Source organism: Macaca fascicularis, chromosome 1 (genome assembly GCF_037993035.2).
Source record: "Macaca fascicularis isolate 582-1 chromosome 1, T2T-MFA8v1.1".
NCBI lineage: Eukaryota > Metazoa > Chordata > Mammalia > Primates > Cercopithecidae > Macaca > Macaca fascicularis.
Genome location: NC_088375.1, coordinates 110,364,538 through 110,476,000, shown reverse-complemented (window position 1 = coordinate 110,476,000; position 111,463 = coordinate 110,364,538). Strand labels below are relative to the sequence as shown.

General features: G+C 41.5%; 2 protein-coding genes and 1 non-coding gene across 17 annotated transcripts; all 3 read right to left on the bottom strand.

The window, feature by feature from the left end:
- Positions 1-27,721: 27,721 nt before the first annotated feature.
- On the bottom strand, positions 27,722-40,006 carry CTSK (cathepsin K). 2 transcript variants are annotated; one of them, XM_005541968.4, is made up of 8 exons: positions 39,962-40,006; positions 38,487-38,607; positions 37,902-38,024; positions 37,661-37,816; positions 35,827-36,045; positions 31,047-31,212; positions 30,675-30,780; positions 27,722-28,391 (listed from the first exon to the last, which is right to left on the bottom strand). In XM_005541968.4, the coding sequence occupies exons 2-8, from the start codon at positions 38,604-38,606 to the stop codon at positions 28,292-28,294; spliced, it is 990 nt and encodes a 329-aa protein (XP_005542025.2). In that variant the 5' UTR covers position 38,607; positions 39,962-40,006; the 3' UTR covers positions 27,722-28,291. The 2 variants fall into 2 exon arrangements, with proteins under 2 accessions (XP_005542025.2, XP_045220208.1); XM_045364273.3 differs by lacking the exon at positions 39,962-40,006 and adding an exon at positions 38,925-39,156.
- Positions 40,007-41,830: 1,824 nt separating this feature from the next.
- Positions 41,831-108,170, bottom strand: ARNT (aryl hydrocarbon receptor nuclear translocator). Of its 14 annotated transcripts, none has more exons than XM_005541962.4 (22): positions 107,989-108,170; positions 90,872-90,983; positions 85,215-85,259; positions 80,416-80,460; positions 75,908-75,952; positions 72,950-73,163; positions 69,482-69,695; positions 67,758-67,884; positions 65,559-65,624; positions 65,067-65,152; positions 63,140-63,216; positions 62,322-62,456; positions 59,773-59,847; positions 55,848-55,999; positions 49,975-50,085; positions 49,415-49,487; positions 49,136-49,256; positions 48,842-48,944; positions 48,313-48,460; positions 46,437-46,599; positions 45,207-45,373; positions 41,831-43,832 (listed from the first exon to the last, which is right to left on the bottom strand). In XM_005541962.4, exons 1-22 carry the CDS (start codon positions 108,011-108,013, stop codon positions 43,743-43,745), a joined length of 2,394 nt encoding a protein of 797 aa, XP_005542019.3. In that variant the 5' UTR covers positions 108,014-108,170; the 3' UTR covers positions 41,831-43,742. The 14 variants fall into 14 exon arrangements, with proteins under 14 accessions (XP_005542019.3, XP_005542020.3, XP_005542021.3 ...); XM_005541963.4 differs by having other exon boundaries at positions 46,437-46,596; XM_005541964.4 differs by having other exon boundaries at positions 67,758-67,860.
- Positions 44,310-44,417, bottom strand: LOC123570890 (U6 spliceosomal RNA). The gene has a single exon (XR_006695106.1). It is a non-coding gene; the product is annotated as a U6 spliceosomal RNA (small nuclear RNA).
- Positions 108,171-111,463: the final 3,293 nt, after the last annotated feature.

The following is a 111,463-nucleotide window of genomic DNA, read 5'->3' as shown; positions in this document are numbered from 1 at the left end:
GTTTCAGCCTGGATGACAGATCAAGACCCTATCTCAAAAAAAAAAATTAAATTAAATTTTAAAAACACCAACTTTTACATGGAAAACACTTAGTTATAAAGAGATTAAGATAAAGCTCCCAAAATCCCAGCTCCTTTTATGATTTCCTAGGAAAACCTGTCTTACTGCTTTTAACACAATTCATTCATGATCTGATATTGTCTGATTCTCACTCACCCATTCCTTCGTTCATCAACTCAAAATGTCTTTATTAATATATACTATATGTATAGTTTAGTAATATGCATGTGTGTGTGTGTGTGTGTATGTGTTAGTATATTCATGGAAAAAAGAATACACTCAAATATATCCAATTGAGAATGGTTATCTGGGTGGAGTGGGAGCAAGATGAACTATCATCTTTTAAATTTGCATTTTCCTAATTACTAATGAGGTTGAGGATCTTTTCACACATTTATTGACCGTTTGAATTTTCTGTGAATTTCCCGTCCATCTTTTTTGCTCATTTTTCTATTGTATTGTTGCTTTTTCTTAGGGATTTGTGGGAGGGGTGTGTGTGTGTGTGTGTGTGTGTTTTCCAAGATGGAGCTGTGCTTTATCTCCCATGCTGGAGTGCATTGGCGTGATCTTGGCTCACTGCAACCTCCGCCTTCCAGGTTCAACGATTCTCTGCCTCAGCCTCCCAAGTAGTTAGGATCACAGGCGCCTGCCAGCACATCCAGCTAATTTTTGTATTTTTAGTAGAGACGGGGTTTCACCATCTTGGCCAGACTGGTCTTGAACTCTTGACCTCGTGATCCACCCACCCCGGCCTCCCAAAGTGCTGGGATTATAGGTGTGAGCCACCATGCCTGGCCAAGGTGTATGTGTTTTAAAAATATATCCTGGCTTCTAATCTTTGACAGTTATATACCCTTAAAAACATCTTCCCTTAGTCTTCCATTTGTCTTTTATTTTGTTTTTTCTTCCTTTGAATAAGCCTATGAAATTCCACTTATCTTTTAGTCTTGTTTATAGTGAGTTTTTCTATATGAAATTTTTTTGTGTGTTGAGGTGGAACATTTTATTCAGCTTTTCTGTGTAATCTATACTGTTTGTGTTTCATATAAGAAAGTTTTCCTCATCCAAATGTAATAAAGATACACTCATTTTTATACTTTTAGAAAGCGTTTTATTTATCTTTTCTATGGCTACTGCTTTTAGGTGTTTAATTCACCTGGAATAGTTTTGTGTATGGTATGAGGTAGGGAACTTATTTTCTTTGTTTTCCCATTTTGATTCTACCTCTATCATACACCAAATTCTCATACATAGATAGGTCAGTTTCTGAGCTCATGAAGTTGTTCTTTTTATCAATTGCTACTTCAGTATCACACAGTTTTAATTAAAACAGCTTTGTAGGCCGGGCGCGGTGGCTCATGCCTGTAATCCCAGCACTTTGGGAGGCTGAGGCGGGTGGATCACGAGGTCAGGAGATCAAGATCATCCTGGCTAACACGGTGAAACCCTGTCTCTACTAAAAATACAAAAAATTAGCCAGGCGTTGTGGTGGGCGCCTGTAGTCCCAGCTATTCGGGAGGCTGAGACAGGAGAATGGCGTGAACCCAGGAGGCGGAGTTTGCAGTGAGCCGAGATGGTGCCACTGCACTCCAGCCTGGGCGACACAGCAAGACTCCATCTCAAAAAACAAAAAAAAAAACCAGCTTTGTAATATGTCTTGATGTCTGGTGATGCAAGTCATCTAGGTCACCCCATCATTGTTCTTCTTTTTAAACATTGTCTTTGCATTTTGTCTTCTTTATATGAACTTTTCAAATCAGTTTATCAAGTTCCCTGAAAAACTCTGTTAGAGTTTTTTGCTTTTTTCTTTTGGAGACAGGGTTTCGTTCTGTCACCCAGGCTGAAGTGCAGTGATGCAATCATGGCTTACTGCAGCCTTGACCTCCTGGGCTCAAGTGATCCTCCCGCCTCAGCCTCCGGAGTGGCTGGGACTACAGGCGCACACCACCATGCCCGGCTAATTTTGTTTTTTATTTTTTGTAGATAAGGGGTTTCACCATGTTGCCCAGGCTGGCCTCAAACTCCTGGGCTCAAGCAACCTGCCCGCATTGGCCTCCTAAATTGCTGGGAATACAGGCATGAGCCCCCAAGTCTGGCTATTAGAGTTTTTATTTGAATATATGCATACATTTGGGGAGAAGTAGCATCATTATGTTGATTCATCTCAGCTATAGTAGACATGTTTGTGTTTGTAACCATACAGATTTTTCTTAAAAAGATACTTCTTATGGAAAATTTAAAACACATGTAAAAGTAAAGATAGTAGTAAAATGAGCTGCCATGAAACCATTGTCTTGTTTCAACAAGGATCAGTACATGGCCAATCTTATTCATCTTTCCACTCCTACTACCTGAATTATATTAAATAAATTCCAGACATTCTATCATTTCATATGTAAATGTCCCTGTGTGTGTCTTTAAAAGACAGAGACTATTAAACAAATACAATACCACAATACTATTATCACATCTAAAATAAAAGAACAATAATTTCTTTTTTTTTTTTTTTTGAGACAGAGTCTCACTCACTTGCCCAGGCTGGAGTGCGCTGGTGTGATCCCAGCTCACTGCAACCTCTGCCTCCCAAGTTCAAGCGATTCTCCTGCCTCAGCCTCCCAAGTAGCTGGGATTACAGGCGTGTGCCACCACACCCAGCTAATTTTTGTATTTTTAGTAGAGATGGAGTTTCACCATGTTGGCCAGGCTGGTCTCGAACTCCTGACCTTAGGTGATCCACTCACCTCAGCCTCCCAAAGTACTGGGATTACAGGCGTGAGCCACTTTATTGTCATAAGAAATTATGACAATAATTTCTTAATGTCATCAGACATCCTATCAATGTTCACATTTCCCTGTCTTATACATTTTTTACTTGTTTGAATTGAGATTTAAATAAACGCCATATATTGTGAAACCATTGAGTTATGTTTATATCATTATGAATTCATGGATTTAAACATATTTGATGTGTTTCAATCCATTCCAGTTTTCTCCTTATTGATACTCATATTGTCTCATTTTTGGTCAGTAGGAATTTATTCAAATTGGCTCTTTATTGCAGACAGAGTTTGTATGTTTGGCATAATATTAGCACTCTTTAAAAGCTTCCTTTCTTTCCAATAATGACAGACTATTGCAGGTTTGTCTTGAACAATTCCTGCCCCAGACCTCGAATCAGCCATTTCTCCAAGGAGGTCTGGTTCCTTTTAGTGGAAACAATGTTTAAATACCATAATCTAGGAACTAGCAGTGTTTGGGATAGCAGATTGACCATTGTTGCTAAGCCTTTTCAGTAGATGGAACTAGGAAATATCTTTTTTTAAAAAAATTAAATAGATAACAAGCTGACACTGATACTTCAAATTCAAATTCAAGACTATAGGGTTTACTCACCCCATCAATCTTGTATCTACACTTCTTTTCAAACATGCTTAAAACATCTGGGTTCTCTAAAGTATCAACTCAAGTACTTGTTTGATTTATCCTGTAAAATTGCAGAATAACAACAACAAGCCTATGACCAATAAGATTATTAATGAAAACAAATTAGAGATTTTAAAGTAGAGGGGGACAGGTTTTTCTCCATTAAGCCATATTCTGCTAAGGATGTAAGTCAATTACTGTGTTTTGAAGTCACCTGGAATAGCTCCCGGTATGGTTATGCTCCACCTCCATACACAGGTTTATTTGTTTCATTTTACTTCTTCCTTTTAGGGATTGCTTTTTACACTTATGTAATTTCATTTTATAATTATGTAAAACATTTATGTGGATCCAAAGTGAAATCAACGCAATGAGGTATATTCAAAGAACTCTAGCCTTTCTCCTTTTGTTTTACACTATTTCCTTTTTTCCTTAATTGGTAATCATTTAAACAATTTATGGTTTATCTTCCCATTTTTAAAACTATGCAAATATGCCTATATATTAATATTCTTTCATCTTAAGTGAACACTAACATATTATACATACTTTATCTTGTTTTTTCACTTAGCATTTCTTTTTATTTCAGTCAATCACTTAACATTTTATTAAGAAAAATTATTCAGGCAAAAGAGATTATCAGGTGTCCTTTCAGTGATGTGCTGGGTATTATTTAGTGGACCTTTATAGGATTTGTTTGATTCTTTTTAAAGTTAAGTTGTAAAAAACTGACAACTATGCAAATGATACCTATACATGGCAATGCAAATAAATTTTGTATTGTAGATTTTACTGAATAGAGAAATATAGAGAATGTAGATCTCTGTCAGTCAAATTCTTTTTTTTTTTTTTTTTTTTTTTTAAAGACACAGCCTCACTCCGTTGCCCACACTGGAGTGCAGTGGTGTGATCTCGGATCTCGGCTCACTGCAACCTCCGCCTCCCAGGTTTAAGTGATTCTCCTGCCTCAGCCTCCCCAGTAGCTGATATTACAGGCATGCACCGCAATGCCCAACTAATTTTTGCGTTTTCAGTAGATACAGGGTTTCATCATGTTGGCAAGGCTGGTCCTAAACTCCTGACCTCAGGCGATCCACCCGCCTCGGCTTCCCAGAGTGCCAGGATTACAGGCATGAGCCCCTGCACCTGGCCTCAAATTCTTATTTGAACTGACTTTAATCTTACTGATCCCTTATTAATTAATGAGGTAAAGAAAATCTTTGATGCGTTAGTTGTATATTTGTTCTCAACTTTTTAGAAACTATACTTTAGCAATTAAATCCTGATAACTCCACAGTAGTATACAGTGTTCATTTATTTTTATGGCCACCTCGCATCTTTTGAACAATATTCCCATGTCTGGAGAATTTCCCACGTTCTAAATTTTGCTTCTCCAAATTGAAGCCAAAACTCCATCTTCAAGGCTCCAATGCAGTTAAGGCACAGACATGAGACCTAGCCTTTGCCAGTCAGACACACCTGTATAGAACACCATTTTGCAAGTGGGTAAGTGATGAACCAGAAGTATGTAAAATCCTCCTTTTGGTGAGAATGGCAGTAGCGATGTCTCCCAGCAGCAGCAGCAGCAGCAGATATTCTAACATCTGGTCCCCAGTGTCACCGGTTCAAGCTGTAGTGTTTATGTCAAATATTGTGTGTGCTCAGTGGCATCATAGCTTGAGCAGTCCTCTCTGTGTGGTTTTGGTGATGTTTGTGGTTATACAATAAACAAACCTCACCGACTTTCTGGCCTTTCATAGATTCTTTGAGTTTTCTGCACTTCTTTTTTTTTTTTTTTTTTTGAGACGGAGTTTCACTCTTGTTGTCCAGGCTGGAGTGCAATGGCACGATCTCGGCTCACTGCAACCTCCGCCTCCCAGGTTCAAGTGATTCTCCTGCCTCAGCCTCCCAAGTAGTTGTGATTACAGGCATGCGCCACCACGCCCGGCTAATTTTGTATTTTTAGTAGAGATGGGGTTTCGCCACATTGGCCAGGCTGGTTTGGAACTCCTGACCTCAGGTGATCTGCCCACCTCGGCGTCCCAAAGTGCTGGGATTACAGGCACAAGCCACCGCGCCCGGCCACTTCCTGCACATTTTAAATAAACTGTAGTACCCAGCTAGATGAACCCGGTAATGACATCCACAGCTGTGTTGAGTTTGGAAAAACAAGGGTGGAGTGTCAGAAGCTAGAATGGGGAAGGTGCTTTTCTCAGGCTGCAAACAGGAAAGTCAAGAAGAGAGCTATTGTGGAGCTCTCAATAATTTCAGATTGCCTTCGCTATTCTTCTTTACATGTCTCATCTCATATCTGATGTTTTTTGCTTTTAGCCTTGATTCCTTTATATGTATTTCTAACCACAGAAATATATAGTTCAATTTCCTTAATGAGGAAATTAGCAGAGGAACAAATTTCTTTCCATCAAGATTAAAATGGTAGACAACTGCTTTTACAAGGGATCATGTATTTTTCCAGTCATTATTTCTCTGTCTGACGAGGTCTGTAAATCTACACTTAGTACAGAGCATAAATGTGGTGATTAGACAACGGCACACCTTCTGCCTCCATTCCTGGGTATTGCCTACATGGAATTGTGTATGAAATTATATCTCTAGCTGTTTCCGGTAATCCTCTACCAAGTGGGAAAAAAATTCGAGGTTAATTGTGTTTTCTAGTGGTACTCTAAACCGGATTCAGGACGGCAATGGCCATCTAAATGTCTTCCCTTGTTTATTTCTAAATCCATAAATTAATTCTAAATTTACCAAGAAACTAAGTTGAGTTGGTCCCCAAATTGAACAGGGCTCTCAGGGACATACCCACTTCTTCCCAGCCTGCCTTCAGACTCAATAAGTAAGCAGAGACTGTTGATACACATGACCCCTGGTTAATATGTAGGTTGTAGAAGAAACAAAAATTTTACTTATGGAAGGCAGGGAGAATAGAGATGAATTACCTTTTGTGAGAAAAAGAACAAGTGACATATTAACTGCTATTGTATTTTCTATTGTCAGGACGTGGGCTGAGTAAAAAGCCTAAAAGCTTTTGCACATGTCTTGGTTCTACCATCTATTGGTTATAAGGCCTGGAACAAGTAAGTTAACATGCCCATGGCTCACTTTCCCTAGGCATAAGTAAGAGAATGCTGACTTAATGGCAACTAAACAGTAGAAGACACCAGCATTAGAATGTAATTATAATATTGCTCCCTGTAAAATGTAAGATTTTACAGTTCCAACTAATTATTCCTAAGTCCGTTCCTTTTGCAGAACAAGTTTCTAATAAAGTACTCAGTATTAAGATAGATGGTTATGAGCAAGTGCTACCATTTAGGATATTCATTTGAAATACTAATGCTACTGGCATTTTTTTTTTTTTTTTTTTTTTTTTTGAGACAGAGCCTTGCTCTGTCGCCTAGGCTGGAGTGCAGTGGCGCGATCTCGGCTCACAGCAACCTCTGCCTCCCGGGTTCAAATGATTCACCTGCCTCAGCCTCCTGAGTAGCTGGGATTATAGGCGTGCCACCATGCCTGGCTAGTTTTGTATTTTTAGGAGAGACATGTTGGCCATGTTGGCCAGGCTGGTCTTGAAATCCTGACCTCAGGTGATCCACTCGCCTCAGCCTCCCAAAGTGTTGGGATTACAGGCGTGAGCCACTGCACCTGGCCAAGAAAAACATCTTTAATACAAAAACACAGAAAGGTTGACCATAATAGGAAGCTAAAAGCTAGATCACACAAACGCAAGCAACAGCAAAATGCGGGTATAATTATTCAAATATCAGTCAGAGTAGACTTTAAAGCAAGAAGCATTATGAGGCTAAAGAGGGAACTTTCATAATGATAAAGAAATAAATGATAAAGAGATCCACCAGGAAGAGATTAAAATCTTAAATCTGTATGCTCCTCAAAACACGGCCTCAGAGTTCCATAAAGCAAAGATTGCCAGAGCTAAAAGGAAAAATGGACAAAATTTACAATCATAGTGGGAGGCTTTGAGATACCTCTTTCAATAGCTTGTAGAATAAGCAAATGGAATAAATTAATAACGATATAGAAGATCTGAATAACACAATTAACAAACTTGTCCTAATTAAGACTTATACAGCCTGTTCTCAACAACAGAATCCTTTTTTTTTTTTTTTTTTTTTCACCCAGGCAGGAGAGCAGAGGCAGGATCATGGCTCACTGCAGCTTTGAACTGCTGGGCCCATGTGATTCTCCCATCTCAGCCTCCCAAGTAGCTGGGACCCCAGCGCCAAGCCACTGCACTGGGCTCAGAAAATTTCTTTTGAAGGGCACACAGAATATTTGACAAAATTGACTCTGTATGTGCTGGGCCATAAAATATTCAGATTATTTAGAGTATGTTCTCTGACCACGGTGATATTAAGCTAGGCCCAATAACAAAAAGGTAATTAGAAAACCTCCCATTTAAAGTGATATACTTCTTAATAACTATGGTTATTAAGAAGAAGAAATCATAATGGCAATTAGAAAATATTTTGAACCGAGCAATAATTTTTTAAAATGACATATAAAAATGTGTGAGATCCAGCTAAACCAGTGCTTAGAAAGAAATTTATAACTTTTTAATGCATATATTAGAAAAGAAAAATGGCCAAAAATCAGTGGTCTAAGCTGCCACCTTGAGAAGCAAAAGGAAGAACATCAGAGGAGATGTTTTGATGTTCTATATTTCCCCCCTCCCCCTTTTTTTTTTTTTTTTCTGAGATGAAGTCTTGCTCTGTTGCCCAGGCTGGAGTGCGGTGGTACAATCTTGGCTCACTGCAACCTCCATCTCCTGGGTTCAAGTGATTCTTCTGCCTTAGCCTCCCAAGTAGCTGGGACTACAGGTGTTCACCACCACACCCAGTTAATTTTGTATTTTAAGTGGAGATGGGGGGGTTCTCCATGTTGGTCAGGCTGGTCTTGAACTCCTGACCTCAGTTGATACACTCGCCTTGGCCTCCCAAAATGCTGGGATTATAGGCGTGAGCCACTGCGCTTGGCCATCTTTTGGACTAAATAAAGACTGTTGAGCTACTCTGGCAGTACTCTTTTTAGAAAAGCACTTGTAGCAAAATTGTGCTTTCAATAAATGATATTAGGTTGTGCATTTTATCTTTGAACTCTCAAACTCTGTTTTTTTGTTTGTTTGTTTTCAAAATAAGAAGTTTCTAGCAAATATGGAAAAGAGGAAATACCCAAATTGACATGTTTTAATGAGTTAAATATTATGCATCTTCTGTGCCAGGCATCGTACAGGGCACTGAAGCTCTTTCCCGCCCATTATTTTATTTGATCCTCCCAACAACCTGTGAGGTGGTAGTGGTAGCAATAGTATCCCTATTCTATAGATTAGGAAACTGGGACTTAGAAAGGCTTGTCTAAAACCATTGTGGAAATAAGTGGTGGAACTGGAACTTGAAGTCCACACCATTTTCAACATTCTTGCTGCCTGGGCTAGATATTGTATTTCTTACCAGGCTGGAGCAGTGGTGTCTTGGAGCTGGCTTGTATTGACACTCGTTCACGAAAACTACTTATACCCACTTCATCCTCACTCCATCTTTAGTAGCATTGCATTGGTAGTTTAAAATAAGCAAACTTCACAAATCAGGTTTATTTTATTGTATTGTATTGTATTGTATTGTATTGTATTGTATTGTATTGTATTGTATTGTATTGTATTGTATTGTATTTTTTTGAGACAGTCTCACTCTGTCACCCAGGCTGGAGTGCAGTGGCGTGATCTTAGCTCACTGCAGCCTCCATCTCCCAGGTTCAAGTGATTATCCTGCTTCAACCGCCCACCACCATGCCCGGCTAATTTTTTTCATTTTTATTTTTATTTTTGAGACAGAGTCTTACTCTGTCGCCTAAGCTGGAGTGCAGTGGCGTGATCTCGGCTCACGGCAACGTCCGTCCCCAGGGTTCAATCAATTCTCCTGCCTCAGCCTCCTGAGTAGCTGCGATTACAGACATGCACCACCACACCCGGCTAATTTTTTGTATTTTTTTGTAAAGATGGGGTTTCACCACATTTGCCTGGCTGGTCTCCACCTTCCTGAGTTCAAGTGATCTGCCTGCCTCGGCCTCCCAAAGTGCTAGGTTTACAGATGTGAGCCACTGCGCCTGGCCTATTTATTGTTTTAATCTGGAGAGCCAGTTGTTAAACACTTACCAGCATGCAACTGGGCTGGACTCAGAAGGCACAGCATCCGCTTAAGTTCGTCTTCTTTGCATCTTTCTTATTTTGTTCAAGACTTGGCATTGTAAGAAGTGGCAATACTGGCTTGAATTACTATAGTTTCTCAGTTTCAGATTTTACGGAATAGCAAAACTTGAAGAAAATATTAGAGGGCCAACTTAAGGCTTTTTTTTTTTTTTAGTTTATCAAATAAGGATATTTAAAATGTATTATCTTCACTCATCATCATTTCAAAATTGAAGGAGCATTTTAACACGAAAAAAGGATAGAAAGGAAATAATCTCAGAATTTAGAAGTCGATTATATTTGGTTTTGTTAAAAACTCACTCCAGCTGGGCGTGGTGGCTCACGCCTGTAATCCCAGCACTTTGGGAGGTCGAGGCAGGCAGATCACTTCAGACCAGGAGTTCAAGACCAGTCTGGGTAAGATGGCGAAACCTCGTCTGCACTAAAAATACAAAAACTTTAGCTGGGCATGGTAGTGTGTGCCTGTAATCCCAGCTACTCAGGATGCTGAGGTGGGAGGATCACCTGAGCACTGGAGGTCAAGGCTGCAGTGAACCATGATGGCACCACTGCACTTCAGCCTGGGTGACAGTGAGAGACAGATCCTGGCTCAAAACAACAAAACAAAACAAAACAAAAAAGTCTCACTCTATTGTCTATATTTTAATCATTTAACTGAAGACTAATGAAAATATTATCAAGGACAAATATCCCACAAAACAGGGATTTTTGTTTGTTCAGATGTATCTCAAGCACCTATAACACAGTATCTAGCACTCAGTAAATATTTGATGAAAGAATGAAAGATTTGCAGGAATCTGGTGACCAAAGTTTGGCCACGAGTGGTGTAAGCTACCCAACTTGGCATCTTGGCTAGTCAGTCAGCTAACATATTTGAATTATTTAAGAAATATGAAAGAAAAAAAATGCACAAATCCTGTCTTAGGTTGTGAAAATCTAGTTGGGAGTTATAGAAGATGGATGCCTAAACATGGCTTAATCTCAAGGACAACTATTATCAAAATAGTTGCTCTACTTTTAAGAGAACTATGTCGTGCCTTTATTCAAGATATTAGAAATGCCTTTGCTAGAAATTGGGAGAGTCTTTTCATGGTTCACTAATTTTCCCTAGGAATCTGCAGAACCAATGAGAATGAAAGCTTTTGAACGTACGATGATGAGGCAGAATTCTGAAGCTTCTATTTAACTGTATTGTCAGGGACATTGCAAACATCAATTATAACTGTACCAATGAGATGGTGTTGGTAGCAACGGTGTCCCTCTTCTATAGATGAGGAAACCGGAACTTAGAGAGGCTTAAGCAAGATCATTGTGGAAGGAAGTGGTGGAAGTGTGGGCATAGTGCCACAAACATTAAAAACAGGAAACATGAGCACAGAACAACTTTCCTTCAAATCATTTCTCTTTCTTACATCTACCTGGTAAGTCAGCCCAGCCCTTTGGTACAGGCACCTGTTACCAATGGCAGCAATAACAGAAGAGGCAGAGGAAGTGAAGATACCTAAGGTGGTGCTAAGGCTGAAGATGAATTATGGTTGCTTCGTTTTATTTGTAAAGTGCAAGTGCAGGCCAGTAATAGCCTTCTTTAACCAGTGTATTTTAAGTCCTATACATACAAGCAGTTTCCAACTTGTAAAAGGGTTGTGTTCTAAAACACATGTAAAGAGGCTGTTTAAAACCAAAAATAGAGGCTGGGAGCAGTGGCTCACGCCTGTAATCCCAGCACTTTGGGAGGCTGAGGCAAGCGGATCACCTGAGGTCAGGAGTTCAAGACCAGTCTGGCCAACATGGTGAAACTGAAAATACAAATATCAGCCGGGTGTGGTGGCACATGCGTGTAATCCCAGTTACTCAGGAGGCTGAGGCAAGAGAATCTCTTGCACCTGGGAGGCAGAGTTTGCAATGAGCCAAGATGGCGCCATTGCACTCCGGCCTGGGCGACAGAGACTCCATCTCAAAAACAAAAAACCAAAAACATACTCTCCTAAGAAAGAAGTATTATAAAGTGGTTATTTGTTTCTTAAACATGTCAATAAAATTAGTATGATTTAGTCTATAATGTAGCTGAAAAAGTATGTGTATGCAATAGAAAACTGTACTAGAAATATTGCTGTAAACATAATAGACTTGACCCAACTGGACTTGTTCCAGCAGCTCCTGAGACTGGGCTTCTATTGAATGAGCCTGAATTTCATTCCCTCTGATTAAACAGTGGTAGCCAACTCTCATGTAGCAGACACTGACTCTGGCCAGGCACCGTCCTAAGCACTTTACATATATTGACTCATGTCATCACCACAAAAATCCTGCGAGGTAGGCATTATTTTTCTCTATTTTACAAAAGCCCTAACCCTAGCCCAAGATCACCCTGCTATTAAATGGAAGAGGCAGGATCAGGATCCAGGCTGCCTGGCACCAGAGTTCATACTCTTAACCACTATGTTACGTTGCCTTTCACTAAAATATAATTGACTTCTTTGATATCAACCTTTAATTCAATAGAGAGGAAAGGGAAAGTAATTCCTGAGGGTATTGGTATGGCAGGCAATAATGCAATTCTATAGAGTAGATACTCAGAAATTTTTCTTTTATTGAATATAAGTAATAAACTATTATTGCTTTGAGTGATGGGGGTCTTACAAATTCATTTTTGTACTTTTATGATAGCTAGAGTAAAAAGGTATTCAGTAGAAAGACGCAAGGTATCCAGAAGCAGGTATGAAAAAAATAAAATAAAGATGCAGATGGAATTTTCTACTGAGGCTAGGAAGATGCTAGCCTTTCCCTGGTTGTTTAAATATTCCATCTTTACACTTACAATCTGCAATACCATGTAAGGTTTCAATCTGTCCCAGTAAGTCCTTGCTACTTTGTTAAGTCTCTGAGGGCTTCAAGCAGATACTTTTGATGTATTTTCCAGCTTTTCTATTTGTCCTCAGTGGGAAGGCTGGTCTGAATTATGTAGTTCACTATGCTGGAAGGTCAAGTCCCTGAGTCCTTGATTGACAATTTTACCATCCTCCATAACCTCTGAAACAGCGCCATCCAACAGAAATGCAGTGTAAGGCACACAGTAAATCTAAGTTCTCTAGTGGCTGTATTTAAAAAGTAAAACACGGGCCGGGCGCGGTGGCTCACGCCTGTAATACCAGTACTTTGAGAGGCCAAGGCTGGTGGATCACCTGAGGTCAGGAGTTCGAGACCAGCCTGGCCAAAATTGTGAAACCCTGTCTCTACTAAAAATACAAAAATTAGCCGGGCATGGTGGTGGGCACCTGTAATCCCAGCTACTCAGGAGGGTGAGGCATGAGAATCATTTGAACCCAGTAGGCAGAGGTTACAGTGAGTCGAGATCACGCCACTGCACTCTAGCCTGGGCAACAGAGCAAGATTCCATCTGAAAAAAAAAATGTAAAACAAAACATGCACTTTGGGAGGCCGAGGTGGGTGGATCACGAGGTCAGGAGATTGAGACCATCCTGGCTAACACGGTGAAACCCTGTCTCTACTGAAAAATACAAAAAATTAGCCAGGCGTGGTGGCGGGCGCCTGTAGTCCCAGCTACTCGGGAGGCTGAGGCAGGAGAATGGCGTGAACCCGGGAGGCAGAGCTTGCAGTGAGCCGAGATCGCGCCACTGCACTCCAGCCTGGGTAACAGCGAGACTCAATCTCAAAACAAAATAAAACAAAACAAAAAAGCGAGGTAACATTGATTTTAAACCACATTTTAGGCCGGGCGCAGCGGCTCACGCCTGTAATCCCAGCACTTTGGGAGGCTGAGGTAGGCAGATCACGAGGTCCGGAGTTTGAGACCAGCCTGGCCAATATGGTGAAACCCCGTCTCCACTAAAAAAAATATATACACACACACACACACAGACATATATACACACACACACACATATATACACATATATATATATTTCCACACTTGATTAATAAGTTGTGTTTTTTTGAAGATCTCTCTGCAAGAGCAAATGCAGGTAAGGAAGAAAATCTGAAGCTAAAATCAGAAAACCAATTTGTTGGACAACATAGAAAATCTCGTATCAGCTTCTAGTGTTTTTCAAACAACTGACACAGAAAGCAAAAGAAAATAAGGAATTGACACACTTCTGTTTTATAGAATCGCTGCTGATAATTTTTTTCTTTAAAACTTGGACAGATTCCAAAAAGTTACAGCACCTTTGTTTGTGGCTTCATTGAATATTTATGAAGAAAATGTCAGGTGTAGCCAAAATTAACAGCATTAACAGGAGACTTCCCTAAGTTTGTATATTATATTAGTCTATGAAAACATGCAAATGAATTGTAGAGACTTTATCATTACAGTTGCACATATTGGCCAGGTGCAGTGGCACATGCCTGTAATCCCAGCACTTTGGGAGGCGGAGGCAGGCGGGTTGCCTGAGGTCAGGAGTTCGAGACCAACCTGGCCAACATGGTGAAACCCCGTTTCTACTAAAAGTACAAAAAAATTAGCCGGGCGTGGTGGCTCATGCTTGTAATCCCAGCTATTCGGCAGGCCGAGGCAGGGGAATTGCTTGAACCTGGGAGGCAGAGGTTCCAGTGAGACAAGTTCGCTCCATTGCACTCTAGTCTTGGCGATGGAGTGAGACTGCATTAAAAAAAAAAAAAAGAATTGCATATATTTATGAAACTTAAAGATGAATGTTTGATCAAATTTGCCTTGATTTGTAGATTTAGCACTATCTTTTATTATAGGGTTACTAAAATATACAAGAAAAATAACCACATGTTGTGAAAAGGTAACCGGAATCACACACTGAATGCGCAGCCTCATGTACCCTGTCCACCGTCTTACACCTCTTCTCCACTTGCCTCTTCCTCTTTCCCTTCCTCGAAGGAAAAAAATTGGCTTCACATTTGTAAAAGTCATTTTAATAGTTAATCATCTCAGAGAGTAACCTGTGCTTTAATTGTTGAAACTTAACCAAAATAAGATACAGAAAATATCTGTATCTGAGAAACAGCTAGGGCTTGTCATATTTGATATTTAGTATTAAGACAGGAATGCTGGTCTTTCTTTAATCCATTTAAAACAGAGGGAAGCTATAAAGGTTTTTCTTTGAAGCTGAATTGTCAACTTAGGAAGATTTGTTGTTAAAAATTTGTTTTTGCACAAAGTAACTCACTTCCTCTTATCTGGAAAGATAAGTTGGTCATGTGTATGTTTAAAATAGAAAATTTGGAGGAAAAATAGAAACAGGGTGAAAAAGTACTTGGTAAACAGTAGCAACGAACTGGAAATATTTTCACTCCAGATTTTGTTATCTCTGGCACAGAGCAGATCTTTTAGGAAATATATGTGAAAGTGGATTAAGTTTGACTACCTTATGTAAGCCACATCTAGAAGAAAACAGTTACAAAGACTTTGGTCTCTAGATTTATTTGTACCCAGCAGATCAACTTTTGCAAAATTCCTTTGCAGTGCAGTATTATTAGAATTATGGGCCGGGCGCGGTGGCTCAAGCCTGTGTTCCCAGCACTTTGGGAGGCCGAGACGGGCGGATCACGAGGTCAGGAGATCGAGACCATCCTGGCTAACACGGTGAAACCCCATCTCTACTAAAAAATACAAAAAACTAGCCGGGCGAAGTGGCGGGCGCCTGTAGTCCCAGCTACTCGGGAGGCTGAGGCAGGAGAATGGCGTAAACCCGGGAGGCGGAGCTTGCAGTGAGCTGAGATCCCGCCACTGCACTCCAGCCTGGGCGACAGAGCCAGACTCAGTCTCAAAAAAAAAAAAAAAAAAAAAAAAAGAATTATGAATGAAATAGGAGCCTTTCACATATATGCTTATTGACAATCTTGCTCAGTATTTTATATTACTTGTTCTCTCAGAACTTTCTGTAAACTCAACTACTTAATTTGTAGTCATCCTTTGTTGTTATCCTTTAACAAATTTTATTTTATTTATTTTTTGAGACAGGGTCTTCCTCTGTCATCAGGCTGGAGTGCAGTGGCACAATCTCGGCTCACTGCAACTTCTGCCTCCCAGGCTCAAGCAATTCTCCCACCTTACCTTCCCTAGTAGCTGGGACTAAAGGGACGTGCCACCACACCTGGTTAATTTTTTTATTTTCTGTAGAGATGGGGTTTCATTATGTGGCCCAGACTAGTCTCAAACTCCTAGCCTCAAGCGATCTGCCCATTGTGGCCTCCCAAAGTGCTGGGATTACAGGCATGAGTCACCACGCCCAGCCTGGCCTCAAATTTTAAAAATTTGTAGGTTCCATTTGGTAAAGAAATCAGTGTCAGAAGTAATGCTAAAATCTTATAATAGGAAAAGAGATCCACTAATATAGCCTATGGTTATTAGATTTGGGCTACTTTTAATCATGGAATAATCTTATGTATTGGTGTAAGAGTTGATGAATGACTTTACCTGTATGAATTATAATATTCAAACTGCAAACATTTTGCATCCCTTTTGTGACCTCATTTACAGGCATTTAAATTGTGCTGCAATTCTGCTTTGCCATTTAATAAAAACCTGTTTCAGGAAAAAAAAAAAAATCCAGTTTTGTATTTTATACTTATAGCACATCTCAATTTGAACTTTTCAGTGTCACATCTCAAGTGCTCAATAGCTTCTTGCAGTTAATGGCTACTGTATTAGACTACTCAGGTCTAAGCCCTCATCGCTTCTCCAAAAGCAGAGTTCTGATCAAAAGATTTCCTGTTTTGGCCAGGTGCAGTGGCTCGTGCCTATAATCCCAGCACTTTGGGAGGCTGAGGCAGGAGGATTGCTTGAGCCCAGGAGTTCATGACCAGCCTGGGTGACATGGTGAGGTCCCATCTCTACAAAAAATACAAAATTTAGTTGGGTGTGGTGGCATGTGCCTGTGGTCCCAGGTACTCAGGAGGCTGAGGTAGGAGGATTGTTTGAGCCCAGGAAGTCAAGGCTGCAGTGAGTCGTGATCATGTCACTCACTGCATTCCAGCCTGGGTGACAGAATGAGACTCCATCTCAAAAGATATAGAGGTAGATACAGAGAGAGAGACAGAGAGAGAGAGAGAGAGAGAGAGAGATGGAATAATATATTTAAAATATATTATAATACAATTATCTATTTCCGGTTTCAGCACTGTGGCTCACAACCTGTAATCCCAGCACTTCGGGAGGCCAAGGGAGGGAGGATCCCTTGAAGCCAGGAGTTCTCAAGACCAGCCTGGGCAACATAGTGAGACCCTGTCTCTACAAAAAATAAAAGCCAGACACAGTGGTATACCCCTGTAGTCCCAACTACTTGAGAAGCTGAGGCAGGAGGATCCCTTGAGCTCAGGAGGTTGCCACTGCACTCCAGCCTGGGTGACAGACTAAGACCTTCTCTCTAAAAGAATAAAAACAAACAAAAATATTTTCTGTGTCAAAACTCTCCAATAATTCCATATTGCCTACTAATTTGAACCAAAGTCCTTATTCCAGTATTTCAGATGCTGTACAAAAGCATTGCCGTATCTTTACAGTTTCATCTTTGCTATCCTCACACAAGAACCTTATACTCCAAGCAACTAGTTTTCTTCATATTTCCAGATCATCTATGCTTGTCACCCTCTGCACTGTTGACTCACTTAATGATCATAATAATCCTAGCTAACATTAGTTGGATGCCAATTATATGCCAATGAGTGTGCTAGACTCTTTGTGCATTATTATTTAATCTTCACAACTCTATGAGGTAGATATTATTATCCTCATTTTACAGGGGAGAAGTTAAAGTTCTGAGAGGCTAAGTTGTTTAAGAGGACAGAACTGTCCACTGACCTAGAAGAGAACCAACCTTGTTTTTAAAGTAGTGCATTTCTAAAATTATCATGTTGCCTCCCTCTTTCTGGAACTTCCTTTTCTCATTTCTGCCTCTTGAAATTCTGCTCCTCCTTCATGGACCATTTTTGAAAATAGCTCTTACAAAAAGCCTTTCTTCATCAGGCATGGTGGCTCACACCTGTAATTCCAGCACTTTGGGAGGCTGACACAGGTGGATCACCTGAGGTCAGGACTTCAAGACCAGCCTGACCAACATGGTGAAACTCCGTCTCTACTAAAAATACAAAATTAGCCGGGTGTGGTGGCGCACGCCTGTAATCCCACCTACTCCGGAGGCTGAGGTGGGAGAATTGCTTGAACCCAGGAGGCAGAGGTTGCAGTGAGCCGAGATCACGCATTGCACTCCAGCCTAGGCAACAAGAGTGAAACTCCATCTCAAAAACAAACAAACAAAAAGACTTTCTTTATCCCCAACTTGATGTCACTTTTTGAGCTTCTACCAAGCTTTGAGGCTTTGAGGCTCCTTGTGGCAGACACATAGACTGAGTGCAGTGCAGAAAAACCATCCTCTTAATTTTCTGCCTATTATGATAACTATTTGTATTTTTGCATTATGTAACTACCTGTTAGCCCATAAAGTACAGGGTCCCTGTAGGCCCTACTCTTCTTCGTATCCTCCACAGTATATGATGCGATGGTAAGCAGACACTAAATAAGTATTTTCTGATGATTTAAATTATTTCAGCACCTTCAATCCAGTCTGTTGTGTAATCTCATCCTGCACATCACTGCCAAACTGTGCTCCTAAAACACATTTTTATCATGCCGTTTTCTAGAAATGTTCTCTGTTGCCTGCTGCATGAAGTCCTGGACCCTGCCTTCCAAGGCTGTTTCCCCATGCTCTGGCCCCCTTTCCTGAGCATTTTACTCAATTTGTTTTTGTTTTTGTTTTAAAGAGGGAGTCTCGCTCTGTTGCCCACGCTGGAGTGCAGTGGTGCGATCTCAGCTCACTACAAACTCCACCTCCTGGGTTCAAGCAATTCTTCTGCCTCAGCCTCCCGAGTAGCTGGGATTACAGGCACACGTGTCCATGCCAATTTTTGGTAGTTTAGTGGAGACAGGGTTTCACCATGTTGCCCAGGCTGGTGTTGAATTCCTGAGCTCAGGCAATCTGATGGCTCATGCCTGTAACCCCAGCACTTTGGGAGGCCGATGCTGGTGGATCACTTGAGGCCAGGAGTTTTAGACAAGTCTGGCCAACATGGTGAAACCACGTTTCTACTAAAAATACAAAAATTCATGCCTCATCTGTAGTCCCAGCTACTTGGGAGGCTGAGGCACGAGAATCGCTTGAATCCAGCTGGCGGAGATTACAGTGAGCCGAGATCGCACCACTGCACTACAGCCTGGGTGACAGAGCGAGACTAGTCTCAAAAAACAACAAAAACAAAAACAAACAAACAAACAAAACCCCAGATTTTGAAAACTCAGCCTCTGCTGTAGCCAGGCTGGTCCCATGGACCTCCCCAGTTGCCCAATCATTCTTGTCTCCTTTCTAGAATGGCTCTCTCTATTCCTTGGCCTCTTTGTTCTGCAAGATCCACTTGAGCACTGCTCCTCACAGAGCCTTCTCTAACTACCCCAACTCCTCTTCCCTCCAGCTACGCTTTCATGACACAAATTGTACCACGAAATTCTGATTCTGTATTTGTAGCACATAAGATAGTTTTATCTCACTAGCTAACTTGAAAACACAGGATCTTGTCTTACTTATCTTTGTATTGCACTGTGGCTTAACACATATTTAGATAATAACCAATAAACATTTATTGAATTAACTTTTCCTAATTATAATATTCTATATGGTTTGTCTTCATTTCTGGTTCATCATGATTTGGCAGTGGCTTCTGAGGCTTTAAGCCTTATGTTTCTCTTTGAATCTCCTCCTGGTATGTAAAAGTCTGTAAACACATACAGTGTTTGAATACATTAGGGGAACATGTCATTAGATAATCTATTCTTGTATCACTTAAGGTATTTTATAAACTTAAACATCATCCTGTGACATTCCAAAGCTGCAAATTGGATTTTTGCACAGTAAATTGCCCTGAAATGGGGCACACTTGTTGCAAATTTATTTTGGTAGCAATTAAAAACAAAAAAACAAGGCAAATGTTTTGCACAAGAGTTGCACAACAACTAAGTCTTATCCAGAATGCTGTGCAACACTAAGTCTTATTGGGAATGCTGACTCCCTTTTATCACAAACAAGGAAACATCTCCTGAATAACGTGGAAAAGGAGAAATGAAAGCAAAATAAGGAAGCTTTGTCCCCACCTGTTACAGTTGTGCCTTCTCCAGCTTTTGAAGTCACCATCTCTTAGCTTCATGCCCCCTGAAAATCAGCTGCTTAAAGTTTCTCTATCTTATTTAGTCTTTGCGTGTGTGTGAGAGACAGTCTCTCTCTGTTGCCCAGGCTGGAGTGCAGTGGCACAATCTTGGCTCACTGCAACCTCCACCTCCACATTCGAGCAATTCTCCTGCCTCAGTCCCCCCAGTAGCTGGGATTACAGGCACGCCATCATGCCTGGCTAATTTTTCTATTTTTTTTTTTTTAAGTAGAGACGGGGTTTTGCTATTTTGGCCAGGCTGGTCTTGAACTCCTGACATCAGGTGATCTACCTGCTTCAGCCTCCCAAAGTGCTAGGATTACAGGCGTGAGCCACTGCGCCCTATCCTTATTTAGTCTTAAAGAAGAGGATTTTGAATTTTAGGATGATACCGATGCTAGCTCTAGTCTCTGTTAATTTACCCAAGTGTGCTAGGAATTTAATAACAGACATTATTTTCGTAATAAAATAGCTCACTTCTTACTGACCCCACTGTCCAAGAAAAGGACGGAGGTGAGGTGAGGAATACCCTTCATGGACTGTAGGAGAATACGGGACTAGAAAAGATAATTTTACCATAATGTTGAGTTTCCCCCTCAATTAACTTTATGTTAATATTATGCAATAACTATTTCTGAAGAAAGAAAACAGAATTATTGAGTCATTAGGGAAAATAGGAATGTTCTGAATTGAAATATATATTATTTCTGATATTCTGTATAGCTTATCTGCTTGGTGCATTATTTGATCCTAGTAGACATCCCCCATTATCCTACAAGTACTCCCTGTCACCTAGCAATGTGTGCTCAAAGAAGGAGCTTAATTTTACCAAGAGAACAAAATAAGACATGATTAGTGAGTACTCTAGAAGCCAATGATAAGCTCCCTCCCCTAACAAATGAATAACAACAATTGGTGTGACATATTTGATGTGTTACATTAATTACAAGGTAAGTCACGAGAAATTTGTTACTAATAAAAAAGTACCAACATTTGAAAGTGATATGTTTAACAATTAGAGCCGATTCAGCAGATGATCCCTATAATAATATTATGTTGATGTATGTGCATTCCAGCATGCTTTCTGGGAGAGAGAAGGAGAGAATTATGGGTAGCTACCAGCGACTGACATTATTTTGTGAGCGTGTCCATGGAAATGTGAACAAAATCTGTCCTCTCTATAGTAATATGGGAAAGTTGAGAATAGCTAAGCTAAAAGATGTTGGAAATATATATTTTTTTTCTCCAGCTTCCATTCCTCCTCCTCGTAGTAACAGCACTCTGATTTTAAAATGGGGAAACCCCGACACTCCTGGACTTAAGATAGAACCAATCTTACCCCTAGCTTCAAGAGTGGGCATAGGTCCCAAGGTCAGCCTGTCAAAACTTTGTATCCCTCTGGCTACAATGACTGGTTGGGGAATGAGCATGTGACACAATCACAGCCTGCAAGACCTGTATCACGAGGTTCTTTGTTGCAAAGAAGAGTAGTCAGTTTTGGCTGACTCAAAATTTGGTACAAGTTATAAACTCTAAAATGTGGAATTGGCTGAATGGAGGGCGTGGGGATAGGGCAATGAGGACTCTAGTCCAAACAGGAAATTATGAATTCCTGAAATATCTGTTGCCTATTGTTTTGGGGTAAGACCACAGGCCCACTGGAGTGTGGTATGAGAAGAAATGATAGTGCCCGGCGCAGTGGCTCTCCCCTGTAATCCCAGCACTTTGGGAGACAGGCGGATTGCTTGAACCTGGGATTTAGAGACCAGCCTGAGCAACATGGCAAAACCCTTCTCTACAAAATACTTGCTGGGTGTGGGACACACGCCTATAGTCCCAGCTAGTCGGGAGAATGAGATGGGAGGATCACTTGAGTGCAGGAGGTCAAGGCTGCAATGAGCCAGGGCTGTGCCACTGCACTCAAACCTGGGCAACAGAATGAGGCCCTGTCTCAAAAAAAAAAAAAAAAGAAGAAGAAGAAGAAGAAGAAAAAGAAATGATAGGAAAAATTCAGCATATTGGCATATGTTGGCTTCTTTTGTAGGCTTTAGAAAGTGGCCGGGCACAGTGGCTCACACCTGTAATACCAGCACTTTGGGAGGCCGAGGCATGTGGATCACCTGAGGTCAGGTGTTCGAGACCAGCCTGGACAACATGATGAAACCCTGTCTCTACTAAAAATACAAAAATCAGCCAGGTGTGGTGGCGGGCGCCTGTAATCCCAGCTACTCAGGAGGCTGAGGCAGGAGAATTGCTTGAACCCGGGAGGCAGAGGTTGCAGTGTGCCAAGATCACACCACTGCACTCCAGCCTGGGCGACAGAGCAAGACTTAGTCTCAAAAAAAAAAAAAAAAAAAAAAGAAAAAGAAAGAAAGAAAAAAGAAAGGATACAAGAAAGTTACTTAGTAACTTAATCTGAAAGTGTTCTATCTAAAAGCATAGAAAGAATAATATATCACTTTGCTAAGTGAAGTTCTCTCTGCCTATAGCCTGTAATATCAAATCCCATCGTTTAGAGCCCTATAGGGTAGAAAAAGCACCAAACTGGCCAGGCATGGTGGCTCACACCTGTAATCTCAGCACTTTGGGAAGCTGAGGTGGGCAGATCACTTGAGATCAGGAGTTTGAGACCAGCCTGGCCAATATGGCAAAACCCCATCTCTACTAAAAATACAAAAATTAGCCGGGTGTGGTGGTGGGAGTCTATAATCCCAGCTACTCTGAGGCAGGAGAACTGCTTGAACCCAGGAGGCAGAGGCTGCAGTGAGCCAAGATTGTACCACTGTACTCCAGCCTGGGCAACAGAGAAAGACTCCATCTCAAAAAAGTACAAAATAAAAAGCACCAAACTAAACTTAATGCAGAGGCAAGGAGGCAAAAGATTCAGCAAGAAATAAGACCAGAGTTCCAGGGTTTTGTCATGCACCTCCAGCTAAGCATTTTCCCAGAAAAGAGGGCATAGCTCAGATTATGGGTATACGTCTGCTCTTACGGCTTTTATTTTGAGCTTCTTAGGACAAGTACCATTAAATGGAGGTTAGGGGGATGGCACCGCATTGAGGTTGATTCCTAGGAGTTTGAAATTCTCAGATTTAAACATTTTATCTAGAAAAACACTTTTTGGGTGTGACAACTCAGACCAAAAGCTACTGAACTTTTATGGGAACGTATTGCCAAAGAAACCCCAGGCCCGGCAATCTATTGTACTTTCTAGGTTTCCAATTTGTACCACAGCTAAAGTTGAATAGGGCATGCCCAGAAAGGGCATTTCCATGTGCCCATCTCTGGCATAGCCATGAAGAATAAGAGACAAGTAAGATCCTCTAGCAGGAAGAAGCAGGAGCCATGCTAGACCATAAAGAAGATCCTCATAGAAAGCGAGCCTCGAGTTTCCCAGTTACCTCGCCAAGGAACTCATTCTACTGCCAGGCAGGAAGTCTTCCATATTCCTGCCTAGCAGGACATAATTTATGCTACAGATCAATGATAACTGTGTGCTATTTTTCATCCATTCTCCTCTTTCCAGAATTAGAGTTTTCATTATAATTACTCGGTTCCTCTCCATTTTTTTTTTAAAGATATATTGGCTAAGATAGTTTAAGTTTTACCCAGTATAAGCGAATCTGACCACTTCTCTCTCCCTCTACCATGACCACACAGTTTAAGTTCCCACTAGATTTACGTAACAGCCCTCTAACTTCCCTACTTCCATGCTACACTCTGCCCTACAGTCTATTCTTCCCTGTACCCCAGGTCACATCACTCCCCTGTACAAAACTCTCCCATTACTCTTTCATTTATTTAACAAATATTAAGCATCTGCTTGCCAGGCCTCAAGGAGCCATATCCAAATTTGAGAAAGAAATCAGAAAGAAATCATCAGCCAGAAATCCTGGTCTTAGAGTTGAACACAGTAACCAAATGAGGCCCTGGGTTGTCTCTCACTGGGGAAGAGGTGTTGATAAGCACTCTTTTATACAGGCAGGAGCATTTTCTGAACAACTCCTTATTTCTAACAGCATTCTAATTTTGTTTAGGGAACCACTTTCCATAACACCACAGGCTGAAATGAAGTCAGACAGGTGGCCTGGGCCAGGCACGGTGGTTAATCCTAGCACTTTGGGAGGCTGAAGCAGGTGGATTACTGGAGTCCAGGAATTCGAGACTAGCCTGGGCAACATGGCAAAACTTCATCTTTACAAAAAATACAAAAATTAGTTGGGCGTGGTGACATGTGCCTATAGTCCCAGTTACTCAGGAGGCTGAGGTGGGAGAATCGCTTGAGCCCAGGAGGTCAATGCTGCAGTGAGATGTAATTGCTCCACTGCACTCCAATCTAGGTGACAGAATGAGACCCTATCCTAAAAAAACAAAAAACAAAAAACAAAAAACGGCTGGGCCTGGTGGCTCACGCCTATAATCCCAGCACTTTGGGAGGCCGAGATGGGTGATCACTTGAGGCCAGGAGTTGGAGACCAGCCTGACCAACATGGAGAAACTCTGTCTCTACTAAAAATACCAAAAATTAGCCGGGCGTGGTGGTGGGCACCTGTAATCCCAGTTACTCAGGAGGCTGAGGCAGGAGAATCGCTTGATCCCGGGAGGCGGACGTTGCAGTGAGCTGAGATCACACCATTGCATTCCAAACCTGGACAACAAGAGCAAAACTCCATCCCCCCCCCCCCAAAAAAAAAAAGCCTGGGACCAGATCATTCTGCTTGTAGGCCACTTAAGACTTTTGTATTATATTCTAAGTTCACTAAAATATAAACCCAATGAGGTCATGAATTTTTGTCACTGTTGAATTACCAGAACAGTGCCTGCCTCATAGTAGAGACTTAATATTTGTTAAATAAATGAAAAAGTAACAGAGAGTTTTGTACAGGGAGAAATAGACTGTAGGACAGAGTGTAGTGTGGAAGTAGGGAAGTTATAGGACTATTACATAAGACTAGGGGGCAACGAAGGGAACTTAAACTGTGTGGTCATGGTAGAGGGAGAGAGAAATGTCCAGATTCATATTATATTTTGAAGAGGCAGGGACAGAATTTGCTAATATGGACCATAAGAGAAGTAGAGAAGAGTAACAACAAAATGATTAATATTTAATTTGGAATCACAAGGCTAAGTAATAAAGTGGTTTTTTTTGTTTGTTTGTTTTTGAGATGTAGTCTCACTCTGTCGCCCAGGCTGGAGTGCAGTGGTGCGATTGCAGCTCACCACAACCTCTGCCTCCCAGGTTTAAGCGATTCTTGTGCCTCAGCCTCCCAAGTAGCTGGGATTACAGGCATGAGCCACTGCACCCAACTAATTTTTGTATTTTTAGTAGAGACAGGGTTTCATCATGCTGGCCAGGCTGGTCTCGAACACCTGGCCTCAAGTGATCCGCCCGCCTCGGCCTCCCAAAATGCTGGGATTACAGGCATGAGACACCACGCCCGGCCTCTTTCTTTCTTCTTTCTCTTTTACCTGAGATGGGGTTTCACCATGTTGCCCAGGCTGGATTCAAATTTCTGGGCTCAAGCGATCCTCCCACTTCATCCTCCTTAGTAGCTGGGACTATGCAGGCATGCCACGGTCCCAGCCAGGATTTTCTTTTTATGGCTGAATAATATTCCATTGTGTAAAATATTATCACATTAAGCTATTTATTCATCTGTTAATGGACACTGGGTTGTTGCTACCTTTTGGCTTTTGTGAATAATGCTGCTAAGAACATTGGTGTATGAGTATCTGAATCCCTGCATTCAATTATTTTGGATCTATACCTAGGAGTGGAATTGCTGGATTATATGGTAATTCTATGTTTAAGTTTTTGTGGAACCAACACACTGTTTTCCACTGCAAGTGCACCCTTTTACATTCCCACTAACAATGTACAAGAGTTCCAGTTTCTCCACATCCTCATCAACACTTGTTACATTCTGGATTTTTGTGGTTGTCGTAACAGCCATTCTAATGGGTATGAAGTGTATCTCATTGTGGTTTTGGTTTACATTTCCTTATAGGCTAGTGATGTTGAGCATATTTTCATGTGCTTATTTACCATTTGTATATCTGTTTTGGTGAAATATGTATTCAAGTCCTTTGCCCATTTTTTATTTTTTATTTTTATTGTGGAGTTGTGGGAGTTCTTTGCATATTTTGGATATTAATTATTTCATCAGATATATAACTTGTGGATATCTTTTCCCATTCTGTATTGTCTTTATCCTCTCTTAATAGTGTCCGTTGGTGCACAAAAAATTCTAATTTTGATGAAGTCCAATCATCTAACTTTTTTTTTAAGCACCCTAATTTTTTTTTATTAAGCACCCTAATTTTTCTTTTTTTTTATTAAGCACTCGCTCTGTCACCCAGGCTGGAGTGCAGTGGTGTGATCTCAGCTCCCTGCAACCTCTGCCTCACAGGGTCAAGTGATTCTCCTGCCTCAGCCTCCCAAGTAGCTGGGATTACAGGGGCCCAACACCATGCCTGGCTAATTTTTGTATTTTAGTGGAGACAGGGTTTCACCATGTTGGCCAGGCTGGTCTCAAACTCCTGACCTCAGGTGATCTGCCCACCTCAGACTTTCAGAGTGCTGGGATTACAGGCATGAGCCACGGCGCCCAGCCCTAATTTTCTGTTGTTGTTGCTTGTGCTGTGGTGTCATAACCACTGCCTAATTCAAGGTCAGGATGATTTACCCCTGTGTTTTCTAAGAGTTTTAGCTTTTACCTTTAGGTTTTTAGCCATTTTGAATTAATGTTTTATATGAGATGGAGTAGTGTTCCAACTTCATTCCTCTCCATGTTGTTATTTGGTTGTCCAGCATGATTTTTTGAAAAGACTATTCTTTCCCACCTTGAATTGTCTTGGCACCCCATGTCAGTTGAATGTGGTTTATTTCTACACCCTTAATTCTATTCCATTGATCTATATGCCTATCCTATGCCACATTGTCTTGACTACTATTGGTATGAAGTTAAGTTTTGAAACTGAGAAGTGCAAGTCCTCCAACTTTGTTCTTTTTCAAGGTTGTTTTGGCTATTTCTGAAGCCCTTGAATGTCCATATGAATCTTAGAGTCAGCTTGCCAATTTCTGCAAGGAAGCCAGCTGGGATTTTAATACAAATTGTGTTGATTCTGTAGATCAATTTGGGGATTATAGCCATATTAACAACAGTGTCATGTTGGATGCAGTGGCCCACACCTATAATTCCAGCACTTTGGGAGGCCGAGGCGGCCAACATAGGGAGACAAGCTGGTCTCAAACTGCTGGGCTCAGGTGATCCTCTCACCTCAGTCTCCCAAAAAATAATTTTTAAAAAATCAGCTAAGCATGGCGGTGTTCACAGTAGTCCAAGCTACTTAGGAGGCTGAGGTGGGAAGAACTCTTGAGCCCAGGAGATCAAGGCTGCAGTGAGCTATGAGTGCCACTGACTCCAGCCTGGGCAACAGAGGGAGACCCTGACGACAGAGAGAGAAAGAGGCAGAGCGAGAGAGACAGAAAAGAAAAACTAACCTTACAATGTTTTTCAAGACTCAAGTTTCCATGTCACGCCTCATGTCTCCCCTCAGGCAGAATTAAACATTGAGATTTCCTTATATCCACTTAATCCCAGAAATGTAGTACAGTTCTTGGTACAGAGTAAGCACTCAATATATATTGGCTGAAGGAATGAACAAATAAATGAATTGGGATGAATTGTTTATGTGACAGTCTCTACAACCAGACCGTGAGTGCAACAAGTACAGAGAAAACGTTCTATTCATCTTTTTTCTTCCAGCACCTAGCACAGTATCCAACACAAAATGAATGTGTACTAGATGCTATTTATTAAACTGTAGACAAGAGATAAATACTTTATTTCAAAAATGCAAAGAAGGGAAGATAAATCACATTTCTTTTTATCATGTAAACTTGTACCAAAGATTTATGAATAGATTTATGAACTGGAGTGGAAAACACAGACATTTCTACCTTGAGGATACAGAAGGGAACTTAGGAAGTGAGAAGTCAGGTCACCCTAGTCCTCTAGGGTGCTTAAAGCTAACTAGTCCTGTGAATGAGGATCTAACCTATGTGAAAATCTCCAGCCTCTACCTGTACAGCATCAGCCCTGGGACAACACAGTCAGGGGCAGGCTGTAGTCATATCTCTTAGCCTAAGAGTACACACCTGTCAGGGAAAGTCCTGATGGCCACAGTGAAAAAAGTCATGGGTGGAGAGAAGCAAAGTAGGAAGGATCATTTGAAGCACAAACAAATGGGGAAACTGAACAGACAATCTCAGCATCACCACATCTGCTTCAAAAATCGCACACCAACTCCCTTCCAAAGTGCATCGTTACACTGCACCATTGCGGAAGAAATGGAAAAGCAGGATGGTTTGGCTGGCTGGAGTCACATCTTGGGGAAGCTGGCCAGGTTGGCAATGCCACAGGCGTTGTTCTTATTTCGAGCCATGAGGATATATCCTTTGTTTCCCCAGTTTTCTCCCCAGCTGTAAGACCAATCAAGAAAAGTACTTAGTACTCTTAGTTTATTTATTCATTAAAATATTTACTGAGTATTGTGCGAGATACTGATGGTACACAAAAATGAATATGATGGTTTTTACCTTTAAAGAGTTTAAAGTCAAGAAATAGGAAGAAGGCATAATACTACAGGTATCAAAGGAGGGAAGATTCCTTCTGATCAAGAGAATCTCAGAGGCTTGATGTAAGAGATGGCATTTAAGCTGAGCCAAAAGGCTGAGTAGAATTTCGACCTGTGGGAAGGGGATGCCAGTGGAAGGGTGTGAAATGAACAATAGAGGCAGGAAAGTGTGGGGCACTGTTAGGATCATGTAGCTGAAAAACAGTGTGCCTAACAGGGTGTAGTGGGAGAGATGTCTGGAAAGGCGGATTGAGACCAGGTTGAATTACCTTTACTGCAAGGTTAAACAGCTTCACCTTTACTCTGTGACCCATCATAGTGGAGGAGCCAGTAAGGGATTTTGAGTGGGAGAGTGATATGATCAGAGCTGTATTTGGGGAAGATTAATCTTGAAAATGTAAGTTTAGAGCATAAGAAAGAGGCTGTAGCTGGTGCTTTTGATTGGGGAGTAAACCCTATAGAAGAGATGGATGAAACTATGAGAGTAGATGAGATTATTAAGGAAATGAGTGGCGAGACTAGAAGACATGAGAGATGACGTGAGACACAGGAGAGAGAAAGAGGAGAGAGGAGAGACTGTCTGTATATCTTCTTGAATTGTTTTCAGTCCTCTTTCCCCAAGCAGCAACTTCTCTAATTACCCAATACATTTTATTTAAAACCTGTACTCTATCCCCACTCTCCCCTTCTCTAGGGGCCCCCAGTGTTCCTGATCCTGCCCGGGTATGTCCTTTCTTCCTCCCAGCTCTCTTGGAAGTATCTCCACACATGGCACCTGATCATGAAAGAACAGGGTAAGTGCTTAGAGCTGGGAGTCAAGAGAAGGGACAACACAGGACAGAAGCTGTGGGAGACTTGGGAAGATGCTCAGGTTCATCTTGAGTTGGAACTGTGATATAAAAAGTTGCTTCAGGTTTGAACAACACCACTGCGTGAGTCTGTGAGCTCCCCAGAGTCTAGGGCTCCTGTTCCTTGGAGGGCACTAAGGACAGCAGATTTAGCCAGTGCTGCTGCCAGGTTAATGGTGATCAGCCAGGAAAGGAAAACTATAATTCTTATCAATCTGCCCCTCCCCAAAAGTCACAAGGTGCTAAAGAGAAATGGAAAACAAGGTACCCTGGAGTTTTCTTTGTTCCCCAACACAGGAAAGTAAACACCAACTTTTTTTGTTTATATCTTATTTCTAAAAAATGTTTCTCTTCACAATCTTTGGCAAGTTCTTATATACGTGTATCCTAAGTGTATCTTGAAGGGAAAAAACTGTTCAAAGGAGTATTAAACCTTTACGCTGTTGCCCTGTTGTTAAAGACAGACTGCTAATGGAAACCACCCTAAGAAACTGATCATATTAGAGACAAAAGAAAGTAAAAATATGTAATTTCAAAGCTCCTGCTGATTCTCTGTACTGCTTTATCTCATGGTTAGTTACGTCTATCTTACTGGGCTCTGAGCTCACTGAAGGTGTCACCTGCTCATTGGTTTGTGTATGTCACTAAGCATCTTGCACACAGGGAGTATGTGCCCAGCACATAATTGAGCACTATTGTCTGGCGGATATGGTTTAGATGTGTGTCCCCTCCCAGTTTCATGCTGAAATGTGATCCCCAATGTAGGAGGTGGGGTGTAGTGGGAGGTGTCTGGGTTATGGGAGTGGATTCCTCATGAATGGCTTGGTGCTATCGCCTTGGTGATAAGTGAGTTCTCACTCTATTAGTTCATGCAAGAGCTGGTTCTTTAAAGAGTTGGCACCTCCCTCTCTCTCTTGCTCCCTCTCTCACTATGTGACATGCTTGCTCCCCCTTTTGCCTTCTGCCATGAGAAAAAGCTCCAAGGCCTCATCAGAAGCTGAGCGGATACTAGTGCCATGCTTCGTATAGCTAAACAAACCTCGTTTCTTTATAAATTACCCAGTCTCGGGTATTCTTTTGTAGTAATGCAAAATGGACTAACACACTGGCCATTAAGTGTTGGACTCAGAATTAAGAGCCTCTGACTGAGAAGATAGAAGTGAGAAGCCTGAGATAATTTTTTCTTGATTTGGGACAGAGAAAGGAATATCGGGAAGCTAGAGGTGAGGTTGAGTGTTAAAAGGGTGATTGAATAACAAAAGTAGTGTTCCCATCATTACCTGTTTTTAATTATCCAGTGCTTGTTTCCCTTCTGGATTCCATATCCCACTGCCAAAACCGCATGGTTCAGATTATCGCTATTGCAGCTTTCATCATAATACACACCTAGAATACAAACTATCAGTGTGAGGCTCTATGCAATCCAAGGGTCACCCTGTGGGATCTCCCAGTCCAGGAGACTCTCTGTAGAATTCCATCCCTGTCAGGAGGGTTTACCACAGAGATGCTGCTCCGTACTGCAGCAATTAATTTCTCTCTGGCTGCCTCCATCTGAATACAAAAACTAGTACTGAAAATACCCAAGGTCCTTCGAGAAGCCATCAAGCTTGTATCATAAAAGACAGTGATCTATAGGATCAGCAGCTTCTTACCTTTGCTGTAAAACTGGAAGGAGGTCAGGCTTGCATCAATGGCCACAGAGACAGGTCCCACTCGGGCCACTGCCCTCTTCAGGGCTTTCTCATTCCCCTCGGGGATCTCTCTGTACCCTCTGCATTTAGCTGCCTTGCCTGTTGGGTTGTACATACAGCTCTCCTCCTGGAAGAAACAAGATTGTAATAGAAGTAGGACAAAGCAATAGGCAATGAGTCAGTGAGTGAGAAACTCAACCAATATTTTGAGTGATGCAGCAGTCTAGGGTTTCTAGAGAGGGTCTGTTCTTCCTCACAAAAAAGAATATGAAAAGAGGATTCCCGCCTTCCACCACACATAAAAATCAACTACAGGCCGGGCGCGGTGGCTCACGCCTGTAATCCCAGCACCTTGGGAGGTCGAGGCGGGTGGATCACGAGGTCAGGAGATCGAGACCATCCTGGCTAACACGGTGAAATCCCGTCTCTACTAAAAAAAATACAAAAAAACTAGCCAGGCACGGTAGTGGGTGCCTGTAATCCCAGCTACTCGGGAGGCTGAGGCAGGAAAATGGCGTGAACCTGGGAGGCAGAGCTTGCAGTGAGCCAAGATCGTGCCACTGCACTCCAGCCTGGGTGAGAGCGAGACTCCAGCTCAAAAAAAAAAAAAAAAAAAAAATCAACTACAGGTGTTTTAAGACATAAATGTGGGAGGAAAACCTGTAAAACAGTAGGGAAAGATTTCTGAAATAAGATTTTTTTTAAAAGCATAAACCATCTTCTGGCCACATAGTATGTATTAGCCTCAGGGGGCAGGAAGGCACCAGCTTCTGTGTGGACAGGAGGCCAAGGTCAAGGTTTAGCTAGAGGGAAGACCTGGGCCCTCTGCACCTATATCAGGGGAACTGGTGTGATCCTTGTGCTCTCATCAAAGACGAAATATGAAAGTACATAACATGACGCTAAAATAGATTAAAGAACTTAGCAATTTAGCCTATGACTTCCAACACTATATTTTACAGGTAGTTAGCAATATTTCATTGGGAAGCCACAATTATGGAATCGAATAATAGCCCATGTCAAGGTGGTGTATTCTTTTCAGCAATTCATTTTCCTACAGACTACCCCTTCAGAACCCTAAGGTTGCATCCACAAGAATATACTATCTACTACTCAGGAGGCTGAGGCAGGAGGATTGTTTGTGCTCAGGAGTTTGAGGCTTTAGTGTACTATGATCATGCTGTGAATAGCCACTCCACTCCAGCCTGTGTAAGATAGTGAAATATCCTCTAAAAAAATACGTTATCTAACATTATCTAAATATTAACAGCAATAGCATTTGCTGTGCTATTTTAAGATTACAGTGGTCTACTGCCTTGATATTTTTCAATATGCCTTTGTTTCTGCCATGTGCTCCAAATCCCTGATGCCTCCTGGTGCCAAAAACTACACAGAATTACAAGTGAAACAGAATATCTTGGAAACTGACTCAAAAAGATGTTATGGGCCGGGCGCGGTGGCTCACGCCTGTAATCCCAGCACTTTGGGAGGCCGAGGCGGGCGGATCACAAGGTCAGGAGATCGAGACCACAGTGAAACCCCGTCTCTACTAAAAATACAAAAAATTAGCCGGGCGCGGTGGCGGGCGCCTGTAGTCCCAGCTACTCAGGAGGCTGAGGCAGGAGAATGGCGGGAACCCGGGAGGCGGAGCTTGCAGTGAGCCGAGATCACGCCACTGCACTCCAGCCTGGGCAACAGCGTGAGACTCCGTCTCAAAAAAAAAAAAAAAAAAAAAAGATGTTATGTGATGATACTTTAAAGTCAGAATAACCTGCATTATAGCTGGAACAAACTTATAATACCATCCCTTTAAAATGTTATCTGGCTGCTGCCCTATCAGATCTCTTCTTTTTTATCTTTTTATTTTTTGAGACAGAGTCTCTGTCATCCAGGCTGGCGTGCAATGGCATGATCTTGGCTCACTGCAACCTCTGCCTCCTGGGTTCGAGCAATTCTCCTGCCTTAGCCTGCCGAGTAGCTGGGATTACAGGTGTATGCCATCACACCTGGCTAATTTTTGTATTTTTAGTAGAGATGGGGTTTCACCATGCTATCCCTGCTGGTCGCAAACTCCTGACCTCAAGTGCTCTGCCTGCCTCAGTCTCCCAAAGTACTGGGATTATAGGTGTGAGCCACCATACCTGGCCAGATCTCTTCTTTTTTAAATTTTGTTTTTTCTTACCTTTCTCCATTCATAAATGAATAAAACACATTGCAAAAATTGCAAAGGAAAATTAATCATTTTACTATATTAAAATTAACTTTTCTAGATTGAAAGACATAAAGAGAATGAAAAGACAAACCTCAACTTTTAAATACATAGTACTGGTATCCAAATAGTCTTTTTAAACTTTTAAGAATTGCTAAGAAAGAGAAAAAACAACCCAATTAAAAATGGGTAAGAGGTGGGGTACGGTGGCTCACACCTGTAATCCCAGCACTTTGGGAGGCCGAGGCGGGTGGATCACCTGAGGTCAGGAGTTCAAGACCAGCCTGGTCAACATGGTGAAACCCTGTCTCTACTAAAAATACAAAAACTAGCTCGGCATGGTAGTGGGTGCCTATAATCCCAGCTACTCAGGAGGCTGAAGCAGGAGAATCGCTTGAACCCAGGAGATGGAGGTTGCAGGGAGCCAAGATCGCATCACTGCACTCAAACCTAGGCAACAAAAGCAAAACTCCATTTCAAAAAAAAAAAAAAAAGAGGTAGGCCAGGCATGGTGGCTCACATATGTAATCCCAGCACTTTGGGAGGTGGGAGGATTGCTTGAGCCTAGGAGTTTGAGACCAGCCTTGACAACGTAGTGAGACAATGTCTCTATCAAAAAAAATTTTTATTGTTTTTCGGGACAGGGTCTCACTCTGTCACCCAGGCTAGAGAGCAGTGACATGATCATAGCTCACAGCAGCCTTGAACTCCCAGGCTCAAGTTGTCCTCCCAACCAGCCTCCTGAGTAGCTAGGACTACAGGTGCACGCCATCATACCTGGCTACTTTTTTTTTTTTTTTTTTTTGAGACGGAGTCTCGCTCTGTCGCCCAGGCTGGAGTACAGCGGCCGGATCTCAGCTCACTGCAAGCTCCGCCTCCCGGGTTCACGCCATTCTCCTGCCTCAGCCTCCTGAGTAGCTGGGACTACAGGCGCCCACCACCTCGCCTGGCTAGTTTTTTGTATTTTTTAGTAGAGACGGGGTTTCACCGGGTTAGCCAGGATGGTCTCGATCTCCTGACCTTGTGATCCGCCCATCTCGGCCTCCCAAAGTGCTGGGATTACAGGCTTGAGCCACCGCGCCCGGCCCATACCTGGCTGCTTTTAAAAAGATTTTCTGTAGAGATGAAGTCTTGCTATGTTGTACCAGGCTGATCTGGAACTCCTGGGCTTAAGTGATCCTCCCGCCTCAGCCTCCCAAAATGCTGGGATTACAGGCATGAGCCACCATGCCTAGCCTCAACAACAAAAAAAAATTCAACGATTTTTGAAATTGGTGGGCATGACGGCATACACCTATATCCTAGCTATTTGGGAGATCGAGGTGACAGGATTGCTTGAGCCCAGGAAGTGGAGGCTGCAGTGAACTATGACTGTACCACCACACTCCAGCCTGGGCAACACAGTAAGACCCTGTTTCAAATAAATAAAAAGAAAAACAAATGAGCAAAAGATAAAAACAGTTAATTCATTGAAGAAGAAATGCAAATGGCCAGATAAACACACTGATAAAAAGGTGATTCAATGGGATTTCTTATACATTGCAGGTATAAATTTTTCCAAATATTTTGGCAAACAATTTGACATTATGTAGTAAAGTTGAAAATAGATATACCCTAAGACCCAGACAATTCAGTTCCAAGTCATTATATCCTAGTAAGAAATTCTTGCACATGTGTATGGGAGACATACCTAGGAATGTTTGCTAAAGATAAACATCCCTAGTAGATACATCTTACCTTTGCTACATACTACTGGTATGAATTACAGTGTCTTATCTCCTTAAGTGTCCATTTCCTCACATATACATTGAAGATAAGTCTACCTTACAGAGTTGTTATGAGATTAAATGAAAAAAAGAAAAAGAAAAAATGCACTAAGGACATGGCTTAGAACACAGTAGCCATCATTTTTATTCTCAAACTTGCTATGCCTATTTCAGAGGTTTCTGTTGTGAAGGCCCCACATTATATTATCTATCAGTCCCAGCCCTATGTGTATAAAAAGACCCTCAGGTTGCCTCCCTTTCAGATACGATTTCCTTCCTATGACTAGAGGATCATGCAGGAGGAACTGAATTAATCCCTTATCTCTAATATGAAGCAACTTGTTTTTTCTCTCATTTTTTACATGTTAGCATGTAAACTTACATAACTTCCTTAAATGTTCTGAAAACTCACACTGAGATCATATAAAATAAAGCCACACAATGGCATGGTGGGTTTGTGGGTTTGTTGTGGGAGTGAGGAATTGAGCAAAGGGTTATAGAACCCTGCTCAGAAGTCTATGGGGTAGGTGGCCTAGCCTCTATTTTCTCTCCATGGCAGAGAGGCAAATAGGAACTATAGTAGCTTAAGCTCCCTAAGTTCCCCCAGATTGTGGAAATCTTCTTAGTCTTCTGTGGGAAATTATTCCATCAAGAAAGCAGGGTAGGGTAACAGAAAACAGTATTTCTGGAATTGTTTCTAGTACAAAATATCATGCTGGGGAAGGAGGAGCCGACAGAGCTGTATAATTGTGTGGAGCAATCTCACCTGTCCCACATATGGGTAGGCATCTTCAGAGTCAATACCCCGGTTCTTCTGCACATATTGGAAGGCATTGGTCATGTAGCCCCCTCCGCAGCCATCATTCTCAGACACACAATCCACTAGGTTCTGGGGACTCAGATTTAAGAGTTTGCCAGTTTTCTTCTTGAGTTGGCCCTCCAGGGCACCCACAGAGCTAAAAGCCCAACAGGAACCACACTGACCCTGAGAGGCATACAGAGAAACTATCAATCTTTGCTGTTTATATTTTCTATATCTTCTCTCTACCTGCCTGAAGAAATTCCATGTGTTCTAAAAATTTCAGCACAAATGTTGTCTTTGTTGTGAGTCTTTCTCTTCCCCTTAACATCTGATGCATTGTTCTACTGCTATTGATTTTTGCTACCATTTTTACTATTAGCTACAGTAAAGCAGTGCACAGTACCAGCTTTGGAGGCAGTTGTCCTGGGTTCTAACCCTGACTTTGCCACCCAGTCGCTATGTGACCCTGGGTAAGTTACTAAACTTGCCTGTGTCTCAGTTTCTCTATGTATAAAATATTGTTATGAAGATTAAAATATTTAAGTCATGTAAAGAGCTAAGAAGTTCCTGACACACAATAAAATCTCAAGAAGTATTAGCTATTATTGTTCATGCAGCTAGATTGTAGGTTTTTCTTTCTTTCCTATTCTGTTTTTTTAGATTGAGATTTCCTGAGGACACAGGTTGTGTCTTAGTCATCTTGAATCTCTGCTGCCTAACACTGCACCTGGTTGGTTCTGGGGGTCAAAAAGTGTTTGTTATATGAACGTTAAATCAATTGTTTATCTTGCTGATACAATCCTGTGTTGTTTGGGTTGTGAAAAAACTGACATTCTCATGCTAGTAAGAATGTAAGATTGCAAAAACTTTTTGGGGCTGGGTATTGTGGCTCATGTCTGTAATCCTAGCACTTTGGGAGGCCGAGGCAGGCAGATTGCTTGAGCCCAGGAATTTGAGACCAGCCTAGGCAGCATGGCAAAACCCTGTCTCTACAAAAAATTTTTTAAAAATTAGATGGGTGTGGTGGCATGTGCCTGTAGTCCCAGTTACTACAGAGGCTGAGGTTGGAGAATCACTTGAACCTGAGAGGTTGAGGCTGCAGTGAGCCATGATTGCGCCACTGGACTCCAGCCTGGGTGACAGAGACTCTGTCTCAAAAAAAAAAATAACAATAATAATAATTTTTTGCGGGGGGAAAGGACTGTGACCCAGCAATTCCAATTTTAGGACTTGTTTTGCATAAATATTTGTACATGTGCACAAAAATATATGCACAAGGGTGCTTACTGCAACACTATTTGTAATAAAGAAAAACCAGGCCGCGGTGGCTCACGACTGTAATCCCAGCACTTTGGGAGGCCAAGGCAGGTGGATCACCTGAGGTCAGGAGTTCAAGACCAGCCTGGCCAACAAGGTGAAATCCCATCTCTATAAAAACAGAAAAATTAGCCAGGCGTAGTGGTGCGTGCTGTAACCTCAGCTACTCGGGAGGCTGAGGCAGGAGAATCGCTTGAAACCGGGAGGTGTAGGTTGCAGTGAGCCAAGATTGCACCACTGCACTCCACCCTGGGCGACAGAGTGACACTCTATCTCAAAAAAAAAAAAAAGGAAAGGAAAAAGAAAAACCAGAAACAACCCAAATGTACAGAAACAAATGAGGTTAAATAACGGAATGGGGAGATGTACCTTAATCCCTTGCCCTCTCTTCCTGGTGCCCTTTCACCTCAAGAACAAAGCAGCAGAAAAAGGAAAAGGTCATGCCAGATTACATATGCACACCCAGAAGAAAGGAGAGTACCTGATTTTTGACAGGAGTAACATATCCTTTCTTTCGATAGTCGACAGAGTCTGGGGCTCTACCTTCCCAGTCTGGGATATAAAGGGTGTCATTACTGCGGGAATGAGAGGCGGGTACTTTGAGTCCAGTCATCTTCTGAACCACCTCTTCATTGGTCTGAGACAAAGAAGAAAGAGGCCAGGCATCAGCAGGGAACTAAAGCAAACGGTGCAGGTGGGACAGGAGCTGAGGCTGTACTTACCATGTCCCCCAAATGGTTCATAGCCAGTTCATATGTATGGACACCAAGAGAAGCCTCAAGGTTATGGATGGAAATATACTTCAGGTTTTTTTCCCAAATTAAACGCCGAGAGATTTCATCCACCTAAACAAAGCATAGTCAGTACTTGTATAGACCGTGTACAGTTACATATGTCATATTGTGAAGGGTTTTAGGAGAATAAAGGAAACTCACAATCATAAAACTTTACAGTTTAGTTGGGGAACTAACCATGGAATTATTAAGGCCTGCAAGAAGAGATAATACGTAAAGAAATACAACACAAAGCTCTGGAGAGACAGAAAAAATGCTTATAGATGAATAGCATTAATCTTAGAAATCTTCCCAAAAGAGAAATGTAACACACTTATAAAGCAAAGGTAGGATACAATTTGACAGAGGATGATTTGAAGCATAGGAATGAAAACCGTATGTTAACGTGAGTTAGGAAAGAGGGACTGATTTGCTAGGAATAAAGCATTTGGATTGAAGAAGGGAGTCTGCAGCTAAGATGGGAGAGCTCAAGTCTCAGCCCTCCTGCCATGCCCCCTTCAGGACCCCAGGCACCTTGCTGTTGTATTGCTTCCTGTGGGTCTTCTTCCATAACTCCCAGTGGGTGTCCAGTATCTCCTCAGGGTACAGAGCAAAGCTCATCACAGGTAGCAGCAGAACCTTGAGCCCCCACATCCTGCAGAAGAATGTAATTAGGGAAAACTCTTCCATTTGGCAGGGAAACCAAGGAAAACTAGGCTTTATGAGGAAGAGGAAGGTAGACAGAGAAAGGGTGATAAATCAATGATAGTCAGGAGGGACCTGTGTTTAGATAGGGTGCTGGTACATCTGGTTCCAAGTTTTGATCTAGGCAGATGTAGCCATTTCTCTCTCTCTCGGGAGATTTAACCAACACACACACACTCTCTGTCTCTCGCTCTCTCTCACACAAAAACACACACTTACACAACCAGAAATAGGATAGAAACTGGACAATCAGAATGGGCTCAGTGCCTGTTTCCTCCAGGGTCCTCAGCAGGCTTGGAGACAGATAAAGAGCAAGGTGGTAGTGGGGTTCAGAATACACAAAGGAGAGATTTCCATCTAAGTTTTGCTTCCTGATCATTTCTTCGAGGCATTTTTCTCTTTCTTGCCTAAATTCTGGTACTTTCCCAGATCTTGTCAGAAGAGGACAAGGGAAAATATGACAATGTTTCCTGTTTTCTGAGACATTTTCTATCTCCTCATTCTCCTTATGCATTTCTTCCTCCTTTTGCTCTCCCCTCCCTCCTTAGGCAGGAAACTGCCCTAATCTTAACCAGATGCTGCGGGCAAGGTTTTTTATTTTTCCCCTAACAACAAAAAACCACTGTGGCTGCCGCACAGGACAAGGAGCCTCAGATCCAAGGTTTGTTAGAAGAATGTTCAGACTGAAAAGCAATGTTCTATGATTATTAAATTCACAGCTTTTCATAAGTTTAGCTAGCTTCACTCATTTCTTGCATTGGCTTGCTTAATTACAACTCCTCCATTTTAAGAACAATTTGCAGCTTGCAGCATGTCATATGGCTTACACAATTGCTTATAGTCCATTTACATGTAATTTTTTCAAACTGGCAAAATGTCCAGTAGGACACTTAAAAGTTAGAGTGTTAAGGGCTTTGAGATGTTTCAGCAAACAGGAAGCACTGAGCTACCACCTCCCCATACCACTCTCCTCCTCCTCCTCACTAGGGAGTTAACCCTTTTGATCCTTGTTGGCCAAAGTAGAAAACACTGCAGAAAGGCCACCCTTGAAGGATAGGCAAATGATTCCCTACATACTTTGCTTTTACTTACAACCATGTATATATATATATAAATCATACAAGGAATTCTACAGACTTCCAGGCAGATTTTATTTAGCCAGGGAATGATCTAAGAAGTGCATCTCAGTTTTCATCTGCAAAGGCTAAAAGTTCATTGTGATTCTCAAGTCACTACATCCCTAATACTCTTAGAGAACTGACAGGAATGAAAAGCTAAAAGATCTAGGAAGTTGCAAATGTTACCTGCTGATGGAACTGTTGTCAGGCTTCGTTTCGGCAGCGAAGTGTGGGCAGACCATCAGGGGTGCCAGATTTATTCCATCAGGATTGCGGAAGTCAGCTCCAGTGGTCGGCTGGAAAATTTGGGTAAGAGGAGGAGGCGGGGATAGAAATGCTGAGAGAAGGAAGGGTAGGGAGGAGGGAAGGAGTCAGTGGATTTGTAGTGTTCGTGTGTGTGTGCAGCATGTGTGCCAGGGTAGGGAGTTGCTAGGTATTTAATCTCACAAGACTGTCTTTGGTGGCAAATAACAAGACCTCAGTATCTATTGACTCAAATAGGAGCTTACCTTCTCTTTTGGTGAGTAAAAGGAAGGACACAGCCCTAGTCTCTCCCATCCTTCTTCTTCAATATCTTTATTATAACACTGGGGGATTACATCTTTTCCTACCCCTTTCCTGTTATGATTTACCTCTCCAACATTGAAACCTATTTTCAAATTTGTGTCTGACCCTCACCTCTGGGATGCGGGAATGAACATAAAAGGCTATAAAAGAATAATGTAATGGAAGCCATACGCTCCAGAATTCTTTGTATTTTTGTAAGCTTGTTGGTTGCAAGTTGTCATTACTTCCAGGAAGGAGAATAGCTTTCCCAGCCTAATGTGGTTTTGCTGAAGGATATACCCAGAAAGTCCAGATGAAACTGTCTTTAAAAGTAACCAAAAACAGCAGTCCTGGTTATCTATGACAGCACTTGAATCAGTGCCATAAGTTCTGATGGACTCCCATGTGACTCTGTTGCTAAAACCCTCAGGTGGTGGGATGCCCGATAAACATCATCTGTCTCAATTAAAATCCCCAATCTAGGACAAGTCACATGAGCTTCTCCAAATGCTTCCCCAACATCCAGGCATGTGACAGATCATAAGAATCTCGCTGAGTCCTCAAACCACACCCCAAACTTCATTTTCTTCCATAAACAGATGTGGGGAAGGAGGAAAAAAGGCTTCTTGGAATAGAAAGGATAATAAATGGGATCTGTAATAGACTCAGTTTCTAGCTGGATTCAATGCATAAACCCTCAAGAGTACAGGCTTATGCCTCTGGATTTTAAGAGCTGCTAATGGGCTAGGTGCGGTGGTTCACGCCTGTAATCCCAAGCCTTTGAAAGGCCAAAGCAGGTGGATCACCTGAGGTCAGGAGTTCGAGACTAGCCTGGCCAACATATAGTGAAACCCCATCTCTACTAAAAATAATACAAAAATTAGCTGGGCATGGTGGCACACATCTGTAGTCCCAGCTACTTGGGAAGCTGAGGCAGAATAATTGCTTGAACCCAAGGGGCAGAGGTTGCAGTGAGCCAAGATAATGCCACTGTACTCCAGCCTGGGTGACACAGTGAGATTCTCTCTCTCATTAAAAAAAAAAAAAAAAAACATATATATATATATATATATGTTGCTAATGAACCAACATAGTCTCCTAGAGGGAAACCAGGTCCAGACTTAAACAGTTTAAATTTCACTCATTTTAATCCAGAAGAGGACATACTGGGGGAAGGCATCCAGATGTGCCCTGGTGGTTTTCAAGTCCCAACTCTTTCCCTCTCTCCCAAGAACCCAGGCAGTGCCCACCCCAAAATCCCCACCTTATGATCAGAGCATTCCTGCTGATGTTACTCAGAATGTGTCAGGATCAGGAGGACAAGTGAGGGGGAGGCGTGCAGTGTGATCAGAACCCTATGATTTCTGATTCCTGAAATTAAAGACACAATGTGCCTTATGTTTGTATGTCTGGAGCTTAAACTATAGATTCCTCTAGTTGTGGGTGCCTGTTGTTTATGAACTGGAAAGGAATGATAAAGCCGCAATCAAGATCACACAACACAATAAATTTTACAAAAGGAAAAAAATATTTTGTTTCAAAATCTTTGCTACATGTCATTATTTTTGCCACTGTAAGGCTTAGCACAGATGCCAGCAATACAGAAATGGCCAACAAGAAAACAAAACAATCAAAAATAAAACCCTGAAGGAAAAGCAAAAACAAAACCCCCAGAGCATCTTCTCGCTATCCTCCCCTTCCCCAAAAGCCCTATAATAACTGTACAACATTATAGTCCTGATCACATTTAAAAACAGTCGATTATTAAAAAACAAGGGTTCCATTGGAAACTCAACTTTTTGGTTTCATAAATTGTGATATAAATATATATGTATACTGTAAGTGTGCACATAGAATAAAAAAATAAACTGTCTCCTTTTTTACTCCACTACCTGGCACCGGACTGGAGACAAAAGGAAGGGAAACCCAGCAAATGGACATTACTTTGGCCTCTTCAAGGCCATCCTTGCTCCTCAGTCCCCTATGACTACATTTAATATATCTTCTCATTAATTCAGTCTTGCACTTTAGCTACTGGCCAAAGCCAATTTAAAAAAAAAAAAGCTGGTATCTTCGACTATTACCTGAGGAAGGTAAACGGTGAGGGTAGTAACCTGTATCCGCATTTATATGGCTATTGTTAATTACCAAGTGACCCTGTTGAGATGGGTGTCCAGGCCCCAACTATCATACGGAATTATTATACTTGCACTAAAGCAAAACCCAATCTCAAGATTGGAGGGAGCAAAGATGAAAAACCTCTTAGGGCCCGAAAGACTTAAATCTCAGTTTCTTGCTAAACTGGGTATTTTGAGTACGGGATGAAAGAGGCTACTTTGCAAGAGGGCTTCGTATTTGGTTTACACTCCAACAGTGAGGATTTTCACTGGGACGGCTAATCCAAGAAGTTGAGTTTCCATGCAGAAATAACCTCTACAGAACACACATCATATGTGATTCTGACAGAAAAATGCAGCATTATCTTTATGGCCAAGTCTTGGGTTTCAGAAAGTGTTTATCTTGCCAGTCTATTTAGGTAATGTTTGCAGATCTTCCAGATAAGGTGAGAGCACCAAAAGCAGGAGTAACCCAGCTTTATCACTGAATGTGTTCGATAACAGACAACCGTATCAACAGCTGACTTTCTATATTTGCTTTACAGTTGTATATTGGCTGGGCATGGATGTGAGCGCAGCAAAGACATTTATTTAAATATTCTTTGGCTGCAATACTAAGTGGAAAATACCTGGAAGATTTAACTCCTTAGGACTCTTTGAAAAGTACACAGAAAGACAAAGATAAAATCTGAGACAAATTTTGCATAACTCCCTAATAGGGAGAAAGAGTGAAATACAGAAGCACGTGCGCACACACACATACACATACACACACATACACACTCTCTCACTTACATTTCTTTCCAGAGGGATTGCTCACAGGCAGCAAAAAAAGCCTATGCTCACTTGCTAAAGCCCCATATATACCTACCACGTTTCATGGTCCTCAAATATGAGGACATTTCTCCTCTCCTCCACTCTCTTCAGAATTTCTTTCCAAAAACAAGCCATACTATCCAAGGCAAACAGTGGATGTCAGGTTCTTCTAACCTGCCCCTTGATCTTAGCACAAATCAACACTATACAATTTCAGGTCAGGAGACATAAGGAAAGGTGTTTTAACTTCACCCAGCCTCAAATTTTCAGAGAGTCCTAAAAGCCTTGGAGATTCATTCCATTTCTTCTATAAATGTTACCTTAGAGAGGCATCAGAGCAGGGGAACAGCCAGAAGGGAAAGGGGGTACACGTCGGGGGTGAGGGAAGGGAAGGGAGAGGAACTTTTATTCTGTTTACAGAAAGATTTGCTTTTTAAAAACAAACAGTGATTTTTTCTCCCCCACCCCTTATCCTCACCCCAATAGTTCTATTCTGAAAAGGGGGGAAACATAGTTAGATCAGGGAATTCTTCATTGTTGTAGCTGTTGCTCTGATCTCCCAGCATGGACAGCATCTCCTGATAAAAGAAAAAGATTAAGTTTGGGTCACACACCCTGATCTCTTAAACTTACCAAGTTCTACTCCACCATTCCCCTGCACTACCATCCCTGACCCCGAGTCTTTGCTGTGCTCTCTTAGCCTTCCTTACTTCCAACAACTTTGACTCCTTTAGATCGCAGCCTTTTTTCCTAGTCCCTTCTGTCTTCTTCCTAGAGTTCCACCTTTTTCCTTTTCCTAGTTCCCAATATTTTCAAAGGGAGAAAAATCTGCTTGCTGTATTTCATATAACCCCCTATAGACATATATGGAGTCTCTTATCTTATTTGTTTTCCACCAAGACCTGTTTTGCTTTCTTTCAATCTTTGCTTTAAACCAGCTCTTCCTTTGTCCTGCCTAAGATTACTCCATTCACTCTTGCAGTCCCTCAGGAATTGTGTGAATAGACCATTATGGCTATAATCAGTATGTTCTATTTCATTTACTTTTTATAATTTTTTAAAGGGAACACTTCATGAATTTGTGTGTCATCCTTGCACAGAGGCCGTGCTAATCTTCTCTATATTCATTCCAATTTTAGTATATATGCTGCTGAAGTGAGCACTACTTTTTATTTTTAATCATTCTGTCTCTTTTAAACCCAAAGCTACTATGACTTGGGTATGTGGAGCTATTTGAATGAGCTAAAGTAACTTTCTTTGGCATCTTCCTATAGTGCTAAATTTGTCTGTTCTGGTTAAATGGTATGCATTACACTCAATTCATACTCTTTGTTTGTTTGTTTGACAGGGACAGGATCAGGCTAGTTGCTCAGCCTGGCTTTGAACTCATGGCCTCAAATGATCCCCTGCTTCAGCCTTCTAAGGGGCTGACATTATAGACACAAGCACTACTGCCTCTAGCTTCCGCAATATATTCAATAACTGACAGTGATCCCTTCATTTATCCCTCTCTGTCTTCTCACATATACTTCCAACTAAACACCTAAATCCAGGCATGCTTCCTTCACTGTCTCTCCTCCTCCCTGACCCTTTCTCTCCCAGCTTCTAATTTTCGAAAGTCTTTTTTTTTGTTGCTGTTGAGACGGAGTCTCACTCTGTTGCCCAGGCTGGAGTGCAGTGGCCGGATCTCAGCTCACTGCAAGCTCCGCCTCCCGGATTCACGCCATTCTCCTGCCTCAGCCTCCCGAGTAGCTGGGACTACAGGTGCCTGCCACCTCGCCCGGCTAGTTTTTTGTATTTTTTTTTTTTTTAGTAGAGACGGGGTTTCACCGTGTTAGCCAGGATGATCTCGATCTCCTGACCTCGTGATCCGCCCGTCTCGGCCTCCCAAAGTGCTGGGATTACAGGCTTGAGCCACCGCGCCCGGCTCGAAAGTCTTTTTACTCTCTTACCTGGAAGACCTCAGGCTGGCCAGGTTGCTGTGCTGACGGTTGTTGAACATGTTGCTCACTAGAACTCGAACGATGATGAGGCTGCTGGCCCTGCCACTGTGGCCAGACACCCACACCCTCTGCTGTCCGTGTCTGGAATTGTCCTGCAGTCTGTCCAGTCTCAGGAGCTAGAATTACAGCAAGGAAGAATAAACAACGCCAATCTACACAATTCCACTGTGTACTAATGCCACAAGTAAACAACTATAGGTAAGCCATTAATTTACCTAGGATAACTCTGTTCTTCTCTCCACCAATCAATGCCTTTTCTATCTCAAAACTCAGCTCTAAATTAATTATTCTTCTCCAGGCAGCCTTTCCATAGAGTCTTTTACTCATTTAGGTTAAATGTGTACACTATTAAATGTATAAAAATGTACATGATTTTTGTTATGATTTTTGTTATATGTGCTAAAGTATTTTTCATGTGGGTAGATTTTTTTTTTTTTTTTTGAGACGGAGTTTCACTCTTGTTGCCCAGGCTGGAGTGCAATGTCACGATCTCAGCTCAATGCAACCTCCACCTCCCAGGTTCAAGCGATTATCCTGCCTCAGCCTCCCGAGTAGCTGGGATTACAGGCATGTGCCACCATGCCTGGTAGAGACAGGGTTTCTCCATGTTGGTCAGGCTGGTCTTGAACTCCCGACCTCAAGTGATCCACCTGCCTCAGCCTCCCAAAGTGCTGGTATTACCGGCATGAGTCACCATGCCCAGCTGGTAGGTTTCAAATTCTAAATAGACTGGCCGGGCGCGGTGGCTCAAGCCTGTAATCCCAGCACTTTGGGAGGCTGAGACGGGCGGATCATGAGGTCAGGAGATCGACACCATCCTGGCTAACCCGGTGAAACCCCGTCTCTACTAAAAAATACAAAAAACTAGCCAGGCGAGGTGGCGGGCGCCTGTAGTCCCAGCTACTCAGGAGGCTAAGGCAGGAGAATGGCATGAACCCAGGAGGCGGAGCTTGCAGTGAGCTGGGATCTGGCCACTGCACTCCAGCCTGGGCGATAGAGCGAGACTCCGTCTCAAAAAAAAAAAAAAAAAAAAAAAAATTCTAAATAGACTGTCACGTTGCATTTCCCTACAATTAGGTCAGTGTGCCCAGAACACAGGCAAACAACTTTAACTACCAAATCCTTTCTCTTTAGCAGTGCGATTTTCAAACTGTTACTCTCCTTGTGGTCTGGACTCACCAAAGTTAGATCCACGATTGGTGAGACTAGGGTAGGCAGCAGCACCAGGCGATGCAGTTGGAGCACCAGGGAGGGAGATGGAGCTGAAGGAGGGTGGAGTCTGAAAGTTGCCCACACCAAATTGGGAAGTACGAGTCTTAGCAGTAGCCTGGGTAACCACCTGCTAAAAAGAGATGGAGAGGGGATACAGAACAAATACAGCATTAACATCATTGCACATACCATGCCTATGAGAGTCAACACTGTCAATCACTGCATCCTTCTGAACCAAGCTCATCACTTATTTCCTATTGTATATTTCTTCCAATTAACTCTCAATCTCTCTTGACACTATTTTTTAGGCAGCTGAGATAAAGGTACAAAAAGCAATGAACTATGGGATTAATAAAAGTTGTAAGAATTAAATGAAAGCATCTTATAAACTGTGAAGTTATACAAAACTAGAGGCATTCGTAACAGTAAAGTATTATATGCAGGCCAGGCGGGGTGGCTCATGCCTGTAATCCCAGCACTTTGGGAGGCCGAGGCAGGCAGATCACCTGAGGTGAGGAGTTCGAGACCAGCCAGGCCAACATGGTGAAACCCTGTCTCTACTAAAAATACAAAAATTAGCTGGGCATGATGGCATGTGCCTGTAATCCCAGCTACCCAGGAGGCTGACGCAGGAGAATCATTTGAACCTGGAAGACAGAGGTTGCAGTGAGCCAAGACTGCACCCCTGCACTCTAGCCTGGGCAACAGAGTGAGACTCTGTCTCAAAATAACAACAACAAAAAAAGTACTATATGCAGAGAAAAAATATTCTGCACCATTATTCAGTCTGTTCTGCATTCATTTGTTCCTAATGATGTATTTTTTATAAAAACTATTTTCTCACAAGAGTTGTGTATATGCATTATAGACTATTTGGAAAGTGAAGGAAAATATAAAGAAAATAAGAATCATTCGTAATTCCATGGTAAACATGTTTGGATAATTTCTTCCAGTTTCTATTTTCTCGTGCATTTTGTACACAATTGAGATCAGATTGCATATAACATTCTGCAGCCTGCTTTTGGTTTTCACTTTTTAAAACTATTACTTGTATAACATAAATATATAGTAATATTAAAGAATATTTCTTTAGACAATGTATTTATTGTGCATTATATTACATATATGAATATTATATAAGAATTTTTCGGCCAGCTGCAGTGGCTCACACCTGTAATCCCAGCACTTTGGGAGGCCGAGGCGGGCAGATCACGAGGTCAAGAGATTGAGACCATCCTGGCTAACACAGTGAAACCCCGTCTCTACCAAAAATACAAAAAATTAGCCGGGCATGGTGGCGGGCACCTGTTGTCCCAGCTACTCGGGAGGCTGAGGCAGGAGAATGGCATGAACCCGGGAAGCAGAGCTTGCAGTGAGCCGAGATCGCGCCACTGCACTCTAGAGCCTGGGCAACACAGCGAGACTCCATCTCAAAAAAAAAAAAAAAGAAAAAGAATGTTTGAACTTTTTTGTAAACAGACATCACTGTAAGTTAGTCATTAATTTTCTCCTTTTTTCCTGCCTTATGGAGTCCTAAACAAAGAGGAAACATCTTAGAATTTACTCCAAAACAAATCTGAAAATCGGACGCGCTCAAAATGTTCCAAGTGAGCAATTATGATTTAAGGTGAATATTTAAGATAAAAACCACAGACTCTACTGAGATTTTTTTATTATCTGTGATTTTTAATTAGCTACTCTCAACAAAGATGGAAACTGGAAACTGGAGAACAGGGGTTGTGGAGAAGGTATTTAAAATAAAAAACACTGATTTTACATATGGGAAAAAAGCCCAAACAAACAAAAAATAATACACAGGGAACAAACAGATGATAGGTTTTACCTGGGCAGAAAAGCCTGAGCGGGTAGTAGGGGTCCAAGTTGGGGTTGCTCCTTGGGTGGGGTTGGAGTGGCGGGAAATCTGGGCCAAGATCTGTCCTGCAGAAGCTGATGGCTGGACAATGGTTACAGGAGGGGCTAGGCCACTATTCCTAGGAGTGAATAAATGAGGTAAAGGATTAAAGGGATAGATTTATCACAGAAGCCAGGAATCAAAGGACAATCTAGTGCTATCCCTAGATCCCTCTGACTTCCTGCAGGTTAGGGAAAATTTGATAACAATTTGGAAAAGACAAGAAAGACTGACAGTCACACACTGACCAGGACACACAGAGATGGAGCCTAGAACATGGCAATAGGACAGGTGCAAAGAAATAGAAGGAGGAAAAGCAGCTTGTTTGCCTTACGCTAGGCCCTGCAAGCTTCACTGCTTTTTCTGACATAACCAGAGAAAGCAAGGGAAGAATAAAATTTGGATTCAGCAGCTGAATCCCTTAGGGCCCTGTAAAGCAGCACATATATACGGGGCTCACCTGAAATTCTCTGCCGGCCGGGGGGTAGGAGGGAATGTGTTGCCCTGGGAGAATAGCTGTTGGGTGGCAGGGACAGTGCTGGAGGAGATGCCTTTACTCTGATCTGTGGACCAAAAGGAGTTGGGGGAGGGCCAGTCAAGGGGCTGTAGTATATTAGTTCAGCAAGTTCCTATTTACTCAGGTGGTATTACAATTAAGTGGAAAAACACTGGAAGATTACTGATTGGGCAGTGGCATGCCCATCAGTAAGTGATCTAAATGAGAATTTAAAAGGATAATGAGAAAGAAACATACCTGCATTGATGTTGTGATAGATTTCTGAAAATCTTGGATCTCTATCCTGGGCAAATAAACCATCTGACTTCTCAAGGGGCTTGCTGTGTTCTGGTCCTGTGGTTGTCACAGGCTGAACAACCTGTGGAATACAATGATAAAAATAACCATTAAAGATTTAACATGATGATTCAATAACCCTAAAATTCATATAAAACATATGTACATTCTAACTAGTACTGGAGAACACTTCCTAAGTAAATACTCCCTATCCTCTTCAGCGAAGAGGACACAACTTACCTGGGAATGATTGTAGCTGGCCAGTCCATCTCTTCCTGGTACCATGTCCAATTCTGTTTGCTGTTGCTGCTGCCTATATGTCAAAGGCCAGTTGAGAATAGAAAAAAAAAAATTTTTTTTTTTTAAAGAACCTGGAGAAAGAACCTTAAAACAAGTCAAACAGGCCAGGCATGGTGGCTTACGCCTGTAATCCCAACACTTTGGGAGGCCGAGGCAGGTGGATCACCTGAGGTCAGGAGTTCGAGACCAGCCTGGCCAAAATGGCGAAACCCTGTCTCTACTAAAAATACAAAAAATTAGCCGGGGATGGTGGCAGGCACCTGTAATCCCAGCTATTGAGGAGGCTGAGGCAGGTGAATCACTTGAACCCAGGAGGCAGAGGTTGCAGTGAGCCTAGATCATGCCATTGCACTCCAGTCTGGGCAATGAGAGCAAAACTCCTTCTCAAAAAAAAAATAAAATAAAATACTAACCAACCAACCAACCAAAAAATATATGGGATTGCAAATGACCACCCCCTGGGTGACTGCTCAACAGATGATTATTTGACCATTTCTTACCTGGGTGCCAGCTGTCCTGAGCCCATCTCCAGGGGTAAATTAGCTGTGGGACCTAGCTGTGGCCTCTGGATTGTGTTAGAGAGTGTAGGCCGTGGTTCTTGGCTAGAGTTCCTAGGAAAACAGAGTAGACAGTAAAGCGGGGGTGGAGGAGGAGGAAGGGGGAAGAGAGAGAGAAAGAGAAGATCAGATTTTGTATGTAAAGCTCTATAGATTAATCTGTAGGTGGAACAATCAATAAATCCTTCATTAAAGTCCAATCCTACAGTTAATCTAGGGTGTCAGTTTCAGCAAATAGAAACTATGTTCCATGACACAGGGGTCACCTTGTTGGGTTCTAACTCCTTCTAGGTATTCAAAACCTGGTTGTTGTGGATGTGTGTACATATTCATATAAGGTATTTTTTAAAAGCATAGGTAAAAAACTGAAAGTACGTACACTGTACATTAACAAAGACTATCCGGAGTGTGAAAATTTTATTCCTTCTCTCTGTATTTTTCCATACTTTCCACATTTTCTATAAAGAATATTTATTTAGGCCGGGCGCGGTGGCTCAAGCCTGTAATCCCAGCACTTTGGGAGGCCGAGGTGGGTGGATCACGAGGTCAGGAGATCGAGACCATCCTGGCTAACACGTGAAACCCCGTCTCTACTAAAAAAAATACAAAAATTAGCCGGGAGCGGTGGCGGGCGCCTGTAGTCCCAGCTACTCGGGAGGCTGAGGCAGGAGAATGGCGTGAACCCGGGAGGTGGAGCTTGCAGTGAGCTGAGATCCGGCCACTGCACTCCAGCCTGGGGGACAGAGCGAGACTCCGTCTCAAAAAAAAAAAAAGAATATTTATTTAAAAATAAAATACTAGACAGGCACGGTGGCTCACACCTGTAATCCTGGCACTGTGGGAGGCTGAGGCAGGGTGGACTGCTTGAGCTCAGGAGTCTGAGACTGGCCTGGGCAACATGGTGAAGCCCCCGTCTCTACAAAAAACACAAAAATTAGCAGGCATGGCGGTGGGCTCCTGTAGTCCCAGCTACTCAGGAGACAGGTGGGAGGATCGCTTGAGCCTGGGAGGTGGAGGTTGCAGTGGGCTGAGAGAGCGCTACCACACTCCAGTCTGGGTGACAGAGTGAGACACTGTCTCAATGAAACAAACAAACAAACAAATCCCTAAAAGCTAATTAAAATTAATCATGGCAGGGAAAATGATACATAAACATGGAGAAAGCAATTATTTCCAGAAACTCAAGTCCTTAAAACGGCTTAAATTTTTAAAAACTTAAACAAAATGGAAACACAAAAATGATGGTTGTTGTGTAATATAAAGATGCAAAAAGACAAAAATAAAGAGCTACAATGACCATGACCATCCACTTGAGTCCTAAGTTAATAAAAATTTCTAACTCAATCCACTCTGTTATACAAAGTGAGCAAAGAATTAAACTTTACAAGTTCTAAAGACTGAATTGGACAATACTGTTGTCACCAGGTATTATTCATACTTGCTACGTAGTCATAATCTAAAGAGCTGGATTCAAGGCCAATTCTACAGAAAAAGGATTAAATGGCAAGGTGGTAACCTGACAATTGATACCTACTAGATGGCTATAATAAACAAAAAGACAGTAACAAGTGTTAACAAGGATGTGGAGAAATCAGAGCCCTTGTACACTGCTCCTGGGAATGCAGAATGATGGGGCAGCTTTGGAAAACAGTTTGGCAATTCCTCAAAAGGTAAAACAGAGTTACTATGTGGCCAGCAATTCCACTCCTGGGTGGAATTCAAGAGAATAAAAACATATATCCACACAAAAACTAGTACACAAATATTCATGAAAGCATTTTTTCAGCTCCTTATCCCTATTTTACAGATGGAAGCATTTTTGATAACCAAAAAGTAGAAACAACCAAATGTCCATTAATGAACACACAGACAGTATGTGGTATATCCATACAATGAAATCTTATTTGGCAATAAAAAGAAATGAAGTAGGCTGGGCGCGGTGGCTCACGCCTATAATCCCAGCACTTTGGGAGGCCGAGGTGGGTGGATCACGAGGTCAGGAGATCGAGACCATCCTGGCTAACACGGTGAAACCCCGTCTCTACTAAAAATACAAAAAACTAGCCGGGCGAGGTGGCGGGTGCCTGTAGTCCCAGCTACTCAGGAGGCTGAGGCAGGAGAATGGCGTGAACCCAGGAGGCAGAGCTTGCAGTGAGCTGAGACCACGCCACTGTACTCCAGCCTGGGTGACAGAGAGAGACTCCATCAAAAAAAAAAAAAAAAGAAAGAAATGAAGTACTGATACATGCTACAACATGGATAACCTTTGTAAACATTATACTAAGTGAAAGAGACCAGTTACAAAGGAACTACATAGTCTGTGATTCCATTTATACAAAATGTCTAGAATAGACAAATTTATAAAGACAACAGATTCATAGTTATATAGAACTTCAGAGCGGGGGGAAAGAACAGGGAATGACTGTTAACTGATCTAGAATTTGTTTTGGGGGAATGAAAATATTCTGAAATTAGACTGCAGTAAGAGTTACATAACTATGTGATATACTAAAAAACACTGTATACTTTAAATGGGTGAGGTGTATGGTATGTGAAATATATCTCATAAAACTTTTTTAAAAAGCAGCTGCGAAAGAAAGGTCAAATAGAAAAGTGCAAAAGAGAGGAACAGTAACTAATGAAAGAGGAGGACGTAGCTATGCTCTAAAGAAAACTGACCAAATCAGGCCCACTGCCTGTTTTTCTAAATAAAGATTTACTGGAACACAGCCACATTCTTTCATTTGTCTATGACTGCTTTCATGCTACAGCAGAATTGAGTAGGTGGAATAAAGACCACATGGCCCACAAAGCCTAAAATATTTACTATCTAGCCCCCCTTACAGAAAGAGCTTGCCTACCCCTGCTCCAGAAGAAAATCCTGTCAGACTAGAGCAATAAATTGGTGTACAAAACATAATCTTTTCCAGAAAGAGTTGATACATAGAATTGAAACATAAACCCTTCCATCTCAGGACCTAGTCTCTAAATTATTGTTTGTAAAATCTTATTCTGGCGAGGTGCAGTGGCTTATGCCTGTGATCCCAGCACTTTGGGAAGAGGACGGACTGCCTGTGCCCAGGAATTTAAGACCAGACTCTGCAACATGGAAAAATCCCATCTCTACAAAAAATACAAAAATTAGCCAGGCATCTTGGTGGATGTCTGTAGTCGCAGCTACTCAGGGGACTGAGGTGGGAGGATCGCTTGCGCCTGGGAGGTTGAGGCTGCAGTGAGCCATGATCACACCATTGCATTCCAGCCTAGGTTCCAGAGCCAGACCCTTTCTGAAAACAAAACAAAACAGAACAAAAACAAAAACAAAAAAACCTCACTCTACCCTGATCAGCTATCCCAAATCCTGTAAGTTGGAAAATGAGGAACTTCAAACTAATGGTGTTTAATACTAGAAAAGTGAGGAGAAGGGAATAGCTTGATAAGACTAAGAAGAGCTGGTACATTAGAAATCCCAACATTGGAAAATGCCTGTGTGATATTATGAAATACAACTGATTGCTGAACATGGAGGCTAGGGGCACCCACCTCTGTGCCGTCGAAAATTCGACTGTAACTTCTGACTCTCCCAAAACTTTACTACTAATAGCCTACTGTTGGCCAGAAGCCTTACCAATAACATAAACAGTTGATTAACACGTTCTGTATGTTGTATGTATTATGTACTGTATTCTTACAATAAAGTTAAAGAGAAAATATTAAGAAAATCGTAAGGAAGAGAAAATACATTTACAGCACTGTACTGTATTTATCTTTATCATAAGCTTATATCATCTTACAAGATGACTTACAAGATGAGTCATCTATATGAAGTGTCAAGCAACCACAGCTGCAGACTTCATTCTACAGTACATATCAAGCAATTCACCTTTTTCTTATAATGTCATGACTTTTCCCTGCTTCTTGGGAAGACTTCCAGCATCACTAGTGGCACTTCATACTGTTCCCAAATGTTATTCAAGGTTTCAGTATTGCACTAAACATGATGAAAAATATGCAAGAACCATGAGATTTCACTTTTTACTGCAATATGCAATTTATGGGAGTGAATTGCTCATGAAGAGATGATTAGCATCACACAGAATTTTAAGCAAACTGGCAACAATTGAGCAATAGGAGGTGGCTACAAAATTATTACAATAGTATAGTATATACTACCGTTAACTTTACACAGTTATGATTTAAAACTGCATCTTTACATTTGTTTACATTTCTCTCAACTACAAATGGTGCCATTGTACAAATGGTGTGTATGTATACGTTGTGATGCATTTTTACTTTTTTTTTTTTTGGAGATGGAGTCTCACTGTCACCCAGGCTGGAGTGTACTGGCACGATCTCAGCTCACTGCAACCTGCACCTCCCAGGTTCAAGTGATTCTCATACCTTAACCTCCCAAGTAGCTGGGACTATAGGCACGTGCCACCATGCCCAGCTAATTTCTGTATTTTCTTTTTTTTTTTTTTAGTAGAGACAGGGTTTCACCACGTTGGCCAGGTTGGTCTCAAACTCCTGACCTCAAGTGATCTGCTCAACTCGGTCTCCCAAAGTGATAAAGTGATGGGATTACAGGTGTGAGCCACTGCACCTGGCCAGCATTTCTACTTTTTATAATAGATTTGTATATGTTGTATGGTAGTAAATGATAAAACAGACTAGAATTTATATGTATTTAATATATTCATGCATGACATGCCTAACTTTTTCTAATTTTTTCAATACATCTAAGCTATGTAGCTTATTTTCAGGTTTTTCAAACTGTCACAAATATCAAAAGAATTTTCCAAAATATTTACTGAAAAAAATCCATGTATAAGTGGACCTGGATTTTTACCAATTAAAATCTTTGGAATCTTCAGTGTGATAAGTGTCTTTCTGTCGCTAATGAGTTGACTGAGGGCCGGCAACCCCTAGGTAGCTTCAAGATGGGGGCTCGTCCATGGAAAGATCAAGGCAAAATTAGAGGGTTGGGACTTATAGCCCTAACCTGCAACCTCATGGAGGGGAGTGGGACCTAAGGTTAAGCTGATCACCAATGGCCAATGATTTAATCACTCATGCCTACATAATGAAATTTCCATTAAAACCCAAAAGGACTGGGTTTGAGGAGCTTCTTAACAGGTAAACACATGGAAATCCCTGGAGGGTAGTCCACCCAGAAAGAGTTTGAAAGCTCTGTGCTCCTTCCTCCTTACCTTGCCCTATCTATCTCTTCATCTGATGTTCACTAGTATCCTTTGTAATATCTTTTATAATAAACTGGTAAACATAGGTAAATGTTCCCCGAGCCATTCAAGCAAATTGACTGAACCCAAGTAGGGGGTCATGGGAGACAGCTGGTCAGTCAGATGCACAGGTAAAACAACCTGGGGCTTGCAACTGGCATCGGAAGTGGGAGCAGTTTGTGGTACTGCATCCACAAATTGGGGGATCTGATGCTATCTCCGAGTAGATAGTGAACTGAATTGAATGGAAGGACACCCAGTTGGTGTCCACTACAGAACTGATTGTTTGATTTTTTTTTTTCTTTTTTATTTTTTTTTGAAACGGAATCTCACTTTGTAGCCCAGGCTGGAGTGCAGTGGGGTGATCCCAGCTCACTATAACCTCCACCTCTCAGGTTCAAGCGATTCTACTGTCTCAGCCTCCCGAGTAGCTGGGACTACAGGCACATGCCACCATGCCTGGCTAATTTTTGTGTTATTGCTTGATTGTTTACCCCTCACATAGGGCATCAGAAGTATTTTGTGTTGGGAGAGTAGAGGAAAAACAGTTTTTTCACACTCCTGTATAACACATACTTCACATTGGTGTTGGTACAGATGATGTACTCAATTTCATCTGAGTAAGGGTTCTGGAAAGTAAAGGAGCTGGTTCTCATCCAGAGCCATTCTTGGTTCTTAGACCGGAACCGGAACATGACAGACAGCACTTGGCCTTTTAATTTCACCACCTGAAAAAGTTTTCATGCCATCAGTGGAACTCAGAAAATTTTCATTACAAAAATAAATAAAAATTTTCCCATTTCTACAACCCTAAAACTCTTGTCATTGTCCTTGAGGCACCAGTATTTTTCAATATTAAAACAAAACGAGAGTAAAAACTAAGTGATTCAATATGGAAGCATATTTCTCATGCTTCCTTTCATCTAGAGTGCAGTGGTGCGATCTCTACTCACTGCAACCACCACCTCTCAGGTTCAAGCGATTCTCCTGCCTCAGTTTCCCAAGTGGCAGGGACTACAGGCACGTGCCACCACGCTCGGCTAATTTTTTGTATTTTTAGTAGAGACGGTGTATTCACCATGTTAGCCAGGATGGTCTTGATCTCCTGACCTCGTGATCTGCCCGCCTCGGCTTCCCAAAGTGCTGGGATTACAGGCGTGAGCCACTGTGCCCAGCCTTTTTTTTTTTTTGAGACGGAGCCTCGCTCTGTCACCAGGCTGGAGTGCAGTGGCGCAATCTCAGCTCACTACAACCTCCGACTCACTGGTTCAAGCAATTCTCCTGCCTCAGCCTCTCGAGTAGCTGAGATTACAGGCACGTGCCACCATGCGCAGTTAATTTTTGTATTTTCAGTAGAGACAGGGTTTCACCATGTTGGCCAGGGTGGTCTCAATTTCCTGACCTCGTGATCCGCCTGCCTTGGCCTCCCAAAGTGCTGGGATTATAGGCTTGAGCCACTGAGCCCGGCCAGAGACTCAAGCTTTCTTATTAGGTTGGTGCAAAAGTCATTGCATTTTTGCCATTAAAAAAAAAATGGCAAAAACCACAATTTCTTTTCCACCAACCTATTACTATTCTAGTCAAAAAGGAATAATACTTATTTCCAGGAAGGAAAAGACTGTTTCCCTACTTCCCTTGGGAAATCCATTAAAAATACTCTGAGCTACCTTTACAAGTCTATACCAGAAATTTGGTAAGTTTAATGACACTGAATATAGCTTACATGTTGCTCTTCAGTCCTATTTTTTCCCCTGAAATCTGAGAACATCTGTTTTCATTTTTTTTCTTTTTTTTCTTTTTTTCTTTGAGATGGAGTCTCACTCTACTGCCCAGGCTGGAGTGCAGTGGTGCAATCTTGGCTCACTGCAACCTCCGCCTCCCGGGTTCAAGTGATTCTCCTGCCTTAGCCTCCTGAGTAGCTGGGGACTACAGGTGTGCCCCACCACACCCAGCTAATTTTTGTATTTTTAGTAGAGATGGGTTTTCACCATGTTGGCCAGGCTGGTCTCAAACTCCTGACCTCAAATGATCTGCCTGCCTTGGCCTCCCAAAGTGCTGGGATTATAGGCATGAGCCACAGCGCCCAGACAACATCTGTTTTCACAGTATCTACAGAGGCTTCCATAAATAAAATTAAGTTGGCTTTAGTCTTGTTTTGCTTTTTAAAAGTAATTTAAGTTATTCTATTTTTTATTTTATTTTATTTTTAGACAGTCTTGCTTTATCACCCAGGCTGAAGTGTAGTGGGGCAATCTTGGGTCACTGCAACCTCTGCCTCCTGGGTTCAAGCAATTCTCGTGCCTCAGCCTCCCAAGTAGTTGGGACTACAGGCATGAGCCACCATACCTGGCTAATTTTTTTTTTTTTTTTTTTTTTTTGAGACGGAGTCTCGCTCTGTCACCCAGGCTGGAGTGCAGTGGCCGGATCTCAGCTCACTGCAAGCTCCGCCTCCCGGGTTCACGCCATTCTCCTGCCTCAGCCTCCCGAGTAGCTGGAACTACAGGCGCCCGCCACCTCGCCCGGCTAGTTTTTTGTATTTTTTTTTTTTTAGTAGAGACGGGGTTTCACTGTGTTAGCCAGGATGGTCTCGATCTCCTGACCTCGTGATCCGCCTGTCTCGGCCTCCCAAAGTGCTGGGATTACAGGCTTGAGCCACCGCGCCCGGCCTAATTTTTGTATTTTTAATAGAGACAGGGTTTCAAGATGTTGGCCAGGCTGGTTCAAACTCCTGGCTTCAAGTGATCACCTGCCTCAGCCTCCCAAAGTGCTGGGATTACAGGCGTGAGTGACCATGCCCAGCCAATTTTAGGTTATTTTACATACTAGTCTCATGGAATAGAAAATAATCTTTTAACTCTATATTCCTAAAAATTAAAAAATAAAAAATAAAAAACCAGTATTAGAAGCCAACCACCTATTTTGTAATACTATGTATCAAATACTGGGTGATGTGTTTTATATTCATTACCTTATTTAATCTTCCCAACAACCATCTGAATTAAGGTACTATTAATATATTCATTGTATCAGTAAGGACACTACTGAGACTTAAAGAGGTTAATTAACTTGTCTAATACAAAGTAAAAACCGTTATCGAAAGCCGTCTATAAAATTCACCAGATATTTTCAGAAGCTGAAGCCTGAGAATGACAATTAACAGTCAGCTTATATAATTCATTACAACTCTCACTGATCCATAAAAGAACCGTCTAGGCTGGGTGCAATGGCTCATGCCTGTAATCCCAGCACTTTGGGAAGCTGAGGCGGGTGGATCACAAGGTCAGGAGATTGAGACCATCCTGGCCAACATGTTGAAACCCTGTCTCTACTAAAAATACAAAAATTAGCTGGGCGTGGCAGCGCATGCCTGTAATTCCAGCTACTTGGGAGGCTGAGACAGGAGAATCGCTTGAACTCGGGAGGCAGAGGTTACAATGAGCCGAGATCACACACTACACTCCACCCTGGCGACAGAGCTAGACTCCTAAAAAAAAAAATTAACTGTATAAAATGAATTTTTCTACTACAAGCTTAGTGAAGTATACCGTTTTCTTTTTTTTTCTTTTTTTTTTTTTTTGAGACAGAGTCTAGCTCTGCCATCCAGGCTGGAGTACAGTGGTATGATCTCAGCTCACTGCAACTTCTGCCTCCCTGGTTCAAGTGATTCTTGTGCCTCAGCCTCCCGAGTACCTGGGATTACAGGCATGCACCACCATACCAGGCTAATTTTTTGTATTTTTACTAGAGATGGGGTTTCACTGTGTTGGCCGGGCTGGTCTTGAACTCCTGGCCTCAAGTGATCCACCTGCTTCAGCCTCCCAGAGAGCTGGGATTATAGGTGTGAGCCACGGCGCCCAGATGAGAACATCTATTTTCACAGCATCTACAGAGATTGGGTGCATGAGCCACCATGCTTGGCCCAATAGTTTAAATACCTTAAAGACAGCTCCTTGGATACAGTTAATTGAATACAAGACAGTAAATAGCCAAAGCCAAACAGAAATACCTTGGGGATTATCCATAATTTCAAAGTATTAATCCTTTTCTTTTTTTTTTTTTTTTTTTTTGTTGAGACGGAGTCTCGCTCTGTCGCCCGGGCTGGAGTGCAGTGGCCGGATCTCAGCTCACTGCAAGCTCCGCCTCCCGGGTTTACGCCATTCTCCTGCCTCAGCCTCCCGTGTAGCTGGGACTACAGGCGCCCGCCACCTCGCCCGGCTAATTTTTTGTATTTTTAGTAGAGACGGGGTTTCACCGTGTTAGCCAGGATGGTCTTGATCTCCTGACCTCGTGATCCGCCCGTCTCGGCCTCCCAAAGTGCTAGGATTACAGGCTTGAGCCACCGCGCCCGGCCTAATCCTTTTCTATTTCTTAAAAATGCAGATTAAGTACTAAAGAACATAAAACTGTAGTGCTTGCCACAGTGTTCAGTTAATCAGTAGTCAATATTTATGGAGTGAATATGATACATATTTATTCGGAACCAAACCAGGAAAAAAGTTACCTGTTGGAAGCTGTCTCTTAGAAGCTGCTGGTCTTCAGGATGACAGAATTCCACAATATTCTTTCCTAAGAGTTCCTAGAAGAGAGAAAGAAAAGTATGATATATACTTTTTTTTTAAGATGGAGTTTTGCTCTTGTTGCCCAGGCTGGAGTACAATGGCGCGATCTTGGCTCACTATAACCTCCGCCTCCTGGGTTCAAGCAATTCTCCTGCCTCAACCTCCCAAGTAACTGGGATTACAGACATGTGCTATCACACCTGGCTAATTTTGTATTTTTGTTTAGTAGAGACAGGGTTTCACCATGTTGGTCAGGCTGGTCTCAAACTCCTGACCTCAAGTGATCCACCTGCCTCGGCCTCCCAAAGTGCTGGGATTACAGGTGTGAGCCACCATACCCAGCCAAGACATATACTTTTATGGCCATCTAACTGGCCTGGCCCATCAGCTGGGGACCTGGATTTTATTTCTTCTGTTTTGATCCTAAGATTATAGTTAAGCATGGAGGGAAAAATAAGACAATAAACAAAAGATGAAATATGCTAAAAGAAGACAGAATCTGTTAAGGAGCTGGCTTCTAAAACATTTTTCTTTTTCAGAATATTATATATTTATTTTAATGAGATTATAAATTTTAGGTATAATTTATATTCATAATTCAGCCTTTCTAAGTGTATGATTTGATGACTTCTACTAAATTTATACAATTGTGCAATGATTACCACAATCCAGTTTTAGAACACGTTCACTGCCTCAAAAAGTTCCCTTGGACTATCTGCAGTCACTCTCTGTTCCCACTCCCCTCCCCAGCCAACCACAAATCTGCTTTCTGCCTCTCTAGTTCTGCTATTTCTACAAATTTCATATAAATAAAACAAAACAGTATGTGGTCTTTTGGGTCTAACTTCTTTCACTGAGCATGGTATTTTTGAAGTTCATCTACATGGTTGCATTATCAGTAGTTTATTCCTTTTTATGCTCAGTAGTATTCTAACATGGATACAACACAGTTGTGTATTCATTTACAAAATGTTAATGGACGTTTAAATAGTTTCCATTTTTTGGCTATTATGAATAATACAGATATGAACTGTGTACAACTATGTACAAATCTATGTGTGAACATGTTTTCATTTCTCTTAGGTAGATACTTAGGAATGAAATTGCTAGGTTATAGGATAAGAGTATGTTTAACTTTGTAGGAAATTGCCAAAATGCTTTTGCAAAGTAGCTATACCATTTTACAAGTCTATCAGCAATGTATGAGGGTTCCTTCCAGCTTCTACACATTTTCAACAATACTTTTTGATTATAGCCATTCTAGTGGGTATCTCATTGTGATTTTAATTTGCAGTTTCCTAAGGGTAAAAAGATGTTGAGCATCTTTTCATGTGCATAAATGCATATTTATTCTTTGGTCAAATGTCAAGTCTTGTGCCCTTTTTTACCAGCTGTTTGTCTTAATGAGTTATTTATATATTCCTGGTACAAAGCCTCTTTCAGATATATGATTTGTAACTATTTTCTCTCCATTTATGTCTGGTTTTTTTCATTTTCTTAATAATATCCTTTAAAGACGGCAAACTTTAATTACAATTAAATCCAATTTATCATTTTTTTTCTTCTGTGAATCATGCTTTTAGTGTCATGTAAGAAATCTGTTGCTTAACTCAAAATCACAGAGATTTTCTCCTAGGAGTTTATTTGTAACTTTAGCTCTTACACATTTAGGCCTTTGAGCTGATTTTGTAAATTGTATAAGATAAGATCTATGTGTTTTTATTTTTGGGTGTGGTTTATTTTTTTTTGCATACAGATATCGAATTGTTCCATTTGTTAGAAATATTTATTTTATCCATTGAATTGTCTTGGCACCTTTGCTGAAAATTAGTTGACAAGTATAAGAATAGACCTTATTCTGATCTATTGATCTATGTATCTATCCTTACACCAACACCACACTGTCTTGGTAATAGCTTTATAGTTAGTGTTGAATCAGGTAGTGTACATTCTCTTTGTTCTTTGTTTTCAAGACCTCTTTTTCACCAACCTCTTTCACATAGCCACAGCCAGAAGTCTTTCCTTCCCACAACCCTTTTAAAAGTTTATATGATGAGTCAATTCAGAGATGGCTAACTGGTCTGTTGCATGAGTAAATTATAATAACTGGTGCTAAATCTGCATGTTTTATGGGCCATTATTCATTTAGGTAATTACGTGAATTATCTAAATGTGGCTATACTGGTGTAACTAATTAATATGAGTACCTTTGAATCATTATCTGTATTAATATGAATAACAAAAAATAAATACATATTTGTACCTGCTGCTCCCACCTGGTTTGACAAGCCGTATTTCTCTACATGAGATGACAGTCCTAATAGGAAGCTGAAAATAATGTTAGGTACTAACAGAATATGATGATCTCTTTTTCTCAACTGAGGTTGGTATGTTTTGGCTATCTTAGGAACTACATGATTACATAATCTCAAAACAGCCAAAGGAAAATGGAGGCCTAGGTATTAGTGATGTAATAGCTCCAGCTCCTCACCTGCGGTTGGTAGCCAACAGTAGCCACACAGCGGTGATCCACAAAAGTGAAGATTCCCTCAATGTTGTGTCGGGAGATGAACTCTGTTGGTTGACAAACATTACTCATGTCTGTACAATTGGGAGAACTAGTTACCTGAGAGTGAAGAGATAAAAATGAGGTAAAATGACACCAGTTTTTACAGATGTATTTCCTATCTCCTCATGGTCTTTTGCATACACATAAGATTCCGTTTTAGGACTTTCTAAACGTTCACATTTTATCCAAAAAGGAAAAAAAATGACAATCACAATCAGACAAGGCATAAGGTCTAGCTCTACTCCCAAACATTTACACTTTACCAAGTTAGTAAAGTAAGAATAAAGTTTATTCAACCCAAAATCCACATACTTTCATCTAGCTAGGCTGAGCTCATTACTCAGGCTGATATGGTACAAGTAACCAAGAAACTTATCTATACTTATGAAAAAAAATCAAAATAATTCCACTTTTCTAATGTTAGTCAGGTAATGATAAAATGAAAAGGATCTTTCTTCTTTTGTACAGGGGGAAAGGAGATTAACTGGCAATTGAAAATTAAGCATAGTAAAGCTAAAATTAAGACAAGGGGAAAAAGATCTCCCTCCTCTCATGCTTTTCAACTTCTACTTAAGTCCAAGAATAGCAATGGTCACTATAAATGCCATATTCCTTCAAATTTTTACAGTTTTGTGGAATTCTTCATTTGTATTCAGAAAGTAAAAGAAAATTAACAGGAATGAGTCCTGAAGATTTTTTCTAATTGAAAGGGGATATACATGTGGAAAATTTATACTTGCCTGCAATCTGCCAATGGCCACTAGGCAAAACTTGCTTCCCTGGCCAGCCTCTGGGTCATCATCTGGGAGGGAAACACCTTCAGAAAGGTGAGGTTAAAAGGTTTAACAGGGACCTCCAACTCAAATGCCTTCAAAACTCAGACAAGTAAAGATTCAAAATAGACCTATTTATGGGCCAGGTACCGTGGCTCACGCCTGTAATCCCAACAATTTGGGAAGCCGAGGTGGGCAGATCACTTGAGGACAGGAGCTTGAGGCCAGCCTGACCAACACGGTGAAACCCCATCTCTACTAAAAATACAAAAATTAGCCAGGCGTGGTGGCATGCGCCTGTAATCTCAGCTACTTGGGAGGCTGAGGTGAGAGAATCACTTGAACCCAGGAGGTAGAGGCTGCAGAGAACCGAGATTGCGCCACTGCACTCCAGTCTGGGTGACAGACAGAGTGAGACTCCCTCTCAAAAAAAAAAAACAAAAAGCAAAACAAAACAAAATACATCCAGTTATGAAGAGGCTAAGCATAAAGCAATAGAGAATGATAAATAAGAATAAAAATAAACAATTACGTAAAATTTACCATATATGCCAGTCATTGTTTTAAGTATTTACATATATATTGATTCCTACCTTTTACCCATGTTAATTATAGTAAACTGGAAATACAAGTCCTACCCAGAGTATTCTAAAAAACTATGCTGGCCAAATAAGGCATATATGAAGACATCCATTCTATGACCATGTTATAGGCAGAAAATGTATGCTTTGCCTAATCTGTGACTTTTAAAGTTAGCAAGCAACCCAAAATGAAGTTATACCAACCATCAATAGTTATTCATGTCCCTTGGAAAAGAGAGAAACCAATGTTTTACAGAGAAAAGGAAGAAGACTGCATTTCTCCCCTATTGTTTGCACAGTTTCTTTTTATCCAGAAAAATAGTACTCCTTGATGCTACACAGAGGTACAAAAGATAACATACTTTAAATGTATGGATTATGTAGTATATAGACTAAGTAATTCAAATGTCATTACTACTTCAGTGAAATTTTTTTTAATTACATTAACTACTTTTATTGGGTACCTGCCACATGCCAGGCACTGGGCTGGATGCTTTCCTTAAATTAAATCTAATCCTCACAAAACCCCTATACAGGATGTACTAACTCCAAATTACAGATGAGAAAACTGAGCTTTATAAAGGTCAAGCAACTTACCCTAGGCAATGCCACTAATAAATAACAATGACAGGAATCATACCCAGGTTTTTCCACATCCAAAGTTTAACCTCTTTCTGAAACACATCACCTTGCTTCTCTTTTCTCTTAGTTTCTGTCTCCCCCAAATCCCTACTTTCCAATAATATCCATGCGGCAGGGAAGTAATAAAGTTGCTAAGATTTGGAAACTCTGACAAGCCAACTTAAAACGTTGATCCCTGCAACCCAATCACCTTTCTCACATTCCGTGTTTGACCTCAAGTTCTAGTAAAGCCAATCTGCTCAAAGCTTGATTTAAAGCCTTTGCAGAGAATATCCTCAATAAGTTATTACAATAAAGGCATTTCCCCCTTTTCCCTCAAAGTCTTGTTCCTAGTTTAGAAAGCTTTCTCAAATTAACTGCATTCAATGTCTATGCTTCTTTGCAAGAAATGCTTAGAACACATACGTTCAGTATAAATTTGTGCATTTAAAGACCACATTCTGTGACATAGCCAACACTGAATCATTTTCCAGCCTGAATTATCTATCTCCTCAACTGGAATAAAAGCTCAATAACGGAAGGGAAAGATTGTGTATTTTACTTTCCTATTTTCTTTCATATTATACAAAAGTACATTTCATATACCAGGTATATAATAAATATTAGTTTTCATGGACTCTGTGAGAAACCAACGGCTCTAAGGGGAAATATCTACTGTTTCACTTTCTTACCTGCTGGGGGCCAGGCCTTGATGTAGCCTGTGCAGTGGACCACCACGAAGTGAGGTTCCCCATCCTTTACAGAGCCAAGTCCATTCCTAGAAGAGTTACAGGAATTAGAAAAAAAAAAATCTACCCAGTAAAACTCAAAGGGCAATGCTGGCTTAGTACCTTTAAGTTTAGGCTCTTAGGAGTTTACAAAACAGGATAATCAGCTTTCCCACCCAAAAATGACCACCACATTTTTACCCTTGCCAAAGTAAAGTAACCAAAAGGTATGCAGTAGGAGGAAAGCAGGTAAAATAGCATAGTAACTTCCTTAAACAGGATTTTCAAGAGAAGTTTTAGAAGTTTAGGAAAATATTGCCAGAAAAAAAAGTAACTGGGAGGTAAGGGATGAAAGTGAGGGCTGCTGAAGGAACAACTACAGTAAGATAGGTAAAAATGTGATGATCTCTACAGGTATTTGGCCATCCCTTTGGTTTTCACCACTTAGGATCTCACCTGCATCTGTTCCTCACAAAGCTCAGCCTATTCACAGAAACTGGGTCCACAGAGCTACTGCCACACCTGTTTCAAAGAACAAAGAGATTAAAAGCAATCAGGCTGCACTATCAAAGAACTTTCCACAGTAATAGCAGAATAACAGGCTCTGGATACAATTAGACATAGAAAATTGGTAATGCTTCTAATAATGAAGGATAAAGGTAAGTCAGGTTTAGTATTTCTAGAACTTTTAGAATTTGAAGTCAAAATGTTCCATATATTCTTCAAATGCAAATATTCTCAACAACAAGAGTTGGTAAGCTTTTTCTGTAAAGTACCAGATAGTAAGTATTTTCAGCTTCATGGGCCAGAAGGTCTGTTGCAACTAGTCAACTCTAGCATTATAGCATGAAAGTAGCCATAGATAATATGTAAAAATATGGGCATGGCTATGTTCCAATAAAACTTTATTTACAAACAAAGGGCTGTGGTTTGCTTACTCCTGCTCTACATTAACCACAACTTAATGTAATTGCTATAGTTCATTATTATCTCACTCTTGCCTATGTCTTTGCATTAGCCATGTCCACATATTGGGATACTCCTGCCAATGCTACTTTCCCTCTCCCCATTCTATAAAATAAAAATAAAAGTTACATAGGGTTAATACATGTCATGCTCTGTTCTAAATATCTTTACATATATTAATTCATCTAATCTTCATAACAACTTTATAAAGTCAGTATTAACATTATCGCCATTGAGATGATTAAATCAAAGCACAATATAGTCATGTAATCATCCAAGGTTTCAGAAGATAGCATCAAAGCTAGAATTCAAATCCACAGAATATGGATTAAAACAAAATCCAGCAGTCTGAGTCTAGAAGCTACTCTAAGTTACAAGCTGGGCACAGTGGTTCAGGCCTGTAATCTCAGCACTTTGGGAGGCCGAGACAGGCGAATCACTTGAGGTCAAGAGTTTGAGGCCGGCTGGCCAACATGGTGAAACACTGTTTCTACTAAAAATACAAAAATTAGCCAGCTGTGGTGGCATGCGCCTGCAATCCAGCTACTCAGGAAACTGAGGCATGAGAATCGCTTGAACCTAGGAGGTAGAGGTTGTAGTGAGCCAAGATCATGCCACTGCACTCCAACCTGGGCAAAAGAGCAAGACTCTGTCTCAAAAAAATAAATAAATAAAAATAAAAATAAATCACTAAACCACATAATGTTCAATTTTGTGCCTCTCCAAGCAAACCTTTAATATCCTACCCATAATTTCTAGCAACCATCCTTTTAGTACAATGTAGTCAATTTCCATTATATAACCTGAATTTTGTGACCCCAAGATGTCTTTTGTACCTGTTTAGAAAGGACCACCATCTTTTCTACAGAATCCTAAAATATACAGTATATCATTTATAAACACTAAACACTAACTGAAAGACATAGGAAGTCTCAAATTTCTAACCAAAAACAAAAAGAAGAAATGGTCTGAGTAAATGGATATTGCCTTGTGTTTTAATGGGGAAAAAGTACAGGTTTTGTAGTCAGACAACTATGAATTAAAACAAAATCCTGTATCAAACACTATGTAATAGTGGGAAATTCATTTCTTTTTCTCTTTTTTTTTTTTTTGAGACAGTTTTACTCTTTTTGCCTAGGCTGGAGTGCAATGGCACAATCTCGGCTCACTGCAACCTCTGCCTCCTGGGTTCAAGCAATTGTCCTGCCTCAGCCTCCGAGTGGCTGGGATTACAGGTGCACACCACCACACCCGTCGAATTTTGTATTTTTTTTTTAGTAGGGACGGGGTTTCACCATGGTGGCCAGGCTGGTCTCGAACTCCTGACCTTAGGTGATCCACCCTCCCCAGCCTACCAAAGTGCTGGGATTAGAGGCTTCAGCCACCGCACCCAGCCAAGTTCATTTCTTTATATATGTTTTTCCATCTGCAAAACGGTAACCATCAATCTTACACTACAGGGCAATTGTGAGGATGAAATAAGATGACAGAAAGCACCTATCATAGTGTCTGGCAAGTTCAGAAACATTAGTTCCTTTACCAAATACTTTATTCTGTGTTACAATCCATCTGGGTAGGGAGAGTTAAGTTTAATCCACTGGAGCTAATCCAACTTAACTCCAACAGAAATAAAACTCTCAGCTCTTGATCCTTCCTATACCAAATCACAATCCTCAGCTTGACACTCACCTCATTCGGCAAATAAATGATCTCCTTGAGCCCATACACATTCTCATGGAAGACTGTTGACCTTCCTTTTTCACTGTTCCAGTCTTTAGATCCAGGATACGCCCTGAAGGAGGATGTGAAGAGCAGTCTGGAGTGCATTTTTGTGTGTGGGGAAGAGGGGGAGAGACACTGAAGGCAAAGATAAGTAAGCATCCTATTCATGCCCTTAATCTCCTTGCTTAGAACTGACCAAGCAGGAGATGATTTTTTTTTTTAAGTCTAAAATACTTCAATTATCATCAATGAATCTCACTCTTAAGTTCAAAGGCAGCACTGAAAATAACATTGTGCAAGGAAAAGTAGGAGTGGAAAGTAGTATTAGAAAACAAGAGGCAAGGCTATATTCTCATGCCTGATTATTTGTATACACATACAGACATACATACAGAGTAAACGTCAGTGGTTGAAAAACAAGTAATTTTCTGTAGTCTCAGCTAATCAGGAGGCTGAGGCAGGAGAACTGCTTGAGCGCAGGAGTTTGAGGCTATAGTGTGCTATGACTGTGCCTGTGAAGAGTCACTGTACTCCAGCCTCAGCAATAAAGCAAGACCTTGTCTCAAAACAAAACAAAAATAAAAAATTTTACAAATAAAAAAACCAAGTAATTTTATATGTTATAGAAACATATATATCTGTTTGTCTTCTTTATTATATAGAAACGAAGAACAACTTTTGGGGAAAAGGAAGAACTAGAAAAATGAAATCATAAAAACATACAGGAGGGGAAAACTGGTCAAGTGCAGTGGCCCATGCCGGTAATCCCAGCACTTTGAGAAGCCAAGGTGGGAGGAATGCTGAAGACCAGGAGTTTGAGACCAGTCTGGGCAACAGACAGAACCTGTCTCTACAAAAAATTTAAAAATTGGCCAAGTGTGGTGACATGAACTACTCCTAGCTACTCAAGAAGCTGTAAGAAGGCAGATCACTTCAGCCCAGAAGAGTTCAAGATTACAGTAACCTATGATGCACCACTGCACTCCAGCCTAGGCAAGAGAGTGAGACCCTGTTTCTTTTTGGGGGGAAAAAAAAGGAGAAAAACTAAAGATCAACAACACTAATATGAGTATATTGAAATTTCTTGCATTTTAACTACCAGTTTTTATCTGCTTCCACTTTAAATTTTTTTCTAGAGTTGCTCAAGAATAGATATGACTTGTTTCCTCTAGCCAAACTCTGGCCAAAAGACTGAACATAATAAAATAGGGGAGAAAAAAAGAACAACAGTACAGATACAAACAACAACATAAAACACCTTGTACACCGACCAATGACCATATCTATAGAATAAAAAGCTGTTATCATTGAACCTAGCACAAAGCCAAGCACTAGGAGGTAGAAAAAATACCAGATAATTATCCATACAAATGAGATAAAAGCATGGGTAATTCCCTTAGAATGGAAAAAAAAAAAAAAAAAGTACTGTAAGTTTGGCTTTTACTGTTCTATTTACACTAATATTAAGATAAATGTAAAATACTATCATTAATGAAATATTTTCTAAGGATGAGCCACAAAGTAGATAATCTCATATGGATAAAAAGAACTCCTTTATATTCATTAAAGGAGAAAATTCTTGAAGTCTTGCCAGAGTCAACAAACCAATTTAAAGGCTAAAACATCTCTTAAGCCTCAGGAAAAAAAGAAGAAAGGGCTTCTCATTCATTTCCCATACACATAACTCTCACCTGTCAGGGCATTTTCCGAAGTGGAAAGCTGCTCACGAAGTTTATCCACATCATCTGGGTGCACCTGATCATAGAGTGTGCTGCCAAACCATTCAGACTGTGGCTGGTTCAAAACAGGAGTCACGGAGTCAGAGACATACACCACCCTGCCTGTCTCACATGAGACAATAAACAGAAAGCCATCTGCTGCCTCCAAGATCAAATGTTTCAGTTCCTGCCCAAGAAAAAGAAATAGAAGTTAATATTGAACTCTGAAAAAACAAGTATTTCTATTCACAGGAAGAAGTAAGACACTTCAGGCCATATGCATCTCTCCATAAGCAACTGCTGGCTCACACCTGATCCACAGTCACAGGTTTCCACCCTAAACGTAGTTACCTTCAAAAATAAGAAAGTTTTTTCTAATACATATTTCTTCACTTTCTCTGTCACTATCCACCTCTTCCTCTCTATCTCAGGACTCAAGAAGAATAAAAAGGCTTGGGCTAGGCACAGCGGCTCACGCCTGTAATCCCAGCACTTTGGGAGGTCAAAGTGGGAGGGTCACTCGAATCCAGGAGTTCAAGACCAGCCTGGACAACAGGGCGAAACTCCGTCTTTACAAACAAACAAAACAAAACAAACAAAAAAAACTAGCCAGGTGTGGTGGCACATGACTGTAGTCCCAGCTACTCGGGAGGCTGAGGTGGGAGGATCACTTGAGCCTGGGAAGCAGAGGTTGCAATGAGCTGAGATCACACCACCGCACTCCAGCCTGAGTGACAGAGCAAGAGACCCTGTCTCAAAAAAAAGGCTTACCATGAACAATAATTGACTTCTTAATTCCATACTGTCTGGTCTCTTTTTAGGACCTTGCTTGACAAATATTCCAACTTTCTCTCTTTCCCCTGAGGCCTATAAAAATGATCAGGTTTTCTCAATTCTATGTAAATCTTCCCTCACTTTGACCCATCTCATCTCTCTTTTTCAGCAGGAAGCTTATACTAAGAATAATGTTATATTCACTGGCTTTATCCTCTTACCTTTCAATTATTTCTCAATCCCACGTCAATCTGCACTCTAAACTACTGTTTTCCTGTTCAGTTTGGTTTTTGTTCTGCCAGGAACAGCATACATATATTTTTAAGGAGGTTACTAATGTCCTCCTAAATACCAATTCAAGTCCCTTCTCCTGGGTCTTCATCACTTTATTCAACCTCTCTGCAGAATCTGACAATCTTGTCCATCTTATCCTTTACATTTTATTTTTTCCTACCTCCTTCTATGAGGCTGTATTCCAATTTTTGCTTCCTCTTCTGTTTCAGACTTCCTTTCCTTTGTTCAAGTCTTAAATGTAGACATTTCCAAAGTTCATCTTAAGTTCTCTTTATTAACACCATACTTTCTTCCTGGGAAATCATATTCACTCTTCCCCACTACGAAATAATACCCAAGTCTATATCCCTAGACCTGACTAATTTTTTTTTCCTGAGCTTTCAGCAGACTTGACTTTCAAGTATCTGCAAAACATTTATAAATATTCTACTAGCAACTCAACATCAACATTCCAAAACCTGAATCATTATTTCCCTCTTAAAAAAACAACCTGCCACGCTCTTCCAATATTCTTTCTTAACGGCACCCTCCCAAGCTGGAAGCCTCAAAATCTAACTATTCTCTCACATTCCAGTGATAACTCAGTTTTATCAATTCTACTTTCCAATGCTTTGTCACTGTCCTAGTCATCTTTTGCCAAAACTAATTAAGTAATTGCCCTGCTTTCAATCCATCCTTAAAATGCTACCAGATCTGCTAATACATTTTTGATGTCTCCCCACTGCATAAAAATTAAAATCTAAATTCTTTAACACCTAAACATTCCATCATTAGATCCCAGCCTGCCTTCCTATTACCTCCCAAAAACATGCTAAAACACTTGACTTTCTTTGCACAACCCAATTATTCCACACTTCTTTTTTTTTTTTTTTTTTTGAGACGGAGTCTCACGCTGTTGCCCAGGCTGGAGTGCAGTGGCGCGATCTCGGCTCACTGCAAGCTCCGCCTCCCGGGTTCCCGCCATTCTCCTGCCTCAGCCTCCTGAGTAGCTGGGACTACAGGCGCCCGCCACCGCGCCCGGCTAATTTTTTGTATTTTTAGTAGAGACGGGGTTTCACTGTGGTCTCGATCTCCTGACCTTGTGATCCGCCCGCCTCGGCCTCCCAAAGTGCTGGGATTACAGGCTTGAGCCACCGCGCCCGGCCCTATTCCACACTTCTAAGTTTTTGCTCAAGTGATTCCCAAAATCCTCAACACTACTCCCCAACTCATTTTCCATATCTGCATTTCTACAGGATTCATTACTGCACTTTCGTTATAGAACTAGTTCTATGTTTAATTTATTTATTTACATGTCTGTTTCCACCAGAAAACCATTTCTCTTACCATTCTTTCTATTTCTCACAGCACAACACACCTGGTTTGCCCACAAAAGGTGCGTAACTGGAGTTTGTTGAATACCTGCACATGTACTGTTAAAGCATATTAACTATTTCAATGTATGTAACTATAAAGCATGTACTTTTAAGTAGACCATCCTATTTGGAAAAATTCTTATTCCATTTTCTCAAACTATATTCTCTCCTCCTTTCTAATCATTTGATTAAATTGGTGACATTAAGGGCATACTTGATTGATACTGAAGTAAATTTTTTTCTTTCTTATACCTCCTACATTTTCCAAATTTTTCTGTAATGATCATGTTATTTTAATAACCAAAATAGAACATGGCTTCCTTACCCTCAGAAGTCTTCCCTAACCATCCTCACTCAAGTCTAGCCATTCTATTCACTTTAGCCATCCCTTTGGTATATGTCTATCTAGTCCCACATAAAATTACTAATTAAAAAATACAATTCCTCTCTTTATGCATTTTCCTGTCATTTTCTGTTGTATCCTGCCACTCACGTACTTCATATTCAGATGAAGCTCCTAAAAGGCAGAAAATCTTTATGCCTTCTGTTTTTCATAGTGCATCAAATGTAACAGAGCACATCCCAAGCAACAATTAGACTCTCAGTTATTGTATCACCAAAAGAGGGACAGATTCATTCTATTACTAAAACTAGAAGCTGCTTCAGGGATAAGAAATAGATTTCTTCCATCTTCTATAACCCTAAAGGCAAGGAAGAAAACTGGTTCCATGGACATAGTCATTCCCTCTGTGAGTCCACTGTTCTTCTTCCATCCTATATGCTATATTCATGAGTCAAGTTCTCAAATATTAATACTTATTAGTTTGTTAAATGGTTTTCACAACTCTTCTCTACTTCTCATTGTCCCAATACTAATTAATGTTATAACTAAGAACTGAAATTCATTTTCCCATTGTCTGACTTTTTCCTGAAAAGCTGAATTCTTGTCCAAAAAACGAAAACTTTCAAGAGATTCACCCAGATTCTAGACTTTCTCAGAACTGTAAGTCCCAGAGACCTGATCAGTGAGGAAAGATGGCTTATAGGAGCCATCAGTGGATGTGTTGCCAGTTCCCCGCAAGGACTTCATGTGAGAAACTGCCATGCGTAAGATGGTTAACTTGTCTGGTTTTCGAGCCAGGGCACTACAGGTGGGTACCATATCTGACAGTTCTGTGATGTAGGCTGTCATCTTGTTCCGTCGCCGCCGTTCAATTTCACTGTGATTTTCCCTGCATGGAAAGAGAGAGAAGCCCCATCCAGGTGGTCACATCTGGTCATTTGGTAGCAGGGAGAGTGATATGGACACCAAGTGTGCTGCTGAAGAATGTGGTATTCAGATTTAGTGATGCTTAAGTCTCAGCAGTTAAAATAAGGTTTGCCAACCTTCTCATGCAAAGCAAGCATGAAACAGAACTAATAAGGCAGACAGAGAACAAGCAGATAATACAATTCCCTTCCCCCTATTTCCTGGAAACTTCACATCATTTGCAAATTACCACTCCCTCAGAAAAAAAGCTGTTTTAAGAAATGACAGGCCAGGCATAGTGGCTCACGCCTGTAATCCCAGCACTTTGGGAGACTGAGGAAGGTGGATTACTTGAGGCCAGGAGTTCAAGACCAGCCTGACCAACATGGTGAAACCCTGTCTCTACTGAAAATACAAAAATTAGCAGGGCACAGTGGCATGCCCCTGTAATCCCAGCTACTTAGGAGGCTGAGACAGGAGAATCACTTGAATCCAGGAGGTAGAGGTTGCAGTGAGCCAAGATTGCACCACTGCACTCCAGCCTGGGTGACAGAGCAAGACTCCATCTCAAAAAGAAAAAAGAAAGAAAGAAAGAAATGACAATATTTCTAAATGCTGATTTTACTCACTTAAGTTCCATTGGAACATATAACCTCAGCTTGGTTAACTCCCATGTTGACTAATTCAACTATTTAAAGGCCAGAAAATAAAAGGATCAATTTTTGCCAACTCAAGTATGTAGCTCCACAGCTGATACAAGAATTGATGGTATAGATTTCCTTGGTCTATAAAATATGGTAAGTCTCTCTCTTATTTGCAACATTAAAAGGCAGAATTTGAAGATTTTGAAGTTTTATTTGGCCCATTAATGCACAAAGTCCTACCTTCTTTATCTGGGTGTGCTGCCAGTGCACTCAACTTCTTACAAGACTTAAGATACACCATCTACTAAAAGTCCTATATGGGTCCCCCGTCTGGGACGAAGTTAACTGGAGAGCAGGAGTAGAGTGGAGAGGAGGATGATTAAAGGTCTGGCAAGAGACAATTTGAATCTCACCCAGGTAAACAGACCACAGCTCCAACACTGACTTCCTCAAAATTAAGACAGAAAGATATCACTGTTAACAGGAATAATCCAGTAGTTTTCCAACAGGAATTTTTTAAAGCCCATTAAATTTCTCAGTGTCCTCCATCAGGATGCCTCAAGGAGATAACCAGCAACATGCTGCATTTCTGCTTCTACTCAAGTATTTGCTAGAAATATTTTCTCTCTCTCTCTTTTTTTTGAGATGGAATCTCGCTCTGTCACCCAGGTTGAAGTACAGTGGCGGGATCTCGGCTCACTGCAACCTCCACCTCCTGAGTTCAAGCAATTCTCCTATCTCAGCCTCCAGAGTAGCTGCAACTAAAGGTGCACGCCACCACGCCCAGCTATTTTTCTATTTTTATTTTTAGTAGAGATGGAGTCTCCCCAAGTTGGCCAGGATGGTCTCGATCTCTTGACCTCGTGATCTGCCCGCCTCAGCCTCCCAAAGTGCTAGGGTTACAAGCATGAGCCACTGTGCCCGGCTTGCTTTATCTCTTTTATTTATTTCTGTTACCACCTAAGAATTCTACTTGAACAAAAATTATTTGTCAAAAAAAAAAGAAAATTAAAAATCTAACATAAATCTCTTTTTTCTGAGAAGAGCAAAGGGAGGTCAAGTACGTAAGTGACTTGCCCTAGGCTACTCTCTTCCCAATATGATGTTTTCTCCACCACATCATGCCAAATCCATTTTCTGAATAGTGAAAGGGTTAGTAAGAAGCTCGAGTTAAACTGGCAGCAAAATGAGTTTGTGGCCCAGATTAAAGAGGAAATAGTAGAAAAAAGGGGGAAAATAGTAAAAATAGGTATCAGCATCAATGATCTATTTCCTAAGTCACCCCCAAATCACGGATACTAGAAAACAGAAAAGCCTATGCATATTTCTTCTGCAGTATTTCTGCATTACAAACAACAGTCTCCAAAGAGAATTCCAGAGTCTCCTTTCTAAATGGCAAAAAGGGTCTCAACACATAGGCCCATATTTAGTTACACTTTGCCTAAGACATAAAATTCTACTCTCAAACATAAAGCACTCATCTTCCTAGTATCTGACAGATTTCTGACACGTAAGTACAGAAACCTGGTCTTTTAAATAGCCACATCAAGGAAACTAAAACTTTTCTAGAAAACTACCACAAGAAAGGATTAGATCACCAAAGCAACACTAGTTCTGTTGTGAGAATAATCTAGGCTGTGAGTCTTCATAAGAAAATAGGTGTGAGTTTCCTAGAGGTGTGGAGTAAATGCTGAGGCCTAAATACTGGGAGCTAATCACAAATACAGATATATTTGTGGTTTTCTGATAAAAAGAGTATTTCCCTGTTAAAGCACCAACTGGCACAGCTGCATTACTTCTAAGAGCTTTTTGTTCTGTGAAACTTAGTACTGACATAAAGAAAAAAAGAAAAAAACTTAATAGCAATTTCTTAAATCCCTAAGCAAAGTTCCCTCAACTCACCCACTTTCTGATGGGGAAAGCCAAAGTTCCTGTTACACTCAAACTTCTAAAAAATATTGTCCTCTCTTGCCACAGATAAGGAAAAATACAAACAGAAAGGGGAAGAAAAGATAGAGTAAGAAAAAGGATAGAAAAAGCAGCAGCATCTGCTTCATCATGCTAAAAGACACTGTTCTCCTACCTGGCAAGTCTCTCTTTATCCGCAGAGCTCTGCTCATCATCCGACCTAAAAATAGAATTAATGAACTAAGCTAAAATCAAAATAAAAAAGAAGGAAGGAAGGGGGGAGGGAGGAAGGGAAAAAAGAAAGGAGGAAGGGAAAGGAAATGGAGGGAGGATAAAAAAAGAAAAGGAGAAAGAAGAGAGAAAAGTATATAGAACTAAACAGATGCAGAGAAGAGAGGAGGGAAATGAATTATAGGCAGGAACCTTGCCTGTAACTCTACAAAGTCATCTGTTAGGATAAAGAAAAAGTAACTTACAAGATAAAGGTCAACATAAAAGCAAAGCCAATATATATTGTAAATTAACATGATCTAAACACAGGAAGCATTTTGCCAATCGATCTCTGTAGGAACCAAAGATATACAGAGTCTGAACAAGAACAAACAAAGGGAATTCAGGAATACCATTTTCATACACTGCTCCCAATCTGGAAAGAAAATGATAGCCACATGTGCTATTCTATAATGACAAAATTAAAGACAGAGTAAATTAAAGATGATAGTATCAAACAAGTGATCACAAATACAGTCTCTCTGTCTCTCACACAAACAACACATGCATGTGCCACACAATGACAAAATAACCAACCAGACTTCACTGGAGAAATTATATAAATAACTCTAAGAACTAGGTTTCTGACATGTCTTCTATTATTGATTTGTTCCTAAAGTAATTCTTAACTTTGATTCAGTCCCTTTGCCATTTCTCTGCAGTATAGCCACACAGGAATGGATCAAAAGTAACAATTCCCCCTCCACTGGAGAAGGATACAAAGAACCATCACTAAATTTTTCCAGAAAACTGAGATACTGTAATGATAGGTGGCAACTGAAGAAATAGCAAGGTGTTAGCAGGCCAATGTATCAGGAATGTGTCAATTCCATTTTAAATACATTTATATAGATAAAGAAGCCTCGAATAAAATGTCTAAGTATGACAGGTTAACAAGCTAAAAGATTATTTAGCTATTAAAAATGACGAATACAATAGCCTTATCAATATATGGGAATGTTTTTATAAAATGGTCAATAGACAGAAAATAACACAGTAACAAGGAAGAAGAATGTAAAAATTTACGCATATATTCTGAGGACAAGAGAAGGAGAAATAAGTGATATTCAGCAGTTTAGAGTTTTACATTCCTTGGGTTATTTCTTCTAGATAGTTCCTTAACAAACTACAAACTTCTTTTTTTCAAAAAGTTGAGCAATTTTCAGCTTTTAAGACCCTCTATTGGCCGGGCGCGGTGGCTCAAGCCTGTAATCCCAGCACTTTGGGAGGCCGAGATGGGCGGATCACGAGGTCGGGAGATCGAGACCATCCTGGCTAACACGGTGAAACCCCGTCTCTACTAAAAAAATACAAAAAAAAAAAAACTAGCCGGGCGAGGTGGTGGGCACCTGTAGTCCCAGCTACTCGGGAGGCTGAGGCAGGAGAATGGCGTGAACCCGGGAGGCGGAGCTTGCAGTGAGCTGAGATCCGGCCACTGCACTCCAGCCTGGGCGACAGAGCGAGACTCCGTCTCAAAAAAAAAAAAAAAAAAAAAGACCCTCTATTGAATTCCCAAGGAGGATATGTGAGATGCACTACCTTAACAAATCATATGAATGAATTCTGTTGTTTGAAAAAAAGTTAAGCATCTAAAATTCCTATTTCTACTGCCCCTACTACTACAGATCCACAATCCCTTATCCACCCCAGTATTTCTGAATGAAATATATGCACATTAAGCAGGACAAACGAAGACTAAAATCATTCACGCCATGTTTTCATGGCTTTTTGAAATTTCTTCAAGATACTGTGGACCTTTACTACCAATAATATTGATGGTCTGACTTTTTAATGAAGGTTGAAAAACTATCCTCCAAATATCTATGATTAACTTCTCATTTTAGAGATGGTTCACATTCTAAAGACAAGTGTCTACTTCAATTAACTTTGATAAACAAATTATTCTTCAAAAACCTCTTAACTTCACTCCTTTCCTGTTGCCACTGCCAATCTAGCCCAGGCCCTCAAGATTTTTTTTTTTTTTTTGAGACGGAGTCTGGCTCTGTTGCCCAGGCTGGAGTAGTGCAGTGGCGTGATCTCAGCTCACTGCAAGCTCCGCCTCCCGGGTTTACGCCATTCTCCTGCCTCAGCCTCCCAAGTAGCTGGGACTACAGGCGCCCGCCATCTCGCCCGGCTAGTTTTTTTGTATTTTTTAGTAGAGACGGGGTTTCGCCGTGTTAGCCAGGATGCTCTCGATCTGACCTCGTGATCCACCCGTCTCGGCCTCCCAAAGTGCTAGGATTACAGGCTTGAGCCACTGCACCCGGCCGGCCCTCAAGATTTTATAGCTGTCTTACTATTTCAGCAGCTTCCTATCTATCTCCTTATAGTCCAACAGTCCATCCCTTTAATCAATTCTATAACTGCTACCAGAGAAATATCCCTACAATGCATTTTATATAATATCCTCTAATTCAAAGCCTGAGATTGCATCTCACCATTTCAGAATAGTTTTTAACTATTTCCCCTGATATTTCTTATGTCTCTACATCAATGGTTCTCAAAGTATGTTCCCGAGACCAGGAGCATCAGCAATGAATAAATACTAAATGCTAAGTGCTCAGTTAATCACTGGATTTTGAAATAACAGATTATTCATTTTTCTGAGGTAGCTGCAAACTTAATTTATAAAAAAGAAATAATTTATTGCCTAATATTTAATAAAAACTTTCTAAAAAGAAAATTGACATTTGAGTTAAGAAGAATTTAATAAAAAACAGAGTATATTTCATCATCCTGATAGGCAATTTAAACAAATTTAAGTTGAGTTAAGAAGAATTTAATAAAAAACAGTATATTTCATCATCTTGATAAGCAATTTAAACAAATTTAAGTTTTTTCACTCAAAACTTTACTTGCCACAAAAACTGTTTCCTTACTGTCGTTTTTTTTTTTTTTTTTTTTTCTGAGACAAAGTCTTGCTCTGTCACCCAGGCTGGAGTGCAATGGTGCCATCTCTGCTCACTGCAACCTCCGCCTCCCAGGCTCACGGAATTCTCATGCCTCAGCCTCCAGAGTAGCTGGGATTAAGAGTACCCACCACGATGCCTGGCTAATTTTTATATTTTTATATATTTTATATTTTTAGTAGAGATGGGGTTTCACCATGTTGGCCAGGCTGGTTTTGAACTCCTGACCTCAAGTGATCCACCCGCCTCTGCCTCCCAAAGTGCTGGAATTACAGGCGTGAGCCACCACTCCTGGCCTCTTACTGTCATTTTTAAAAGAACAGGACCAACCAGGCATGGTGGCTATGCATATAATCCCAATATTTGGGAAGCTGAGGTAGAAGGATCACTGAAACCCCAGAGTTTGAGGCTGCAGTGAGCTATGATCATGCCACTGTACTCCTGCCTGGGAAACACAGTGAAAACAATGTCTCTAAAATGTCTCTAAAAATATACATATATTAAATGTCTCTAAAAATATACACATATTAAAATAAAATAATAGGCTGGGCACAGTGGCTAATACCTATAATCCCAGCACTTTGGGAGGTTGAGATGGGTGAATCACTTGAAGTGAGGAGTTCGAGACCAGCCTGGCCTACATGGTGAAAGCCCATCTCTGCTAAAAAAAAAAATTATTACAAAAATTAGCAATTAGCCAGGCATGGTGGCACATGCCCGTATTCCCAGCTACTCGGGAGGTTGAGGTGGTAGAACAACTTGAACCCAGGAGACAGAGGTTATAGTAAGCTGAGATTATACCACTGTACTCCAGCATGGGCGACGGAGTGAGACTCTATCTCAAAAAAATAAAATAGGCTGGGTGCAGTGGCTCACACCTGTAATCCCAGCACTTTGGAAGGCTGAGGCGGGCGGATCACAAGGTCAGGAGTTCAAGACCACCCTGACCAACATGTTGAAACCCCATCTCTACTAAAAATACAAAAATTAGCTGGGCGTGGTGGCAGGCACCTGTAATCCCAACTACTCAGGAGGCTGAGGCAGGAGAATCGCTTGAACCCGGGAGGTGAAGGTTGCAGTGAGCCGAGATGGCGCCATTGCACTCCAGCATGGGCAACAGAGCAAGACTCTGCCTCAAAATAAATAAATTAATTAAATAAAATAACAGAACCATTATCTGTATTCCTATTTTTGTAAATCTATTTAATAATAAATGCAAACACAAAATCCATAATTTGTGTTCCTATGGAAACCTTGCAAGCACATTGCTTTAGTTATCACATACACAGAAAAACATTGTATAAAATATACTGCCAGTCTGAAGCCATGTCACCTGAACATAAATGATAGTTACAATACTAAGTTTCCCATACTTCCAAACAGGAAAGAGATTGGACAAAGAAATTCAGTCTCATCCAGAAAAAATTAAAAGTTAATATGCTAGGATTGTCTGGTTCTACAACATGGATCATATTATATGATATATTACCTACTACTATATTACCTGGCAAACCGTTCCTTATCGTTAGACATCTGATCATCATCACACCTGAAGGAGAAAAAAAGGATTGTTTCAAAGCATTGCACTTGTTATATCTATTTCACTCTGAAATGAAAACTAGAAAGGGGTGAAACTATTCAATAGAAAAAAAGCTAATGGAAAAGCATCACAAAGTGATAGAAATAGCAGCACCCCACAGAACTTAAAAGACCCACAACTATTATTTGTCAGGTTTCTGGTATTTCCATTACCCTTACCAGACACACCAAAAAAAGATGATGATCTAATGACAACACAGCTGACTGGTCTGTCAGCACAATTCTAAAGTAAGGGATAGCTTTGGATTTTTTTTTAATTATGGCAAAAAACACATAAAACTTACCACATACCATTTTTAAGTGTACAGTTTAGTGTTAACCATATTCACATTGTTGTGCAACAGATATCTAGAAGTTTTTCATCGTGCAAAACTGAAACTCTATATTCATTAAACACCATTTTCTCATTTCTCCTTCACCCCAACCCCTAGCAACCACCGTTTTACTTTCTGTGTCTATGAATTTGACTACTTTGTAGATAACTCATGTAAGTGGAATCATACAGCATTTGTCTTTTTGTTACTGGCTTATTCTTTCAGTATAATGTCCTTAAGATTCATCTATCTTGCAGCATATGACAGGCTTTCTTTTTAAGGCTGAATAATATTCCCTTGTGGGTACATACTACATTTTCTGTATCCATTCATCTGTCAGTGGACATCTGGGTTACTTCGACCTCTTATCTATTGCACAAAATGGGCCAATAAACATGAGTGTGCAAATATCTCTTTAAGACTCTGCCTTCAATTATTTTGTATATATATACCCAGAAAAAAGAAGGGGGAGGCTGGGAACAGTGGTTCATGCCTGTAATCCCAGCACTTTGGGAGGCCAAGGCTGGGCAGATCACCAGGTCAAGAGATCTAGACCATCCTGGCCAACATGGTGAAACCCCATCTCTACTAAAAATACAAAACTTAGCTGGGCGTGGTGGCACGCGCCTGTAGTCCCAGCTACTCGGGAGGCTGAGGCAGGAGAATCACTTGAAGGCGGAGGTTGCAGTGAGCTGAGATCATGCCACTGCACTCCTGGTGACAGAGCAAGACTCCATCTCAAAAAAAAAAAAAAAAAAAGAGAAGGGGGAAAGTGAATTTGGTGGTGCTTTTCTCAGGCACAACAACCCGACTTGGTAAGATAAACTATGATAGTCTTTTTTTATGACTAGGAAAAGGATAAATGAACTTCTCTTTGGATCTGCATGTAGTTGTGACTACTGGATTTTGTGGAAGCAATGACTCATGGTTAGAGCTAATTCACAGGTATAAAAAAAGACTAGTGGTTACCCTCATATCTTTCATACACACAGTGAAGTTCCACTAATAGCATATATCATTATAATTCAGGATTAAAATAGGAGGAATTCTCAATAAAGTTGTTTGAAAAAGTCTGTCTTCTCCAGAAATTGAAATCTCTTCCCTTCTTCACATTTATTGAGACTCATTAAGTCTCAAGAGACCTCTTAGAGAATTATACTTCCACTTGCAACTATTTCTTTGTGATGGCCAAGTCACGGTTGTTGTTTTCAAGAGTATTTGGCAAGGTTCATCTAGTCAGTAGCCAGAAATATGAGCCTTAACTTTAAATGTTACTATAAAAAAAGAAGATAGATGCTATTAACTGTATGAAGCATTATAAAACTAAACAATGGCAAGCAATTTACAGTATGGACATCCTTTGTGTAAAAACAAAAACTGAGATGAGTGTGTGTATGTTCACATATACACATCTATATATAATGGTGTATACACTAAATATTTCTGGAAGGATACTCAACAAACTGGAAACTGCAGTTGTCTGAAGAGTTTTGAAGGTCCAGGCCAGGCGCAGGGGCTCACACCTGTAACCCCAGCACTTTGGGAGGCCGAGCCAGGTGAATCAGGAGTTTGAGACCAGCCTGGCCAACATGGCAAAACCTTGTCTCTACTAAAAGTACAAAAATTAGCCAGGCGTGGTGGCAGGTGCCTATAATCCCAGCTACTCAGGAGGCTGAGGCAGGAGAATAGCCTGAACTCAGGAGGCGGAGGTTGCAATGAGCAGAGATCATGCCATTGCACTCCAACCTGGGCAACAAGAGCGAGACTCCATCTCAAAAGAAAAAAAAAAAAGAGTTCCGAAGGTCCAAAGTGAAAAGAAGATGTGCTTTCACTGTATATAACTCTGTACTATTTGAAATTTTGTTTTTGTTTTTTTATTCTTTTCTGAAGCAAGGTCACCCAGGTTAGAAAGCAGTGGCACAACCTCGGCTCACTGCAAACTCTGCTTCCAGGACTCAAACCACCCTCCCACCTCAGCTTTCCGAGTAGCTGGGACGACAGGCACACAGCAGCACATCCAGCTAATTTTTGTAATTTTTTTTTTTACAGGTGGAGTTTTGCCATGTTGTCCAAACTGGTCCTGAATTCCTGAGCTTAAGCGATCCACCCACCTCAGCCTCCTAAAGTGCTGGGATTACAGGTGTGAGCCACCATGCCTAGCCTGAAATTTCTATAATAAAATACACTTATATTACTTTCCCAATTAAAGAAAAAACTTAGTTAATAAAACAAACAAATAAGTTTAAGGTGCAGTGGCTCATGCCTATAATCCCAGCACTTTGGGAGGCCGAGGTGTGCAGATCACCTTAGGTCGGGAGTTCAAGACCAGTCTGACCAACATGGAGAAACCCCGTCTCTACTAAAAATACAAAATTAGCTGGGCGTGGTGGTGCATGCCTGTAATCCCAGCTACTCGGGAGGCTGAGGCAGGAGAATCGCTTGAACCCGGGAGGCAGAGGTTGTGGTGAGCTGAGATCACACCATTGTATTCCAGCCTGGGCAACAGGAGCAAAAATCAAAAAAAAAAAAAAAAAAAAAGGAAAGAAGGAAGGAAAATAAATAAATGATATTAAATCTGGGCACCCACATAATCAAATCATTTTTTTTGAATTGGGCTCCTTTATCAAATGTCTGTTACTCAGCAATGTACAGGCTTCCGGGGTAATATTCTTCCTTTCTTTGAGTCTTACTGTTTTCCTTACTTGAAAACAAGACAAACAATCGGTCTTCAGCAAGAATATCCCCCTTTTCTGAAAGAACTCCTTCATCAATACATTAAAAAGTCCATTTGCAGGCCGGATACAGTGGCTCATGCCTGTAATCCCAACACTTTGGGAGGCCAAGGTGGGAGGATCGCTTCAGCATAGGAGTTTAAGACCAGCCTAGGCAACATAATTTTAAAATTAGCCAGGTATTATGGCTCACATCTGTAGACCCAGCTACTTAAGAGACTGAGGTGGGAGGACTGCTTGAGCCCTGGAGGTCAAGGCTGTAGTGAGCCAAGACTATGCCACTGCACTCCAGTCTGGATGACAGAGTAAGACCCTGTCTCAAAAAAATAAGAAGAAGAAAATAGGCCAGGCATGGGGGCTTACGCCTATAATCCCAGCACTTTGGGAAGCTGAGGCGCATGGACCATTTAAGGCCAAGAGTTCTGGACCAGCCTGGCTAACATGGTGAAACCTCGTCTCTACTAAAAATACAAAAATTAGCCAGGTGTGGTAGTCGCAGCTACTCAGGAGCCTGAGGCATGAGAATCACTTGAACCTGGAAGGCAGAAGTTGTAGTAGTCAAGATTGCACCACTGCACTCCAGCCTGGGCGACAGAGGAAGACTGTCTCAAAAAAAACAAACAAATAGTCCATTTTAAAAACTACAGAACATTAATTACTCAAAAATACAAATTCCTCATGCCTGTAATCCCAGCACTTTGGGAGGCCAAGGAGGGCGGATCACAAGGTCAAGAGATCGAGACCATCCTGAGCAACATGGTGAAACCCTGTGTCTACTAAAAATACAAAAATTAGCTCGGTGTGGTAGCACACACCTGTAGTCCCAGCCACTCGGGAGGCTGAGGCAGGAGAATCGCTAGAACCCGGGAGGGGGAGGTTGCAGTGAGCCGAGATCGTGCCACTACACTCCCAGTGACAGAGCAAGACTCCATCTCAAAAAAAAAAAAAAAATACAAATTCCAATTCCTGCTACCTATAAGAGGAGTCAACAGGTGTCAGAGGGTATGACAGAGTCAGAGATTAATGACACCTCAACCAATGAATTACACCTCTCAGTATGTACTCCCTTGTGTAACACCCTCATACACTCACAACTGGAACATATGACTTGCTTTGGCCAATGGGACATAAGCAAATGTCATATAAGCAGAGGTTTGATAAGCACTTGCACACTGGGATTTGTGCTGTAGATTGTAGCTATCACCACATGAAAAAATTCAGTCTGGCCTCCTTGAGGATAAAAAAACCACATAGACAGAAATACCCAGCCATCCCAGCTGAGTCCAGTTCTCAGCAGACCAGCTGAGAATGCAGTCTTATGAGTCTAGGTGAGATAAGCAGAATAAACGTGCAGTCAATCCACAGAATTGAGAAATAACAAACTATTGTTCTTTTTAAGCTATGAAGTAATACAGAACTGATACAGAGGGTTTGTAAATGCTGTCCTATCCTCACTGAGATCCTTTCTCTCACTGAGATCCTTTCTCTAGATATATTAACAGAATGCTTAAAAATTTTCTGAGATATAGGAATATTTATAGTTTTGTGATGAAGTACTCTTCTTAGACCTAAGGACAAAAATTTACAAGTCAGAAGTATAAAGATCATAAACTAATTTTTAATATCAGACATCTAAGGAAAGTTTTTCAGACTCTTACCTCAAAAATTTACTGTTCCCTTCTCCATCGTCATCAAAATCCAGCCTGAGGAAAGCCAACAATAAATACTTTAAGCCTGCTGATAATACAAAACATTAACAAGTTAAAATTTCTCAACACAAGCTACGTGTACACCCACCCAAATGGAATAATGAAAAGAGGAAGCGCAGAAGTCAAACAAAGCTACATTACCTCTTCTTCATAGTCCAAACTAAGCAAAGAAGAACAAAACTGGGGCCGGGCGCGGTGGCTCACACCTGTAATCCCAGCACTTTAGGAGGCTGAGGCTGGTGGATCATCTGAGGTCAAGAGTTCGAGATCAGCCTGGCCAACATGGTGAAACCCCGTCTCTACTAAAAATGCAAAAATTAGCTGGGCATGGTGGCAGGCACCTATAATCTCAGCTACTCAGGAGGCTGAGGCAGGAGAATTGCTAGAACCCGGGAGGTGGAGGTTTCAGTGAGCCAAGATCGCGCCATTGCACTCAAGCCCGGGTGACAACAGCAAGACTCCGTCTCAAAAAAAAAAAAAAAAAAAAAAAGTACAAAACTGGGTAATAGAAAAAAGTACCTTCTGCTACCCTAACACTTTCCTAGAGTAGCAGTCAATTTTTGCCAAAGTTTTGCATCAGACTACAACCTCTATAAAGGGAGCAGGAATCCACTCAGAAAAGGTAAGAAAAAAATTAACATAAATAATTCAGATCCATGTTTCATTTCTATAGCCTGCTCTAAGCCATGTTACCGAATTTCTGAAACATCTTTCAAAGCAGTGATCTTACATAAAAGAGTAACTTAACAACTACGAAGATTGTTAGATAATGTTTCTTTCCTTCATTGATCTAATAAACATGAAATATATTCTACATTCAAGACACTGTGCTAGGTGAGGTAAAAACTAGAACCTTGCCCTCAAGGGGCTCTTCACCTAGAGAAATACAAATATAAAACAAGTGAGAATAGGAAAGTGTCACATAAGGGGTACAATCAACATGTTACAGACATTCAGTGAAAGAAGTGAATTTCATTTAAGGAGATTAGGAAGGATTATAAATAATAAAATAGGCCGGGCGCGGTGGCTCAAGCCTGTAATCCCAGCACTTTGGGAGGCCGAGACGGGCGGATCACTAGGTCAGGAGATCGAGACCATCCTGGCTAACACGGTGAAACCCCGTCTCTACTAAAAAATACAAAAAACTAGCCGGGCGAGATGGCGGGCGCCTGTAGTCCCAGCTACTCAGGAGGCTGAGACAGGAGAATGGCCCGAACCCGGGAGGCGGAGCTTGCAGTGAGCTGAGATCCGGCCACTGCACTCCAGCCTGGGCGACAGAGCGAGACTCCGTCTCAAAAAAAAAATAAAAATAAAAATAATAATAATAATAATAATAAAATAGGCTGATCTCTGTACACTACTGAACTAAAATATTGCTCATGTTACCACCTTAACCTAGCGATCACTCTTTTTACTTTTACTAGTGGGATACCTTGATATTATGGGCCTCTACATGGGTCGCATTTGAAGTATACATACAGCATCAATCCTGAAAGTGTTTGTTCCTCTTCCTCCTTCCTGAATCCCCTAATCTGATCACCTGTAAAATCTTACCTATCTACCCAGTATCTCAAATTATTTATTTCTTCTCCTTCTTTCTTTCTTTTTAAGAGACAAGCTCTCACTCTGTTGCTCAGGCTGGAGTTCAGTGGCATGATCATAGCTCACTGCCGCCTTGAGCTCCTTGGCTCAAGGGATCCTCCCATCTCAGCCTTCCAACTAGCTGGAACTATAGAAGCACGCCACTGCACCCAACTAAATTTTTTTATTTTAAAAAATCTCAGCTGGGCATGGTCACTCACACCTGTAGTCCCAGCACTTTGGGAGGCCAAGGTGAGCAGGCTGCTTGAGCTCAGGAGTTCAAGACCAGCCTGGGCAACATGGTGAAATCCCGTCTCTACAAAACATACAAAAACTAGCCAGGCATGGTGGCACATGTGTAGTCCCAGCTACTTGGGTTGGGGGGTGCAGGAGGGGCTGCAGGCCTTGAACCTGGGAGGTCAAGGCTGCAGTGAGCTGAGATTGGGCCACTGCACTCTAACCTGAGTGACACAGCAAGACCCCGTCTCAAAAAAGAAAAGGAGCCAGCCACAGTGGCTCACACCTGTAATCCCAGCACTTTGGGAAGCTGAGGCAGGTGCATCACTTGAGGTCAGGAGTTCAAGACCAGCCCAGCTGACATGGTGAAACCCCGTCTCTATTAAAAATACAAAAATTAGCTGTGCATGGTGGCAGGCACCTGTAATCCCAGCTACTCAGGAGGCTGAGGCATGAGAATCGCTTGAACCCTGGAGGTGGAAGATGCAGTGAGCCAAAATTGCGCCACTGCACTCCAGCCTGGGTGACAAGAGCAAAACTATGTCTCAAAAAAAAAAAAAAAAAAAAAAGGAAGGGGAAAGAGAGGAAGGGAGGCAAGGAGGGAGGGAAAGGTAATTGCTAAGTCAAACAAAAAAAATGAAGGAAGTAAAGAAAAGAAAGATAATTTCTAAATCAAAGAAAAAAAACTCTCGTCATTTTTCCCAGGCTGGTCTCAAATTCCTGGGCTCAAGTAATCCTCCTACCCAGCCTCTCAAAGTGCTGGCATTACAGGCATGAGCCTCTGTGCTCAGCCCAATAACTCCAATTCTAAGAATCTAAAGAAATAATATGAAATAGGAAAAAAAATTTAGGTACAAAGAAGTTATTTGTAGCATTATATATAACAGCAAAATCTTCAAAACAATTTAAATGTCACAAAATAGGAAGTTAAGTACATCCTTTCATGCAACCATTAAAAATTATGTTTATGGCTGGGTGTGGTGGCTCATGCCTGTAATCCCAGTGCTTTGGGAGGCCGAGGCAGGCAGATCACGAAGTCAGGAGATTGAGACTATCCTGGCTAACACGGTGAAACCCCGTCTCTACTAAAAATACAAAAAAAAAAAAAAAATTAGCCGGGCGTGGTAGCGGGCACCTGTAGTCCCAGCTACTCAGGAGGCTGAGGCAGGAGAATGGCGTGAACCCGGAGGCGGAGCTTGCAGTGAGCCAAGATCGCACCACCGCACTCCAGCCCGGGCGACAGAGCGAGACTCTGCCTCAAAAAAAAAAAAAAGTATGTTTATACAGAATATGTAACAATATTTTTTTTAAAGGGCCGGGTACAGTAGGTCATGCCTGTAATCCCAACACTTCAGGACGTCGAGATGGGAGGGCTGCTTGAGCCCAGGAGTTTTAGACCAGCCTGGGCAATGTAGTGAGACCCTGTCTTTAAAAACAAAAAAAAAGTTAGCCAGGTATAGTGGCATGCACCTGTGGTCCCAGCTACTTGGAGAACTGAAGTGGGAGGATTGTTTGGGCCCAGGAAGTTGAGGCTACAGTGAGCCATAATCGTGCCACTGCACTCCAGCCTGGGCAACAGAGCAAGACTCTTGTCTCCAAAATATGTGTGTGTGTGTGTGTGTGTGTGTGTGTGTGTGTGTGTGTGTGTGTGTGTTGCTTATTATTTATATAAGGTGCCAAAATGTGTGTATGTGTATTGCTTAAAATGTGTGTGTGTGTATATTGCTTATTATTTATATAAGGTGAAAAGACTAGGCTATATAAAACTATATAATTACATAACTATTAAAAACAATTTACATACAAAGACTGAAGGAAATACAATTTAAAAACGGTAGATTTTGGCCTTTGTATTGTTCTTTCTAACTTTCGGTATTTTCCAATCTTTCTTTAAAAGAAATATTAGGCCAGGCATGGTGGCTTATGCCCATAATCCTAGCATTTTGGGAGGCCAAGGTGGGCATATCACCTGAGATCAGGAGTTCGAGACCAGCCTGGCCAACATGGTGAAATCCCATCTCTACTAAAAATACAAAAATTAGCTGGGTGTGGTGGTGCACGCCTGTAGTCCCAGCTGCTCGGGAGGCTGAGGCAGGAGAATCCCTTGAACCAGGAAGGCAGAGGTTGCAGTGAGCCGAGATCACACCATTGCACTCCAGCCTGGCAACAGAGCAAGACTCCATCTCAAATATAAATAAATAAATAAAAGAAATATTAAAAGACTTCTTTTAGGACAGGTGAAGTGGCTCATGCCTGTAATCCCAGTACTTTGGGAGGCCAAGGCAGGAGGACTGCTTGAGGCCAGGAGTTTGAGGCTGCAGTGGGCCATGATTGTGCCTTTGCACTCCAGCCAGGGTAACAGAGCAAGACCCTGTCTCTAAAAAAACCAAAAAGAAAATTTTTAAAGACTTCCTTTAATATATTTTTTCTGATTACCAATCATAAATGTTCATTTCAGAAAATCTGAAACATCAAAAACAAAAGAAACCATAAGTTACCCATAATACTATTACCCAGAAATCTGATATATATTCTTTCAGTTTTTTCCTGTGTACATATTATACATATTTTTTGACAGTGAAATACCATAATACTGTAACCTTTCTTAATAGCTTGCAAACATTTTTCTATACTGAAACATATTTGTCACTTCTAACTACATAGCATTCCATTTTAAATATACTATGACTTTCTCAAGTGATGCCCTAATTTTGGTATTTATAATACTTCTAATTGTTTGTTACTATACATAACCATAACACAGTGTTTAAAGAGTAAGCTACAAAGCCAAACCCCCAAGGTTCATATCCTGTATCTGACATTTATCAGCTTTACAATCTTAGAAAGTTACTTATTTAGCTTACACTTCAGCAAATGGTTCAAATGTTTAAAGCTACTGAACACATAGCAAGTCTTAATATGTTACTCATGTTACCACTGAGCCTAGGCATCACTCTTCCATTACTATTGGTGGGACAAAAATTAAAGACTGGTTATAATTAGCTGCACAATTTTTAAAAAGAAAAAGAAAGAAAAAGGAAAATTTAATACCAGAAAGTAAATAAAATAGTGCCCATTCTTCAAGGCCCCTCTAAGGCAACCTCCTTTCTGAAGCTTTCCTCAATGTTTACCAATAAATGTATTATTTCCACACACAGAAAAACATAGCACCAAATTTATTCCTTTCTAACAAAACTAGGCATATTCTATCATATATTCGTGTGTATAATAATTATTTCTATCAGAACACAACCAACTTAGAAAGAAGGACTGTGACTTACTCATCTTTGCATCCTACTTGCAATCAGCACAATGCCATAACGCTAATTAGGAATTTAATAAATACTTTTGGAGCTCAATAGACTCTGCATTCCAAACCAAGCAACATATCAATAACTTAGAAGACAGCTATTCTAGAGCTCAGCATTCTCTAAATTCAGAAAAGCAGCCTATCAAAATGATTTTGGGAAAACAGAAACAAAGCTTAATGAAAGCAGCAAACAGTTTTCTCAGGCACAGTAAAATCTCCCGGCTTAGCTACAGTCCTTTACCTTACAGAAATTTTGGTTTAAAAAAAGAACTGCTTATGGAAAACTTGGATAAAAACATAAATTCTTCATAAAGAAAAATTCAGGGACTAAGGAGACTTATATGACAGTAGTGTAGTAAGTAATCAAGTTGAAGTGAGACGGTCAGAAATAGCCAAGTGAGTTCAGCAACTAAATAAATTCAGCAACTAAAGTTGGTTTATAGGAGAGACATTCATAACACACTACACTCAAACTCACCCTGGTCGCCGCTTAACAGCCCTCTGGACAATGGCTCCTCCACCTTGAATTCCAGGTCCAGAGTTTCCAGAGGCAATGGCTGGACCCAGTGATGGTACATCTGATGTCATTTCTGTCAGGAAAATAATGAAGTAAACATTTTTAAAAAGATGGTCCTTGCGTATCAGCAGTATCAAGTTAGCTAAAAGAAATGTTCAAGCTATAGACAAAATCTCAGCAGTTTGCTAAAAATCCCAAATGCTCATATCCAGATTGCTCTTACTTGATTTTTTTTTTTTTTTTTTTTTTTTTGAGACCAGGTCTCACTCTGTTGCCTGGGCTAGAGTGCACTGGTATAATCATAGCTCACTATAGCCTCAAACTCCTGGGCTCAAGCAATCCTCCCACCTCAGCTTCCGGAGTAGCTAAGACTACAGGCCCGCACTACCACACCCAGCTAAATTTTTTTTTTTTTTTTTTCTTAGAGATGGGGTCTGGATATGTTGCCCAGGCTGGTCTTGAACACCTAGCTCCAAGTGATCGTTCCACTTTGGCCTCCCAAAGCGCTGGGATTATAGGCATGAGCCACCACACATGGTCTCTTCTTGAATTCTTACACTGGTACAAGATATCCCCATACTTCAGTTCTCCCCACATCACAGAGTTTGGAAGTACTATATTCTGCAACCTTCAAGTTAAAAAGCTTGTACATAGTTAACAATATACTAATATTGTATACACTTAATAATACACTAATTTAAAAAACATATATAAATGGGTTTATACATTTCATTCATGCAACAAATATTTATAATTTATTTTATTTATCGTGATTGGAAAATACAGAAAAACCCAAAAGGAAAAATCACCTAAATTCCAATACTTAAAAGAAAATTATGTAAAGTAAAACTGAAAGTCCCTCATCATTGTCTCCCTTTCCTGCCTCCCTGTACCTTTCCTCTCTCCTTCCAATTCAATCTCATCCCCCAGCAGTAACCATTACTAACAGCTGAGTACTTTTTTTTTTTTTTTTTAAAGACAGGGTCTCACTTTGTCCAGCCCAGGCTGGAGTACAGTGGCATGATCACAGCTCACTGCAGCCTCAGCCTCCGGGGTTCAAGTGAGTTGTAGGAGCTCTTTATATATTTTGTTTTATTTTTTGTTTATTTTTTTGAGGCAGAGTCTTTCTCTGTCGCTCAGGCTGGAGTGCAGTGGTATGATCTTGGCTCACTGCAACCTCCACCTCCTGGGTTCAATTAATTCTCCCTGCCTCAGCTTCCCGAGTAGCTGGGATTACAGGCGCCCACCACCATGCCCGGCTAATTTTTGTATTTTTAGTAGAGATGGGATTTCACCATGTTGGCTAGGCTGGTCTCGAACTCCTGACTTCAGGTGATAAGCCCACCTTGGCCTCCCAAAGTGCTGGGATTACAGGTGTAAGCCACTGTGTCTGGCTGCTCTTTATATACTTTGGATACTCTGTGTTGTTTATATGATTCGAAATTTTTTTTTCTGCTGGGCATGGTGGCTCACGTCTGTAATCCTAGCATTTTGGGAGGCTGAGGTGAGCGGATCACTTGAGATCAGGAGTTAAAGATCAGCCTGGCCAACATGGGGAAACCCCGTCTCTAATAAAAATACAAAAATTAGCTGGGCGTGGTGGTGCATGCCTGTAATCCCAGCTACTTGGGAGGCTGAGGCTTGAGAATCACTTAAACCTGAGAGTCAGAGGTTGCAGGAAGTGGAGATCGCACCACTGCACTCCAGCCTGGGTGACAGAGTAAGACTCTGTCTCAAAAAAAAAAAAAAAAAAAAAAAAGAAAAATTTTTTTCTATTCCATGGGTTGCCTTTTCACTGTTGGTAGTGTTATTTGATGCACAAAATATTGTACATCATACAGTATGAACTAACAAAAAACAATGAGATATGTGTGTAAATATTCATGACGTATATTAAAATGACGAGCAAGTTGAAGATCAGGCCTCCATTTTTACTAAGAAAAAAATGCACTTTTTTTTTTTTTTTTTTTTTTAAAGACAGGATCTGCTCTGTTGCCCAGGATGAAGTGCAGTGGTGCAATCACAGCTCATTGCAGCCTCGACTTCCCAGGTTCAAGTGATCCTCCCACATCAACCTCTTAAGTAGCTGGGACTACAGGCATGGGCCACCATGCTGGCTAACTTGTATTTTTTGTACAGATGGGGTTTCACAGTGTTGCAAAGGCTAGTCTCGAACTCCTGGGCTCAAGTAATCTGCTCACCTTGGCCTCCCAAAGCTCTTGGATTACAGGCATGAGCCACCATGTCCAGCCTGCACCTCTTTTTGATTACAGAGTTAGGTATATATAAACTGAGATTAAAAAATAAGAGATAAAATATACTCAAGGCTGGGCTCAGTGGCTCATGCCTGTAATCCCAGTGCTTTGGGAAGCTGAGGTGGGAGGATTGCTTGAGCTCAGGAGTTCAAGACCAGCCTGGGGAACATAGTGAGACCCTGTCTCTACAAAAAAATAAATAAATAAAAATAAAAATAAAATCACCTAGGTGTGGTGGTACCCACCTGTAGTCCCAGCTACTTGGGAAGCTGAGGCAGGAGGATCACTTTATTATAAAGTAGAATTTAAGTTAGATTATTTTGCCCACTGTAGGCTAATGTAAGTACTCTATACATGTTTAAGGTAGTCTAGGCTAAGCTATAATGTGTAATAGATTAAGTGTATTAAATGTATTTTTGACTTAGGATATTTTCAATTTACAATGGGTTTATCAAGACATAACCCCACCATAAGTCAAGGAGCATCTGTACTTATTCTGAACTTTTTCTCTTCCATGTAACAATATATTGCTATGGCAATAAATATACATGTAGATCATTCTTTTTAACAGTTACATAGTACTCTGTACTATAAATGTATAGCTACAACATTCAAACCTTCACTATCATAAATTATGCTTCAGTGAACATCATTGTGTATCTTCATGCACAGTACTTCATACCAGTACTTCCATATTATTTCTGAAAATGACTCCTCGGGCCTAAGGGTAGACACATTTAAAACTTTGATTGCCCATTACCTGCCAAGGAGGTTATACCAATTTAGAGCCTCATCCACTGCATCAATTTAGCCACACCTCCAACAGCATTGTGTTTTGGGAATCCTTCAAATTTCTGGTCATTTTCTTGGTGAAAGACAATTATTGCTGTTAGTTTAGCACACATTAAGGCTGAGCATATTTTTGTTACTGCTAATTTTTCTATTTCAGCCTATAAATTTGAGTGAGCATATGATACTTTCCTAAGAAAAAACATTTTTTTCCATTAAAAAAAAAGTTCAGGGCCAAGTGCAGTGGCTCATGCCTATAATCCCAGTACTTTGGGAGGCCAAGGCATGAGGATTGCTTGAGCTCGGGAGTTCAAAACTAGCTTGGGCAACACAGTGAGATCCTGCCTCTATTTAAAAAAAAAAAAAAAAGTTCATTCTTTTAGTAATAGGTTTATATAGGATATAAGAGTACCATGGAGTCACGCCTGTAATCCCAGCACTTTGGGAGGCCGAGGCAAGCAGATCACGACATCAGTTTGAGACCAGCCTGGCTAATATGGTGAAACTCCATCTCTACTAAATATACAAAAATTAGCTGGGCACGGTGGCACGCACCTGTAGTCCCAGCTACTCGGGAGGCTGAGGCAGAAGAATCGCTTGAACACGAAAGGTGGAGGTTGCAATGAGCCGAGATCGTGCCACTGCACTCCAGCCTGGTTGACAGAGTGAGATTCCGTCTCCCAAAAAAAAAAAACAAGATTACCATGGAGGCCAGGCACAGTGGCTCATGCCTGTAACCCCAGCACTTTTCACTTGAGATCAAGTTCGAGACCAGTCTGACCAACACGGTAAAATTCCGTCTCTACTGAAAATACAAAAATTAGTCAGGTGTGGTGGTGCACATCTATAATCCCAGCTACTTGGGAGGCTGAAGCAAGAGAATCGCCTGGGAGGCAAAGGTTGCAGTGAGCTGAGATCACGCCACTGCACTCCAGCATGGGCAACAGAATGAGACTCTGTCTCAAAAAAAAAAAAAAAAAAGAGTGCCAGGGAAATTCAGAGAAAGAAAAGATAATCCTGGTTTAAATCAAGGCCTGGCATAGTCCCTTGCAGAGAAGATGTTTAATATGAAGAGGAAACTGAAGGAAATAAGGAAGGCAGGCAACCAGCCCATGGGGAAGTTTCAAAAAGGTACATCAAGCTGGGCCTTAAAAAAAGTAAAGGAGGCCGGGAGCAGTGGCTCACGCCTGTAATCCCAACACTCTGGGAGGCCGAGAAGGGTGGATCACCTGAGGTCAGGAGTTCAAGACCAGCCTGAACAACATGGTGAAACCCCGTCTTTACTAAAAATATAAAAAATTAGCTGAGCGTGGTGGCGGGCGCCTGTAATCCCAGCTACTCAAGAGGCTGAGGTAGGAGAATTGTTTGAACCCAGGAGGCAGAGGTTGCAGTGAGCCAATCGTGCCACTGCACTCCAGCCTGGGCAACAAGAGCAACACTCTGTCTCAGGAAAAAAAAAAAAAAAAGTAAAGAAGAAGAAAAAGGCATTCTACATAGATAAAAGTACATAAGCAAGTCTAAAGGGAGACATGAAGATACAGTTATGTATTACTTAACAACAGGGATACGTTCTGAGAAATGTGTCATTAGGAGATTTCAACATTGTGTGAATATCATTGAGTATACTTACACAAATCTAGATGGTATAGCCACTACACACCTAGGTATGTAGGTGTATAGCCTACATACCTATATGTAGCCCATTACTCCCAGTAATAGCCTAGTACTCCCAACCGTCCTAACAAGATGTTACTATACTGAATACGGTAGGCAACTATAACTCAGTGGTAACTATTTATGTACCTAAACATAGAAAAAGTAATGTGTTGTGCTAAGACCTTATGACAACTACATGTCACTGGGCAAAAGGAATTTTTCACCTCCATTATAATCTTATGGGACCACCATTCATATATGCAGTCCTTTGATGAGCAAGGCGTCATTAGGTGACACATAACAGCAACTGTGAAGAGCCGTAAAGAAAAAGACCTAAAAAGGTAAGATGTGAAGTGCTAACTGAGAGAAAGCTTTGAATGCCACGATGAAACACCTGGATCAGATTGAACAAAGACAAACATACAACTTTAAGTCTGAGTAACAAGATGAAAATATAAATTAAAATTAATCTGACAGATTTAAAGTTTGAAGTAATAGAAGCAGGAAGACAAGATTAATCAAAAACAAAGTGATAAAGGCCTAAATGAGGATGGCATGACGAAAAGGTAGTTACTTTTAAAATTTTAAACTATGCAACTTCTCAGTAAGGATAGTGAATTAAATGTATCTATCTATTTCTACTCTCTTCTCTCCTCACTCATACACAGGAAAAATTTTTTTAAAAGAGAAAAAATTTTTACATAAGACAAAACCACAAGGATGGAAAGGAAGAGCAATAATTTTTTTGAAACTAGAGATAAAATGGACTATTGCCTTGGGAGATGGACAAAAACTAAATCCTAAAGTGACAAGGGAAAAAGTAGAAAACCAACTTAATTTACACTATGGAATTCCCCCAAAGTCTCAGAAGCTGGTGAGTCCAGGTAACTCTGGGTATGCAGGGTAGGGTGAATGAAGTGAAAATAAGGAGAATTCGTTCAGCATCTGTTTACTACAGAGATGGATTCCTAGATCCTTTTCTCTATTCCTTCTAACCAAGGCAACTACCCCTCACCATTCTGTCAAAAGACAGATTTACTCTGTGGAGAGTGTAAATCAAAGGTCTTACAGTCTAGTGAACACCAGGTAAAGGTGAAGTGAGGGAGCCATATTGAAAACAGGAAAGCTAACACCAACGTATGTATACTACATGCTTCATTTTTCTTCTGTTATACTGCCTATTTCCTATATTTCGTATCTCCACTTTCTTGGTTTACTCTCTCCTACTGGTGGAGCCTATCTTCTAATGGATTCCTGAAAAGGTGTAAGAAATGCCTTGGAGGTATGAAAATATTTACTCTATTTCACTAATTGATAGTTTGCCCAGGTATGGAATTCTAAATTAGAACTTATTTTCCCTCAGAATTTTGAAGGCATTGCTCCAAAGTCTTTTTTTTTTTCTTTTTTGAGACAGTGTCTTTGCTCTTTCACCCAGGCTGGTGTGCAGTGACGTGATCTCGGCTCACTGCAACCTCCGCTTCCCAGGTTCAAGCAATTCTCCTGCCTCAGCCTCCCAAGCAGTTGGTACTACAGGCACGCACCACCATGCCCAGCTAATGTTTGTATTTTTGTAGGGATGGGGTTTCACCATGTTGGCCAGGCTGGTCTCAAACTCCTGACCTCAGGTGATCCACTCGTCTCAGCCTCCCAAAATGTTGGGAATATAGGCGTAAGCCACCACACCCAGCCTGTTCCAAGGTCTTCTACTTTTCAGCATGACTACTGAGAAAAAAGACCAATCTGATTCCTGAATCTTCTGAATGTGAATAATTTTATTCTCTCTGAAGCGTATAGGATATTCTCTTTCTATCTGATGCTGAAATTTCAGCATAATGGGCCTTGATGTGTGCATGGCCCCTTCGATCTGGAAACTAATGTCTTTCACGGGGACATTTTATTTAAACAGAAATAAAGAATTATGTTAAAAGAAATAAAAATGATGCCACTGGAGAGAAGGAAATGAGAGAAAGGGAGCAGAGGACTCCCTTATAATATTTTTGTAACAAACATAAAACTAAGTCTTTAAATATTAAAATATGCATGTATAGTTTTGATTTAAATAATTTTTTTTTTTTTTTTTGAAACGGAGTCTCGCTCTGTCGCCCAGGCTGGAATGCAGTGGCCTGATCTCAGCTCACTGCAAGCTCCGCCTCCTGGGTTCACGCCATTCTCCTGCCTCAGCCTCCCGAGTAGCTGGGACTACAGGCGCCCGCCACCACGCCCGGCTAGTTTTTTGTTTTTTTAGTAGAGACGGGGTTTCACCGTGTTAGCCAGGATGGTCTCGATCTCCTGACCTTGTGATCCGCCCGTCTCGGCCTCCCAAAGTGCTGGGATTACAGGCTTGAGCCACTGCGCCCGGCCCGATTTAAATAATTTTTATGTATGTATGTATACACACATACATACATACACACACACACACACACACACACACATAAATATTTGGCAAAAGACCTGAGAAGAGGTAATAACCCAGATAAACACATAAAAAGTAAAATCCAAACACTTACAGTTCCTTAGACTGGGGAAATGAAAAACTCAATTTTGATAGTCATGAAAGATACCAAAAGGTAGGAAAGACAGCAGATTTGAAGGAAATACTGGTGAGAACATACATATATAGGATGTTAAAGATTATTCAAATAGAGGCTGGGCGCAATGGCTCACACTTGTAATCCCAACACTGTGGGAGGCCGAGGCGGGCAGATCACTTGAGGACAGGAGTTCGAGACCAGCCTGGCCAACATGGTGAAACCCCAACTCTACTAAAGATACAAAAAATTAGCCAGGCGTGGTGGCACACTGTAGTCCCAGCTACTCGAGATACTGAGGCACAAAAATCATTTGAACCTAGGAGGCGGAGACTGCAGCGAGCCAAGATTGCACCACTGCACTCCAGCCTGGGTAACACAGAGAGACTCTGTCTTTAAAACAAAAACAAACAAACAAAAAAAGATTACTCAAATAGAGCCGGGCATGGTGTCATACACCTACAATTCCAGCTACTAGGGAGACCAAGGCGGTAGGACTACTTGAGCTCAGCAGTTCAAGACCAGTCTGGGCAATACAGTGAGACCTCGTTTCTATAAATTAAAAAAAAAAAAAAAAAAACTATTCAAACAGAGATGCAGCCAGGCACAATGGCACACACCTGTAGTCCAGGTGGCTGAAGTGGGAGGAATGCTTGAGTCCAGGATTTCAAGATGAGCCTGGGCAACATAGTAAAACCTTGTCTCAACTTAAAAAAAAAAAAAAGAGAGAGAAAGAGAGAGATCTTTTAAATAGATAAAAATATAGGAAAGCAGTTTATGTGAGAAGCCAGGAATGAAATTTTTGGAGTCTTTTATACATAAAAGATAAATGAAGGGTGATATGGTTTGGCTCTGTGTGTCTCCGCCCAAATATCATGTCAAATTGTAATCCCCAGTGTTGAAGGTGCAGCCTGGTGGGAGGTTATGGGATCATGGGGGTGGTTTCTAATGGGTTAGCACCATCCCCCTAGTGCTCTCTCATGATAGAGTTCTCAAGAGATCTGGTTGTTTGAAAGTGTGTAGCACCTTCCCCTTCTCTCCCTCTATCCTGCCAGCCATATGAAGACATGCTTGTTTCCCCTTAGCCTTCCGCCATGATTCCAAGTTTCCTGAGGCCTCCCTAGCCATGCCTCCCATACAGTCTGCAGAACTGCTCGTCAATTAAACCTCTTTTCTGCATAAATTATCCAGTCTCTGGTAGTTCTTTATAGCAGTGTGAGAATGGACTAATACAAAGCGAAGGGGATTATGGTAGGTACCAAGTGAATGTCAAACTGAAGTAGGAAGGCAAGCAGCTAGGAAGGCAGGTAGGTAGGCAAATGGGAAGAAATGAAGGAAATTGCCTGGTTTACTATTTAGTTCTAGCCCCAAACCGGGTACTGTGGTGTACACTTCTAATCCCAGCTACTCGGGAAGCCGAGGCAGGAGGATCATTTGAGCTCAGGAGTTCAAGACCAACTTGGGCAACATAGCAAGACCCTGACTCAAAAAACAGTTCTCGCCTCAAGCATGAGAAGAGAAAAGTAGAAGCACACTGAACAAAAAAAAGAAAGAAGCAGAAAAACAAGCAAAAAGGACAAAGAAGGAACAATCAGTGATAAAGACCAAGCAACACAGTGTCTCTGAAACCAAGTTTCTAGGAGAGGCTCAATTGTGGAGTACCAAGAACTTGGAGAGGATTCTAACAACAACCCTAAAAGCTGCAGTGCATAATGATTCATGCCTGTAATCCCAGCAATCTGGGAGGCCAAAAGCAGGAGTATCACTCGAGGACAGTAGTTCAAGACCAGCCTGGGCAACATAGCGAGATCCTGTCTCTACAAAATTAAAAAATTAGCTGGGCATGATGGTGCATGCCTACAGTCCCAAATACTCAGGAAACTGAGGAGGCAGAATCACTTGAGCCTAGCAATTGGAGGTGTTGCAGCAAACTATGGTCATGCTACTGCACTCCAGCCTGGCTGACACAACAGGACCTTGTCTCAAAAAAAACCTTAAAAGTATTTAAAGAATTGAAACACAGAACTAGGAGAAAGAAATATAGAATGTTAGGCCGGGCGCGGTGGCTCACGCCTGTAATCCCAGCACTTTGGGAGGCTGAGGCGGGCAGATCACGAGGTCAGGAGATCGAGACCATCCTGGCTAACATGGTGAAACCCTGTCTCTACTCAAAATACAAAAAACTGGCCGGGCGCCGTGGCTCAAGCCTGTAATCCCAGCACTTTGGGAGGCCGAGACAAGCGGATCACGAGGTCAGGAGATCGAGACCATCCTGGCTAACATAGTGAAACCCCGTCTCTACTAAAAAATACAAAAAACTAGCCAGGCGTGGTGGCAGGCACCTATAGTCCCAGCTACTCAGGAGGCTGAGGCAGAAGAATGGCATAAAACCCGGGAGGGGGAGCTTGCAGTGAGAGGAGATCGCGCCACTGCACTCCAGCCTGGGTGACAGAGCGAGACTCTGTCTCAAAAAAAAAAAAAAATACAAAAAATTAGCGGGGCGTGGTGACAGATGCCTGTAGTCTCAGCTACTGGGGAGGCTGAGGCAGGAGAATGGCATGAACCTGGGAGGCGGAGCTTGCAGTGAGCTGAGATCGCACCACTGCACTCCAGCCTGGGCAACAGGGACAATCCGTCTCAAAAAAACAAAACAAAACAAAACAAATATAGAATGTTACAGAAAAGATTTTAAGAAACTACTCTTTTTTTTTTTTTCCTAGAGACAGGCTCACTGTCACCCAGACTAGAGTCCAGTGGCGTGATCATGGCTCACTACAGCCTTGACCTAGCAAGCTCAGAGATCCTCCCACCACCTCAGCCTCCCAAGTAGTTGGGACTATAGGCATCCACCACCACATCTAGCTAATTTTTTATATACATATTTTTGTGGAGACAAGGTCTCATTATATTGCTCAGGCTGGTCTCCAACTTCTGGGCTTAAACAGTCCTTTCACCCTGGCCTCTCAAAGTGCTGAGATTACAGGTGTGAGCCGCCACACTCAGCCTGGAAACTACTCTTCTAGCTCCTTTTTTCAGCACCTTGCACTTGGTTCTCCAACCAAGCAATACCTTGCCCCCAGGCTATCTAATGTGGTATTTCACCCTTTTCATCTGCAAAAAAGACAATACTCCACCTACCTCCTTCTCAAAAGATACCCATTGTACTACATTTCAGTAGGAAGATGACTCTAGGTCCCAATGGAAAAAATAATAACTTAGAGATTAAGAATGATGACTGTGTAGATGGACTGCCAACAATAAAATTCTGTCTCTACCTTCTAGTAGCTATGTGACTTCAGACAAGTTACATATTCACTCTCTGTGCCTTAGTTTCCTCATCTGTAAAACAAGGATAATAATACTTACCTAATACAATTGTCATAAAAATTAAATGAGAACAGTTAGTACATATTACTAATAAATATTAGATATTATTATAGTTCGTACAAATTCATGATGTCAATGGCTTAATTAGTCTTATCCCTTCAAAGGTATTTCATATTAACAGTGAGTTTTACATTCATTTTTATTCAACAAACATATATTGAACTCTAATCCAACATACTAGGCACCCACTGTAAGCACTGCAGTACTTTGGCAAACAAGGAAAGCAAAAGTTCTGCTCTCATGGAACTTACATCCTAAGTATGCTGGTTTTGTTTTGTTTTTTGAGACAGGGTCTCACGCTGTCTCCCAGTCACCCAGACTGGAGTGCAGTGGCACAATCACGGCTCACTGCAGCCTCGACCTCCCAGGCTCAGGTCATCCTCCCATCTCAGTCTCCCGCGTAGCTGGGACTACAGGGGATGCCACCACACCCTGCTAATTTTTTGTATTTTTTTGTACAGATTGGGTTTCACCATGTTGCCCAGGCTGGTCTCAAACTTTTGGGCTCAAGCAATCCACTCACATCAGTCTCCCAAAGTGCCAGGACTACAGGTATGAGCCACCACGTCCAGCCCTAAGTATACTGCTGAACCCATAAACTTACTTCTCCATTCAACTGCAATGAAAAGATGGAGGGAAAATATAAAACGGGCCTGGCAGGGTGACTCACACCTGTAACCCCGGCACACTGGGAGGCCGAGGCAGGAGGATTGCTTAAGCCCAGGAGTTTGAGACCAGCCTGGGCAATATAGTGAGACCCAGACACTACGTAAAATAATAAAAACTTTAAAACAAGTAAGAAAATACATTGACAAAATTATGAAAAGTGACCTAAATTTGAAGAACTTATGTGAAAAGTTGGAGACAGTTGCTACAGACTAGACATAAAGATTAGTCAACAAAATAGGAAAGTGTAACCTGGCATACAGAAGGAACTTAATTATCCACTCCTTTCCCTGGGTGTCTCCTTAAGTGTAAAATGATAGGCGTTGTCATATTTCCAACCTGAAGATTCACTGATGTCTACTTACTAAAGTCATTATGGCATATCAGGCAGCATTATTTATTTTTTTTTTTTTCTTTTTTGAGATGGAGTCTCGCTCTGTCACCCAGGCTGGAGAGCAGTGGCATGATCTCGGCTCACTGCAACCACCACCTTCCAGGTTCAAGTGATTCTCCCACCTCAGCCTCCCAAGTGCCTGGGATTATAGGCACCTGCCACCATGCCCGGCTAATTTTTGTATTTTTAGTAGAGATGGGGTTTTGCCGTGTTGGTCAGGCTGGTCTCAAACTCCTGACCTCAGGTGATCCACCTGCCTCGGCCTCCCAAAGTGCTGGCATTACAGGCATGAGCCACCGCGCCCAGCCAAGGCAGTATTCTTAAAAACAGACGGTGGTTGGGGGGAGCGGGGAGGGATTGCATTGGGAGTTATACCTGATGTAAATGACAAGTTGATGGGTGCTGACGAGTTGATGGGTGCAGCACACCAACACGGCACATGTATACATATGTAACAAACCTGCACGTTATGCACATGTACCCTAGAACTTAAAAGTATAATAATAAAAAAAAAAAAAGGCCGGGCGCGGTGGCTCGCGCCTGTAATCCCAGCACTTTGGGAGGCCGAGGCGGGCGGATCACGAGGTCAGGAGATCGAGACCATCCTGGCTAACACGGTGAAACCCCATCTCTACTAAAAAATACAAAAAACTAGCCGGGCGAGGTGGCGGGCGCCTGTAGTCCCAGCTACTCGGGAGGCTGAGGCAGGAGAATGGCGTGAACCCGGGAGGCGGAGCTTGCAGTGAGCCGAGATCGCGCCATTGCACCCCAGCCTGGGCGACTAAGCGAGACTCTGTCTCAAAAAAAAAAAAAAAAAAAAAAAAAAAAAAAAAAAAAAAGGCCTTTGCAATATAATAATATCTCTTTTTTTGTTGGGGGACAGGGTCTCACTGTGACACCTAGGCTGGAGTACAGTGGCATGATCACAGCTCACTGCAGTCTCAACTTTCCAGGCTCAGGTGATACTCCCATCTTAGCTTCCCACGTAGCTGGGACTATAAAAGTACACCACAGTGCCTGGATAATTTTTTGTATTTTTTGTAGATAAGCGGTTTTGTCATGTTGTCCAGGCTGGTCTCAAATTCCTGGGCTCAAGCCATCTGCCTGCCTCGGCCTCCCAAAGGGATTAGAGGCACAAGCCACCACACCTGGCCATAAAAGAATATCTTGACATCTTAACTTTACACTGTATGAATTCCTATTTTCCCATATCTGAAAAAGGTAAATGAAGGTAACAGGTAAGAATTTTGTGGCTGGGCGCGGTGGCTCAAGCCTGTAATCCCAGCACTTTGGGAGGCCGAGACGGGCAGATCACGAGGTCAGGAGATCGAGACCATCCTGGCTAACACGGTGAAACCCCGTCTCTACTAAAAAATACAAAAAAACTAGCTGGGCGAGGTGGCAGGCGCCTGTAGTCCCAGCTACACGGGAGGCTGAGGCAGGAGAACGGCGTAAACCTGGGAGGCGGAGCTTGCAGTGAGCTGAAATCCGGCCACTGCACTCCAGCCAGGGCAACAGAGCAAGACTCCATCTCAAAAAAAAAAAAAAAAAAAAGAATTTTGTTAATTGATGCAGTTAAAACTGTAAGTTACATAGGTGAAAAATAGCTAAAAAAAATTTTCTTCCTAAATGACAGCCTTGCAAACCCAAACGGTATTACCCTTTTCCTTCTACTACATTCTCCATCCACCGTAACTTATACATAATAGCACAAAAAGAATTCTCTACTAATGAGAATACCAGAATCAAGAGAGAAAAAAACCTACATTTACTACAAACTAATTCAACGTCTCTAGTCTGAATTTGGAACTGTAAATCAAATACCGAATCTCCTCCCAACTATTCCCTCAGCCAATGCATTACAAATCACACATTCAATTTAAAAAGTGTTCCACCTTGGCTGGGCATGGTGGCTCATGCCTATAATCCCAGCTCTTAGCGGGGGCCCAATACAGGAAGATCACTTAAGGCCAGGAGTTAAACACGGGCCTGGGCAACATAGCAAGACCCTGTCTCTAAAAAAAATTTAAAATTAGCCAGCCATGGTGGTGCACACCTGTGGTCCCACCTACTTAGGAGGCTGAAGTGGGAGGATCACATGGTCCCAGAAGGTCAAGGCTGCAGTGAGGCATGATTGTGTCACTGTACTCCAGCCTCGGTGGCAGAGCAAGACCCTCTCCTATGGGGAAAAAAAATGTGTTCCTCCAAACTGTTAGTAGTCCATAGACAAGAAAGAAATAGCCTAAAGTTTCATGGACCACCTACCCACGGAGTTCTACTTGCCAGTGATAAGTAGAACCAGTGAAAAATGATAGAATATGAAGAATTATCAATTTGACAAAAAAAAATCACATTAGAACTATTACTTCAACACAACTCTTAGAGAGTATCAACCATATTTTGCTCTTCTTCTAATGCAGCACCACAGTGAAAAATGCAGAAGAACCTGGTCCCCTTGAAAAACACTGCAGGGCCACCAGCACAGTTAACATGTTTAAGCGCTATTACTAACCCTAAGGATTAACTTGGCCGGATCAGTGGCTCACACCTATAATCCCAGCAGCTTAGGAGGGTGAGGTGGGCGGATTGCTTGAGGCCAGGAGTTCAAGACCAGCCTGGGCAACATAGCAAGATCCCATTTCTACAAAAAGTTAAAAAATGTATCCAGGTGTGGTGGTGTGTGTCTGTAGACCCAGATACTCAGGAGGCTGAGGCTGCAAGATCACTTGAGCTCAGGAGTTCAAGGCTGCAGTGAGCTGTGATTACACCACTGCACTACAGTCTGGGAGACAGAGCGAGACCCTGTCTCAAAAATAAAAATAAATATATTTTTAAAAAGGATTAACTCAAGTGAAGCTTAAAGAGTGAAATTTTTTTTTAAATCGTCTTGACAAAACTAACAAGAATTGTTAAAAAAAAAAAAAAAAAAAATTAGTACTCCAGCAAAAATACAAAGTAGAAAAAACTCAAAGAAATAGGCATGGTGTCCCTAGTCCTTAAAATGGCTCTAAGGAAAGAAGGTATGACAGTATAGCAAAGAATTCTGACCTGAAAACATTTACTTTCACTAAGCACAGTACATTTCCACCTAATGTCCCTCCATTCATTAATCTCATTTCCCAAAATGCAATAGACTACTGAAAAAATCCACAATGTATCTATGCTCTCTTCCTCTTGATATAAAAGTGCAAAGGGAGAAAAGAAAAAAGAAAACATATCTTCTGATTTGATTGAACTGAACATGGAATCGATAAGTTAGAAGAGATGGAAGAATTTTTTAATATCAAAAAAGATATCTGGCCAGGTAGAGTGTCTCACACCTGTATTCCCAACTTTGAGAGACTGAGGCAAGGCTTGCTTGAGACCAGGAGATCAAGATCAGCGTGAGCAACATAGCAAGGCATCTGTCTCCACAAAAAAATTTAAAAATTAACCAGGCATGGTGGCAAGGCACCTGTAGTCCCAGCTATTCAGGAGGCTGATCGTGAGAAGATCACTTGAGCCCCGGAGGTGGAAGATGCCGTGAGCAGTGATCTTGCCACTGTACTCCAGACCGGGCGACAGAGCAAGAAGCAAGACCCTGCATCAAAAGAAAAAGAGGGGAGAGGGGAGAGGAGAAAGGAAAAGAAAAAGAAAAAGGAAATCTAAAAATTGCAGAACCAAGCAGCCAAAGCATAGTAAACAAAGCGTTTCATTAACAAGGATTCTGCATACACACATACACACAAACACATGCTATTTTCTGCTGAGATTTAAGCTGATATTGATCAGCTTATGAAGATATGGTCAAGAGGCTGTCATTCTGGTTGCTGCTGTTTAAAAAACAAAACAAAATAAAGCAACCCCACCCACACAGCTGGAAAAAAGCTCCTGACATATGAACTAAAACTTGTTTACTCAGGCGACTTCTTAATAAGAGAAATGCTTTGCAATTTAACTAGGGTTATATAAGTATTTTGCAATGTGTGATCAGTTAAAAATCTTGTTTATTTATTCCATAGTTCAGATAGGTTATATTACTACAAGGTCAGGTTTGCCATAATGGCATTTTTCCTGTTTTATAGTTTTATTCTATCACTCAGCACTTCCCGCAATGTAATTTTTGCCATTAATTTTACCTCTCTTTCCTTTAAAAAAAATTTTTAAAAATTAAATACAGATAATGACATGTGACAAATTAATCATTTCTTAAAATAGCTGTTCCCAGAAACATGGTAGAAAAGAAATTTCAGTGATTCAACTGTCCAGCAAAATCTGGATATTGCAAAATAATACTGCCTTTCAGTAACATGAAAAAAAAATCTAATTTAAATTTCAATGTGGGGATGGGGGTAATCACTCCCACTGTTGTATTTTCAAGAAATTCTCCGCAACACACACACACACCTCAAGGCCCTTTCTTTTTAAAGCTATCAAATATATTGGTTTTTGGAAACGGATAGACTTTATTTTGCAAGAATGACCAAAGTCTGCAAGATAAACTAGGCCCCTAAAATGAAATACCTTCTAAGGAGAAATAACTGTAACATAGAGGAAAGAGGGCAGGGTGGGACTAGTAATTTGAAGATCTGATCTCTCTAGAACTGCACTACACCCTATTCCATCTCTTAGACAAAACAGACTAGATCTTTTTGATATTTGATTATTTTTTGAAACTGAGAAATGGTGTGGAATCAAACTTTTCTGAAAGAGTTTGGAAACTGGCTGGACCTAGGCCTAACAAGATTTAAACCTGGGGCTGTGGACTAAAGACCTGTCCGAAACCACAACCATTACACAAACCCCTGCCCTCAGCAGGCAGACAGGCCCTCTTAACACAAGATCTAAGTTTCAAAGTATAGTCCGGGGACGGGGACGGGGGTTGCGGGTGGGAGGTAACAGCCTAAAGAGATGTCGTATATATCAAAGAACGTCAATTTTTTATTTTTAAAATTAAAATCTAAACCTTTAAATGTTTGGAAGCAACACGTCAACTAAAGAGCAATATGTTCCAGGGTTTATGAATCCAAACTACTCTTAAAGTAAACGGAGCCACTCTGCCTACAGTATTCGGCATCAAGCGGCTCCAGCGGGCAGAGGGTTAAAAGAGGACCACATCACAGACCAGACGCCGCCCGAGGAGTGAGGGCGAGCCAGCCCCCACTGGCCGCCGCTCCAACGGAGGTCAGGAGAGGGAGCCCCCAACTCCCACCTGCCCCCTCGCTCCCTCCACCTTGAGTCTACCCAAGTCCCCAGGATCGCGCCCCTCCCCAGGTCACCGCTCCCCCACCGTCCCTCGCGGCCTCCGCCCCGCCCCGGCGCCTTCAGCTCCAGCTGCGTCCCCTCAGCCCTGGGTCTCCTTAGTTGTCAGCCCCTTCAGCCCCTCCCCTTTAGAGGCGCCCCAGTCCTCCGTCTCCTCACCGGGGTTGGCAGTAGTCGCCGCCATGGCCGTAGATGCCACCGCCGCCGCGCCACCCCCCCCCAGTGGGAGGAGCCGCCGCCACCGAACCGGGAGGGAGGGGAAGAGAAAGGCCACTCCCCAGAAGCGGCGCCTCCGCTACCGCGGAATCCAAGATGGCGGCTTCAGCAGCCCCCACCATCCCAGCCCCTGTGGCGGAGAGACCCCGCCTATATAGCGGGCGGAATCAACACACGACCGCCTCCTAGGAAAAAATTGACCAATGAAGATGCCAAATCGACCAAGGGCAGGGCTACTCCCTGCGCCAGCCAGTCCAGTGGAGGGAGGGCGAGGAAGAAGTCCAGCTGTCTCCCTAACCCCGCCCTCCTTGCGTAAGAGGTCAATGACCGAGTAACGTCATTGAAATGCAATTAAAATGGGTATTTTAGGCAGGGCGCGGTGGCTCGCGCCTGTAATCCCAGCACTTTGGGAGGCCCAGGCCGGCGGATCACCTGTGGTCAGGGGTTCGAAACCAGCCATGGCCAACATGGCGAAAACCCCGTCTCTACTAAAAATACAAAATTAGCTGGGCGTGGTGGCACATGCCTGTAATCCCAGCTTCTTGGGAGGCTGAGGCAGGAGAATCGCTTGAACCTGGGAGGCAGAGGTTGCAGTGAACCGAGATCGCGCCACACCACTGTACTCGTCTGGGCCACCGAGAGCAAAACTCCATCTCAAAAAAAAAAAAAAGGATATTTTACTAAAAAAAGGATATTTGACTAAAAACCTTCTCTTGGTGGTGGATTCGTCGTCTGAGTGGTTGCCCTGCAGACAACTTATCTTGTAAATCCTCTTTAGGTGCTCTAATACTTAAACTTCACATGGTGATTTGTAATCCTTTCCAGTTTTTTTCCTGTTTTAAGGACTTTTGTCCCTGGTGAAAAAAGTTAAATAACTAACTTTTTAATGCCTGCTATGGGACTGGTAGTGTAAAAGGATCTGGGTGTTAACGGTTTGGTATGGGAGATATTGCCAGCCAGAACTGGAGGCAGTGGATGAAGAAAGTATTTTGAGAATGGGTAACTTCCTTTGGTCAGTGATAGGTACATAATGAGGAGTTTTGTTTGTTTGTATTTGAGACGAAGTCTCCCTCAGTCATCCAGGCTGGAGTGCAGTGGCGCAATCTCGGCTCACTGCAACCTCCACCTCCCTGGTTCAAGCAATTCCTCTGCCTCAGCCTCCTGAGTAGCTGGGATTACAGGCGCATGCCACACGCCCGGCTAATTTTTTGTGTGTTTTTAGTAGAGATGGGGTTTCACGATGTTGGCCAGACTGGTCTCGAACTCCTGACCTCAGGCAATCCGTCCACCTCAGCCTCCCAAAGTGCTGGGATTACAGGCGTGAGCCACCACACCCGGCCAATGAGGAGTTTTTAATAGGGAATCAACAAGATGATGGCTGTGCAGATTTATTTTCTTTTTTCTTAATTTTTTTCCGAGACAGAGTCTTGCTCTGTCACCCAGGCTGCAGTGCAGTGGTGCGATCTTGGCTCACTGCAACATCCACCTCCCGGGTTCAAGCAGTTATCCTGCCTCAGCCTCCCGAGTAGCTGAGATTACAGGCGCATGCCACCACGCCCAGCTAATTTTTGTTTCCTGATAATAGGAAGTGTGGGGAAAAGAAAGAGATCAGCCTGTTACTGTGTCTATATAGGAAGAAGTAGACATAAGAGACTCCATTTGGTTCTGTATTTGAGATGCTATTAATCTGTGACCCTACCCCCAACCTTGTCCTTGCAAGAGACATGTGCTGTGGTGACTCAAGGTTTAATGGATTTTGGGCTGCGCAGGATGTGTCTTTGTTAAACAAGTACCTGAAGGCAGCTTGCTGGTTAAAAATCCTGCCCGTCCCTGGGCAATGGAACATCTCGGTGTAAAACCCGATTGTATGCTCTGTTTACTGAGATAGGAGAAAACCGCCTTATGGCATAAGGTGGGACTTGCTGGTGGGACTTGCTGGAGCAATGCTGCTAAAAGGTTTATGGAGATGTTTGCATATGCATATCAAGGCACAGCATTTTCCTTTCAACTTATTCATGTCACAGAGATCTTTATCCATATGTCTTACTGCTAATTTTCTCCCTAAAATGATCCTATTGTCCTGCCACTCCTTTATCTTTAAGATGGTAAAGATAATTATCAATAAATACTAAGGGAACTCAGAGACTGGTGCCGGCGTGGGTCCTCTGTATGCTAAGCGCCGGTCCCCTGGGCCCACTTTTTCTTTCTCTATACTTTGTCTCTGTGTCTCATTTCTTTTCTCAAGTCTCTCGTTCCAACTAATGAGAAACGCCCACAGGTGTGGAGAGGCAGGCCACCCCTTCAGGAAGCATTGAGCTATTTGAGGTAGGCACTGTCCAAAATGCTTTGTATGTATTTACTCATTTAATCCTCACAACAACGATGAGGTAGGTTCTACTACTATTTGCATTTTGCAATTAAGGAAACAGAAACAAAGAGGTTAAGCAAGGGACATCCAGCAGGTAAGTAATGTGGGAGGCAAACTAAAGGAGTCTGACACTGGAGACCTGTTCCACCCATCCCCCTATTTTAGCACTACAGTTTAGCACTACAAAGTACTGTCTTTTCATGTATCGCTCACGAAATGTTTAATACAAATTTAATTAAAATTGTAATTATGCTATTGAACATCTTTGTATTCTTAGAAGTTGTATATGTACTGCACAGATTACATTGATCCACTTATTTAGTTCACTGCAAAGGTATTTTAACATAATTTGCATATTATTGTTTACATCTGTTAAAATTTCATTTTTCTTTCATTTTGTTGTTATATTTATAATTCACCAAAAAGAAAAAAAATCATCCACTCAAAAGAAATACATTGGCTGGGCCGGGCGGGATGGCTGTAATCCCAGCACTTTGGGAGGCCGAGGGGGATGAATCACGAAGTCAAGCGTTGAAGACCAGCCTGGCCAACATGGTGAAACCCCATCTCTACTAAAAATACTTAGCCGGGTGTGGTGCTGCGTGCCTGTAATCCCAGCTACTCCGGTGGCTGAGGCAGGAGAGTCACTTGAACCTGGGAGGCAGAGGTTGCAGTGAACCGAGGTGCCCCTACACTCTAGCCTGGGCGACAGAGCGAGACTCCATCTTAAAAAAAAAAAAAAAAAAAAATGCAGTAGCTTCTTTACCAAGTAAAATGGATTTTTTCAGAATAAATGCAAAATATTTTCCCATATGATGTGGATAAATTTTGTGGTTAAAAGAGATCAAGTCACATTTCTGTAGAAAAAAATTGGTAGAAATCGGCCAGGCACAGTGGCTCACACCTGTAATCGCAGCACTTTGGGAGGCCAAGGGGGACGAATCACAAAGGCAAGCGTTCAAGACCATCCTGGCTAACACTGTGAAACCCCGTCTCTACTAAAAATACAAAAAATTAGCCAGGTGTGGTGGCGGGTGCCTGTAGTCCCAG

Excerpts from the sequence above, each read along its gene's own strand:
- CTSK (XM_005541968.4), bottom strand. The coding sequence starts at position 38,606 with ATGTGGGGGCTCAAGGTTCTGCTGCTACCTGTGATGAGCTTTGCTCTG. Across the intron at positions 30,781-31,046 it reads CTTCCAGTTTTACAGCAAAG|GTGTGTATTATGATGAAAGC; the intron begins GTAAGAAGCTGC and ends TTTGTATTCTAG. Across the intron at positions 28,392-30,674 it reads CACTGGATAATTAAAAACAG|CTGGGGAGAAAACTGGGGAA; the intron begins GTAATGATGGGA and ends TTGGTCTTACAG.
- ARNT (XM_005541962.4), bottom strand. The coding sequence starts at position 108,013 with ATGGCGGCGACTACTGCCAACCCCG. Across the intron at positions 50,086-55,847 it reads TGTACCAACACCAATGTGAA|GAACTCTAGCCAAGAACCAC; the intron begins GTATGTGTTATA and ends CTGTTTTCCTAG. Across the intron at positions 49,488-49,974 it reads TCAGGACAGCTGGCACCCAG|GCAGCAGCAACAGCAAACAG; the intron begins GTAAGAAATGGT and ends TTTGACATATAG.